The sequence below is a fragment of the Saccostrea echinata genome, unplaced genomic scaffold (assembly GCF_033153115.1).
Source record: "Saccostrea echinata isolate AGI-Se365-2 ecotype Australia unplaced genomic scaffold, CSIRO_AGI_Sech_v1 ptg000023l, whole genome shotgun sequence".
Classification (NCBI taxonomy): Eukaryota; Metazoa; Mollusca; class Bivalvia; order Ostreida; family Ostreidae; genus Saccostrea; species Saccostrea echinata.
In genome coordinates this window covers 13,841,126-13,967,500 of record NW_026889772.1, presented here as the reverse complement: position 1 = coordinate 13,967,500, position 126,375 = coordinate 13,841,126, and the positions used below count along the sequence as shown (strand labels likewise).

At 33.6% G+C, this 126,375-nt stretch overlaps 5 protein-coding genes across 6 annotated transcripts in view; 4 read left to right on the top strand and 1 right to left on the bottom strand.

Annotated features, from left to right (window-relative positions):
• The window catches only part of LOC133191230 (lysosomal aspartic protease-like), an 11,775-nt gene extending 11,428 nt beyond the window's left edge, over positions 1-347 (top strand). The window contains exon 9 of the mRNA XM_061326982.1: positions 56-347. Within this exon, the coding sequence (XP_061182966.1) occupies positions 56-232 (177 nt within the window). The 3' untranslated portion in view covers positions 233-347. The remainder of the gene's footprint in view (positions 1-55) is intronic.
• A 9,739-nt stretch (positions 348-10,086) lies between these two features.
• On the top strand, positions 10,087-21,731 carry LOC133191311 (uncharacterized). The gene is made up of 4 exons (XM_061327059.1): positions 10,087-10,242; positions 14,922-15,113; positions 21,250-21,426; positions 21,717-21,731. Exons 2-4 carry the CDS (start codon positions 14,925-14,927, stop codon positions 21,729-21,731), a joined length of 381 nt encoding a protein of 126 aa, XP_061183043.1. The 5' UTR covers positions 10,087-10,242; positions 14,922-14,924.
• Positions 21,732-24,975: 3,244 nt separating this feature from the next.
• LOC133191512 (uncharacterized) lies at positions 24,976-71,405 on the top strand. Its single transcript, XM_061327263.1, has 11 exons — positions 24,976-25,149; positions 26,544-26,714; positions 34,324-34,395; positions 37,962-38,129; positions 57,535-57,616; positions 58,227-58,444; positions 58,529-58,699; positions 59,090-59,223; positions 59,368-59,539; positions 66,180-66,341; positions 71,235-71,405. The coding sequence occupies exons 3-11, from the start codon at positions 34,347-34,349 to the stop codon at positions 71,321-71,323; spliced, it is 1,245 nt and encodes a 414-aa protein (XP_061183247.1). The 5' UTR covers positions 24,976-25,149; positions 26,544-26,714; positions 34,324-34,346; the 3' UTR covers positions 71,324-71,405.
• Positions 71,406-77,867: 6,462 nt separating this feature from the next.
• LOC133191229 (uncharacterized) lies at positions 77,868-80,969 on the top strand. The gene is made up of 4 exons (XM_061326981.1): positions 77,868-78,035; positions 79,487-79,573; positions 79,798-79,997; positions 80,143-80,969. Exons 1-4 carry the CDS (start codon positions 78,017-78,019, stop codon positions 80,266-80,268), a joined length of 432 nt encoding a protein of 143 aa, XP_061182965.1. The 5' UTR covers positions 77,868-78,016; the 3' UTR covers positions 80,269-80,969.
• An 84-nt stretch (positions 80,970-81,053) lies between these two features.
• Positions 81,054-108,120, bottom strand: LOC133191228 (PAX-interacting protein 1-like). 2 transcript variants are annotated; one of them, XM_061326979.1, is made up of 21 exons: positions 108,051-108,120; positions 107,254-107,391; positions 106,819-106,862; positions 106,268-106,328; positions 106,016-106,129; positions 105,372-105,848; positions 103,033-103,269; positions 102,596-102,749; positions 102,393-102,484; positions 101,519-101,614; positions 100,030-100,164; positions 99,228-99,349; positions 98,890-99,074; positions 98,721-98,764; positions 98,498-98,592; positions 96,451-96,547; positions 93,661-93,829; positions 93,090-93,190; positions 84,388-84,522; positions 84,192-84,267; positions 81,054-83,053 (listed from the first exon to the last, which is right to left on the bottom strand). In XM_061326979.1, exons 1-21 carry the CDS (start codon positions 108,111-108,113, stop codon positions 82,971-82,973), a joined length of 2,718 nt encoding a protein of 905 aa, XP_061182963.1. In that variant the 5' UTR covers positions 108,114-108,120; the 3' UTR covers positions 81,054-82,970. The 2 variants fall into 2 exon arrangements, with proteins under 2 accessions (XP_061182963.1, XP_061182964.1); XM_061326980.1 differs by having other exon boundaries at positions 105,516-105,848.
• Between the last annotated feature and the right edge of the window lie 18,255 nt (positions 108,121-126,375).

The following is a 126,375-nucleotide window of genomic DNA, read 5'->3' as shown; positions in this document are numbered from 1 at the left end:
TAACACTGCACTAGTATATCTCATTCTCTTTAAATTCATTAAATTCATTAATCAGGTTTCACAACAAGGGCAGACTATTTGTTTGAGCGGTTTCGCTGGTATAGACGTGCCTCCCCCAGCTGGCCCCTTATGGATTCTGGGGGACGTTTTCATTGGTCGATTTTACACCGAGTTCGATCTGGAAAACAACCGAGTTGGATTCACCAATGTTGTCAACCTGTCAGACGCATAATAGTCGTCTATTGCATATAACAAATACCTTATATAGAATTATGTTTAGAATTAAAAATATAAATTTCATGATCATCTGTCAGCTATCTTGTGTAATAAAATTATTTATTTTACGAGTTATTCGTCTTTTTTTTTTCTTCAAATCTGCAGTCGTGTACCTCACTTTAAAAAAAAATCCACGTATTCTACCAGCTACACCACTGGAGGGCTAAAAATACGCCGTATTAAGGTACTCCATCTCAAAATGTTAATATTAACAATTTATTTCTTACACTTCTACATGTTTTTAATGTATTTTTAAGCTGTCATACCGGGATGTGAACCTAGTACATTCCACACGACTGTTTTTAAGATTTTAAAAGTTTTTTCATGTATTTCTATGTAAAACTTTGATCGTCCATTGTGGCCACACCCTACCCAATGGGGTCATGATTTGAACAAATTTGAATATATATTATTTGTGGATGATGCTTCCATATAAAGCTTTGATGTTCTTGGAGAAGATTTTTACAGATTCTTTCTTATGTATTTCGATAAAAAATTTCGATTGCTCATTGTGGCCCCACCCTACCGCCAGGGATCATGCTATGAATAACCTGAGGATGCTTACATATAGATAAGATTAATCATGGCTTTTCTATTCTTGAGAAGACGATTTTAGAAGATTTCTCCTATTTATACACATGTAAAAGTTTGTTCGCCCATAATGGCCCCACCTTACCGCCAGGGATCATGATTTGAACAAACTTGAACCAGGAAGCTTTCAAATAATTTTTAAATGACCCCACCTAATTTTAACTTTTTAGCCCACCTGAGCTGAAAGATCAGGTGAGCTTTTCTGATCACATTTTGTATGTAGTCAGTCTAGCTGTCCGTCCGTCTGTAAACTTTTCATACTAAACTGCTGTTTGTGCTTTTTCCTAGCCAATGTTCTCAGGTGACTGATGTGGCCCATGGGCCTCTTGTTCTTAATTTTCTCCCCTTGAAAGAGTGCGTGGCCCTTCATTTGAACAAACTTGTATCCCTTTTACCCAAAGATACTTTGTGCCAAGTTTGGTTGAAATTGGCCCAGTTGTTTTTGAGAAGAAGATGAAATTGTAAAACGTTAACGACAATGCTGATGACAAAAACAGACAACAATATATATATATATATATATATATATATATATATATATATATATATATATATATATATATATATATATATATATATATATATATATATATATATATATATATATATATATATATATATATATATATATATATATATATTTATTTATTTATTTATTTATTTATTTAAGGAATGAATTTAATAGCTACCCAAGTTATACTGGTATAACCTGGATTGGGACAGTTTACGCTTAATATTTTAAGAAATAATGTATCATTTTTAAACATCTATCGGGATATAAATACTGGTTGGTCACGAGATCAAATTCCATAAAGCCCGAAGGGCTTTAAAAAAGCGTAAACTGTTTCAACCCAGGTTATACCAGTATAACTTGGGTAGCTATTAAATTCATTCCTTATAATTTAATTTTTCATCATTAAGTGTAGAAAATAAGACAATTTCTCCAAAAATGTTTTCAAATTGTACATAAATGTAACGTCAAGCGGATTGATACGTTTTTGACGTAAGTCATTGTGACGTAGGCAACCCAGGTTATACAATTCTAATTTTTTCATCCAATCAAATGATGCGTTACAATCAAAATTAAATTATTTATATATATATATATATATATATATATATATATATATATATATATATATATATATATATATATATATATATATATATATATATATATATATATATCAGGGATGGGGTAATTGATAAGAGTAATTGTAACTGAGTGTAATTAATTACATTTTTCAAAGTAATTGGAAGTAATTTGTATAAATCGCCATTTTTTCAATTACTTGTAATTGAATATAATTAATTACTGTGAAAAAAAAATACCCTGTAATTTCAATTACTTTTCAACTACTTTACATAATACGTATTATGTGTATTTAAAAGGAAAATATTTCCAACGCAGTCACATTTTACAGTTATTTTAGTTTATTCAAAGAAGCCCTTCTGTTTTTCAAAAATCTTGAACTCTTTTATAAATATCTCAATAAATGAATTTGATACTTCGGCTTGTTTGTAAAAATATTAGTCCGTTTTATAATTATAATGCACATAAAGAATTAATACTGGTTTAATGTTTATCAAAAATTTTGTTCTACCTCTCATTGGTATAGGCATGAAAACATTTCAATTTTTTGTTGCTTGATTATCCAAAAAGAAGAGAAAATAATTTAATGTGTCATTAAAACCTGCCTTGTTGCCCTTCAACTCCCAGCTGTAAATTGCTATCAAAACAACCCTCCAAAAATTTATATAATTCTACACAATGCTTTGTTTAAATTCAAAGACATGACCACAAGAGGTGATTTATTAAATACTATTAAGAATGCTCTCCTATTTATATAATTCAGAAAAAATAAATATTGAATCAATATTTTAACATTGATATATATATATATATATATATATATATATATATATATATATATATATATATATATATATATATATATATATATATATATATACTTTTTTGTTAAATACAGTATAATTGTCTACTGTGTCAAGTCGACAAGTTTTAAAGATTTTATCTTTAGTTTGTAAAGTTAAGCCATGTCAGTTTTCACGCCATTGTTCTTTTTCATAGCTTTCAATTAAAAGATTAGAAACCTTTCGTCTGCTTGATTGATTTTATTATCTGGTCGTGACGAAAATATATTGTTACATATGTTTAAAATAAATCCAAGTTACAATTGGAAGATTTCTCAATATTTTAAAGTCTATGACTGCTATGTAATTTCCAAACAAAATCTATGATGTTTAAGAACTTTTTAATTTTAATTATTCAATTATTTGGATATTACAAAACATGCTCGGGTAAGTATTTATGTCAATTTATTTGGACTGTAATGGTTAAGATCAACTCGAAATAAATTTTATGCAATGCAATAAACTGTCAAAAGTCAAACAATAATTTTATCCTTATTCAAAGACAAAATTAATTTGGAAAAGGCAGTTTCTTCTTTCCTTTTTCTAAGCTCAAATGAAAAAAAAATCTTTCAGAAAATATGAGGACACCCAGCATTGTAGTTTCTTAGCATGACCCTTAAAAATGAATTTCTTTGAAAAGACATTAGGAAAAGGCAGTTTTCGGTAATTGGGGTTCTTGAATAAAACGTTTCGACTGTGAATTAATGAAATTAATTTCTTCCTCATTTATTACGATAAACCGTATATTGCATTACTTACTAAACGGCCCTCGTACATCAAGACAGGGCTATATATTCATCTTCCCTACTTACCAAAACCGCAATAAATACAGTAGGCACATTAAAGCAATCGCTACGTTTACCCCAAAATATGAAAGAAACTGATTATGCAGGTTGGTATTCCTCTCAATCGCACAGTGTGTGTTGTATGGCTAACTTTGCAGCATGATTACCTCTAGTTCCATATAGACAGAGGTTTAAAGACTTTCTTGCAAACAATCCCATTAAAACATTCGTCTGGCCTCCGTACAGTTCATATTACATGTAATCCACTCGTCTGGCCTCCGTGCAGTTCATATTACATGTAATCCACACGTCTGGCCTCCGTGCAGTTCATGTTACATGTAATCCACTCGTCTGGCCTCCGTGCAGTTCATATTACATGTAATCCACTCGTCTGGCCTCCGTGCAGTTCATGTTACATGTAATCCACTCATCTGGCCTCCGTGCAGTTCATGTAACATGTAATCCACTCGCCAGGCCTCCGTACAGTTCACATTAATCCACTCGTCTGGCCTCCGTACAGTTCACATTTATCCACTCGTCAGGCCTCTGTACAGTTCACATTAATCCACTCGTCAGGCCTCTGTACAGTACACATTAATCCACTCGTCAGGCCTCTGTACAGTTCACATTAATCCACTCGTCAGGCCTTTGTACAGTTCACATTAATCCACTCGTCTGGCCTTCGTACAGTTCGCATTAATCCACTCGTCAGGCCTCTGTAAAGTTCACATTAATCCACTCGTCAGGCCTCTGTACAGTTCACATAAATCCACTCGTCAGGCCTCCGTACAGTTCACATTAATCCACTCGTCAGGCCTCTGTACATTACATATTAATCCATTCGTCAGGCCTCTGTACAGTTCACATTAATCCACTCGTCTGGCCTCCGTACAGTTCGCATTAATCCACTCGTCTGGCCTCTGTACAGTTCATATTAATCCAGTCGTCTGGCCTCCGTATACAGTTCATATTTGTCCCCAGTGGAAAGGTCGGGAATGCCCTTGCTTCCCTCGACAAACTCTAGAAAACTGCTTTGTTAATTGGAAGAATGGAATGACATATCCATGAGAAAGATACTCCATGCACAGGAGAATCAGGGCTGTATGAGGGAGGTATATCAAATATTGACGAATCAGTCGATGATGGAATGAGGTTCTTTTTGTCGGGATGAGATCTAAATAGCAAGTTGATACATATGTATTTGAAATGTTGAATAAAAATTGGTAAAAGAAAATCGGGAATTTCTTCAATAATGGCATTCAAATCCTTACTTTGCTGCCGGGCACTTGTCTTCTATTTGCACGTACAGTGTATCATGTTTTTTTTTCTTAAATTTCATTTATGATAGAAAAAATTAATTGAACTCATGCAGCTGATTATTTAGTACTTCCCTGTTCTTTCCGGGTACGCAAGGATCTAAAAGTTATCATCACTTAAGTACATGCCAATATCGCTCATGCCAATCGCTTCAAGTGACGACCATGTCATTGCTGTTCTATAAGATTTTTAAAATATGTTTCCTATGTATTCCTATCTAATACTTTGATCCTCCTTGTCCCCCACCCCACCTACTCCCGAGGGTCATAATTTGAACAATTGTGAACTTTACCTGAGGATGATTTCATATTTATTTATATATGACTATTCATGGCTTTGCTGTTCTTGAGAAGATTTTTCCCTATATGTATATATATTCCGAAGTAAAACTTTCATCCCCCACTGTGGCCTCATCCTACCTCCGGAGATAATGATTTCAACAAATTTGAATCTACACTTTGTAATGAAGATTTCATATAAGTTTCATTTTTTTTAGCCGAGTGTTTTTTTAAGAAGATTTTTAAAATGATGCCACCAAGTATGTACCAATTCTTAACTATATCTCCAATAGGGATTGATCCTTCATTTGAACAAACTTAAATCCCCAGTACCCAAAGGTGCTTCGTGGCATGTTTGGTTGAAATTGGCGCAGTGTTTCTGGAGAAGAAGTCGACAATGTGAAAAGTTTACAGACGGCTAAGATAGCTAGACGGACGTCCGAGAAAATGTTTTCAGAAAATTAAAGCTCACTTGAGCATTAAGTTCAGTTGGGTAAAACATCAACCAGTCAGTAATGATATTGCTCAACACCGAAAGGTATGCAGAGCGAAAGAAAAAAAACAATATATATATATATATATATATATTACATTTTCAAGAGTGAAATACTGTGATTTATTTATTGAATAAAAGTGATATTCTCTCACAGTGTGAAAGGATACCAAAGTGATATTCTCTCACAGTGTGAAAGGATATCAAAGTAAGTAAAAAATAATTTCTGGCCTGTTATAAGATAGAGATAGTAACTAACCATCTTTATAGAGCTAAAACTGCATATTTCTTCCCAAATATGTTGCTAAAGTCCATGCTATGTAATGTTTTCAGTCTCACAACTGCTAGGCTATGACGTCTCAACCGCTCAACTATGACGTCAAGCCTATGACACTGTGTTAAGAGAAGACAGATGCAAAAGGAAAATCAAAGAAAATGTAATAAACAGAAAATTCAATATTTTGTAGATAAATATGAAATTTATTTCACTCGTGAGACAGGATTTTTTGATATTTTCACTCGTGCTTCGCACTCGTGAAAATATCAAAAAATCCTGTCCCACTCGTGAAATAAATTCCATATTCATCTACAAAACATTGAATATCCTTTATATATATATATATATATATATATATATATATATATATATATATATATATATATATATATATATATATATATATATATATATATATATATATATATTAGGGATGACAATTGATTGCAGAATTGCTAATCGGGTAACCGCTAGACGTTCCGACCGTTTAATCGTATCAAAATGCAAGTTTTCTTGAAAATTGTTTTTCAAGTAGCTCTGCCCATATACACAAATAAACCCAAATAAGACGATAGAAGTTTAAAGATTCCATTAGTCTTGATTCTGGATCAGAAAACTACGGATTCAATCATATTTTTTATTTAAATTTCAGTAGACAAGAAAAAATTGAGAAAACCATGAAAAAAGCATAATAAATCTTTGATAATTTTCCAGAGCAGATGTCACACAAGTTCTTTCTGGATTTTCACTATGATAATCAAAACTGCATATGAACTCTATTGCCCTTAATTTACAAAGTTTGTTTAATAATTGCATGTAAATTGGATTGAAAACTGAAAACGACAAATACACCAATTCACAGTGCTCAATGATTCAATTATTATCATTAAAGAATTACAGGACAGTCGGGATAATGACATGGTGTTTTCACAGTAATTAACACTACATAAACTGGCCAGTTACGCTACGGTCTCAATCTGGAGATTCATAATTACATGTACGTCCAAATTAGATCCTTTAAATCCTAAATGATCATCCTTTGTGCAGAGTTCTTTTTAAAAATAAATTTTCTAAAAATGTGTTCAATTAAACAAAATTAATATTTTATTTTTTCCGATTAACCGATCATGTTACAGATTTTCTACTCGATTGACATCGTTCCGACCGAGTAATCGGTTAACCGGTTACAAATTGCCATCCCTAATATATATATATATATATATATATATATATATATATATATATATATATATATATATATATATATATATATATATATATATATATATATATATATATACTCTTCGCGTATCATTGTGTAACGTTACTATGTAACTACTGTTGTTTATTTTGTAAAGCCTCTGAAGATAGAATGAAAGGAATGAAAGAATATATATTTAAGAAAAAAGGTGTCATTTTTAAACATCTATCGGGATATAAATACGGGTTGGTCGCGAGATCAAATTCCATAAAGCCCGAAGGGCTTTATGGTAAATTTGATCTCGTACCAACCCGTATTTATATCCGATAGATGTTTAAAAATGATACATTATTACTTATATTTACATTTATGACTTATTCATATTTTATTATATTTTCCTGATTATAATCTTTAATCTGAAATGTTTTATTTTTCAAACTCAACGGCACGTATTTGATCCATTGTTTGCGCGTCGACCCTTTATGACGTCACTGAGAAATTACGTCGAACGTTTATGACGCGAGGAACCTGTGTTTGTACGGATATAGAAACGCGTTGCTTTCAATAGTGTTATATAAGGGAAAACATTTGCAAATGTATATATATAAAGCACTAAAATACCAACAACACTGTATATCCTAAGTGTCGGATCTACTAAGTAGATACAAGGTGACGGATGGAAATTTATATAAAGCACTAAAAATGACCTACGACACGAACAACAAAAGTTGTCAAATTTTCGATACGACCTGCCCCTTCCTCGGGACAAACAAAAAAGTTAAGAAGTCATAGAAAAAAAGGAAATAGAGAAACAAAAACAACTGGCACTACTACTAAACTGCCAAACACTAAATATTTACAGTGTTACATTCTTAATTTGAAGTTTAAAAACAGTTGCGAAGAAAGAACTCCGGAGCGCTAAGAATTGCGTCCGGTCTATCGGGTGTACTCTGGTGAAGTGCGACTTACATAATTGAACGAATTAATTATCGCTAATTAATTACGACCAAATGGTAAGTCGTACACTGTCTTATTCACTCAATATAGCGTAACTATACCTGATAAAAAGAAACAATGAATTTGGATATATTATAAATTTGGAAATCGGATAAAAGAAATAAAAAAAATGTAAGCTGTAAATATTTGTGTAGGTTGTTCCAGAATTGCTAATGCGAATTAACGGTAAAGTTTACACTACATAGAGAGAATGAACTTGTTACAATCCGGGATTGGGTCTAGTTCACGTTCATCCTGGTGAAGTCATTTAGTTTGTTAATACCATTAGGGCGGAATGACTTCAGCCTGTGCATCCAGAACTTTTCCTTGCCTTTTCTCTGATCGTCTTTCAATCTTTGATTATGGTCAATAACCACTACTGTCATGTCTTCCCATTTGTGACCTTCAAGGTTGAAATGTTCCCCAACGGGTTCATTTAGTTTTTTGGTCCTGATGGTAGAACGGTGATTATTGACTCTCCTGCGGAGATCTCCTGTTTCACCAACATACTGTTTGCCAACTAGCTGTCCCCATGTCACGGACGGACGGACGGACGGACAGACAGACCCAAATTAATATCCCCCACTTTCAGTGAAAGCGGGGGACAATATATATATATATATATATATATATATATATATATATATATATATATATATATATATATATATATATATATATATATATATATATATATATATATGTGTGTGTGTGTGTGTGTCTGTGGTGTCCTCAATGATTCTAGTTAATGTTCCATGGATATACATGTAAATTTATTGTCCCCCGCTTTCATTGAAAGTGGGGGATATTAATTTGGGTCTGTCTGTCCGTCTGTCCGTCCGTCTGTATTTCTGTCTGTCTGTAACACTTTTGTTTACGCGCGATATCTCGAGAACCCTTTGAGCTTTCGCAATGAAATTTTGCATAGCAACTCCCTATGGCCTAAAGAAGAACCCTATTGATTTGAGGTCAAAAGGTCAAAGTTCAAGGTCGTAAATTCATAAATTCCGTCTGTGTGTAACACTTTCGTTTCCGGGCGATATCTCAAGAAGCTTTTGAGCTTTTGCAATGAAATTTTATACCATAACTCCCTATGGCTTCCCTTGCCCCTCTCAAAGTGTCCCGCCCCGTTTTTTTGTTTTTTTTTAAATTTATTTTTTGTATTAAAATCGCTTGGCACTTTTTTAGCACAGGGGCATGTCGAGAGTTATTGCGTATAATACAGATTGTCGGCGGACTTTATATTCTAATTACATCCATTAGAACTGTTTAGTAAAGGCTAAATTAGACAACATTTATTGTGTAAAATTTTGACAATAGCAAACGTGAATATAAACATTACATGTGACTTAATGTTTGCATTTAATTTGCTCTATGTAACCAAGGGCCTCCGTGGTTTAGTGGTATGTTGCTCGCTTAGCAAACGAGAGGCCCGGGTTCTATCCCTGGACGATTCCCCTTTTTTTTTTTTTTTTTTTTTTTTTTTTTTTTTTTTTTTGATATAGTAAATGATACTATTCAACATCTGAAATGAAATAGTTATAATGTCTGGCGTGTACAAAGTCATAAAATCATTATAACAGTGTGATATATATTCTGTATATAGTATATTAAAAAGAATCTTCTGTACACATATTAAAGAATACGCAATCAAATCTTCATAATATCCATATTGTTTTTTTTAATTTGCTACAATATACATGTACACATTTAATAATTCTACAAATACAGGGGGGCAGTGTGCCTCCTCCCGGAAGTGTGCATGCTCTTCTTTCTTTCCCTAAGCGGGGGACACAAATTCTATGAATTAGCTTGTTATAATTGCTTCCAAATTTTCCTTATAGCACATTCGGCCACTGTTGCAGAGGTTTCAACTTTCAGTGCAATTTGTAGCGATTATACATATAACGTCATAAAAATCCAATCAGCAACGTACTCCAAGGTAAGCGGAGGGTGCTCAGATGACGTCACATCGATTCTTCAAAGCAATTGCGACAATCGGGCTTCCTGCTCAGTGAATGTTTATGCCAGCGTGTTGGGTGATCCATGCCCAGGACACACCAAACAACTCTCAGTAACATGGAAATGTGTGGGTAAGTCCATAGCAAGTATATTAACTGTGTAAATAAATGTAATACATAAAATATGCATGTATTTTTCATACTTTAAAAACGGTGTTGTATCATTTTTGTACGATTTTGTCTTATTGATTTCCTACATTATTAAGTGAAAATACACAATTGAAATGAAATCTGAATACACGATCTTTAGATTCCCTTTCCTTTGTATTTCTAACGTGGCATGTACTAGTAGGCTATATATCGACTGAAGCTGTGAAAAGGTGAAGAAAACGAACAGTGATCAATCTAAAAATATGTACAAACAACACAAATCTGTGAACAAGTAAAAAAAAAAACACGGTCCTCGAATTTCCAGAGGTGGGACAGGTGCCTAGAGGGAGAAAGCATCTCCTGTCGACCGGTCACACTCGCCTTGAGCCCAAAGTAATAATTGTTCAGGTAGAGAAAATATTCTGTAGTCAAATATAGTATAAAACAAAGGCCTAACAATTTGTGTGAAAAAATCAGCCAAAAATCGACCAAATGATAGGTTATACTTGCAAATATGGTCATTATAATGATCATAGAAAATTTACGAAATACTGACATTACACGAGGTTGTTGAAATCCCCATTTGTTAGCTGGCCCTTATCGTCTTAAGTCAGAAAAAGATCCATATAATGATTTTTTGTAGTCGTCATAGACGATACGCAATGTTCTTTCCTTTTTCTTGTTCACCACAGAAATGCCAAACTAATGGACAGTAGCTGAAGTTTGACATGATGAATGCATGATAAACTATAAGTTTTTCCAATTTGGTCAGCTGTACCCCTATTCTTTTAAGGACATTTAGTTGTTGTGAAGCTTTCTTACGAATATTTGAATATGAGAGGTAAACTAAGCTCAAAATCTAGAGTAACGCCAAGTAATTTTACTTCGTTTTCCTAATTAATCATATAACCATCAATTTAAAAACAAATTTTATCCTTTTGAGTTCCATTTTTTTTATTGAAGAAACAGTTGTCTATGATGTTAAAAAGCTTAGTTTTAATTTATTACGAGGAATGGTTGTATAAAATGTAGAAAAGTCATATGTTTTGATGTTTCTGTCAGAGATCTTGTAGAAGATCATCGTAAATATTGTCCAGTTAGAACAAGCCATTCGTCGTTTAGCCCTCAGATGGAAATATTCCTTCGCGGAAATTGCCGGACAGCAAAAGGATGGATATTCAGATTACATGGTTGAGCCACTAGCTAATTTGCTAAATTTTCAAAGCATCTGTAGGACACACACTAGTCGAAAGAAATAATATACAGCAACTTCGCTATGGTGCTTTGATTGCTCTCATGAAAATATCGCTTCTAAATACAAAAAAAAATCCGATTGTTTAGCTGTGCATGAATTGCTTAAAGAGATGAAAAGTAAGATTTCATTTTACTCGATAATCCTCCGGGATATTTAATATGTGCAATATATGCACTCATCAGATGCTCAATTTTGGAATAACACTAACAATTCTTATACCAAAATGTGAACGAATTTAAAGTTTCTATTTGAGATAAATATAATTGAAAAATCCTTTTCCGATCCCATGTCATCTTTTCTAAATTCTTGCCAGACTGTAAAACCTGTATAATGTTTTGATTAAGTACTAGCTTTTTTACTAGTAATCTAACTGGACAAAGCTTCTGTATCAAAACTTGGGGAAAATTTGAATTCTGAATCTTCTAATATTGTCTACAGAATAGAATGTGCAATTTGTGGGCTTATTTATGTTGGTGAAACCATGGGTTTACTTAATCATCGAATATCGAAAAATATAATTTGAATTAAAAACGATTTGCCATGCAGCATCTATGAACATTTTGATTTACCTGATTATATTATTTTGTCAATGAGAGTTAGAATTTTAGAAAATATTTATCATCATACTAATAGTTCATCACTGAGTACACATTTCTGTAGACAAGAAAAAATACTGGATTGGGAAATTATGCACTGTTTTTCCCATCGTCGCAAGTCAATGGTTTCAGAATCACTCAGGTCCACATAAACGTTTATGTGAAGCGGAGTGAATCAGAAACCTTTGATTTGGGAACATGTACTTTTCCGTTCAGTTTCAATGACAAATTGACATGCAATGCTGATAAAGTTGGAATTCTTACAAGTCCACAATGTAGCAATGTGAATGTGATGTGACTTAAACAATTGAGAGAGACATGAGCGCAGTCATGGACATTGGTCTTACAATGAACCTATTATATACCCGATGTCTCTTTTGATTCAATGCTATCTTATGTAAGTAAACAATTAAGACTTCATCAAATTTGGATCAAACTCTTTCCCTCTGTAAGTTTTGATCTGTCTTTTTGAAAAGGCCAAGGAAAGTCCATGATATTTGAATTCCATAACACCAGAATACAGGCCGGATCTTTGATTATGGCTATATATATATATATATATATATATATATATATATATATATATATATATATATATATATATATATATATATATATATATATATATATACGAGGGTCGTTCAATAAATATAATGCAACAAACAGTATATCATAGTAAATGTAGATCTATTTAATTTTATTTTTTCACAGTTGAAACATTCAATTAAAGAGCTATTAAAAATATGATTTTTATTTGTGGAAAGAATAGTCTTTAAAGCTATATCGTTTTCAGATGGACCCAGAAATTCAAAAGTAAGAAAGGAGAGTTAAAATATAAAAGTCAGACTGGTTGATTGAAATTTGAAGGGGCACAAAAAGTTATCGATGCAATGTTCAATATGGTATCTAAAAATTTCAGATTTGCATCCAAAGACATTGCTAGAACACTAAGCATTTCATCGTCATAACATTAGTTAGAATTCTGACAACGGAAATGAATATAATTATATTTTTATCAGATATATACCTTATTTTCTTAAAATTGCCTAAGAGTAAAATACGCATTAGATGTCCCAACGGTCTACTTAAAAACACATATTTTAACAAAACAGAAGATTTGTTAAATTTGCGTGATGGCTTTCAAAACATGGGTGCACTTTTTATAGCCAAAAATGAAGATCAATAATGAAATGTGGAATCAAAGAAAAAGCTATCGTTCGAAAGAGAAAGAAGTGTTCCAAGCATGTTTTATTAGTTTTCATTTTTTTCAAGAGGTCCAGTAAAACAGGTAGATACACCCAAAGGAAGGACTATCAATGGTAACTTTTATGGGGAAAGATAACAGATTTCCTGCAAAAGAAGTCCAAATACCGCCCCCAGGCTAATTTTCTTGCACCTGGCAACGCTGCTGCAAATAAGCACATAGAAATAAATGTAATTCTGAAGAAAAGAAAGTTTACAGAGCTTTGCCATCCCCAATATTCGCTAGATCTCAGCCATTGTGAGATCTTTTTATTCTAAAAATGCATGAAAACAATCAAACGAAGATTGTACAATATTAGATATGTCATGGAAAGTGATATTCATCAGTGTCTTTGCGGCATCCATAAAGATTTGTATGCTGAGGTTTTCTGGTCATGGGTACAAAGACTTAAGACATGTGTAAAGGATAACAGGGAATGCTCTGAGGGATTAAAAATGTTTAGAATATCTATTACGCACTTTTCTTACTTTTAGATGACCTATTGCATTAATTATTGAACGACCCTCGTGTATATATATATATATATATATATATATATATATATATATATATATATATATATATATATATATATATATATATATATATATATATATATATATATATATATATATATAAATTGACGCATGAAATATTAGTGAAATTCTTAATCACAAGAGGGCCCAGTCCTGTATTTTAGCCTAGAAACCGAGCAGTTGAAAGATAATCCTCATATATGTTCATGTTCTTCGCTCTTCATCATCCTATAGTCCTGCTGGATAAGTCGTTACTGGTATCGTAAATATAGTTAATAATGAGGACCTTAAATTACCTATTTTAAGGGCACAACTGAAATTTTCATTGCACATACTTGATTGCCCCAGAATAGGAAAATAAAGCTTATTTACACTTTTAAAGCAATTTTTCTGATTTCACCAATATTTATCAAATTAAGTTCAAGAAATCACAAGTTTAAAAAAAAATAATTAATGACACCTTTTATAAATTAATTTTTTAAACGAGTTTCAGTTGGGGGGCAGACGGACGTCCCTATTGTGTTTATGACGTTATGAAAAGCTGAAGTTCTTTAAGAAGGTTCATAAAAAAATGTTACAAAAATCTACAGTATACGCTCTTGAAATTTTAAACACAAGAATTTGAAAGCCAAATGTTTTTGGGGGTTTTTTTTGTTTTTTTTTTTAATGTCATTTTCTTCGTAAATTCGTAGTATCTGTAATGACGTCTAGTAGTTGTTTTTTCATATTAAAACCCCAGTCGACCCACTCGAAAAGGTCGCTATTTTCTCTCTTTTGTTGGCGAATAAACCAACTCATATGGCGTAAAAACTTACACTCTGCACAGAGACCTTGTAGATTATATTTCCAGTCGTAAAGTTCCTCTTTCAACGATTACTTTGAATACATGTACATGTAAACTTCATTTTTTTTTTTTTAAATTGACAGTAATTGTTCATACTACATACAAAGAAATTCGTTTTGTTTATATAAATTGTATTAATTGTATAAATTATTTAAATCATATTGTTTACATAAAAGATATTTTATAGTGCATGGTGGATGGAGTGCCTGGGAAAGCTGGACGGCCCGAAGTCCTTGTAGTCATAGTTACGGTTGTTCATGGCCCTCCAGTACTACTACTAGGAAACGGACCTGCACCAACCCGAGTCGTCAGAATGGAGGAGACGATTGTCCCGGCTCTGATTCAGAATCTGGAACTTGTAGTTCCAATGGATGTAGAAGTAATTTTAAAATATTAATCAGAAGAGTGCCATTTATTGGGTTAATAAATTTTATAACTTGCGCATACATTTTGAAAGCCCAATATTAAACCTTTTAAACGCTAACATCATATATATGGAATGCCATTTTTACATATAGGGGGCAAGGAAAATAATAATATCGAGCGTATTAACAATAATGCATAACAATATTGTATTTCGGATGTAAAGTAGGTTTTCTTTCACTATAACGAAACATCAAATGTTACATTTGTTCCAGTGTTTCTTTTTTAAATAGAAGGATGACTAAATACAGGTACATTTTTGCTATTTTCGTGAAGTCTTCCACATTCGTTGCTTTAATGAAGTATTTTTGTACATTTCTTGCTAAGTAACCCCTTTTATGTCAAAAAATCAACTTTCTGGATAGAATTGGATAATTTGCAAGAATTGATTTAACAAATTACAAACAGGATTGCACGAAATAGAAGACTGTGTGCTGTTTTAGTTCACCCACATATATCTTCACGGCTGATCCCCAATATAAGGGTAACTTTAGGTAGTACCTGTAAAACTATAAAAGTATAACTTGTACACATTCCTACATTTCTAACATTTTTGCAGATAGATGGTTGATATCAGACACTTTTGACATCAATTTATGTTTTAGTGTCGACTAAAGAGAGGATCGACACTTTCTGAATTCATGTCTTAGTGTCGACCAGTGACGGGTAGACGGTTGACAATTAAATATTCATTTTCATGATCCAGGTCGACAGTTGACATTTGATTTTTAAAAAAAAACAAACCTCCCTTTCCTAAGAAAAAAACCCCGCTGAAATATAGTTTTGCCATGGGTATTAGCCTAACATTAATTAAATCAAACTGTGTTCGAGGACTATCATCAGTCTATTGAGTGAATGCGAGTCTAACCCTAATCAGTCGGACAGTTTGCTGGGACTAACCCTTATCTCTTGGGTTGGTGCGAATCAAACCCTTATTAGTGGAATGGTATGCGAGGACTAACTCTCATCTCTTGGGTGTGATGTGAGAGTAACCCTTATCATTTGATTATTGCAAGTACTAACCCTAACTTTTCATATGGGTGCGAATCTAGACTTATCCGGACGAATTAAATATGAAGATAACGAACAGTATTCAAGCTCAAAAGTCCATTGAAACAATACAAATCCGGAGCAGAGCAAACACGGACCTCTAAAACATCAAAGGTGGGATAAGGTGCCATAGAGGAGTGAGCATCCCCTGTCTACCGGGCACGCTTATCGTGTGCTCCTAGTCATGATCGGGAAAAAAATATTCTTATGTAAATAATGACCTTACAGTTGGTATGAAAAACATCATTCAGAATTCGACTTAATGATAGATTGTACTTGCTGACATAACCTCATATGTAGATGATAAGAAAATAATTTTAAGGAACAAAACCTCTCGTCAGTTTCGGGTCGAGTATTAAGTATGTGTATTCTGAATGATTTGGTTAAATCATATTTGACATGAACAATCACGCAAGATAGGTGAAAGGGGTAAAATTGATGTTTGTCAACGTCAATTTTCTGCAGTTAATGGTAGATTAGAATGGCAACTGTAAATTGTCAACTTTGTGTTGTCGATAATTAAAAAGAAAGGAAACTTTCAACTGACAACATTGCCAGCTTAGATTAGAAGAGCAGATTAGAAGGGAAACTATCATATGGCACGCCGATTGCTTCAAAATTATTTTCTGCACGACCTTAAACAAAAATTACACGAGTAAGTAAAAACTTACACAAAGTGAGGAAAATATACACGAAGTTATTGAAATTTACACAAACTATTGAAAAACTGCACAATCAGCAAACTATTTACACGATATAGTGAGAAAATTACACAAACATAAAAACGAAAACTGCACGAGTGAGAAGACAACATTGACAAAATTCGCAACGCATCCTCATTGCGCACATTTCATTAATATTCATTAGAGAACAGGTCAATGTGGCTTGGATGCTTGAAACATATTATAAATACAAAAGGAGGAGTAAAGTGTTAGTAATCTTTTTAAAAAAAGATTCTTTTAAAATTCCGCTAGACTCTCAAGAATATGTACAACGTATATTATACATGTAGATAAATTGACAGGCAGACAATCTTAAACTTGTAGTATATGAATACTCCCGAATAAAAAACATTCTACAAAGAGTACATGTATAGATAACGTAAAAAAAGGGGAGTGTATATTACAGTTGTGTGTTTAATTGTTGGATTTTTTTAGTAGGTCATTCCTCTATATAGCAATTTCTTTTGAAAGTTTAAAACAATGACATATAGGCCTAAATTAAAATAAATAAAAACAGCATGTTATATAATACAGGAGAGTTAACAACAAATCAAACTCTTCTCCCCCACCACCCACTGAGTGTACTTTTGGTAATAATCAAGGATGTGCATGCGTGACCTTTTCATACAGAGATCCCTCCCTGCTGATTCTGGAACGAAAGACACCTGTACGCTAATCGATTTATAGCTATTTCACACACCAATAATACCTTTTGATTAAAGATTACTGGCAATTTTGAAGCAATGTTGCGATCATCTGGGTTGTGGAATTTGACCGAAAACTTTTTGGAAGTCAACAGTAAAGAAAATCGAGCAAATAGTTGCGCAACTGAAATTTTAATATTGAAACGCATATCACTTTTTGATATATGTATGTAACAAAGTAGTACATGTAGTCTTAACTTTTGAGCAACGTGTGGTGATTTCATAAAACTCCATGAAACTGTAGAAAAATTATACAGTCGTTTTACTTATGTGAATTAAAGCTTAATTTTATGTTGTTTTTAATGTACCGGCGGTAGTCTATTTTGAATAGTTAAAATGCATATAAAGGAAAATTTAAAATTAGAAAATACAGGCACGTAGTATCGTTTTTGAAAAGGGGGGGGGGCAGCCAGATTTTTTTTTGACAACCTATCTGAAAAAAAACCTTGACAAGCAACAAAAAAGGTAAAGTGTCCAAACTCGAAAATCTTATTTCGTGTTTCGTGGTGGTGGTGGTGGTGGTGGGGGGGGGGGGTTCCACCTTCCATTTTGTTTTCGAAACACATTATAATACCAAATTACCTTGATTTAAACTATCCTACAACAGGGGGGGGGGGGGGCAACCAGCTTTTTCAGTGGACATTTACAATAGAAGTAGCTAGGTTATGTTTGGAAAAAAAGGGGGGGGGGCAGGCCCCTACTGATGCTACGTGCCTGAAATATTTTCAAAGAATTTGAGGGTACATATAATAGTCTATCGAAATCAGGATTGCAATTTAACTGATTTGTAACGATATTGTAAGACCAAATTCAAGAAGATTTACAAGACGAACTTAATTAGCTGGGACTTGGCTACACATGCACATTTATTTTCAATACAGATTTTGACAATAATAAATTTGCACACGGTAATAAAACAAAAATTTCTTGAGGTTTATATTCATCATATGCTTTCTTATATTTATTCGTAGTCATGCTCAAAGTAAAACAAGACCTGGTTGATGGCATTGATACACATGTACAATATTGTTATAAAGCAAACTTTTTAATTACTTGTACACATATACGTACAAAATTCATATTGCATAGATTAGGCTTATTCACCCATAATCTGAATTTTCAGAAATGTTAGATATGCACATGAATAATCTTTTAAAAAGTGGAGCTTTATCAAATATGTTCCTTGAATGTTATTGAAGATTATTTTCATTTTATAATTATACAGTCATGTTCTTTATATAATGACTATAGATTTGGGTAAAAAAAAAACAAGTGTTCGGATAATAATTAAAATTTTATGCATACAAATTCGAAATGTAAAGAAAATTTGTTATCTTGGAAAATCTTTGTCAAACCTCGAGCTCCATAAAGAACATGATTTATTTGCATTTTTCAAGAGCGATAAAACACGTTCTATGTTCTTTCTATTTAATGTAATATCCATTCCAATTTTCTTATTTGTAACATTGTACGTAGATGTATTTAGTAATTCACTGTTTTAAAATTTCTGATGTGTCATTTTGGTCCAACGATTTGAAACTTTAATAAATACATAGATTCAGATGTTGCGACTCAATCAATCCACGAACCAGATCCGCCACTAATGTCATTAGTTTTACCGGTGCGAGGATCATTTGATAGAGTTTTGTTATTTCATTTGGACAAATTTTAAGTAACAAAACACAAAACCGCATGTATATAAAGCACATAGAGTATATATTTTTCCTTTATCTGGTCTTTTTATCAAGTAATCGCCATTATGAATGAGGGTAACGCTTACCCTTAGAAATGTCTTGTTTTTTAATGAGCAGTTTTTGACTGAAAATATGCGATATCATGGAAGGAATTCATAACAGTGTAGGCTAATATCTACCAAAATTGATGTCCTCATATTTTATAAGTAAAGATACATGTTTAATTAGAAATATTTTTTTTTATATTTGACTTTAAAAACATACTGTGTTTATCTAAGGTCAGGTAATCCCCACTGACTTTTTAATCTTTTTGAAAATAAAAAATATATCCAGCTAACTGAATAATTTTCTATTCCCAAATGAAAAAAATAATCTGCTCAAATGAAATCATAATTAGTACAAATGAGAAGTACCGAAATAAATTCTACAATTTAATGATTATAATCAGCAATAAGTCTGCCATCATTTTCATGAGGAATCCACTTTATTAATCGTTTTATTATGCATGTGTTAATTTTATTCTATACAAGTAATTTCCGTTAAAGTTGTATCTGTAAGTTAGATAATTTTAAAAGGCCATAGAGCGTATATTTTGAGAAAAAATAAATTAATAATTCTATGTTTTTTTTTAAAGCAAGACCTGTTTATCGTTATGAATTTAGAGTTTGCTGTGTATTACTTTTAGTTCAGAGTCGAGTGCATCATATGCAATGGTACTTTTTCCCCGCATTATAACACAAACATGCGATTCCTTTCTTGTCACAATTTATGTCCGGCATCATATAATACCTCCATATTTTGGATAGGATCTCGGTCAATATAAGAAAAATATAATATCTCCGAACAACTTTTAATTTTTTTTCACACAGTTCACAAGAAAACAATTCTTTCGTTTGATTTGCATTAGCTAGAAATCGGATCGAGTTTTATCAAAGAAATAAAGAAGCAAACAAACATGCATATCATCGTCAACGCCATTTTCTCTCGATTACATCCAGCATTCAAGAAGAGATAAAGAGTACAGAAAACCAAGAACACAATGAATATTCTATGTGCATAATAATGATATGCGCAGCTGTATGCGCAGTAAAATTGTTTGTGTAATTTTTAGTTTCCTCTGCTCGTGCAGTTTTTGATTTTACGTTTGTGCATTTTATACCCATTAATCGTGTAAAAAATTTCGGATTCGTGTATTTTTCGTTATGTCTGTGTTAAAATCTTTCAAACTATGTGCAATTTTTACCGATGCGTGCATTTTTATTTTACTCGTGTATATTTTACATCAAGCTCGTGTATAAAATCGTGATCGTTGTGCAGAAAATAATTTTGAAGCAATCGGCGTGCCATACTATCAGTTATCAACTATGTAAGGATAAGAAATGAAACTGTCAACTTTCAATCTTTTATTATGGTCGATAGTAATACGATAAACTATCATATTCTTAATATGATAATCAGGTGGAAACCAAATTAGTACTTTATATAAAATTTACATACACTACATACTCTCATATTGAAGTTGATATCTATATATACATATCTATCTACATATAAACAAAAAGATTTAGATCATTTGATAAAAATTTGCACTATATCAAGATATATATGTAACCTCATTGAAATCATTGGTCATTTTTTTCTGAAGTATATCAACCTTAACGCATGAAAAATTGTGATACAACTTTTAAAAAGTAACAATAACAATAGTAAAATTGCTTTGAAACACACAGAATACAAGAATATTCAGTATTTATTAAGATCACCTTGTGTTATCTAATTAATATGTCTTCTCATAGGCACTTTATCCCACCTCTTGAATTTCCGGGGGTTTGTGTTTATGCCCTCTTAACAGTTTTGCATTGTTTATGGAATTTTTGAGATCGATCACTGTTCGTTATCTTCACCCTTTTTATCCCTTTCAGTCAATGGTGGATGGGGGTCATGGGGAACCTGGAGCTGCGTTGGAAGTCAATGTTCATCTTCATCAACATCAACATCCCGATCCCGATCATGTAACAATCCTTCCCCCGTTCACGACCCAGACGACTGTGCAGGATCAAGCACGGACTCCTCTAATTGTGGGTCTGTCGGATGCTATGGTACTTAAAGCTTTAGAGTGTTTTCAATGTATAAGTACTTCGAAGAAAATGTAAATGATTCTCTACAGTGAAAATATATTATAAAGATACCATACTGCAATATAAAGATGTGCCTACTCCCACTTTACACATACATGAATAGTAAATGAGAATGATTTTTCATATGAATTGAATTCATGCGTACTAATTGGTATTCTTCTTTCACCATAACATCTGCAACAATACTTTTTAAATGACCCAAGATACTCAGGTGACATACATGTATATTGCTATCTGTTTTGACTATGTAGTTGTGCGTCATGTGATAATATTTCAATACTTTTAGCTTTTTCAATGAAACCGCTAAACCAATTCAACCAATTTTGGAATACAGTATCTATTGATAAGGGGAAACAAAAACTGTGAATTTCAAGGTCCTTACCCCTGGGCCTTAGGAACAGGGCTTAATTTGTTAAAATTAATGTAATCTTTACTCTCCACTCCTAAACATTAAGCAGGCAAACTGTTTGCATGATTGTAATAAGCATTAAACCCTTTACCAAAATTGAATAGTAAAAGTGTATTTGCTCTTTGAAAATCTTCTTTACTACTCCTGATTAAACAAACAAAGCATAAGGTTATGATGGGCATGAATATCTCTTTAAAAATTATAAATTTCGTGGCCCCTGGGGCAGGGTTATGATGTTATAATGTGGGTTTACTGAAAATGCACTCTTTTAAAATCATCTCTGCGCCTGGGTATTAAGAAGAAATATGAAGTGTAGTTTAAATTTAAAAAAGGCGCTTCTTCCAAAATTGTGGCCCAGATCCAGGGTGGTCAATTAATTGATAATGTGATGATAATGTTTGTATGTTTTATTGTTTAACGTCCTTCTCGAGAATTTTTCACTCATATGGAGACGCCACCACTTGCGGAGGAGGGCTGCAAATTTATACCTATACACGACACTCAGGGCCATTGAGCAGTGAGTGATCTTTTTCTAGCCAACATGTACTGCGACATGGGACCTCGTTTTATACGGTCTATTCCCGAAAGTCTGGTCACCACATCCCAAAGGATCAGCTCCTTACTCCTCGCCTCTAGAACAGACGCTCTAACCACTGCGCCACGCGGGCTAACCAAGTTAAAGTTATAATAAACAAGCCTTAGGGTATTTTAACTAGATTTTTGAAATTGATGACCACTTAAGTGTTCCTGGTCTTGGCCGGGGCTCTGTTAATTTTGCGGAGATTGTATATATAAGTATAATATAAGTACTAGTATACGGCATAAGTATAAGTATACGGAGATTGTATTTTACTAAGAGAACTTATTCCCCTCTGTTATTCACTATCGATAATTAATTACTCTAAATGATGTAATCAAAAGGTTAATAGAATAAGAGAATTATGCAAGAATATTTCTTGTATTGTACAAATGAACTATCTAATTTCAATGAGTAGACATTAATAAAAATGAAACAAAAATAATTTATTAAATGTTCTTCTGAAAGACCAACAGCGGCAAATATGTGAGGGAATGAGATGGACTTAGCAATAGAGTTGAAGCACTTTTGTTTTGTTAAGTCTGCATGGTGACAGTGACAATTGGGGGCATGTAGATCTACTTCATGAATTGTTACGAAGTACTAGACAAATTATTGTGTAAATTCTTGATTATCGTTTTTTGTTTTTGTTTTTTTTTTTGTTTTTGTTTTTTTTGTTTTGTTTTGTTTTGTTTGTTTGTTTTTTTTTTTTTTTGCTCTCATGGCAACCTAGCTTTTTCTATCAGTTTATTTTCTTTGATTTTATATTCTTTGGATATTTTACATTGTTCATTGTTGTTTTATACTCAGATAACCGTTAAGGTCATTGGACCTCTTGTTAAAATAAGGTTTCCATTGAAAGTTTTGAAAAGAAACCTTATTTATTTCAATGAATTATGCAGTGGCGGGATCCTGGCAGATATGGGGTAGTTGGGGCGGATGTTCCGTCACTTGCAACGAGAACGAGGGTCAAAGGTCAAGGACTCGTTCTTGCTCTGGATATTCAAATAGCGGTGACTGTTCCGGTGCAAACACACCAACAGGGAAACGCAGTGACACAGATTATACTTCCTGTATTACCACACTTCCTGTTTGTCAAGGTAAGATTCAGTTTATGTTTTAGAGAACACAAGACTGTATTTTTTTTTTCATGCTTTTACAATTATACAGAAAGTCAGTACTGTGTACAAATTGAACAATCCTAGCACCTCTATTTTTTATTATGAATTACTGGTTCAATCAATTGAGTTCAAAGTAAATTTTACGAATTAAAAATTTGCAAATGTAAAATGACTGTCAGCCATGTACATTCATATGCATCGAATCGGAAAACTGTTCTCAAATTCAGTTCCAACGTGTTTCTCTTTTTTAAAGGATCCCCCAGTTACTAAAATTGAGAGTTAGAAATATTAACCACCTAAAATAAAATAATTGCCTGTCAAACTTTACGGATACAGCGTACATACAAAAACATCACTTCCAAATATACTAATAAGTTTATACGATTTCCTCTTATCTTAAAAATGATTACCTATTAATTACTAATGAAAATCACTATTAATATATATAATCAAAGGAGACCAACAAACTAAATAAATACTTGTTGTTGCATAACAGTTGACTAAAACATCCGGCTATCTTTGACGTGATGAAATGAGTGCCCAGTTTAACAAATTAGTACTCTTTTGTTCACTACATATGTTTAAAAAGAAACAAATTACTTGTCCGCGGAGGTCAATTCGAGCTGTTAGGATACTTTATCCACGTTATCTTATGGGAAGCTGTCAACTTACCTATTAACTTCTCAGAAGATCAAATTGACACTGGAGGTGCTGATTTTTTTAAAGGAAGTCATCACGGGTCCACACATTGAAGCATCAGAGTAAGGATCAGGTGCTTAATCAGACGGACAGACATCCAAGTAAAACTATTATTTTCTTCCCGTAAGAAGAGGCATACCAGTAATTCTGCTGTATTAAATTTCTTTATATTTATCAAGTAAATGGTGGTTGGTCTAACTGGGGCTCCTGGTCAGCATGTCCATCCAATTGTTATGGCTCCACTGCCAACTATGTTCTCACGAGAACCAGGACTTGCACCAATCCAACACCCACAATAACGGGCTTGCCTTGCTCTGGTGCTAGCTCAGACACCGCAACATGTACACAGCGAAGCTGTCCTAGTGAGTATGTCAGTTAATATGTACACGCCACAGGCACTTGTTTCGTATACGGGACACCCCCCCCCCCTACTTATTTTTACACGTGGTAAAAATAAGTAGGGGGTGCCCCGTACACGAAACAAGTGCCTGTAAATGAAATCAGATACGTACTAAGTGTAAATACTTTTCGTAGTTTTGATTTCTTTTTCTTTCTTTTTTTTTTTTTTTTTTTTTTTTTTTTTTTTTTTTTTTTGATTTATTTATTCATTTCTTACATAAATACTAGTATGCAGCTTTGTATATAGGGGTATTTTAAATACTCATTTAAAGCACTTAACTAATTTCTTGCCTTCTCTTTAGTTGATGGTGCTTGGACCACCTGGTCTGCATGGGCATCGTGTCCATCCAACTGTTGGCCTCACAATACAAACGTGAGACGAACTAGAACATGTACGAATCCCTCAAGGCAGAATGGAGGAGATGACTGTCCAGGGAGCAGTTATGAAGATGCTACCTGTTATTCCTTAGGCTGTCCAGGTCACTATAAGAATATATAACATAGACGTATAATAAAGATGTGGTAAACTTTATTTTTAGAGTATCTTTTAATGAATGACGACAAATGAGAAGCCCAGACAATATAGCTGTTGTTAAGTTTCCTGGAAACAGGTAATGAGTTTTTATACTGTGGTATAATCTTTATACGATGTTCATCTTTACCAACCTTTCAAACATAATTATTTAGTTAACCTTAGCCAGAGGCTTGAGTGAACTTTTCTGATCAAAGTTTGTCCGGCGTCTGTCGTCTGTTATCCGTGTTAGAAAAGGTAAAACTTAAGGAAAGTTTCTTTATAGAGTTTTTTTTTCAAGTTTCACGAACACAAGGTTTAAGAAGGGAAGGGGAGCACAAAACGGTGTCAGAGATGACATGGGATTACGTAGGGGATGTATCAAAAAAGATTTTTTTTTGTCAAGAACACAAGGACTTCAATAAGTTATTAACATACAAAACACTCTCATGTAATGAGGATTCAAGTTTGTTTAATTCATGGACCAAGAGTCCGACTAAAACAAGAGTCAGACTAAAACACGAGTCAAAGTTTTACACCTGGGTATAAGAGACATTTTTTTGGTTTAAATATCCCCATCTTTGAAGCAGAAGTGCTACAATAAGTCAATAAGAAATGCATATATCCCGATGTAGTGAAGATTCAATTTCATTCATATTATGACCCCTGTAACTGGTGTCACAATGGGGTGACTTAATAGACATCTCCAGGAGGAGAAGGTGCCTCCGGGCCTAGAATTAAGCATCTGAAGGGGGTAAAGGTGCCTTCGGGTCTAGAATTGGGCAGCTGAAGGAGGTAAAGGTGCCTCCGGGCACTTTGGCATGTTCGGAGTATAGTGGGAAAAATCTTTTAAAATAACCTTTTTTCAAGAACACATGGGCAACAGTTAGGAATAATAAGCTTCAAACTTTCCCAGGTATAATTCGTGCTAGTTCAAATAATACATCTTGTATGCACAAAAAAGGGTCATATTATTAAACAGAAATACATATTTTTCTGGAAGAACACCGAGACAGCAATTTGTAAGTTAATTTGACGTCAATTTCCGATATCACGCAATTTAATTAATGATCGTTACTGCAAATGGTTTCATTTATCTCTGTATTTATATGTCAGATAGGATAGATGACTCTGGTGAGTGTTTTGGTCTTTTTCCTCTTAAAGTTATATCTTTTTTGGGAATTCAACGTTTTAATTGTTTGATTTTCAGTAACGTATATATATATATATATATATATTTATCAATGTCAGCCTTTGAGATGTTTGCTAACGTTTGACATTAAACTCTCTCGTGTAGACTGAAAGAGTTATCATGTCACTCAAAGGGTCGGATTAATTTTTATCCTTTGTGTACTTTTATAGTTCATGGAGGATGGGGTGTTTGGGGAGCTTGGAGTACGTGTACTGTCACTTGTGATTCCGGAAGTCAAAATAGGTCCCGTCTCTGTAACAACCCCACACCAGATAATGGAGGAAACGACTGTCCAAATTCGGCAGACCAGTGTAGGGAATGTAACACTCAAAACTGTCAATGTAAGCATAGGCTTTCTACAATATTTTGGTAAATACAACTCCTTTTTAGCTCACCTGAGCCGAAGGCTCAAGTGAGCTTTTCTGATCACATTTTGTCTGTAGTCCGTCTGTCCGTCTGTCCGCCTGTAAACTTTTCACATTTTCGACTTCTTCTCCAGAACCACTGGGCCAATTTCAACCAAACTTGCCACAAAGTATCCTTGGGTAAAGGGGATTCAAGTTTGTTCAAATGAAGGGCCACGCCTTCTTCCAAGGGGAGATAATTATGAATTCGTGAAAAATTAATGGCATCATTAAAAAATCTTCTTCTCAAGAACCACTGTACTTGAAAATATGAAACTTATGTGGAAGCATCCTCAGGTAGTGTAGATTCAAGTTTGTTCAAATCATGACCCCCGGGGGTAGGGTTGGGCCACAATGGGCGATCAAAGTTTTACATAGGAATATATAGGAAAAATCTTTAAGAATCTTCTCAAGAACAGCAAAGCTATAATTGGTCATATTTACATCGAAACATCCTCAGATAGTGTAGATTCAAGTTTGTTCAAATCATGATCCCCGGGGGTCGGGTGGGGCCACAATGGGCGGTCAAAGTTTTACATGGGAATATATAGGAAAAATCTTTAAAAATCTTCTTCTCAAGAACAGCAAAGCCATGATTGGTCATATTTACATGGAAGCATCCTCATGTAGTGTAGATTCAAGTTTGTTCAAATCATGACCCCCGGGGATAGGGTGGGGCCACAATGGGCGATCAAACTTTTACATAGGAATACATAGTGAAAATCTTCTTTAAAAAAACTATTTCTTAAGAACAGCAAAGCCATGATTGGTCATATTTATATGGAAGCATTCTTAGATAGTGTAGATTCAAGTTTGTTCAAACATGACCCCTGGGGTAAGGGTGGGGCCACAATGGGTGATCAAAGTTTTACATAGGAATATATAGGAAAAATCTTTAAAAATCTTCTACTCAAGAACAGCAAAGCCATGATTGGTCATATTTAAATGGAAGCATCCTCAGGTAATGTAGATTCAAATTTGTTCAATTCATGCCCCCCAACCACTTTTATATTTAAACTTTTCAACCTTTCAAGACCGAACTGATTTCTGCTTTTTCCTAGCCATAGTGCTCGGGTGAGCGATGTGGCCCCTGGGCCTCTTGTTAAAAATAAATATATCCTTTGGAACTATTGACAGACCTATAATGATTTTCAAATCTGCTTATTGATCACGGTACAATTCTGAAATGATTTTAATTATATGAAAAATAAAGTATTAGTAGGCCTAATCGACGATTATGAGAAAAGATTAAAAAATTGTTATTTGACCTGTGTATGGAGGACTTGCAGTTTATCAAACATTTACTGTGAAATTTCATGATTGCTTTTATTTCGTAGTGATATTTTCAGATATCAAAGATTTTTTTTAAAAAACAGATGAAGTTCAAATGAATCAAATAAACGTTATGCTTTTTGACAAAAATTGAATTATCAAAGTATTGCTAGAAACATATAGGGTGGCATGTAACCTTTGACAAAAGGAAATGTTTTAGATGCCAATGCCTGGAACAAATATAATTTAAGACTTTACAATATAAATGTATTCATAAGATTAAAAAAAAAAACATAATCTATAAGCGTAAAGAATACAATTTGGTTTGATATTACAAAGCTATAATGATTTGTGTACTTCAACAGTACCGAAAGAGACTGGACCGTACTAAGAGCTGCAACAGTGAAATGGGTGAATCAAAAAATAATGACCACCAAATTGGAATTTTTTTTTATAAAATTCAACTACCCATAACATATTTTTCTCTTATATCATCATTTTGTACATGCATTCTGGTTAAAATTCCTGAAGTTGCAATAGAATAGACAATTGGAAAAAAAAGTTTCAGAATGTTTATTAGTAAAACTTTATTTGAAAAAGGAAAATATCACTACATCCTTAAAGACTTTATAAAAAAAATAATCAAAAGAAATTATAGTTTTTTATGCTTCAAAATGGTATCTGGGATATAAATGATTAAATCTAAACCTTGATTAAATTTGTTCTCTTGTATATGTGGAAAAAAATTGGCTTTTTGATTGTTATTTTACATTATTTTTTCAATTCTGGTTTGAAAAGTTTTAATATGAAAGAAATATGAAGCAATAGAATTCCTCCAAAATCACTCTTTTGTCCATTTAAGTCAATCTTAGCCAAAAAAGAATTTTGATATACAAGTTTTCTTACAAAAAATACTAGATTTTGAAGTGACCCTATTTCACATTATTGTGTTGTACTCCTGACATCTGTTATGTATTTTATTAAGCATTGCTTTAAAAATTATAACGCATAATAACCCATTCTTAGTTTGTAAATCAGTTCGTCGTTTTGATATTTTTTATCATTTACGGCAAGTTTTTCATATTTACAAGACTTCAAAACATGATTATTTGCAATGTGTAATATATAAAATTGTATTTAAAAAATGTGTTAAGTGATGAAAACTATTCTCTGAATTGGCTGTAAAATGTCTGTAATTAGTTGATAGACATATGTTTTGAACATCAAATGGCATCAGACATTTTTTTTTTCGATTTATTTTTTAGTAAAGATAGATGAAGATCATTGATAATTATAAAACAGGTTTTTTTTTTTTTTTTTTTTTTTTTTTTTTTTTTTTAATTTTTTTTTAATTTTTTTTATTTTACACTCCTGACTGCAGTAAAATCAAAAATTAAAACAGTTACCATAGAACACAAAATTTCATGAAGTGTTGGCAACATCAAGTGGTAACGAAATAGTGCAATATTGATAGTCCAATACTTCATAATAAAAACACATGAAAGTAGTTAAACTTGGCTTTATATCTTGAATTATTCCCTATTTATGTAAAAAAAAAAAACCTAGCTGAAATGTATATTTAGAAGATAAAATATATTTTATAGTATATTTTCCTTTACAGGAAAAACACTGTAAGCAACTGAGGTCAACCAGAAACATTCTACTCATCAATTTTTCTTTATATTTATTCATATTTGATCAGCAATAATTCTAACATAGTTGTTGCATTCCTGACCAAGAGCATGGGAGTCTATAAAGTAGAATTGTAAAGCAAAAATTACATCAGAACTTGTTCTGTTGTTTCAGTGACGTTGAGTTGGTATTGCTTGAATTATATAACAATTTTTCAGTGTGTATATTTTTTACATTCATAAAAAATCAAAGAAAAGATTAAAAAAAAACACATCTGAATTGATAAAATTGAAAAAGAGAAGGATTTTAATAATAAAACTGTCAATAATTTAGTACTAAATTATTCAAATAGATCATTATTAATTAAAGAATATTTATTAGCATGAATAGAGGTCAGTTGATCATATAACTTGAACCTTTAAAAAATGTGTTGCACTCATGACCATAGAAATATAGATCTGAAACACAGACAGACCCTGTAATTAATAAATCTATTTAGTAAAAATGTTCTTTGTATCTTTATTTTCCAAAATAAAAACCAGAGAATCATATACTGATCAAAGTTTTTTTCATGCTGGGGAGCAAAACATCAAATGTTGCACTCCTGACATTATAGGGTATGCACAGATAATTGACTCTCATTAATGCTGCTTGTGATTTACATAACATTTTTAAGTTTTAAATTGTATATCAGTTATTGCTTTACACTTTGAAAATTCTTTTTTGACTTAATTGTCTTTCAGGCAATTTTTTTTCTGTTACACTCATGACATGGTATAACATTTATTTCAACATCAGCCATGACCACAGCTTGGTCAAACAAAAGTTGCTACAGTCTACATTTAAAGCTCAATACTTTGAATTTTATCAGGAAAGTCTTTATTTCCAACATAAAACATTACTATTTTTTTTCACAGTTCTTCAAAAAATATTGAATTTTCAAAATGTCACAAAAAGGTGTTGCACTCCTTACATTTTTAGCATCATTTTTGGACATAACTTTTTTGTGAATTGAGATATCAGTGAGATATTTGGCAGGTATTTAGACACTATGTAACGACATATGCTAATACATAGAAATTCATTCCCATTGCCTGTATTTTTGGTTGATAAATATGTGTTTGGTCATTTTTTTTAATTCACCCAAATACAAAAAGTAAAACATGAAGTTATGATATGCTTTTTATGATGCTTCAAAACCTATCATGGTTTGGCTTGGCTTGGAGCACTGATCGTTCCTTTGTCATTTTTAAATAGACTAGTATAAATTATTTCGATAGAATAGGTCAAAACATAGCATTGGTAGTTTCTATCATGGCTTTTTAAAAATATTTTATTGTCATATCAATAAATTATTTATAAATAATAAACATTTAATAAATATGAATCAAGTCAGAAAGACAACATGATAATTAGTGAGATACACTGACTTTAGGAAAGTACTGATACAAGATTAGTAACAAAAAAGTAAAGATAACGAACTGTAATCAATTTCATAAATCCTATGAATAAAATCAAGAGTAAGGCAAAAAAACTTGGACACCTGGAAACAATAGAGGTGGGATCAGGTGCATAGGAGTAAGCTTCCCTGTCGACCGCGGTCACACTGCCGTTAGTCCTCCGTATTGATCAAGTAAAGGGAATGATAAATCCGTACAATCAAAATTAGTATGAAAACAATGGCCTAACCGTGATATGAACATTGAACAAGTACGTGAAACCTGAGTCTGGACCCAATGATATGCTTCCATAATATGATCACTTTTTTAACGTAAATGTTTTTGAGCTGTTAAATGTATGTACATAATTGTAGTGTTATAATATGTATTCAAAATAACACCAAAAAATTTGGTTCAATGCACTAGATAAAATTGCTAACGCACCACATGTAATATTCTTATTTGTGAATTGCACATTTGGCTGATCGGTACAAGTATATATAAAATGCCATCTTTTCCAATGCAGTGGGATTGACAGATGTCTTTGTGTCATGACAAGGCCCTTGAATGACGTGCTTTCTTGTCCTAAAACCATTTTCCCGGGTGCACTGCGCCCCGTTTTTGCAGAGTTGGTGATTACCAAAGATGGTCCATGAGGTTGCGACCATTGTCCCAATCAAAAATCAAATAACATACGGTGATTGACTATCATATCGCCTAGCTGACATCCAGTGCCTTGGTGTCCATACCAAGTTTATCCAACTGCAGGTTGACCCAGTTTTGTGGTGCAATCTTAAAATTTTCTTGCGGGGCTTAATATGCAGTAGCTATCTATAGTAAACATTTTTATTTTTGTTAATCTACTTGCAACGATTTTCACCAGAGGAACGAATAATCTTTTAATTGTTTTAATTTTTCACAAATTTCTCCAAAAGATCCCCTACAGACACCATACGGACTGTTTTAGCACGCTCTTCTAGGGTTTAACGCTGCTAGTGCATACGGTGTAACTTTTTTCTGGGTTTTAAGTACAAACGAAAAGAACACAAACAAGTTTAAGTTCATTTATTCACCAAAAACCATCTAAACTATATGGTACATGAGGACAATGAAAAATATTTACAACATGCAATATCAGGTCAGAGATATAAGTATATGATATACTTATTCAGAATATGAAAATGAAAGAGAAAAAAAAGAAAAAGGTAAATACATATAATACATATACTAATAGTATAAATGAGGAAAAAATCATGAAGGACTGAGTAATTCATATATTTTTAATATAAAAGTACAGATTTTTTTTCAGAGTCTTAGCATCTTGTTTTGTCATCAAGTGAGAAAATTTAAGTATATTTGGTCTAGGAAAGTAGTATTCTTTAATATATTTTTTCCTAATGTTTGACAATGAAGTGCATTCAAGTATAAAATGGAATTCATTGGCAACATGTCTAGTTTTACAAAGTGTACATAATCTTTCATTTAATGGTATACCTGCGCATCTTCCCAGTTCAACTGGTAGACGGCGATTAGAGGTGCGAACTTTTACAAGTATTTTTCTAAATTTTAGTGGCAAAATGCATAAATACTTTTCACATTTAAAATTTGTTTTAAAAAGTTTATACACAACACCTTTGGATGAATTATTAATGTCAGCATTCCATTTTTGTATAAATTGATCCTGTATTCGTTGCTTTACAGCAGTAGTAACCCAATCTTGGTTAAGACTATAACAAAACTGTTCATTCCAAATATTAGATAGTCCGCATGAATCAAAAATACGATGCACACAGTCAATCCATGGATTCTTACCAATTTCAGATTGTGAGTTAGCGATTGACTATTTACATAATATACATGAAGATTTGTTTCCGGGGGTATTAATTAATTTACACTATTACACCAAACTATTCTAGAATAAACAAGGACAGATAATGGAAAGCGTCCTGTTTCACCATAAACCATAAAATTTGGTGTACTAATTTTAGTAAAGTATATGTTTAAAAAATCTTAAATGAACACGTTCAATAATGTCTAGGTTTTCAAACCCCCAGATTTCACAACCATAGAGTTACACTGGTACAACCATTTTATTGAACAATTCAAATTGACATGCTAAAGGGAGGTTGAATTGTCTAATGTTTCTGATTACACCATACATTGCTTTTTGGGCTTGGTCACATGGATGTTTCTTGGCTTTTAAAAAGGAGCCAAATCTTGAAAAAATGATACCAAGATATTTAAATTCTTTTACATTTTCTATACTCTTGTTATTGTAGTAAAGTGTTCTCTTGAATAACACATAGTATGGACAAGATTTTTAATTTTTCTATGAAATTGGTACGCTTCAGTTAACACTATGATTATTTATCATTAAAGACATTTAAATGCCCTATTTTTGGATTAAGTAACATAATTATATATCAAATACATCATGAATAAGTTTTGAAAATTAAATTATTAATTTTCTTCGGTGGAGCATTAGCAATTTTGTCTAGTGTATTAGACTTGTATTATTTTTTTCTTTGGTACAAAATGATCATGTTAATTAATGTAAGTAATGATTTATGTGTCTTTTTTTCTGATGTTTAAGCTTATATGGTCGGTAATCTTGCATATTTTTTTGCGTCGGAGTGAAGGAAAAAAAAAAAGGTTTATATTTACTAAGATATCATTTCCTCCACAAAATCATCACTACTTTCGAACTTGAAAATATATATTGATAAAGATTTCATCATTTTTTTTATCAAAAGACCTCAGATATCCACAAATTACAACCCTGTACGGAAAGGTAAAACATTTTATGTGAATTTTGTATTTTTCTCTGCATTAAGATGATTTAAAAAATTGCAATTTTCAAGATCGCCATAAATTTCGACGAAAAAAAAAAAACAAACAAACAAAAAAAAAAAAACAAACAAACAAAAAAAAAGAAACAAAAAAAAAAAAACAAAAAAAAAAAAAAAAAACAAACAAAAACAAAAACAAAAAAAAACGCGTGCATGCCAAATAATTTTCTCTATCCAAAGTTATTACTGTTAGTTGAGAAGTAATTTACTTAAAAATCAAATTTTATTTCCTGTTAATCAATAATAATCAATTTATTTCTCTAATTGTAATTAATCCTCAGACAACGCATGTATGTCCTGAGTTAATAGTACTACAATTAATGTGGTGATTCCTCTTCGTTTTGGTTTTTCTAGTTTGTCTGGTTCGTGACCACTTTATGAAAAGTACAGCTGATTCCCACGCCTCGTCTGATACGTCACTGACCGGTTAGTAACCTCTTACATATTTTCTGTTATATCTATTAATGTCTGATCTATAAGTAGCCTATACACTGGTGTCTTTATTCACAAAGCCTAGTAAGTAACCGATGAGGTGGTGTCCATATATCAGACGTATCATTAATATAAGTACCTACACACTAGTACACATATACTCTATCTGGTGTTCATACATCAGGTGGACCAATAAGTATACCCACTCTTACTTATAAACATTTTTCATAACATTAGACTGTTCTCAATTACAACACGTAACCTACATGCTTAGGTGTCTGCACATCAGACTGTTCTAACTCACAACAGATACTATAAACTGATATCTGCACATCCAGCTGCTTTAACTCACAACAGATAGTTACTATATCTGCACATCCAACTGCTCTAACTCACAACAGATTGTTACTATAAACTGATATCTGCACATCCAACTGCTCTAACTTACAACAAGTACCCTACATATTAATATTCTAAGCTTGTGATTTAGAGGAGTCTGATGTATGTAGTACAGTTTAGAGTACCTGTACCCAGAGGATACTTGTGATTTAGAGCAGTCTGATGTATGTAGTTTAGTTTGTACCTGTACCCAGAGGATACTTGTGATTTAGAGCAGTCTGATGTATGTTGTACAGCTTAGAGTACCTGTAACCAGGCCACTTGTGATGTATGTAGTACAGTTTAGAGTTCTAATCACAAGTATCCTCTGGGTACAGGTACTCTAAACTGTAATACATACATCAGACTCCTCTAAATCACAAGTATCCTCTGGGTACAGGTACTCTAAACTGTAATACATACATCAGTCTTCTCTAAATCACAAGTAGCCTGGGTACGGGTACTCTAAACTGTACTATACATACATCAGTCTTCTCTAAATCACAAGTAGCCTGAATACAGGTACTCTAAACTGTACTACATACATCAGACTCTTCTAAAATCACAAGTATCTTCTGGGTACAGGTACTCTAAACTGTACTACATACATCAGACTCCTCTAAATCACAAGTATCCTCTGGGTACAGGTACTCTAAACTGTAATACATACATCAGACTCCTCTACATCACAAGTATCCTCTGGGTACAGGTACTCTAAACTGTACTATACATACATCAGTCTTCTCTAAATCACAAGTAGCCTTGGTACGGGCACTCTAAACTGTACTACATACATCCGACTCCTCTAAATGACAAGTAGTCTGGGTACAGGTACTCTAAACTGTACTACATACATCAGACTCTTCTAAAATCACAAGTATCCTCTGGGTAGAGGTACTCATAACTGTAATACATACATCAGACTCCTCTAAATCACAAGTATCCTCTGGGTACAGGTACTCTAATCTGTAATACATACATCAGTCTTCTCTAAATCACAAGTAGCCTGGGTACGGGTACTCTAAGCTGTACTACATACATCCGACTCCTCTAAATGACAAGTAGCCTGGGTACAGGTACTCTAAACTGTACTACATACATCAGACTCTTCTAAAATAACAAGTATCTTCTGGGTACAGGTACTCTAAACTGTAATACATACATCAGTCTTCTCTAAATCACAAGTAGCCTGGGTACGGGTGACAAGTAGCCTGGGTACAGGTACTCTGAACTGTACTACATACATCAGACTCTTCTAAAATAACAAGTATCCTCTGGGAACAGGTACTCTAAACTGTACTACATACATCAGACTCCTCTGCATCACAAGTATCCTCTGGGTACAGGTAATCTAATCTTGTACTACATACATCAGACTCCTGTAAATCACAAGTAGCCCGGGTACAGGTACTCTAAACTGTACTACATTCATCAGACTCCTCTAAATCACAAGTATCCTCTGGGTACAGGTACTCTTAACTGTAATATATACATCAGACTCCTCTACATCACAAGTATCCTCTGGGTACAGGTACTCTAAACTGTACTATACATACATCAGTCTTCTCTAAATCACAAGTAGCCTTGGTACGGGTACTCTAAACTGTACTACATACATCCGACTCCTCTAAATGACAAGTAGCCTGGGTACAGGTACTCTAAACTGTACTACATACATCAGACTCTTCTAAAATAACAAGTATCTTCTGGGTACAGGTACTCTAAACTGTACTACATACATCAGACTCCTCTACATCACAAGTATCCTCTGGGTACAGGTAATCTAATCTTGTACTACATACATCAGACTCCTGTAAATCACAAGTAGCCTGGGTACAGTACTCTAAACTGTACTACATACATAAGACTCCTCTAAATCACAAGTATCCTCTGGGTACAGGTACTATAAACTGTAATATATACATCAGATTCCTCTAAATCACAAGTATCCTCTGGGTACAGGTACTCTAAACTGTACTATACATACATCAGTCTTCTCTAAATCACAAGTAGCCTTGGTACGGGTACTCTAAACTGTACTACATACATCAGACTTCTCTTAATCACAAGTAGCCTGGGTACAGGTAATCTAAACTGTACTACATACATCAGACTCTTCTAAAATCACAAGTATCCTCTGGGTACAGGTACTCTAAACTGTACTACATACATCAGACTCCTCTAAATCACAAGTAGCCTGGGTACGGGGTACTCTAAACTGTACTACATACATAAGACTCCTCTAAATCACAAGTAGCCTGTGTACAGGTACTTTATTAGTCTTCTCTAAATCACAAGTAGCCTGGGTACAGGTACTCTAAACTGTACTACATACATCAGACCCCTCTAAATCACAAGTAGCCTGGGTACAGGTACTCTAAACTGTACTACATACATCAGACTCCTCTAAATCACAAGTAGCCTGGGTGCAGGTACTCTAAACTGTACTACATACATCAGACTCCTCTAAATCACAAGTATTCTCTGGTACAGACACTCTAAACTGTACTACATACATCAGACTCCTGTAAATCACAAGTAGCCTGGGTACAGGTACTCTAAAGTGTACTAAATACATCAGACTCCTCTAAATCACAAGTAGCCTGTGTACAGGTACTCTAAACTGTACTACATACATCAGACTCCTCTAAATCACAAGTATCCTCTGGGTACAGGTACAAACTGTACTACATACATCAGACTCCTCTAAATCACAAGTAGCCTGGGTACAGGTACTCTAAACTGTACTACATACAACAAATTGCTCTTTATAATAAAGAGGAGCTTAGATACTTATATAATAGTGTATAACACAGCAAGTAGTCCATATTTCATATACTTAAGGTCGCAGCTCTAAATAAGAAGTAGCCTCCGTACAATTATAAATATACTAATACCTATACTATTACTGGGGTCAGAACACCACACTGAGCTCAGTCATAGCTGGAAGTTTACATGCTATATATTGGAGTCCATACATCAAACTGCTGTTATTTACAACAGGCAACCTACACACTATTACTGGCACAAGATACCTACATGTTATAAAATGATGAACACATCACATTCCTTAAGTTAAGAACGTCCATTCTAATTTTTCCAGACAAATGAGTTACAGATCCGCAATTGATCAGTACGAGTTGTCATGCTTATTTTAATTTGTGAATTTCACTGGATTTCAGACAAATATTTTCTGATGCCAGACACGGACAATACCATAAAGTGTTGTGGATTGATTTCACACTGGGAATTTTATCCAAAGGCAGAGGGCACTGTTTTCTTCCAGATTTGGAAATTAATAAGTGGGACTTCGTATGAACTCATAGGCTCAAACCAAGTTGATGTTCCAGGTACTGCATAAAGAATTTTTATAAACATGATAAAATAGAAATTTAAAACTGTACCGGTTCTTCATTTTGTTTTTGAAATTATATATATATATATATATATATATATATATATATATATATATATATATATATATATATATATATATATATATATATATATATATATATATATATGTATATTATACATATATTACATGGCTTCGAGGGCAACATACCAGAATATTTGCCCTCGAGGTGACAGGAAAGCCCTGGAGTGTTATGTCGCCCGATGCCGAAGGCAGAGGGCGACATAACACTCCAGGGCTTTCCTGTTACCGAGGGGCAAATATTCTGGTATTGTTGCCCGAGAGGTCATGTAATATATGGTATATAACATTTTTAAAAAATCGAAATCGGACATATTTATTGACGACTATATGTGGACCTGTGTAAATATCTAGAAAAAAAACATGCAAATTATTTTTTTAAATACATTTAGCTGATTGGTGGGTACAAATAGTTTCGATAATAATGCTAAGGATCATTAAGGTCTTCCGTTCCAACGGAAGACCTTCTACTGATTCTGATGGTTAAGATTATTATTCTTTTTAAGGTCTTCCGTTTCCAACGGAAGACCTTCTACTGTTTCTGATGGTTAAGATTATTATTCTTTTTTTTTTTTTTCTTCTCCTTTCTAGACGCCAACTTTGAGACCACATATCTCGCTCATTTCTCAACGGATTTTGCACAAATTTGCAGAGTTTATAGACGTTACCAAACTCTATCAGAGTGCTGTCAAACAGTTCAAAAAGTCACTTCCGCTTTTGAGTTATTGCCCTTTAAATGAAAATTCATTAGGCTACATTTCCAGACAAAGGCTCCGAGACTACAAAAGCTGGAGCAGAAAAACTACCGAATTTAGATAATAGAAGGATTGAAGTTGTGCACATCGGTTTTTGTTTTTCGATTTCTGTATTCAAAATGGCGCTAATTAGGGGTCAAAATTTAGAACGCCTAAAAGAGCGAAAATTTAAACATATTTTCCTTTGTATCTTTAAAACTAAAAATATTTTGATAAGACATGTAGAATAAAAGTTGTGCATAATTTCAAGGCCTTTCATTTGACACCACTAAAAAGGGGCTGGCCCCTCAAATTAGGGATCTGGAGCCCTTTAAAGTTTTTGCTTTATAACTCAAAAACGGTAAATATTTCGAAATGGCTGTCGTTAAAAAAGTTGTTCTCTAACATCTTATTGATTTCATGAAAATGTTATATTTTTCGAGTCTTGTGTTTTAAATGCGCCAGAAGCTTGACCCATATACAGGTAACTGTTTTCATTCAGCAAGTAAACGAGAGCTCTTCATGCGTGTAACTAAAATAAACTTACTATAAATAATAAATCTGGCTACATTAGATGCTAATATTCTTTAGAATAAGGTTGTTGAAGTGTTTTGTGCTTTATTTCCAAGTTATTTTTTTGACAACTTTTCGTTTTATTTCATTTTTTTCAAAGTCGAATAAACCAGTCTATTAAAAAAAGGGGGGAAATAGATAACCTTTTCTTCTTATCACATAAAAACAAACAATATACTGAGAAAATAAAACATAACTTTGAAGCATAGACTATTTACAGCCATTAAGTGTGCGCCTTTTACATTCACCTTGTGTGTTTACAATTATGTAACACCTCCCTCGATAGCGCGTGGCAAAGGAGGTCACCGCAGATCAATCGGCGTGTGTGATCCAGCGACCTAGTCATACACGAAACAAATCATATAGAATGGCCATTCCAAATTCATTTTGTAAACTAAGTCATAAGTGGATAAATATGTTGAATTTTTCAGATTATTTCATAATATCTTTGATTAAATCGCTAGTGTATTTTATTTAATATTTTATTCGCTGAATTACAGGAAAGTTGCATAGTTATTTTTATAAACAATTTATTTCTCGATATCGAGTTAATTGTCTGTTTTATTCATAATAAAATTCAAAATATGTAACCTTAATTAATTCCTACTAGTAATGAAACTTTTGAAACTTAAATGTACATGTATGTAATCTAATATACGTTCTTTTGTCGACGCCCTTAAAATGTACAACTGTATATATACAAAGCGCCCCAAATATATGCATATCGAGCGTATGGAAATACAAAATCCCACATTCACACGCGTCTCCAAAATATGTAGAATGAGACATACATGCGTAACTGTATTTGAATATTACAAATTTATTAGACACCTAACCTTGAACAAATTATTTTTTTCTACTAAACTTGTTATTGTATGCGAACAAAATGATAAACATGTATTTTTTATAGGTTAATTCCCATTATTTTTTCTGAAAATCAGAACACATTTATCAGCTCTCTTAAGGTTTTACGGATACATACAATGTACACGCATGCAAGTACAGAACATGCACGTTTTATAAGTGCATATGCAAGAGCGTCCCAAATATATGCATATTGAGCGTTTGAAATTCAGAAAAATTCTAAATCCCAAGTCTTTTTTTCCCATTATCTTTGCAATAAAATATCGGTTAAACTGAAAGGATTTTATTGATTTACAGCATATATTAAAGTCAATTATAGGTCCGCTGAGTTGATCATGAGTTGTTTTCATAACGGGTAGTCCTCCTGGCCAGTCATCGTCACGGTTTGTAACATCATAATTACACAGGTAAATACTAAGATGTCAATCCATATATTTTCCATAAGAAATGAATTACCGGGAGATGTCTCGTTTTCTCTGATCATATATTAATTGACAGCGTTTATGAACAGCTGTTAAAACACAGGCCTTTGTAAACCGGTAAATCACAAAGAAGAAAAATCCGAGACAAAAAACAGAAAATATAATTTATGTCTCTGGAAATAACATTGCTTTTAGATAACTAAAATAAATTAATGTCCGCCGATTTTTGAATTAATCTGAACATTCATTGATGTGTACCTGTACAAGCAGTGTGTATATTTTTATGAAGCCTTTGTCCAAACGAACAATATAATAAATCTTGAATGAATTAACTAACCCCTCATTACACACACATTCGCCTACACCTGAAATCTAATCAAAATCAGATCTTTTTTACGGCCCGAAATTCTGATAGTCGCTGTATTTCTAATCTGATTGACTATACATGTACAGTACAGGCAACGCGGATCCCGTATTTCCCGCGCCCCGTCGCGGTATAAACACAACGCGGGATTTGGCCAGGTGAGACAGGTAAACCGCGTTCCCTCCGCGGGAAATTCATCACCTACCTGTCCCCGCCGCGGTTAAATCATCGATCAACTAGTATCGTAAACAAACGGGAGTTATCTCCCCGAACAGGAATTTTGCGAAATTCCCTCTTTAAATAAAACAAAATAAAATCCCGCAGTGTATGTATATTTATGAAAGTATTTTCTTTTATTTCGCAAAAGGTGAAAATAATGAATGAACAAAAAAAAATTGTAAAGCAGAATATATTTAATCTTTTTTTTTTTTTATCATTTTATTTATTATTATTAATTTTGTTAAGTTATATATCAATGCTAAAGCGACATCTTTTTTTAAAAAGTATCAAGAAAACTATTTATAAGCTGAGTCATTTGAGAGTTTAACGTGACAAATTTTAATGTCGGAAATATAAGTTCTATAATAACTTCTCTTTTCAAATTATATGCGAACTGCAATGTTACATACACGTGCTAAACAATAGTCAGTGCGAGTTCCGATTAACAGTTTTCAGCATTCCTATGAGGAAAAAAATATATCTATATACTGTTCATGTTTTTTTTTTCTTTTTACCAAATTTAGAACAATATAATTCATTTAAATAATTTCACTTTACTGTATTAATGTGCAAATATTTCCATTTCTATTAGTTTTCTCTGTGATAACTCTTTGAAAATTAGGAGAGTTGATTTCTTGATCATTCTAATGGAATGCAAATTTCGAAAAGCGAAAGGTCAGGGGCTAAGAAGGCCTAATATGCATGTAATTCTCATGCGGCTGTCTTTGTGTCTGACGCTAAGGAGGCCTAATATGCATGTAAATCTCGTGCGGCTTTCTTTGTGTTTGACGTCAGTGGGCGGAGACTATTGAAATTGACATGTGAGGCCTCGTATAATTTAAATCTATTAGTCTACATTTTTAAAATCTAAATTTACAATTTTATTTCAAAATGAAATGGAAATAAAAGGAATCACTGTCTAGTTAGTAGAGTATGCCAGGGACATCAACGATAGTTGGAAACGTGGGATAATTTATGCATAACGGGCTTCGCCCGTTATGCAAATTATCCCACGTTTCCAACTATCGTTGATGCCCTGGCATACTCTACTAACTAGACAGTGATTCCTTAAGCATTTCCCTGAAATTGTCGAATGACCGGAAAGCTGTAATATTCGATGGTGAGCGTTTGCAGTGAGTGGGCGCGTGAACGTTATAAAAGATATCAATAAAATATAACATTTTTTTTCCCTCGATATTTACTTCTTTTGTAAACAGTGGTTTGTTTTTAATTTAAACATTTCTCCAATTACAGAAGATGGAATGTGCATGGTGATGAACTTCAGAAAACAATTAAAACGGGGGGTATATCACTAAAACTTATTATTCTCAATAATACTCAAGAAAAAAATCAATGCCAAGTTTACTTGAATATATTCTGTTTCTTTGTGTATTAAGTATTAGTCGCGATCATTTCCTTTGTATAGGGATTAGCAGAGCAAGAGCAGGAAACCGCATGCCCTAGGGGTTTCACACCTGTCCTAGAGTACCTGTGGTAAATTTCTCTGCATGTGCAAGGCGTTGTCTAGCCATACAACACACCAGTCCCTTCAACGTTTCTTTATTTCATTATTTCTTCATTTTCAAATGTAACTACAACCATGAAAGTTACGCGAGTCAATATATACTATTTTTTTTACCCTGAGTGTATATTAAAAGGAAAAAGATCAATCATACTTTTAAAACAAATTAATAGAGTTTAAATGAAATAAAATAGATCAAATCAAATTATGTTTTATTACTTTTTTTTAAATGCCGACGGGCTTGGTATTTATGTTTCTGTTTAATATATATGTACATGTACATGTGCATGTATTATGCAAGTAGAATGTAAAATAAAAAAAAAAAACGTACAGAATGTTACGGCACGTGCAACGTTTTTCCTTCGGTCAGTTTATTGATTTATCGAGTCCATCGATTAAAACAAAATATTCATGATAGAATTTCAATGAAATGAATTGCTTCTGGATTATTTTTTTTCCAGGTTCAATATGTCGTTTCTGTGAACAGATAATATACTGTAGCCGATTTATCAGTTTATTGTCCAGTTGTGGACTTTGACTAATTCTACGATCAAGTTTCTGAAAAACACAGAAATAGTGACAGCCACAGACACTATTTAAGGTCTTCCGTTTAAATAGCACGATTAAAGACAAAAATATCTACCGAAAGAAGATCATCGTCGCAAGCCACGGGTTTTGTGTCCATTCTATTTCCACAAACCCGTGGCTGCCTCCTACCGAATTCTCTCGTTCTCGCGACTGAATCATTGAATATTTATTAAGGACATTGGCAAGTCAGGGTTTTCCGGAGAAAAAAGGTTTAATACATGGGTTTTTTCACTTGTAAAATAGTGATTGAGAGTGATCTCCCATGTAGAATTCTCTAAGCGGTGAAAACCAATAAAGCGTATGTTATAGAGGTAAACAAAAGCACGTGTACTTCCTTCAACGGGTAGAATCATCTATACAGCAAGAAAGAAAAGTAGTAATGGCTTTGTTGTACATTGTATTCAGGGACAAAGAGCAAAAAGGTCGTCATTTACCATAGTTATGCTCAGTATGCTGGGAAGGGCAAAGATGTGACATATGCTGACAGGTAGGTCGACCATGCCGACTGAGAACAGTTCTTAGGTCGTGTGAAGGAATCAGCATTTAGTAATTACGAATAAAAGTTAAAGATAAATCCATGCCAATATTTTTATGACAATGTGTTTCAATCAATTCAGTCAATTACATGATAAAAACAATCAACCAGTCTCTTGACCAATTTTAGCTGTTAAGGGACGCAACTCAAAAATGATGATCGGTGCCGGGATATCCATGTCTTGTATCTACATATACATTTTCAACCAAAATATCTAGAAGTCATAGGAAATGAAGTTACAATAATGTCTATAATACAAAAACTGTATGAAATAAATGTGTTTTAAAGAAATATTATGGTGAAAAATTATGTAGGTCCCTTTTATCAACATTTTATATAGGAAATGCACTAAGAATTGTAAAAACACTAATTTGACAAAATCTAAAAAAGAATGCTGGATTGGTAGGTAAAACGATCCAGAATATAGCCTATTTAGTACATTTAAACCTACTCGAAAGTTCTTGAAAAATTCTATACAATAACCAGGAACCTTGCCAATGTCCTTAAGTGACGCCAGATTTACCCTGACCAATGAAATCACTCTGTAGCAATTTTGGTACGCTTAAAATGGGCGCCCATAATGAAATCATGTTTGCTATGCATGGCAGATTTATTAAAAAAAAAATACGATAGATCCTGAAGAACAGATGTGAGTAACGTATATTCTAAATTACTTACAAGGTTTTACATTAAAATACAGGGTTTCGAATGTAGACGTTGTGTGAGAACGCTGAATAGCGTTACTCGTTAAGAAAGGAAATTCGAACCGAAGTTGATGTACAGCTCGTGGTTATGGTTACATCCAAATACAAGATAGACTGATCATTTTCATTGGTTCTGACTTGAAGCGTCAGATGTTATTCCATTGGTTGAATTTATGTTATTAATATTCATGAGAACGAGAGAAATTTGAAGGAGGCAGCCACGGGTTTGTGGAAATAGAATGGACACAAAACCCGTGGCTTGCGACGATGAAACAAGATATAATAACATATTTTGGTGACATGTGGTAGGTACATGTATATGATATTTTAGGCCCGATATCCAAGAGGGGTCCAGTGTTAACAAATGGAAGTGACTTACCTTTTCTGTTTCATAATACCGCGGGTATGATTTTTTAATAAAACGTTAATTCTACGTTATTTTTATGGATTTTTCATATGGAATACATTGTAAATATGTACTAGAAGATTAAATATGGAAAAAGACGAATAAAAATATTCTTGGAGTGTGACATGACCTTGACTCAAGTTCAAGGTCACTAAGGATAAGAGGTTTTGACTGTATGTATGGACTAAAAGAACATGACGTGTCACTGTGAACTTTTCAAGTCGGTAACACACAGATTGGATTTTATGACGAAAGTGTGTCATCGTTTGACGCAAGGCATTTGGAATGTTCAAGGTCACGTACATTCCTTTACAGTTTTTCCTAGCGAAATATTGTAAGTTGCTTCCCCTTACAAGATTGCTTACATGTATAACTTTAGAATGTGGCATGACCTTGACTCAAGGTCACTTCTTCCTTCCGCAGCTCCAACGGAAGACCTATTCGTTGCTTTGCAACGAGCTCGCTCTAGTTTTTTTCTTTTTCCTAGACGCCAACTTTGAGACCTCATATCTCGCTCACTTCTCAACGGATTTTGCTCAAATTTGCAGAGTTTATAGACGTTACAAAACTCTATCAAAATGCTGTCAAACAGTTCAAAAAGTCACTTCCGCTTTTGAGTTATTGCCCTTTAAATGAAAATTTATTAGGCTTCATTTCCAGACAAAGGCTCCGAGACTACAAAAGCTGGAGCAGAAATTCTACCGAATTTAGATAATAGAAGGATTGAAGTTGTGCACATCGGTTTTTGTTTTTCGATTTCTGTATTCAAAATGGCGCTAATTAGGGGTCAAAATTTAGAACGCCTAAAAGAGCGAAAATTTAGACATATTTTCCTTTGTATCTTTAAAATTAAAAATATTTTGATAAGACATGTAGAATAAAAGTTGTGCACAATTTCAAGGCCTTTCATTTGACACCACTAAAAAGGGGCTGGCCCCTCAAATTAGGGATCTGGAGCCCTTTAAAGTTTTTGCTTTATAACTCAAAAACGGTAAATATTTCGAAATGGCTGTCGTTAAAAAAGTTGTTCTTTAACATCTTATTGATTTCATGAAAATGTTATTTTGTTCGAGTCTTGTGTTTTAAATGCGCCAGAAGCTTGACCCATATACAGGTAACTGTTTTCATTCAGCCAGTAAACGAGAGCTCTTCATGCGTGTAACTAAAATAAACTTACTATAAATAATAAATCTGGCTACATTAGATGCTAATATTCTTTAGAATAAGGTTGTTGAAGTGTTTTGTGCTTTATTTCCAAGTTATTTTTTGACAACTTTTCGTTTTATTTCATTTTTTTCAAAGTCGAATAAACCAGTCTACTAAAAAAGGGGGAAAAAGATAACCTTTTCTTCTTATCATATAAAAACAAACAATATACTGAGAAAATAAAACATAACTTTGAAGCATAGACTATTTACAGCCATTAAGTGTGCGCCTTTTACATTCACCTTGTGTGTTTACAATTATGTAACACCTCCCTTGATAGCGCGTGGCAAAGGAGGTCACCGGGGATCAATCGGCGTGTGTGATCCAGCGACCTAGTCATACACAAAACAAATCATAGAATGGCCATTCCAAATTCATTTTGTAAACTAAGTCATGAGTGGATATGTTGAATTTTTCAGATTATTTCATAATATCTTTGATTAAATCGCTAGTGTATTTTATTTAATATTTTATTCGCTGAATTACAGGAAAGTTGCATAGTTATTTTTATAAACAATTTATTTCTCGATATCGAGTTAATTGTCTGTTTTATTCATAATAAAATTCAAAATATGTAACCTTAATTAATTCCTACTAGTAATGGAACTTTTGAAACTTAAATGTACATGTATGTAATCTAATATACGTTCTTTTGTCGACGCCCTTAAAATGTACAACTGTATATATACAAAGCGCCCCAAATACATGCATATCGAGCGTATGGAAATACAAAATCCCACATTCACACGCGCCTCCAAAATATGTAGAATGAGACATACATGCCTAACTGTATTTGAATATTACAAATTTATTAGACACCTAACCTTGAACAAATTATTTTTTTCTACTAAACTTGTTATTGTATGCGAACAAAATGATAAACATGTAATTATTTATAGGTTCCCATTATTTTTTCTGAAAATCAGAACACATTTATCAGCTCTCTTAAGGTTTTACGGATACATACAATGTACACGCATGCAAGTACAGAACATGCACGTTTTATAAGTGCATATGCAAGAGCGCCCCAAATATATGCATATCGAGCGTTTGAAATTCAGAAAAATTCTAAATCCCAAGTCTTTTTTCCCATTATCTTTGCAATAAAATATCGGTTAAACTGAAATGATTTTATTGATTTACAGCATATATTAAAGTCAATTATAGGTCCGCTGAGTTGATCATGAGTTGTTTTCATAACGGGTAGTCCTCCTGGCCAGTCATCGTCACGGTTTGTAACATCGTAATTACACAGGTAAATACTAGGATGTCAATCCATATATTTTCCATAAGAAATGAATTACCGGGAGATGTCTCGTTTTCTCTGATCATATATTAATTGACAGCGTTTGGTTTGAACATATTTTATTGTTTAGATATTACAACAAAAGGATCGGACACAAGTTCTTAAAACTTAGAACGTCCTCTCCTTTATAACAATTCATTACACAAAATAATGTTAAAAATTAAACTACACTGGAACCAAAGGTCAATACGATTATCTTACATAGGTTGTGCATGTACAAAATTGACTTGATGTAGTATGTACAAATGAATTAAATATGTAAATTCAAAAACGACCAGATCTCTTAATAAACAATTGCACATTTAAAAATAAACTTTCATTTTCAGAAATGCTAATCGAATCATCTCCCCATAACAGTACGTGAGTGTCTACAATACGTAAATTAATCATTCTAAAAATAGCATTAAACAAATCGTTTCTTGGGACAGTGTATTTCGTACAAGAAAAAAAGTAATGATATGCGTCTTCTATTTTTCCACAAGTGCATAATGGACTATCAATGATGTTGCACCTAAATAAATCTTTATTCAGAACGCAATTGTGTCTTAATCTAGTATGAATTACATTCCAGTAACGATCACCAAAAGAAAAAAATGCAGGAGTAGGTGTTTTTTGAGAGTTTATACAATTTTTGAAGGAACCTATAGTAGTGGATTGTCTTGTTTCAAGAGGTAAAGAGTTCCATTCCCTTATTGCCATTGGGACAAAAGATGATTTATAAATATTTAATCTACACTTAGGGATGCAATAATTTTGTGATTGTCTTGTTACGTAATTTGATTCATGTGATCGAATGTTTGGAAATATTTCTTTCAGATACTCGGGTACCATATTATGAAAAATTTTATACATAGTTGTTCTTACTTTCGACATTCTTCTAATAGCAAGTAGTTCCCATCCAGTTTCAAAATAGAGAGAATCTCGCGATGCTAAAGAAGTTAATCCAGTGACTATTCTTGCTGCTGCTAACTGTAATTTTTCTAATTTTTCGGAATCTTGACTAGAACACCCACACCAAACTTCAGTTGCGTATTCTAACTGAGGTCTTATAAAAGTAGTATATAAAAGAGTTAAAGTTTTAGCACTTACCCTGAACTGCAATTTTTTAAGTAGACCTAATTTTTTATATGCATTGGCAACGATAGAATCAATGTACGCTGACCATGTAAGGTCGTGTGAAAAGAGAATACCTAAGTGGTTTTGTGATGATACAAAATCTAAATAACAGTCTTGAAATTTAAGCCTTGGTAGTTCGACATTTTTCTTAGTACTAAAAAAGATAGCTTTGGTTTTCGAAGGATTAAATTTCAATAGCCACTGTTTAGACCACTGTTCAAGTTGATTTAAATCATAATTCAATCCTACTTGAATATCATGTATGTTTTCAGAACAGTTCTGTAAAGAATTATCATCAGCATACAACCTGCTTAAACTCGACATATTTTCAGCAACATCATTGACATATATCAAAAATAAAAGTGGTCCCAATACAGACCCCTGAGGGACTCCAGCATGTAATGGTTTAAAATTAGACATAGTATTCCTATGCAATACCCTTTGTGTCCTTAAATCTAAATAACTTTGAAACCATAGCAATAATTTATCGCTAACGCCATAAGTTTGTAACTTAAATAGAAGACCTTTATGCCATACCCGATCAAATGCCTTAGACAAATCACAAAAAACCATACAACAGTGTTTTCCTTCATCTATAGCTTTAGCTATGTAATTGTATGTCTCAATAAGCTGATAAACAGTTGAATGACCTGGTAAAAAACCAGCCTGATATTTATAAAAAAGATTGTTTGAATGAAAATAATTATAAACATATTTAAAAATGACTCGCTCCATAATTTTACCTACGCAGCTTAATAATGACACAGGTCTATAATTTGATAATAATGATGGGTCACCTTTTTTAAATAAAGGAAGTACATTAGCTACTTTCCACTGTTTAGGAAATACACATTCTCTTAAAGATCTATTAAACAGAATACACAAGGGAAATGAGACGCTAAAAATAGTAGCTTTTAACATTTTATGACTAATATTGTCAGGTCCTATGGCCTTGTTCACAGGGAGAATAGAAATTATATCAATAATGTCTTGCTCAACTATTTCAATACTATGAAGAACACTATTACACAATAAAGAAAAATCTGGTAATGCAGGTTCGACATCATGCGACGACGAAATCGAAGCAAAATAGTTGTTTAACGCCTCAACGTTGTCAATATCGCTATATGAAATATGCACATCGCCATTTTCTGTAATATCCTGCAGCGGTGGTATTTCGGATCTGACCTTTGTTTTGAAAACATCTTTTAATAATTTCCAATAAATTTTTGAACTTTTGATACTTGCGTCGATAAGATTGGTCTCTATATTGTTATAATAGTTTGCCATCGCTACTTTTTTCATATTGTTAACTTTGTTGCGTAGTTTTTTAAACTTATCCAAATCTGAATCTTTTTTTTTGTTTTGTGGGCTTTATTTCTTGCGCGATTTCGCATACGAACTGTTTTCCGCAGTCAGGGCTTATCTTTAGGCCTTATAGTTACTGTTTTTTCGGGAATGCATTGTTTTACATGGTTTAAAAAACTCGTTGAAAAATTACTCTCCGCCTGGTCTATATCTTTGGCGTCATTAATAAGCGTATTCCAATCTGTGTTGCGTATAAGTGTGTTTAGTGTTGCAAAATCCGCATTTTTGTATATCCATATTTTCCTATCATATGATTGTTTTTGTATTGTATGTGATTTGAGATAGATGTATGTACCTTTGTGGTCGCTGAGAGAGTGTTCAACGTCTATTGTCCCAGAGTCCAATACATCGTCGTGTAGACTTTCACTAACAAGAATTGGGTCTATGAGAGATTTCGTGTTTTTCGTGACTCTAGTTGCGTCGCATACTGTGTTTTGAAAGGAGTATTTTAAGAGAATTTCATTGACTACATGTGTGATTTGGAGATTTAGAAAGTTTACATTTAAGTCACCTAAGATTAAAATTCTATCGGATATATCAACAGCCTTTTCAAGGGACCATTCAAACTTTTTCCAAAATGAATTATCGGAGTTAGGAGGACGATACACACAACAGAGGAGAATATTGCAGGTAGGATCGCTGATTTCTACCCATATACATTCAAGGTTCAAAGGTTCAAGATCAGGGCGTCTATTAACGCGCAACAAGTCAGATGCATATATAATTACACCGCCCCCATGTGAGTTTCTATCTTTCCGAAAAATTGAGTTGAATCCGTCAATGGAAATATCTTCGTTTAAAATGTTAACATCGAGATGGGTTTCAGTGAAACATAAAATATCAAAATCTGAAACAATGCTCAGAAACTTATCAAACTTGTTTCTTATACTCCTTACATTTAAATGAAAAATGTCCAGTGTGGATTGGGTAATTTGAGATGGCCCCGGATTTGTCTCTACGTCACCTGACAACAATATAAGTAAGTACATAATTTGTAACACATAATTCAAAAAATAAATAACTTCTATTGCGCCTTTTGACAGTAAACATTTGGTATTTTTTAAAATATAATTCAGACACTCAATCAAAAAATTATTAAATCGTAATACAGAAAATAGCAGTGATGTACATCTACATTTACAGTAGAAAAGTCCAATTGCAGCTCGATATTGTTCAATTGTATTACCCATTGTCAAGAGATAAAGAGAAGTGTTGAGCGTTGTTTGAATCAGCCGCAAGGAGACATATGATAAATAAACATGCACAATTTTTTGTTTGACCTTTGATTATAAGTAAAAACGAAAAAACATTGAGAAAAAGTTTCGGTAAAAAGAAAACAAAAAACAAAAAAGAATGGTACGAGTCGCAAGGCAAAATAAAAGGCCTGTTGACAGATACTCGGTCCATTGTTGAAAAAGTTATGTACATTAATACATATACTGCTACGTGTAAGAGCAGCATGATTAAGAAAGTTAGAAGGAAAAATATAAGGGGAACAATTTATAACATATCATGCATTAATAATTTACGGAACCTTTCTTGCATTAAAATGCAATTTTTTTTTATTTTATGCTTTAAGAATACATTTTATAAAGAAATACATTAACAGCAGATAAAAAAAACTGTATCTACCAAAAGAGAAAAAAAAAACCAAAAAAACAAAAACAGAAACCGCACAAGTATAATCATTTTAATATTCAGATCCTGAACCTAGGGCAATAAGGTCAAGGTCATTAAAGGTGCGGATCAGTTGTTTTGGACCCATCTCCTCGACCTTCACAAAAATGCGTCCGTCGTTCGTCCAGTACGAATCTATCACTTCCGCTTTTTTCGCCTTAGACAACTCATGAACTATTCCTTGACGGTACCTCGTGAGGTCTTCTGTAACAAATAGGGAGGTGCCTTTCAGTTTTCGTTTCGCTGAATATACATTGTTTTTCACTTTCCAGTTTTTAAATTTGCAAATAATTTGAATGTTCCCGTTGGCATTGGGTTTACCGATAGGGTGGGATCTGGAAATATCGTCCTCCTTTAAATCAATGTTCATTTTAGATTTGCACAGATCGATCACAATGGCATCAGTGTCCAAGTGATTACCAGTTTCATTTTGAACAGTTGGCACTGGACAGTTATGAAATCTAAGGGTGTTCCTCCTACCGTACTGCTCTAACTCGTCTACTGATGTCTCTAACTCCCAGATTTGATTTTGGAGATTAGCATTTGTTTTGTCTGCTTCCTTTAGCTGTTGTTTCAGATCCTTGATCTCCTCAGCTTGTTTATTTATTTTCAAGTTCAGCTGTTGGAAAGCTGATTGAACAGCCTTTTCTATTGTTGGAGCAATAGCACTGGCCAATACAGGGACCAGCTGATTCATGATATTTTGATCACACATAGCTGAATATATAAGACCTGGTAGACTGTATGTTTGCCCCTCAGATTGTATAAGGGGGGTTTGGGCAATGGGACTGGGACTGGGCTCTGTGGTTGTAGAATAAAATTCTGGTTGGCTAGCACTAACAGAAGCACTTTCAGATGCACATATAGGTGCATTAGTCAAAGAATTTGAACATACAGAGGATTCAGGATTGGCTTCCAAACTGTCCATATATTGCCCTGGGTGCCAGAAGAATTTGCTGAATTTAGATCTGGGAGGGATGCAGACAAAAACCTTCTGCGAGATGTTTTGTTTTGGTTTTCTGATGGGCTGGTAAGCTTTCTCTTGGATTTTTTGGATTTCTTGTTATAACTACTGTTGTTGGAACTTGACATGACATGAGTTCATCTCACACAACAGCACAGAATGTTTTGGTTTTAAACTTTATCAATGGAGTTTTTACTGAATATTTTTTATATCATTTCATCAAAAACAACTTAATGAAGTGTTGCATCTGTGAATTATCAAATTTCACACAAAGAATTAAGACATACCCCCGTTTTTTCCTCCTGATCGAAACTAAATGTCAATACTAGACGCCATCTTTGTTAACTCTTCATTAACAGCGTTTATGAACAGCTGTTAAAACACAGACCTTTGTAAACCCGTAAATCACAAAAAAGAAAATATCCGAGACAAAAAACAGAAAATATAAATGTCTCTGGAAATAACATTGCCTTTAGATAACTAAATTAAATTAATGTCCGCCGATTTTTGAATTAATCTGAACATTCATTGATGTGTACCTGTACAAGCAGTGTGTATATTTTTATGAAGCCTTCGTCCAAACGAACAATATAATAAATCTTGAATGAATTAATTAACCCCTCAGTACACACACATTCGCCTACACCTGAAATCTAATCAAAATCAGATCTTTTTTACGGCCCGAAATTCTGATAGTCGCTGTATTTCTAATCTGATTGACTATACATGCAGGCAACGCGGATCCCGTATTTCCCGCGCCCCGTCGCGGTATAAACACAACGCGGGATTTAGCCAGGTGAGACAGGTAAACCGCGTTCCCTCCGCGGGAAATTCATCACCTACCTGTCCCCGCCGCGGTTAAATCATCGATCAACTAGTATCGTAAACAAACGGGAGTTATCTCCCCGAACAGGAATTTTGCGAAATTCCCTCCAAAAAAAAAAAACAAATTAAAATCCCGTAGTGTATGTATATTTATGAAAGTATTTTCTTTTAATTCGCAAAAGGTGAAAATAATGAATGAAAAAAAAAAATTGTAAGGCAGAATACATTTAATCATTTTTTTTCCCTTTATTTTATTTATTATTATTAATTTTGTTAAGTTATATATCAATACTAAAGCGACATCTTTTTTTAAATAGTATCAAGAAAACTATTTATAAGCTGAGTCATTTGAGAGTTTAACGTGACAAATTTTAATGTCGGAAATATAAGTTCTAATAACTTCTCTTTTCAAATTATATGCGAACTGCAATGTTACATACACGTGCTAAACAATAGTCAGTGCGAGTTCCGATTAACAGTTTTCAGCATTCCTATGAGGAAAAAAATATATCTATATACTGTTCATGTTTTTTTTTTTTTTTTTACCAAATTTAGAACAATATAATTCATTTAAATAATTTCACTTTACTGTATTAATGTGCAAGCATTTCCCTGAAATTGTCGAATGACCGGAAAGCTGTAATATTCGATGGTGAGCGTTTGCAGTGAGTGGGCGCGTGAACGTTATAAAAGATATCAATAAAATATAACAATTTTTTCCCCTCGATATTTACTTCTTTTGTAAACAGTGGTTTGTTTTTAATTTAAACATTTCTCCAATTACAGAAGATGGAATGTGCATGGTGATGAACTTCACAAAACAATTAAAACGGGGGGGGGGGGGGGTATATCACTAAAACTTATTATTCTCAATAATACTCAAGAAAAAAATCAATGCCAAGTTTACTTGAATATATTCTGTTTCTTTGTGTATTAAGTATTAGTCGCGATCATTTCCTGTGTATAGGGATTAGCAGAGCAAGAGCAGGAAACGGCATGCCCTAGGAGTTTCACACCTGTCCTAGAGTACCTGTGGTAAATTTCTCTGCATGTGCAAGGCGTTGTCTAGCCATACAACACACCAGTCCCTTCAACGTTTCATTATTTCATTATTTCTTCATTTTCAAATGTAACTACAACCATGAAATTTACGCTAGTCAATATATACTTTTTTTTACCCTGAGTGTATGTTAAAAGGAAAAAGATCAATCATACTTTTAAAACAAATTAATAGAGTTTAAATGAAATAAAATAGATCAAATCAAATTATGTTTTATTACTTTTTTTTTAAATGCCGACGGGCTTGGTATTTATGTTTCTGTTTAATATATATGTACATGTACATGTGCATGTATTATGCAATTAGAATGTAAAATAAAAAAAAACGTACAGAATGTTACGGCACGTGCAACGTTTTTCCTTCGGTCAGTTTATTGATTTATCGAGTCCATCGATTAAAACAAAATATTCATGATAGAATATCAATGAAATGAATTGCTTCTGGATTATTTTTTTTTCCAGTTTCAATATGTCGTTTCTGTGAACAGATAATATACTGTAGCCGATTTATCAGTTTATTGTCCAGTTGTGGACTTTGACTAATTCTACGATCAAGTTTCTGAAAAACACAGAAATAGTGACAGCCACAGACACTATTTAAGGTCTTCCGTTTAAATAGCACGATTAAAGACAAAAATATATACCGAAACAAGATCATCGTCGCAAGCCACGGGTTTTGTGTCCATTCTATTTCCACAAACCCGTGGCTGCCTCATACCAAATTCTCTCGTTCTCGCGACTGAATCATTGAATATTTATTAAGTGACACCAGATTTACCCTGACCAATGAAATCACTCTGTAGCAATTTTTGGTACGCTTAAATGGCGGCGCCCATAATGAAATCATGTTTGATATGAGTGGCAGATTTATTGAAAAAAAATACGATAGATCCTGAAGAACAGATGTGAGTAACGTATATTCTAAAATACTTACAAGGTTTTACATTAAAATACAGGGTTTCGAATGTAGACGTTGTGTGAGAACGCTGAATAGCGTTACTCGTTAAGAAAGGAAATTCGAACCGAAGTTGATGTACAGCTCGTGGTTATGGTTACATCCAAATACAAGATAGACTGATCATTTTCATTGGTTCTGACTTGAAGCGTCAGATGTTATTCCATTGGTTGAATGTATGTTATTAATATTCATGAGAACGAGAGAAATTTGAAGGAGGCAGCCACGGGTTTGTGGAAATAGAATGGACACAAAACCCGTGGCTTGCGACGATGAAACAAGATATAATAACATATTTTGGTGACATGTGGTAGGTACATGTATATGATATTTTAGGCCCGATATCCAAGAGGGGTCCAGTGTTAACAAATGGAAGTGACTTACCTTCTCTATTTCATTATACCGCGGGTATGGTTTTTTAATAAAACGTTAATTCTACGTTATTTTTATGGATTTTTCATATGGAATACATTGTAAATGTGTACTAGAAGATTAATTTATGGAAAAAGACGAATAAAAATATTCTTGGACCCCGGGGTGTATATTGGGGGGGGGGGGGGGGGGTGGTCCTGTCCACAAGCACCGGTCTCATCCAAAGGATCGCTCTCCACGTTTTACTACTTATCCAAACTGGGCATAAAACATTCTCAATGAATTTTTTAATCATTATGTTGAACCTAACAAATTATTCCGACTCGCTGTATGATCTGAAAAAACATGGCTGAACTTATCCGTTCAGAAAATCACAGACTGGGATTGCTTTTAACCAGTGTGTGTTATGGTCTTGATGCAAGGTCATTTGGTCGAGTCAAGGTCACTGACAGAGAAACTGTAATTTCACTACCGTATTTGTACTAGTGAAACATTGCTGGTATCATGCAGAGTGTGACATGGCCTTGACTCAAGTTCAAGGTCACTAAGGATAAGAGGTTTTGACTGTATGTATGGACTAAAAGAACATGACGTGTCACTGTGAACTTTTCAAGTCGGTAGCACACAGATTGGGTTTTATGACTACAGTGTGTCATGGTTTGACGCAAGGCATTTGGAATGTTCAAGGTCACGTACATTCCTTTACAGTTTTTCCTAGCGAAATATTGTAAGTTGCTTCCCCTTACAAGATTGCTTACATGTATAACTTTAGAATGTGGCATGACCTTGACTCAAGGTCACTTCTTCCTTCCGCAGCTCCAACGGAAGACCTATTCGTTGCTTTGCAACGAGCTCGCTCTAGTTAACACTATTGTTGTTAAAATGATAACGGGGGACGGCTGAAAGTTATGAAGGCCGATTTCTCTTCCTTTAACAGGCTTTATAAATAATTCCGAAATATTCCGTCTTGTTTCATTGCAGAATGTTTTCAGCACGCTGACATTTGTGTTTATAAATTTTGTTGTATTTACGGAAATTTCTCCTCAATCAAACTATCTAGTTCCTCTGAATTTAAATGAACATTAAAAAAACGCAGACGTTGTCCAGACATTTTCATTTTCGCGGAACTGTTTACGTTTGCTTAGCAACTGCCTCTGTGAATTTCGAACCCGACTTAATTAATATGCAGAATGACTGCAGGCGAGGGAATATAACGGGAGGGCAATATAACTGTTTCCGGTGTAATATAACTATATCCGGCGTGATTCAGCAGTTTTTCAGGGCATATGGATAAAAATATCATATTTGTAATATAATGGGAAAACTTCTTCAAAAATGTTATATATATATATATATATATATATATATATATATATATATATATATATATATATATATATATATATATATATATATATATATATATATACATACATACATATATATGAGAAAATGAGAATATGATCATGCATAGAATTCTTTTGTTGAATAACATGTTTTATGCCTAATATGATATACCGAAGATTTTTGTGTGATTTAGCTTCTGTAGTGAACACTGTGTATAGACATTCGGTACCAACAGCTGACAGAATAGCAGTAATCGACGGTTATTTCATTGGATGGTAAAGATTTTCAAATATTCAAGCATAATCAATGAACTCTACTAAATTGATTTTTAATCTTATATTATTTGATGGCATTTGAAAATGACATTGAATTCAGAGATATTTATAAAATCGCATACAGCAAAACAAAATCATTGAAAAAACGTCTCATATTCAGGGATGTACCTGTGTATATACTGTTGCTTAAGTAGTATTGGATCCTGATTTTAATTTGTTTCTGCTTGCTTACTTGTCTGTTTTATAAGAGAAAATTGATAAAGTTATATATATATATATATATATATATATATATATATATATATATATATATATATATATATATATATATATATATATATATATAACATTTTAGTAGGAGAGCTGTAGGTAACCTTTTTTCGCGAAACCTTACTTTCATGAGATATGTATATTTGTTATTTATGAGCGAGAAAATTCACGAATATGGCTATTGTTGTATATAATCTTTACTTAAAAAATATATTAATGAACTTTTTGCAAGCAGACTGTCTTGTGTAATTAATTACATTAAAATAAAGTTGTCGTGAATAAAAATGCAATTTACAGAATTCAACTCATGGACATTAAATCATTTTGCAAACACATATAGGTATTGCAACACAAGCAATATGATTCCGTACACGTCATGCAGTTCCTCCCTCAGTAACGACAAATGTACCACGGGAGAACCTTCCTGGAAATCTTGTAACGTTGATTCTTACTGGTCAAAGTCATTTTCGGAAGTAGCTGTTGGGAGCACACAGACATGGAGTTCATATACCCAGGCTACATATAGATACACAGCCATTACGTACGCGACAGTTGACAGTAAGTCCTATTCATTTTATCAAATGTTGGGATGTTAGTGCCTACCTATTTTTCATTTACTTATTGTATATTAACCTTTCACAGATACGGATCCCATATTCAACATGAGCCTTGTCAAAGTGGCCATTGCTGATCACACTGCTATTGGTACCAGCGTCATGCCGTTTACCTTTACCGATGTTGACTTCGCTGACTTCTTTATTTACTCTGGCTATCCCAACACTCATACTTACTTCTCGTTCGATACATCCGATCGTAAGCAAACTCTAATTACAATTTTGAAAACTCGACAAACCTCAGTTACAAATTACAAAAAGGTACAGATGTGTGTTCTGAGGGTGATTACTTAATGAAAAGTAAACAGAAACTATGTAAAGCACCCATAAATTAAACGAGATTTTTTTGTTCTTGTTCTTCACGCTGAAAATAGGTTTAATCAGAAAATGAACAAAAGGGAAGTTTAGCGTTATTATTGGTCGTTGACTTATCTAATTAAGTTTTGAATTAACACAAGAACATTGAATGTGATGACGCCATATATTGTTATCTTTCCAAATGTTACACAATTACAGATTTTACATATCTTTAAAATTAGTAAACGCACATTGTTAATATATAAAATAAATAAATTTTGTTAATCTTCAGTAACAATCAAAGTAAAAAGTACTTTGCCCCATACTGTCGGTACGGCAGAGAATGTTCATACTTACGTCATTAAAGCCAAGGATTCGTGCGACAATGCCGTCACAGGAACTGTAACCATAACAACATTTAATGGCGTGAGTTATATTATTACTCTAATGGAATAAGCTGCATTCCTTTTGTAACAATGAAAAAAAAATTAATTTAATGATAGCACTGCAACTTTATTGAATACCATTCCTTATTTTGACTATAAAATAAAATGTCATTACATGTATCAGCCACCAGAGTTTTCCAACCTACCAAATCACGTGGAACTGATAGAAGGGATCCAAGAGGAACACACGCTGTTTACCCTGACAGTCACAGACCCCTCCCCCGACAGCGTGACATGTGTTATGGAATCCGTCCTTCCCTCCGACAAAATGTCGACATTTTCCTTTAATCCATCAAGTAAGTCCTCCTGAGATTAAATAATATCATTTTAATTTATTGTACAAACCCTTTGTTAAATTTAATAAAAATTCATACTTATTCGGTTACTCGGATATCTAGACATTTTGCAAAGTAATTAAATGAATCAAAAGTTTACTTATTTTGTTTTTAGGTCACCTGAGTCACTCAGGTGACCTATTGCTATCCGTTCTCGTCCATCGGCGTACGTCGTGCGTTAATATTTGAACATTTTTAGCTTCTTCTCTGTAACCGCTTAACCAATTTCAACCAAATTTGGCATAAAGCATCTATGGGTGAAGGGGAACAAATATTTTATGGTCCCTGCCCCCCTGGGGCCTGAGGGATTGGGCTAAAACCACCAAAAATAATGCAATCTTTAAAAATCTTCTCCTTTACTCCTGGACATCAAGCCGTCAAACTGTTGGCATGATTGTAATAAGCATTGAGCCCTCTACCAAAATTGTGAAATTCATGGTCCCAGGGTCAGGGGTTCTGGTGCTAGGGTGGGGCTATATAGATCATATAGTGAAAGTGCATTATTTCTTTGAAAATCTTCTTCTTTGCTCCTGGGTATTAAATAAAGTAACTAAGTACATAGTTATGATGAGGAAGAGTGCCTCTTCCAAATTGTGAAATTCATGGTCCCAGGATCAGGGATTCTGGTGTTAGGGCGGGGATCTATTGATTATATAGTGAAAATTCATTAATTCTTTGAAAATCTTCTTCTCTGCTCCTGGGTATTAAATAACGTAACTAAGTACATAGTTATGATGAACAAGAGTGCCTCTTCCAAAATTGTGAAATTCATGGCCCCAGGGTCAGGGGTTCTGGTGTAAGGATGGGGCTCTATTGATCATATAGTGAAAATGCATTAATTCTTTGAAAGTCTTCTTCTCTGCTCCTGGGTATTAAATAAAATAACCAAGTACATAGTTATGATGAGCAAAAGTGCCTTTTCAAAAATTGTGAATTTCATGGCCCCAGGGTTAGGGGTTCTGGTGTTAGGGCGGGGCTCTATTGATTATATGGTGAAATGCATTAATTCTTTTAAAGTCTTCTTCTCTGCTCCTGGGTATTAAATAAAGTAACTATGTACATAGTTATGATGAGCAAGAGAGCCTCTTCCAAAATTGTGAATTTCATGGCCCCTGGGCCAGGGGTTCTTGTGAAAAGGAGGGGGGGCTCTATTGATTATATAGTGAAAATGCATTATTTCTTCGAAAATCTTTTCATCTGCTCATGGGTATTAAAGAATTTAAGTAAGTTCATAGTTATGATGAGCAAGAGTGCCTCTTCCAAAATCATGAATTTCATGGCCCCAGGGTCAGGGATTCTGGTGTTAGGGCGGGGCTCTATCGACTATATAGTGAAAATGCATTAATTCTTTGAAAATCTTCTCCTCTGCTCCTGGACATTAAGGTGATAAACTGAGTACATAGTTATGATGAGGAGATGGGCCTCTTCCAGAATTGTGAAAGCCATGGCCCCAGGGTCAGGGGTTCTGGTGTTAGGGTGGGACTCTATTGATTATATAGTGAAAATGCATTAATTCTTTGAAAATCTTCTTCTCTGCTCCTGGGTATTATTTAAACAAACTAAGTGCCTGGTTATGATGCATATGGACGCCTTTTCAAAAATTGTGAATTTCATGGCCCCAGGATCAGGGGTTCTGGTGTTAGGGCTGGACTCTATTGATTATATAGTGAAAATGCATTGATTCTTTGAAAATCTTCCTCTCTGCTACTGGAGATTATCTAAACAAACTAAGTACATGATTATGATAGGCAAGGATGCCTCTTCCAAAGTTTTTAAATATATGGCCTCAGTTTTTGGGGTTCTTGAGGAGGGGGGGGGGGGGGCTCTATTGATTATATAGTGAAAAGCATTAATTCTATTAATTAATCATTAATTAATCCTGTCTGCTCCTTAGTGTTGAGCTGATAAATAAATTACTCAGCTGTGATAAAAATGGGAGCTTCGAACAGAATTTTAAAATCTTGTGGTCCTAGGGTCATGGGTTCTGGCATAACGAGGGGGGGGGGGGCTTTTGATAATACAGTGGAAAAGTGTTAATTCTTTGAAGTTCATAGTTATGATGATGAGGATAACTCTTCCAAATTTGTAAATTTCTTGACCCTTGGTCTTGGGTTCTGGTGTTAGGGTAAGGCTTTGTTGAATTTGTAGTGAAAATGCATTGTACCTGTGAAATTCTTCTCTGCTTCTGGGCATATCGAAAGTTAACTGAGTAAAAGTTTAAATGATATAAGTAAGTGTATTTCTACTAGATTTTTGAACATCTGGACCATTTATCTAAGCATTCTGGTCGTGGGCAGGGCTCTATTAATTTGTATTCTACTGAGAGAAGTTGTTCCCCTTTTCCATTCACCTTTGATAATTAATCACTGTAAATAATGTATTTGAAAGGTTAATAGAATAAGATAATTATGCAAGATTGTTTATCGTATAATTCAAAAAATACTTTCTTAGTTTTAATAATCAGGTAGACCTGTAAGTAATAGATAAATAAAAATGAGACAAAAATAACTCTAAATCTTATTAAAAGTTCTTCAAAGACCATAAGAGAGGTCAATGCTAGAGGTCTTAATATGGGTTTGAAAATAGTACAGAAGCACTTATAGTTTGTTAATAGTCTGCATGGTGATAGTGTTAAGTGGGGGACAGATTAGAACTTGATTCATGAGTTGATACTAAATACTAGACTAATTATTTTGTTGATCCTGATCTTCCTACTTCTCTTGCTTTAGGGCAACAAAGCTTGATCCTGATCTTCCTACTTCTCTTGCTTTAGGGCAACAAAGCTTCATCTATCAGTGTATTTAACTTCTAAATTGTTGTATTATACTCAGGTGACCGTTAAGGCCCCTGGGCCTCTTGTTAAATATGTCACAAATTTTATTTACTGTTGATCTTGACTTTGCTTTTTACAAATATGATCAGTTGGTTTTGATTGGTTTCTCACGGTATCTATTTATTTATTTATTTTTTTGATTTGAAAGGGCTATTTTTATGCAAGTTTTGAAGTCCCTAGTTGATAATTACCTCATTTTTAAAACTTTGTATTCTTCAGTACATGATAAGATTTCATCAAAAGCATGGAAATATTCTAAAAGAAAGGCCGATTTTAAACAATTAGAGTCTTAAATATGTGAAATAGAATTAACAAAAAGGCAAAACAGCCAATCTTTTACACTGTGTATTTTGTTGAGAAAAACTGTACTTTTTCGAGTGATATGCAAGGACAAATTGTTTAGAAGAGACTGCATGCAAACAAAGTACGCAAGCTGTGCATTTATTCATTTATTTATACCAGAATTTAAAAGATAAAGATAAATATAACTATCTAAAATGTAAAGAATTTACATAATTTATAGATACTAAGCAAAATATTTAATGAATCGGTTTTTGATTAAGGATGTTAGGGGTCGAAATGAGAAACCATTCGAGTAACTGGGTACATATACTCGATCGGAAAAATAATTAATCAAGTAACCGGTTAATAAAAATCGTTTGAATTGATTACACTTCAATTAAAATTGTGGGTTTTTTTCATATTAGAAAATGTATTATTAAATTTGTATTCGAAAAATTGTTATTCATGTTCGGTAACTTGTGAATAATATTTAGAAATTGTTTATTCATATTTATAAACTTGTGATTATATATGCAGAACGTTTTCATTTATATTCCAAAAACTGACACTCATAATCGGTTAACTTTTTAGGTCACCTGAGTCACTCAGGTGACCTATTGCTATCCGTTCTCGTCCATCGGCGTGCGGTGTGCGTCGTGTGTTAACATTTGAACATTTTTAGCTTTTTCTCTGAAACCGCTTAACCAATTTCAGCCAAATTTGGCGTATAGCATCTATGGGTAAAGGGAAACAAAAATTGTGAATTTCATGGTCCCTCCCCCCCCCCCTCGGGGCCTGAGGGGTGGGGCTAAAACCACCAAAATTAATGCAACCTTTAAAAATCTTCTTCTTCTTTACTCCTGGACATCAAGCAGTAAAACTGTTGGCATGATTGTAATAAGCATTGAGCCCTCTACCAAAATTGTGAAATGCCAGGGGTTCTGGTGCTAGGGCGGGGCTATATAGATCATATAGTGAAAGTGCATTATTTCTTTGAAAATCTACTAATTAAGTACATAGTAATGATGAGCAAGAGTGTCTCTTCCAAAATTGTGAAATTCATGGCCCCAGGGTCAAGGGTTCTGGTGTTAGGGCGGGGCTCTATTGATTATATAGTGAAAGTGCATTAATTCTTTTAAAGTCTTCTTCTCTGCTCCTGGGTATTAAATAAAGTAACTAAGTACATAGTTATGATGAGCAAGAGAGCCTCTTCCAAAATTGTAAATTTCATGGCCCCAGGATCAGGGGTTCTGGTGTTAGGGCAGGGCTCTGTTGATTATGTAGTGAAAATGCATTAATTCTTTGAAAATCTTCTTCTCTGCTCCTGGGTATTAAATAAACTAACTAAGTACGAAGTTATGATGAGGAAGAATGCCTCTTCCAAAATTGTGAATTTCATGGCCCCTGGGTCAGGGGTTCTGGTGGTAGGGCAGGGCTCTATTGATTATATAGTAGAATTGCATTAATTCTTTGAAAATCTTTTTCTCTGCTACTGGGTATTAAGTACATAGTTATGAAGAAGAAGAGTGCCTCTTTCAAAATTGTGAATTTCATGACCCCAGGGTCAGGGGTTCTGGTGTTAGGGCGGGGATCTATTGATTATATAGTGAAAATGCATTAATTCTTTGAAAATCTTTTTTTCTAGTCCTGGGTATTAAATAAAGTTACTTAGTACATAGTTATGATGAACAAGAGTGCCTCTTTCAAAATTGTGAATTTCATGGCCCCAGGGTCAGGGGTTCTGGTGTTAGGTTGGGGCTCTATTGATTATATAGTGAAAATGCATTAATTCTTTGAAAATCTTCTTCTCTGCTCCTGGGTATTTAATAAACTAACTTAGTACATAGTTATGATGAACAAGAGTGCCTCTTCCAAAGTTTTGAATTTCATGGCCCCAGGGTCAGGGGTTCTGGTGTTAGGGCAGGGCTCTATTGAATATATAGTGAAAATGCATTAGTTCTTTGAAAATCTTTTTCTCTGCTCCTGGGTATTAAATAAACTAACTAAGAACATAGTTATGGTGAGCATGGCTGCCTTTTCAGAAATTGTGAATTTCATGGCCCTTGGGTCAGGGGTTCTGGTATTAGGGCGGGGCTCTATTGATTATATAGTAAAATTGCATTAGTTCTTTGAAAATCTTCTTCTCTGCTCCTGGATATTAAATAAACTAAGTACATAGTTATGATGAACATGGCTGTCTCCTCAGAAATTATGAATTTCATGGCCCCAGGGTCAGGGGTTCTGGTGTTGGGGTGGGGCTCTATTGATTATATAGGGAAAAAGGCATGAATTCTTTGAAAATCTTCTTCTCTGCTCCTGGGTATTTTTCAAACAAAGGAAGTGCATGGTTATGATAAGGAAGAATGCCTTTTCCAAAATTTTGAAATTCATGACCCCTGGGTCAGGGGTTCTGGTGAGGGGGGGAGAGATCTATTGATTATATACTGAAAATGCATAATTTCTTTCAAAATATTTTTCTACTACTGGTTATAAAGTAAAGAAACAAATGTATAGTTATGATGAGAAAAGGTGCTTCTTCCAGAATTGTGAGTTCGTGGCCAATGGGTCAGATGTTCTGGTGTAAGGATGGGGCTTTATTTATTTGATAATATGGTGAAAATGCATTTCTTTGAAAAATCTTCTATGCTTCTGGGGATGTTCAAGGCAAACAGAGTAAAAGTTTTAATATGCAAGGCTATTTTTACCAGAATTTTGAACAATGGACCATTTAGTCAAGTGTTCTGGTCCTGGCCAGGGCTCTATAAACTTGTATTCTGCTGAGCAAAGTTATTCCCCTTTGCCAATCACCTTTGATAATTAATCAATGTAAATAATGTATTTGAAAGCTTAGTAGAATAAGAGAATTATGCAAGAAAATTTATTGAATAATAAAAAAAGTACTTTCATAGTTATAATGACTTGAAAATAATAGATGAATAAAAATGAGACAAAAATAACTTATCTTTTTAAATGTTCTTCAAAGACCAAGAGAGGACATTGTGAGAAGTAATAATATGGGGTTAAATAATAGACATTTTGTTAATAGTCTGCATCGGAATAGTGATAAATTGGGGGGGGGGGGGCAGATATATAGTAGACCAATTATTTTGTTGATGTTAATCATACTATTTTACTTGCTTTTGGGCAACAAAGCTTCATTTATCAGTTTATGGATCCTCTAAATTGTTTTATTGTACTCAGGTGACCGTTAAGGCCCTTGGGCCTCTTGTTATTCATATGCAAAAACGTATTTCATATTAGTTATTATAATATTTATTTGATTTATATATGCAATATATATATTTCTGTATATTTCTATATATATATATACTTATATGAAGATGAATAAAGAGAATATTATATATTATCTATGTATTGTATTATACATGAAAGACTCAAAATTGATTCGAAGGTAAATTGCTTCTATATGAATATGAAAATGATATTGGTAAGAGATAATGATCTGATTTTTCAATTCTTCTCTAGCAAAAGAGTTGAACGTCAGGGCCAATCAGAACATTTCCCTGTCGGACATCACGAACTATGAGATATGGTTTGAGTGTACTGACGGGACAGATAACTCCACTAGCTTTCTCACCGTACAAGTCGTCAAGTTTGATACTTCTGATGAGACTCAGGTACAACCAAGTAAGTATCTCCAAAGAAACAGTGGTGGATATACGGAGGACGGGGAGGGGGGGGGGGGGGTTAAAAGGTGCACGGATCGTATTTAGCCATTACATACGAAAATTGGTTGATTGTATGTTGTTTTACGTTCCATTTGAGAACTTTTTACTCATATAGACACGTACGTCACCATGTACCGGTGAAGAGCTTCAAATTTAAAGCTATCCTCGGCACTCAGGTTATTTGAGCAGTGAGGGTTCTTTATTGTGCCAACGCCTATCGTGACAAGGGACCTCGGTTTTTAAGGTCTCATTCGAAGGACCCGTGACTTTCACTTCTTGTGCCAGGCGCTTAACAACCTTGGGGTCGTAACATAAAGGGTACTTAAGTCTAAGACCATGCTTAAGTAGGACTTAAGTACAGTTTTAAACTTAAGACCGTAACTAGAAACGTGCTAAGATTTGACAATCTTAGCAAAACTTAGGCGGCCGGTAGAGGTGACTTAAGTATGTCTTAACTTTCTTAAACATATATTTAGAACTATTTAACGTTGACTTTCTATGTTAAAACATTCCTCTATTTATATTATGCATTAAAAAATAATTTTCTATATTTAATATACTGGTATAAGAATTTTAGTTTTTCGTCGGGGGGGGGGGGGGGGGTATTCATCACTGATTACAATATCACTCTCTAAATGACATATACATCTAAATGCAAAATTATTTTTGGGATACGTTTGAAATATTAGTGGGACCTAGGTTATAAACACTAATCTTTATAAGTATATTGTATAATTTTAATTATAAAAGTAATTTGTATACAGCAGTCATGGATTTGTTTGTTCACTGTGAAAAATGAGATGAAATGATTTTAAAAATTGTCGGTGAATTAAAGGATGATGACTAGAAAACAAATAAAGATTTTCTGTAAATTAGACTGAATGTAGAACGCAACAAGCGAGGATTCAGACAGGGTTCACTACCGTTCACTAACGTTCCAGAGAGAGAGAGAGAGAGAGAGAGAGAGATTGTTGATAAGTTGGAGATATACGAAAAATTATTTTCTGAAAACAATTCTTTAATTTCCATCCTTCATTAAATTGTAAATAAGTATATCATAAAACGTCTGCAGTTTCTGCTTACTGATATGGGAGGGAAAAAAATTCAAAATGTCCCTATTGTTTTGCACTTTTTTTTTTATTAGAGTTTCAATTTCAAGTACATAGACGTTCGGTTATCGTGCCATGTCTGCGAGAATGACAATTTGAAAGCAAGTGAACATTTGTCAAACGAAAGAATAACAACAAACGGTAAACTGAAAACATCGCAGTCTCGAGTGATAAACAATATTCACGCATTTACAAGGAACCACTAGCGCCACTTTGTGGCCGTGCAATATTTGTTTTCAAATACATTGTATTTCTAATAAGGCCACATAAATTTAAAATTTTGATTCTCATCCTAATTTGCATAAAAATTGGGGCGGGTGGGCGGATTTTATTTTTTATTTTTTTATAATTGAAAGCAACAACAAAACATTCGTACACATAATTTTTATATTATGTTAATGCCAATATGAATAGATTTTATTGATTTCATATTATTCTTTTAAATATCTACAGAAGATTCTTGTTATAGAAAATTAAAATATTTATAGTTTTATTAACAAATTATCAAGTACACAGATACGGCATACGCCAAACAAAATGAGGTGCTGATCCTAAAAAATTGCATATGCATGTTTTCTCATTGGCCTTTCCCCAAATACCTTATAGTTTTACCAACAACTCCTTCTGTTCTGTGTGATATATCACAGATTTCCACTGTCCTTATACATTCAATCGTTCTTGAGACGTGACATGTTCGACATTAAAATATGTCATATTTGCAAAACAGGATTGTGTAAATCTGTAACATATTCTACTGAAAAGCCTAGGCCTGAACAGTTTTAAGATTTAACATTTCCTTAGCACTATTATTCTCTAAAGTCTTTGGACGATGTTTTCATGGTTTTTTTTTTAATGCAAAATCACATACAACTGGAGATCGTTATTTAAAACTTAACCATGTGTCATTTTCTTCGTCTGTTTTTACTTAGTTAAAATCTCTTTAAAAACTTGCTCATGCCAGTGATGGTATCTAGATGTATTTATGTTATTTTTGCTTTACTGCCTTCTCTATACTGACAAATTAAAATTTCCTTACATATTTAAACTGCTTTTATTGTTGATTTTTCTCCATCCTTCACATAGTTTTTTTTGCTATAAATAGCGCCACGCGACTTTTAATACAGACGGGAGATAACTCTTAAATTTTGACCCAGATTCTTGCTGAATAAAAATACATGAAAATAATACATTTGACACCCAAAGAGCAAAATAAAAAACAACGGGGCGGGGCACTTTGAGAGGGGCGGGCGGGGATGAGAATCTAAAGATTAATTTTACCTGGCCTAATCTAAACAGAATTAACTTTAATTAAATACGAAATTAATCTAAGCTAACTAAATCCGATAGGTAAGGACGTCAGCATTAATATATATGTGATTAAAAACGTAACTAAATCATTTTTACAAATATATATATAAATGAATTGAAAAATTAGGATGATTCATAACAAATATTTTGAACATAAGTTTGACTTAGCTAAGACCTACCTAAGTCCGTTTTATGTTACAGTTTAAGACATACTTAAGTAGTACTTAGGCAGGTCTTACGATTGCACCTAAAACATACTTATGACCCTACTTAAGTCAAAAACTTAGCAAGCTTTATGTTACGACCCCCTTATGTTTATGTCTTACATTTGACGCGGCGCGGCGAATCGATCCCGGGCCTCCCGATCAAGAAACGAAACTAACACTAGGCTGTTGACCAGTAGAAGTACACTGTATGTTTCACCAAAAGTCAAAATTAAGATTAATTTGTGACTTTATGAACAGATTTGAGGATTAAACGTGGTCGTTGTACTACAGAATCAGCATGTTTTTGCTTTATTACAATGGACCAACTTGCATTTTCATTATATTTTCAACAGTGAAAAATTCTAATAACTTAACCCTTGAATAAAAGTGACATTTTTCTAAGTGGTATATATTAGGAATGTCAAAATATTTATTTTCTTTAGTCGAATATTGCATTATTCGAACGATAGTCGAATATATTCGAAACTTTTTTCGGAAACTAAAATTTTATTTCAAATTTCACTGGTGCATGACATATTTAACCCCCAGTCCCCTTTTCTTAAAATTACATGTATGAAAAAGTAACATCAAATGTTACATACAGATGTTCACATGGACCTAAAATGTCGATAGCGTGTTTATATTTACTAAATATAGACCGCTGATTTCTCCAAAATGTATGATTTTATCGTCAATCATGTTCATAAATTGGTCTGTAAAGTCGGTTTTTAGGAAGCATAAAAAATGACAATACGATATATTTTTTTAAAAGCTTATTAAAATGATTGGGGGAGGGAGTGGGCACACGATGTCTGTGATAATGTCAAATATTTGAATATACTTTTTGTATCAACTATCAGAATGTCTTTAAAATATGTAAAAGAAAATTAATTTTATTTAACTATCGTAGTGTCCAAACATGTCACGGCTCATGTCATGGGCACATGGTATGAGATCAAGTCCAATTAATAATTTTACAAAGAAAGCGCAGTATAGCGAGATAAATCTATTACAAAATCAACACATTAATTGACAAATAATTCTCGCGGAAGTGAAGCATTTCTAATTACTGTACTTTCCACATGTAAAATCAGCAGTTTTTATCGAGGAAAATTATCTTATCGACTGTGTCTTTGGAAAGACGGTTTCTCAATTTTAGGATGAGAATTTCATCTCTTTAACACTCTTTTATTGAATTTATTTATTCGAATGTCGTTTCGCTATTCGATCGTCGGTCCATATTCGACTGAAAGTCGACTATTCGTTGACATCCCTAGTATATATCTAAATTTTATATTATTATTTTCAATGAGAAAATATAAATTAGCGGCAAAGCACTTGATTTTCTTACCCTTCACGAAGAGCTAGTATTGTAAAGAAAATATTCCCTATAGATAGCGAAAGTAGATAAACCATCGTGACACTGACTAAAACTGTGAGAAGAGAAAAGAAAAACAAACAGAAAATTCAATGTTTTGTAAAAGGATATGGAATTCATTTCACTGACGTGACACAGGATCATTTCATCGTGAAAATATTGTCAAAAAAATCATGCCCCACTCGTGCAATAATTCCATTTCCAACAAAAAACATTGAATATCCTCTAAATATTTTGTTTATATTGATTGTCTGAGTATGATGTGTTTATTAAACTAATAGTTAAAACAATATGAGCTGCATTTTGGAGAATTTTATTTTATGTTAAAAATGTGCTGTTATGACAAACCTGTTTTCGACCTAAACCTTTTTGATCAATTAGACTAAAATAAAATGTTAGAATATAATATAAAATATTATAAATAAAACAAAATATAAAATAGAATATAGTATTATATAAAAAAATCAATATTGTACAGGACGACAAATAATGTAAATTTGCTTCAATCAAAGCTTATAAATAGTTCTTCCATCTCAAATACGAACAACAGAAGATTATAAACGTTCTTTTTTTCTGTCATTGAAATAGTTAAGTACAATATTGCAACAAAAATTTCCGCCATCAAAGTTGCAGCTCATATTGCTTTAAGAAGACAAAAAGGGCATGGCTATGAATCAAACAAGTTACTACGTGTATTTCAAGAATATATCGCACGTTAAGGCTATTGAATTTGATAATATATATATTTGTTGACAACTGAAAATTAAATGCCTCAAAAGTCTTCAATTATTTAAAAAAAAACGAAACATATATACAATATTGCAAATGAGAAGTTGACTGTTTATTTTCAGCCTTTTTCTCGGTGTCGGCCATGATGACAGCAGGAGGATTGGTTGTCAGCCTGACTCTCGTTATTGCTATTTATGTACTGGTCATTTAGCGGCACTTCGTGAAAATCATGGAGTTAAATTGTACTACATTCAGTCATTTAATTTTACCGGAAAAAAGGAAGCCTTTTTTTATCACCATAACTTTGTTTTTATTTTTTGTTATTGTTGTTGTTTGTTTTTGTTTTTTATTGGGGGGGGGGGGGGGCTTGTTGTTGTTTTTTGATTTGTTTTGTTTGTTTGTTTGTTTTGTTTTTAAGATCGCTTATTGTTTTGAATTTTTAGAAAGCTAATTTCTGGTTCTCAAAAAATCGTGATTTTTATTTAAATAAATGAATGTGTAATAATTTAACTTTTTTTTAAATATAGAGAAAGTCATTTAAATATATGTATTTTGTTACTTTACCATCAATTGGTCATATTTGAGTGCCATATATGAATAAATGCATAAACTTTTCATCAGACTGTTTATATCCATTGGATTTTCAAGGGTCTTTAGATGGTTTTACGTTAATTTGTTGTTATTGTTCTTTATAGACCTATTGCTACATGTATCTGTTTTCGTCCTTTGTCGTGTGTCGTGTGTTAACATTTTTAACATTTTCAGCTTCTTCTCTGGAAATGCTGAACCAGTTTTAATCAATTTGGGCAAATAGCTCTTATGGATAAAGGGAAAACCCGGACTTCAGGGGTGGAGCTGAAACCATCAAAATTAATGCAATCTTTAAAAATTTCTTATTGAATCAAGGAGACATCACGCAGTCAAACTGCTGGCGTGATTATAAAAAGCATTGAAGCCTCGATCGTCCTGATTTCCGCGATTTTATCCCCCCCCCCCCCCCGGTCTGCTTTTTCCGCAACTACTTCACTGCTTTTAAACTATAAGTTAAGTGTTAATTCCTCTATTTGAAGCTCCAGAACTCCCGTCACAACCATGCACTTGGCTACTCTGCGAAATACTCATGAGGAGGGGGGGGGGGGGAGAGAGATTTTCAAAGGATTTTCACTTTTTGATCAATAGAGTCATTGCGGGGTGTAATTGTCCTTCTAATACTGATTCTGGACTAACCCTGAGTTTTCCTCTTATTGTTGAACCTAGATTCATAAAACCTCAAAGGCGTCAACACGCTTTAAAATTTTTGTATCTTTACATATTGAACAAGCATTCTGAGAGTATTGCGTTAGCAATACTACCGGCACGTGTAATCTGGTTCCCGCTAAAAATTGAAAATGCCATAATTCCGTCAAAAATCAATGAAGCGGGACAAATGCAAACTTGATCTATAACTCATCAAGGTCAAGTCACTTGCCAAAAATCAGCTCAATATCTGCAAGCGTTTAGAAAAAAAATTGCGGAAAACCCTTAAAAATTGAAAAGGTCGTAATTCCGTCAAAAATCATTAAAGCGGAACGAAATGCAAACTTGCTCTGTAACTCATCAAGATAAACTCACCAAAAATTAGCTCAATATCTGCAAGAATTTAGAAAAAAAAGTGCGGAAAACAAAGTGGGACAGACGGACAGACGGACGGACAGACTCAGAGGAAACCTATAGTCCCCTCCGGCTTCACCGGTAGGGGACTAATTAGCATGGAATACTTGTATACTTTTTCGATTCCGAGATGTATCACTACCGAAGGGCTGATTCCAGTTATGATTTTTCACAACAAATTATACATACTAAACAATTATAGAACAAAATAAAAGGATTAACAAAAAGTATAAAGAAATCAATTATCAAACAGCTTTTGAGCGCCTATTGACATTTTAGCGGCATGTATATATTAGAATTAAAGAAGATGAAAGATTGTCAACACTAATAGGCGTTAGGGTGGGACTCAATTATATAATCATGTATGGGAATATATACCCTGCTTAAAAAGTACTTTCATAGTTTTTAATAGTCAGGTGGACTTTTATTTGTTGAATAAAAATGCGACTTTTTATACTTATTATTTTATGAATATTGTGTTTTAAAACAACCAATAATAAACTTCACTAACTTATTATCATTATCAGAGACGTAGCATCGTTTTTGAAAGGGGGAGGGGGGGGGGGCGCCAGAGAAAAAAAATCAACTTACCTAAAAAAAAAAACTTGAGGAAAAAAACTGGAAAATTGTCAAAACTCGAAAATCCTATTGAAGATACAATGTATCGGTATTTAGTTAATATATGTTTGTCTTCTTTTGACAAGTTAATAATTTGTGGATGCAGTTTTAATATTATAGATTGAAAATAGCAGTAATAGTAGTCTTTCAGTGATAATTTATACTCATTCTTTTTGCTTATGTTCTTTGAAGTAAAATGTACAGTTCAATTAATTATACATGCACAAAAGATTATTAGGATTTAACCTATACTGGGAAAGGATAACGCAAAGTAAAAAGGCGTAATAACGCGAAAAGAAGTCATCATAACACAAAGTGAAAAGGCTTTATTATATATTAATGTAATAATTAAATGAGAGGTAAAACCAAAACTATCAAAATTCTTTTAATATTTCAATATCTTTTCCTAACCTGTCTGTTCCTCAAACTTAAATATGCTAACAAAGTTATTGAGCATATATAGTATTAGCAATATTCTTGGTCACAAAGAGTCCATTCTTGTATTCCGACGTATTTCAAGCTGAAGTCCACACCTTGTATTTCTTAATAAAATTCTTACATATATATTAATCGACTATTGCTTCCAAAGTTTTTAATTACAAAGGGAGATAGAGAGAGAGAAGAAAAAATAAATCTACAGTGCCTAGATATCTAATATCTGAAACATAATCCTCTATCACTCTACAACTATTATAGTTCTGCTTGACACGTCATTACTGGGGACGTGAAATAGTTAATAATGAGGACAATAAATCACTTATTTTAATAAACTGAACTGAACTACATATATTTTAAAAGGGGCAAAATGTAGGGAACACGGTCTTTCAACTGACGTCAAAATTTTCTAATAAGATTAGGAATTCTGTCGAGGATTACACCAGGCGATGGGCCAGACATAAGAAAGAAGACTTTGACACTTTGTCAGAATGGATTAAAATATCAGATGGATGTTGAAATCTCGCAAAATCATCTATCCTTCTGTTTCCAATAATTCGGCAGTGAAAAAAGGAAAAAAAAAGATACATTACACGATCAATATGTACTAGTCCAGCTGACAAAACAGGTAATCATAAAACTTTATCAAAATAAATAGTATCAAAATATAACTTTTCAACACTTTATACAACCATTCCACCACTATAAATTAAAGTTCAGGCTTTTCGATATAGAGAGCTGCTTTTTCAATAAATATGGAACTCGTAAATTTACACACATGTACCTTGTAACACAAGTGAACTTGTGATGAAATTTATAATAAAAGATGATTAACGAAATATAAATGTATAAGTCAAGTAAATTCACATAAAACAAAAACAATTTGAAATGCTCACACAAACACAGACGTTTTGATAACTCGGAATAGTCTAGAGTAAAACTTTGTTTTCTTGATGATGGAATGTCCAGTACATCTAATATTCACGTCCGGGATTGTCCACGGCGGTTCTAAAACTGGCCCTTTCAAACAACTTACGGCATTCACGCAAAATTCAATTAACACATTTACGAAATTATCACACAAACAAATCGGACACTTTTGAGGCAGAGGATTGGTACTAATTCCTTACATAAATATTGACTAACAATTTCCTTTTTACTGTGATAAGTTATAGATAAGTTTAAAATTCAGTTTTAAACTTTTAATGTTACAATTGTCATTGGTCATCTGCAAAATTATTTTGTGAAAAAAAAAAACATTCTGATTGTACACACAAGTACTCCGATGTTGATATGACAAAGATGCTTGAGTTTCTGATTGACAATATCCATGTAGTTTTTGGAGATCAAATGTTGAAATTCCCATGAGTACGAGTTGAGCCCCGTTATTAGCAGACCCATTTTGTATTCATATGGAGCAAAATTCATTAAAAACTTCTACATGAAAAGAAGGTCTCATGCTGTCATTTAGATACTGTATATTGACGACGTTTTATCAATTGACAATACTCAATTTCATTCCTACGTTCATTCGACATACCCTTTGAACTCGAAATAAAAGATACCACACAGTCTAACACATCTGTTTCATATTTGGATATTTTACTAGAAAAAGACATCAGTGGCAAACTAACAACAAAACTATATGATAAACGTGATGACTTCAACTTTTCTATCGTCAATTTCCCTTATCTATGTAGCAATATATCATTATCACCTGCATATGGAGTTTATGTCTCCCAGTTAATTCTGTTCTACGTACGAACAATTTCTAGAACGAGGCAAGCTACTGACAGATAAGTTGATGATACAAGGTTATCAACAGTCTGCTTTAAAGTCAACATTTTGCAAATTCTATGATACAATGACCTTGTTAGCAAAATGAAAAACAATCTATAATCGTTAAGTCGAATGTTGACTAATGTTTTTCATGCAAATTGTTATGCCATTATTTTTCACACTGATTTTCTTCAGATTTTCAGGTTTGTTCGATCATGACAAGGAGCACACGACGGGTGGACCGGTCGACAGGGGATGCTTACTCCTCCATGGTACCTGATCCCACCTCTAATGTTTTTAGAGGTCGACCCGTGTTTGCGCTGTTCCCAATTTGTGTTGTTCCAGTGGACTTTTGAGTTTGATTACTCTTCGTTATCTTATATTTCATCCACACACCTGCACATTTAGCAGGCAACAATTTGCATTAAAAATGAAAAGTCAAACCTCCACCAAAATGACCCTTGGGTCCAGAATTACGACCGCCCATGGCGGGACTAAGCTGGACATACATTGAAATTGATTTTCACATTTGAATTATTTTTCTTTCTTATTGGTCACCAAGCAGGCAAACTATTTGCATTGAGGATAAAAACTTCCACCGAAATTGTGAAATCCATGCCCCCTTAGTCCAGGGTTCTGGTCATCGTAGTAGGGCTAAGTTGGTTAATTGAAAATATATCACACCTTTATAATCTTCCTCGTGGGCATCAAGCTACCAGCTGTTTAAATTTTTATAATGAGCAATTAGCCATCTACCAAATTTGTGAAATTCAAGTCCCAAGTGGATGAAGGGTTCAGGCCCTCGGGTGGAGCTAAATTGATCATTCGTACACGTTATTACACCTTTCGAGAGACATCGTAATACCCAAAACTATTTTCTTAAATTGTATTTTATTGGGGAATATCTTTTTCTGTTCTGGCAGTCTTAATTGAGAGTAGTTATTCCAAACTGCAATATGGATATAGACTTGACAGAAGGATGATAGACTCCTTCACAGATTACAGTGTATTGGATTATGTAGAAGAATGTCTGAGAAGAAAGAGATGTAAATCTGTAAGTTATTATCAAGGAGCACATTATTGTGAAATTAACTATGAGAATAGAAGGGGAGCATCATCAAAGTATGTACAAGATTCTGGTTGGATCTACAACGTCATAGCAGGGAAAATTGCGAGATTGAACTTTTAATTACAATTTAGGGAAACTTTGGCAGTTTTACTCCAATCCCTAGGGGCCTGTTAAATCTGCCAATTAAAGTAACTCCAAGATTTACAGAAAAAAAGTCGTTTTAGGATTTTGCAGACCATTTATAAGTTGTAATTATTCTTAGAAACGGTGTGTAATAAATAAAAAGAATATCATAGAAAATGACTTTTTTCAATTTTATTTTAATCTTTAAAATTTGATTTTATTTTAATTTCGAAATTTAGCTTTCGCAATGCCTTATATAGGTGTATGACTGGTGAACGAATCCAGATATTTTATTTATTTTTTTTTAAATATAGTACGTTATACTTTTCAGCTGAAGATACATGTACATACCATGGCCGTAGGAACCGAGGGGCACGCCCCCCCCCCCCCTTCAATAATTTTGCCGATATATAGAATACTATATAGAAAACATAGCTAGTAAATGCTTGTGCCCCCTCAACAATAACGTCTGATCCCCCCTTTTTGCTTTTCAAGGAATTTTGGTGGTTGATAGTACCCCCCTCAACTGAAAATGTATGGTTGTGTCCCCTCCAGTTGTAATTGCTTCCTACGTGCCTGCATGCAATTATTATAATAGTTGATTTGGATGAATTATCTGTAATTATATATAGGCCTAAAGCTTGCTTTTCACTCAATGAGGTATGCTTAATGTTTCGGAAATACTGAAAACATTTTATTTTCTATTTCTCTCTCTATCTCCATGAATTATTTTTCTTTTTATTTTGTGCTTGTTCAATTGAATAATTAATCCTTCCACATATTTATGTTCGTTTATTTTTTTCTTTTGTTCTCTTCATCGCCACCTGACTTGAACTCTAACACAAAGACACTGTAAAGCGATCAGCATTGTATTTCAATAACCGCGGCGTTTTTCTTTATCAGCAGTATTAATCAATCACGTAACTGACCATTGATAAACTTGAATTATAAAGGTCATCACCCTGATTAATCAATATTGCATAATGTAGGTACACAAAGCATTAAAAACATGTAACCTGTAGTCTCTTCAAGGGTCAGATGTCACGCTCTGATTAAGACGCCATTCACGGGTATTTAAAGTAAGGTGCGTATATATGTATACGTTTATGTAAAGTCTTCACATGGAATTTAGCAATGCAGGAATGTGCATTTAATCGTAGTGTCTGAAGTTAAATTATTGGAGAAATCTCAACTGAGGTGCATGCACATATTTTGCGAGGAAATTTAAGAATGGACGCAAAAGAGCCAGGTAAATTCAGTATTTTTTTAAAGCTTTTGTAAAAAGACTAGTCACTACCAAATTTGTACTGTAATAGTTTTGTGTTTAAGATTTCAAATAAAATGTCCTAATTAATGTTAGCATTTTGAACACGTACAAAACTATATGTTTGTGTACGACAAAAATAAATTTTCCTGTCCCTTGGAAAGGGAATTTTGTAAGAACGTGTACAAAGTTACAGGTATATATGCCCCTCATTAATTTCGGACTATGTCATGCTAGGGCGCTGTGATATATTCCTTCTTTCTTTTTCTTGTACGTTATTTCATCTGTTAATGTGCATAAATCTAATAATCAGATCGTCGCTTTCTGTTTGTGAATAAACATCCACAGGTACATGTATCAGTTAGTAGTTTGTTGTATAAGAATTTAAATCTCTTTCATTCTCTCTCTCTGAATACCAAGACTTTAAGAAAGTTGAGATGTTTATTAAATGTCTATATTGTGTAAATAAAGTCAAACTTGAATAGAGTTAATGGATGCAAAGACATGGAATTGAATATTCATTACAAGGCCAGAATAAATATAGAAGGATTTACCAGTATCAACTGTTAAACGTTAATCACGTTATCAAGAGAGACCCACGAACCTATATGTACACTAGTCTCTGATAGAATTAAAATCATAAACACTTCCCACGTCTCTGCATCCATAATTTAATTCTGAATCATCAATCTAATCTGTAATTCTAATCAAATTCAAAAGTTTGCTGAATGTGAGGTTTTAAGCACAAGAGTTAGACGTTTTATATATCAGTAGGGAAATAAATTTAAATAATGAAACCTGAGTCTTCTATGAAAAAGGTTTTTTTCTTCTCCTTTAGTAGAATACATTATCTCCCCCCCCTCCCCCCCCCCCCCGATTCATAAAACGTCAAACTCCTGTGGTAGAACGAACCTTCAAAAGCTGTTTAGTGTATTTTTGAAATATATACACACTCGTATTCTCGCTCAGACCCCGGTCATTATATATGACGTTTTAAGGACTTGAAGCCTTGAACCCACCTTGACACTTTCCGGTTTAACAGCCCAATGCTAAGGCTATTTGTAAACCTTCATACTTTACTGCATGTCTTCAATCAAACAAAGAAAAAAAAATGCGTTCTCTGAAAAACTTGTCAAAGGGAACTTCTTAAATGTCATAATATATACTAAATATTCTGATGTTAGTAATGATATAACTTCATTAAATCATACAAATGAATATACATGTAACTTGTAAATAGAAAAAAAGAACATTTTAGGCAAAAGTAAAAAGTTCAGTGTTACATTTGCTAGAAAATAACCTTTTCATCTTTTTCTTAGAAAATAGCAAATGTTATAAAGGTGATACGGGGGGGGGGGGGGGGGGTTTCTATAAAGGAAAAAATATATCTTTTCTCCGACACACTGACATGTCTATTTACCAATTTATTGTAACAGATAAAGATGCACCTCCCCCGCCTCCCCCATATGAAGAAGTGTGTACAATGCCGGGGCATCAGTCTCTTTCTCCAACGCAACCATATGGTAAGTATATCAACTTTTGCCTGTTCATACAAGCTGAATCTAAATACATTTGTTTATTTAATTTTCGTCAGTGTTAATTAGAATACATTCGGTATTTTTTCAAGAGAATTTTGATATTTTTAATGTAGTATATTCACTCCTTTGAAACTGAAAGGCTGGTAAACTTAAATATTTTGTGTGTGTCTTTGTGTATACATAATACATGCGTCTTTTTTTTTTTTAAGATATGAATTCCTTTGCCTCCCCTAGTGACGTCATTATTAGTCCCCATTGTTACGCTCCACCCTCTTCCTTGATGCACGGAGCTTACCAGCACCCGCAGCCTTTCATTCATGATTATAATTTTCGAGATCAAAGGTCACAAAACCTTGGAATCACCCCACATGATGTGACAGTTCTTGCCCGGATGAGAAATCGACCAGTGGTTCGTCGTTTTTTCTTTCAAATCTTTCTTGAAAAAAAAATATTACAGAAAATCCTAACACCCTCAGTGTAATATCCTTTTTCCCCTATAATTATTCTTAATGTACAATCATTTGATATCTTAATCAATGTTTTGTACCTTGTAGGCTTTATTTGCTGCCCGAGTTCCTATGGATGACCAGAGGAGAAGGATATACATCAAAATTTTTACTTTAGTGATATTGGTCATCGTAATTATCATCGTCGTTGGCATCACACAGTGGTTCCGATAAACATCTTCAATAATTCTTTTAAAAGAAATATATTTTTTATGTACACGACAATACCAAGCCCCCAAAAGCATGAAAAGCAGCCATTTGCGATCTGCTAGACATTTCAGATTTCCCGAATGGTTAAGAAAACAATAGTCATTCCATCAAATCCGATAACAACACACACTATGACATCATAAGAGCCTTTCAAACCGACAAGCCTTTGTTGATTATAAAAAAAACCGTCATACCTGAAAAAAACAATCGTGCTTTCCAAATTACCTTGTATCGGGGATTGTGAATTCCAGTTTATACCCGAGTTTGCGGAAAACGCAGTCCGCAGCACGACCGTATAGTTGTAAACAGTCACCATATAACGCTAAGCCTATACTGCTCACCTCTTACAAGTAGCTACTTACCCATCTCTTGATTGTCAAGATGTCAACTGACCTAATGCTCAACTCTCCATTTGATTTTGCATCGATTGTACAAAATCAGGAGACGAGAGGTTCACCCAAAGAGTACGATTTACCTTTGTATGACCTCCTTCAAATCAACGATCTTCTATCCATTTAATTTTAATTAACATAGCATCATAACTTTTTATATGATAGAGAAAAGATATGATTAATGCAATACTTTTGTACATACATATTACTTTTTATTATTTACATTATTTTTAATTTAAATATTCGTTTTGTTACAATAAAACTGGATTTTATGATCTGTGTTTTTTTTTTTTAGATTCAATGTATTAACCCGATGAGCTTCCATATCAGAAAAACTATAATGAACTCGATCAAATGTTTCACATGCTCAACATGAATTTATTCTCATACAAAAGCTTCATGCAAAATATTTGATGTTAACAAAGGAGAAGAACTCATAAAACAACCTTTAAATTATTTTCTTGCATAAAATTTCATTTTCACATAAAACCTCCCAAGAATCACAGTAAATGCCCATTACATACACTGCTGTTATGCAATTGCTGAATATCAAAACCTTTGAACATACATTTTTGATGACTATTCAACTACATGTACAATGTACAATGAAAGAACAAAACTGAAAAAAAAAACTATATAATTTTTTCAACGAAATAATCCTTAAAAATACGGTAATAGTAAAATAAAAGAAAATCATGGGCCACGAATGAATTCCCTTTGGCCACTATACTGGAAATTCCTTAATTTTTTAACCAGTTTGAAATTAAACTTGTCTTGTTGGAAATTGAGATGTAAAAAACACTGTTTTTTGAAAGAATATATTTTTTCTGAAAGCATTCTGTTTAGATTTTTTCTAATTTACTTGTATTTCTGCCAAAAGTCAAAATGGAAAAAAGAAAATTCACCAGATCGATCTAAAAAATGGAGACCAAGGGTAATATAACTGAAAGGAAAAATACATCATATGAAACCTATCCATTACAACTCCTGTCTGCCCAACCGTCAATAATAATGCTTCAAAATTGTGTGCTTTACATTAAAATAATACTGGAGGAAGAAATTTAGATTTCATGGTATAAAAGAAAGAAAATGAAATTATGATAACCATGAACATGATGCAATCATGTTATATACAGAGTAGCATAATGATCTAGAATCTCAAAAGTACTCCTCCATAATTTTTCCGGGATGTAAACCACAAGACTTGCACATTACTTTATTCCTTTAGTATAAATTGTGAAAATTTCCCTCTTTGTGTTCTGCAAAATACCGGTACTCTCTCTGGGCACCGAGTTCATAATCAGCATTTAACTATTCTTTGACATTAAGAATATGAAAGTAATATGTGACATTAATACAAAACTACTTGGAGAAGTTCTGAAGTCTGTAATTTTGTCTTCTTAAATGATTGTAGGTGTCAGAATATGAACACAAATTGTATGCGAAACAGGAAGGAATAGATTTGGGGAGACAAGAGGAGACTGGTAACCAGAACAGTTCTGAGTATTAAATACAGTACACACAAAAGGCGAGAGGGAAGAGCTCAAAAGTAATACAAGAGCATTTGGCACCAAAGGGATAGGTGTTGAAAATGGCCATTTGAACATCGCATGCACATCAAACTGCAGGCAGCATTTTATTCTATAGTAAAATATATGACTAAAAAACAAATTAATTTGCAATGATTCAGCACTGGAAACACACATCTTAGCACAGTCTATACATGGACTACAAAACAAAAAAAAAAAACAAAACAAAAAACAAAAAACAAAAAAAAAACCCACTGGTTTTATCAAGAATATCAAACACAATGACTGCATAGCATGTACAATACAAACAGTACTTTAAATTCATTCATACAACACAAGCACAGAAAATTCTCTGCCTTGGGAGTACATGTATTTCACACATCTGTGGATAAATCATAATGAAGTACAGTGTACATTGTCTTGCCTTACACAATTCATTCCATCAATACTAAATTAAACTACTTAATATGAACTAAAAGGATTCTAACTTACAAAAATTCTGCTGCCTTGTGCATATTTTTTTTTTTTGTGGAGGGGGTGTTTACATTTTTCATTGTATAACAACAGAGCATAACTAGTTCAAATGAGATTCCTGTTTCCTGACAAGGAAATCCAACACATTGATAAATTCTGCCTTTGCTCAAGCTGGACCTAATCACTGCAAACATCCTTTACTGTCCGAAGAACACATTTCACTTGACACACATGTTTATCAGTTTTCTCTGCTTTCACAATCGGTGAGGAATCAATGAACATCAATCTCAAATGATTTATAATCCAGAGTCTGTCTCATAACCCCAGTCAAGATGAACTCTGCATTGTAGATGGCTAAAAATACAGGTACAAAGATAAACTTAAAATGCATAAAATTCAAACTTTTCAGAAGTTTTTTGCAAAATAATTTAAGACAAAGACATTCTATTATTACTACACTACAATTATATAACATTGCAATGATAACATACCGCATAGCGGGTGTAAAATTTGGCATTTAGCTTGCTTAAAGGTATGCCAATAATTTTGGCGGTACCAGGTGTACTTTTTTTGGCAAACACAAAGTTCCATGATGTTGCATATAAGTGGCATTATTTTGTTTCACTTAACAGAAGAGTGCTTCAGGTTAGGTAAGTAAAGAAACACAAGAAACAATTTATTTAACGTCAATATATTTCAAATCTTGAATTAACATCTTGGTGGGTTACGATGGAATCAAATACAGTTAAGTGCAGAGAGGAGAAAATCTTCCAGAAGAGCTTTCAGTGGGATTAAAACCAATATAAAGAATAGTGTTTTTTAGATTATTAACAACAGATCAATTAAAAATATCTTTCTTGTATTCAGTACATATAAGCAAGAGTGCTTATGTGGGCTACTAACAAACCCCTAAAATAAGCTAAAAATTCCTGCTATATGGTACACATTTTTGATCAAATGTGAAATTAGAAGCCACTGCAGATTTTTAATTATTGAATAAAAATAACATAAATATTTCTTTTTTATATCAAGGATATGACAGGTAGAAATATAAATATAAGGAACAACTGTCTGTTTTTTTTTTTTATTTTTATGATGATGATCAGTCTGCTCCTGTGATAACTGCCTTTGACATTTTATGCAAATTATCATGTGAGCAAACTGATACATCACAACATTAAACCCAAAAAAAGTTATTTTTTAAATACATACCTGTGACTTATGCTGACCATCAAATATTGTAAAATCATTTATTTGTGGGGGGTCAAATTTTCATTGTTTACAGAAAAACTACTGGTTCTCGAGATATTTCGTTGTTAAAGGAGAAATTGTACTACAGTATGAAAATTTTCCATTTTGTTAGGGATATGAATTCAAGCCACAAAAAAAAATGAAAATTTAACCCCCCCCCCCCCCCCCCCCCCCGAAAATTAGTGATTACTGTTATAAACCTGAAGGTGAACAGTAATGTGATCTTAAACATTAGACTCACCAATATCTTTGTCCACTAGATCTTTGTACAACATGACGTCATTTTCACAAGTGATCATTACATTCTTCTTATTCCCCTGCAAGACAAAAAGGTACCCAGGCATATAATATTGTTTTATAAATACAAACTGGACTTAAACATGCAGCTTTTTTGATACAATCTGACAATTAAAACTGTAAAAATTTAAAAGAATTACATTTGTATCTTTTTGCTCTAGAAACGTCTGAATGTGTGGTCGCTGTCTGAGAACTTTTCCCCCTGCTGCCTCTACAACCTTCTCCAGATCAGAACATGGTGGACACACACTTGGAGATATATAGAAAGACATGCCCTGTAAAAGAATAACAACATAAAATTACATACAATTCTCAATATTAGATATTTTCCACGAATTTTTTACGTCTTTCATCCGAACACAAAGTTTTTACACTCTCTTTTCTCCCCAATTTATAATTTACTATGAAGCTTAATCCTTCCTATATTAAATCTAATTTTTCTCACTTTTAACTGTTGTTTATTAAAACTAGAGTGTTCCAAGGAATGCATGTGTCTCCTGCTTTGTAGCTTCATTAAAGATGTAAATAAACCTAAGTATAGTTACCGGTAGGTATTTAAGGTAAAGATCCATACCATGCTATAAAAATAACGAAGCTACAGATTTCTGTGAAACTTCTCAGAATTTTAACTAAGTATGTGTCCTTTCCAAATCTGTGTAAATTTTGAGGTCAACCGGACCTCCTTTTGCAAGGACTGTTACTAAAAATAGACATTGCCTCGTGAAATTACAGAAATGCAGTAATTAAGATATTTATGCTAGCTTTCTAAAATTAAATGTAAATGAAAAACTTAAACATGTGAATTATAGAGAAGATACGCTTGTTTAACGGTTTTGTTAATTTTTTAATCTGCTGATCCACTTTATTGTACTTTTTATGGCGAATTAAACATATTTGGCTCAAAATTATGAACTTCATGAACGGTTTAAAAAAAATGCTGTTTGATATTCTGAAGACAGATTTCTTTAAAAAATTAGCATGTTATTTTTCAATGATCCTTCCGTTATGTGGCATAAAAATTAAGTGGGGAAGCGGACATCCAACAAGAAAATTTTACATTTTTAAACCGAATTCCCTGAAAAGTGATTATTTGAAAAATCTTTCTAATATCCATACTTTTAGGATTTTGATGTAAAAATCGTTTTGAATATTAAAATTATCATTAATAAAACAGTAATGAGTATGGTGTAAATTAAAACTTTTCTGTTTAATGCACAGACTGCCAAGCATTAGTTTTCAAGGGTCACAAGCATAATAGTCATCGGGTTCAATGTTCGGAATATTCTTTAAACCGTTATTGCGCATGCGCGAACTTATGTTTCGTTTGGTGACAGAATCATTTACGATTAATTGATTAAAAAAAAATGGAGAAGTGGCACATTTTACTACTTCTTGTCTCTATGTAATACATTTTTCGATATTCATAGATACACATAAGTGGTTTGTCTGCCACATCTTTTTAACGTCTGGTTTCATCACAAGAACAGTTCGGGTTCGTCTTAGTAAGGTACACGTTGTTTATCATGTTTTTATCCATACAAATACAGATAAAGTCTATATAAGTGGAGATGAGTATATCCAGTGTTTCCACTTTGCATTGTATGTTTGTTTAAAACATCGTGTTTATAGGAGATCGCGAGCCTGGAAGGCTGAAATCCTACTTTTAAGCTAGGGACACTGAATGATCGAGATTTTACTTACATAACTCAATCTACTTGACACAATCTTAACACCAAGCTCCATGGTTGGTGACTAGAATGGCATTGTGAGCATAATTACTAAAACTATGTCATTTAATAAAATATGAACACATTCTAGGGTGACATGTTTGAGTAATCTTATATACTCATCTAAAACTCTCTCAACATGCTCAAACCCTTAGTTTCATATAGTGACAAATTGTGAGATGTGAGACACCAGCTAGTTTATATGAATATTATGGTGCTTTTATTGAAAATAGGAATCAAGAATAGAAAATCATTGAAAAAGAGAAAGAAAAGTAACACTCATCCTAAGATGATCTTTAAAATTCTGTTTTATATGTTTACAATCATAATTACATGCTCTATAGATGAGTATGTGTTTACTGTTTCTGTATCTTTTAAATCAATAAGGTTAAATTAATTAATAATATATGAAGGAGTTCATTATTATAAGGGTGAAGTAATGAGATACACAAAAGCTAGAGACAACTGTAAGTCATGTAAAAGTGCCCTTCTCTTGCACCCCTCCATTTTCAGATCCTAGCCGGAACATGTCGTTGTTGATTGTGTACATAATGAAAAAGTGAGGATTTTGTGTTTAATCCAGAAGATTCTTGGATTAAGATCTCAGTAGATATAATGTTCTTAGTTAAAATTATAATTTGCTATGGACTCAGTGAGGGTTTGTTCCATGACACAGATTATTGTACATGTAACTGGTCTGAGCTGATGAACATCATTATAAATACCCATGAGAAATGGTACATGCATTATGAACATAGTCTAGATTTTAAAAAAATTAAACTCTTTCTTTTGCTCTGTGCCTAAAATTAAAATATTTAATCAAGTTTCTCTCAGCATCAAATCTCATAATTGTTCTCGGAAAAAGTTAAGCCGACCAACAAAAACTATGTACTAAAACCTGTCAGAGAAATTAAAAAATCTTTTAAACTTTATAAATAAATATCTACATGCATTCTCAAGAAAGAGAAATGGAGAAATATCAAAGTATTTTTTTGTCCAATTATGTACATGTAGTACATGTATCTCATTGTAGTGATGATCATTAAATCAAGTTCATTAACTTTTAAACTTTATAGAGTAATTTTTAGAATAAAAATTAAAGTAGTTTAGAATTCAGCTTGTTTGTGCAAGTCTTCATGAGTATCAATTTCCTGCATAATATTGTTTTCTTAAACCCTATTGAACAATTACACCAACAAGAGGCCTCTGGGCCTTGACAGTCACCCGAGTGTCATGAATTTTGCAGGATATGACCACTTTAATCACACATGGCACAAAAAAAATCTGCCTTCACATGACAAAAATTTACAAGTTTGGAAAGGACTCTTTATACATTTGGGGAAAAAAGATTGGTTAGATATGGATTTTGTATGCTGGTCTAATACATTATCTGGCTTTTGGAACTGTGTTGCACAGTGCAGAATAGGTGTATATAATATTTAGCTTAATATGATATAAAAAAATTATTTGTATAGAAAAAGAAAGTTCTGAGTAATCACTGGGTAGGTTATGTTATTTTTCTACAAGTATCTAAAACCAAGTTTAACATGCACAAAATAAACTTGATATAATTGTCCCCTGCTTTCACTGAAAGTGGGGATATTAATTTGGGCTGTGCATCTGTCCGTCTGTCTTTCTGTCTGTCTGTAACACTTTCGAGAAGCCTTTGAGCTTTTGCATTGAAATTTTACTTAATAACTCTCTGTGGCCCAAGGAAGACCCTTATTGATTTTGAGGTCAAAAGGTCAAGGTATTTTGTTTCTGCGCAATATCTCAAGAAGCCTTTAAGATTTTGCATTGAAATTTTATCCCACAACTCCCTATGGCCTAAGAAAGAACTCTATTGATTTTGAGGTTCAAAGGTCAAGGTCATACATTCTGATTGTGTGTAAAAATTTCATTTCTGAGCAATATTCCAAGAAGCTTTAGGGCCTTTGCAATGAAATTTTATACCGTAACTCCCTATGCTCTGCCCATCCCTCTTAAGGTGTCCTGTTTATAATTGTTTGCAAAAGGGGGTCAAACGCTAAGGACAAGGTCAAGAGTTCAAATATATTTATACCAAAAGAAAAGTTTTGTTACAAGGAATACACATGAAATATTACAACCATTATGGCTCCAACCAATCAAAAGTTACAGGCAAGGTTAAAGTTTTTGCTGACAAACAGTTTAACAGACAGACAGGGCAAAAACTATATTCCCCCGAATCTTCAATTACAGGCCAATACGGGGGCATAAAAAAATTCAAAGACAGTGCAGTATTGATGAATACATATCACTGTTGCCTATTTAAATGAGAGAAAATACATGCAAATAAATGTTCAATTTATTAATCTTGGCCTAATAAATTGTTAAAAATGCTTAAGTTTATCACATATAGAGTAATATGATGCAGGTTTCAATTTAAGGTTTATAAACCCTCTGCTCACTCATATAGAAGAATATTTATATTCTTTCATATTACAATATACTTTAATATTATTTATATGTAATAATTCTGAAATAATTGTATATGCCCCCCGAGGGCCCTTAATTGGTGAATAAACATATTAAAGTGTGCATATAAAATGTTTCTTTAATGCTTATGATTTTCCAAAAGAAATGTATTTGTTAAGTAAAATACAAACAATTATCGCATAGCTTGTTAGGTAGGGGTGAAACGATACACCTCCTTCACGGTTCGATACGTATTGTATAATTTTGTCTCGGTTCGGTTATTTTCGATACGATACATTTTGATAGAAGGAAACAAATTCAACGTTGTTTTATGCTTTCTTTTTCTAAATCTAGTCACATATTTTACGAGTTTTATTTGCAAATTGACTAGAAGAAATTGATTAAAATTATTTGACTGTCAAAAATTATTTTACAAGCTATCAGTCATCAAAAATTTACGTTTTCTATACTTATTTATACTGAGTAACGTGTTACACCTTATCTCAAACCCGACTGAATAACGATCCCGACCGAAAAATGAACCGAACCGAAAATTAGAGATTTTGCACCGTGTATCAAACCGAGAAAAAATACCGCGGTGCATCGATACCGCGGTGAACCGTTTCACTCCTATTGTTAGGCAAAATTGGACAAAAAAGACACTTCAACTTCACAAATTTATAAAGGAATAATAGATATTTATGTCATTAAGAGATATCTCTCTTATCAGAGTACATATGTATCGATGAACCTTACTTTTAGATCTGATGGCAGATCACTCTTACTGTATGATGGTACCATGGGATTCAATATGAACTCTAGTGTAAAGTATATAGGGGTCATTAAAACACATGTACATATAGTGATGATAATGTATTTTTGTATGCTGCATGATATCTTATAATAATAAGTGCAAATAAATACTTGTATATTCAAAAATAATAATTATTAATAAAAAAAAATATCAAACTAATGGTTTTTACTTAATAAAATGAAAATCGATGAAAGTTGCTTTTGAGAAACAAAACACTGTCATAAATTCTGCCTTAAATAAAGCATTTTTATTCTTTTAAAATAACTTTTATGAAACATTATTAATAATTTTTCATTCAAATAAAAAGTCACACTCTTTACACAAATCCATGAAATCTAAATTGAAATTGAAGTCTTTTTTTTTTTTTTAATGAATAATGATTAAGAACCATGCTTGAACAACCTAATTATATAATATTATAAACCCTCAGAATGTCAAAAAGAGTTGAATTTATCCGATTGAAATTTTATCCCTTCATCGCACTTTTACTTATTCTTTATTAAATCACCCATTATGATCTCATAGGCATTCCTATTTATTATCTAATCCCTTCTTTGTTACTGTCATATACTGAGATTTGTGGGTTCAAGTCCCACCACACTTATACATAAAATGATGATCTAGAATATGAATAGTAAACTAGGGATCCCCATTGTCTTATTAGCTACTAGTATCTATATTATACCATTCTGTGAATTTGTGTGCATGCATCTCTTTCATTTACAGAGTTTAATTTACATAGACCTTTACTTTCTTTCATACAATGTTGCTAATGTTGACTGTCCTTAACAATAGTATACGAAACCAGGGGTTGAAATATACGGTAGCCTGATGCCCGGGGCTAGTCATTTTAAGACTCGGGCTAGCTAATTTAAATGTAATGATAGTCCGTTGGACTAGCAGAACAGAAAAAAAAAATCTCATCAGTTTACTTTTCTATGTAGACTGGTTTCTTTTGAATGAGAACTACATTGTAGTTTAATTTGTTTCTGTCACTACAGCATTTGAAACTTTAACTTTTGTTTTCATTTTGCATAAAAAAAAAATTGGGCTAGCTAGTTTGAGGTTTGGGCTAGTAATTTTTTACTGATCAGTAGCCCCTGGGCTAGTGGGTTTTCCAGGAAAATTTCAACCCCTGCGAAACATTAAAAAATCAAACATAGGATGGAGGAAACAATTATATTTTTTTCCAAAGATATTAGAGTCTGGAATGTGCCTTATGAAACATCAAGAAGACTTCAGATGAGACTTTAAATCAGTGAACATTCCTATGCATTTCTCTTTTTTTTAAATTTGCTTAGATCTACCCAGTGGAAGAAGAGATGAATTTATACTGAAATATGTATACAATTCATGAAATATTTAATACACTCAGACAGGTTTGCCCAGTCAGTTAATATCACTTATGAAATATTATTGTTTAATATATATAACAAATTAACAATGGAGAAATTGCATGGCTGGACCAGGAATCGAACCAAGGACACCTGTCTAAATACTAGTCAGGTGCACTAATACACTACCCACAGCACAACAAATGTTAAGGTTAATGTGCACTAGCTTTAAAAAGTAATTTTCAAAATCTTCTGTATGTTGTGTATATTAAGGAAACAATATAAAAAAGAATGCATCAATTTCCTTTCCTACTTTAGATGAAATATAACATTCTGATTTTATCAAGAAATATTCAATGGTTTGAAGTGCAAGAATACCAATTCTACTACGATTATTGCCGAGATCAAAGACATGCCGCGGACATTATTCTCCAATAAATCACGAACGTCATCAAAAAATTATCAGATCAGGAACACATGTCAAATCTGTACAGTTGAAATAAATATTTCACTGTATAATCTAATACTTATTTAGACCACATCGATGTGTCGTCTTACGCAGTCTAAACGTGTGTATTGCCTGAAACAGCTGATAAATATCCGTTTTTATAGCCAAGTGGGGCTGTTCTACGGACCTCCACACAACATTTACACTCCCGTGATTTTACTGATAAATCAATGAAATAGACAACTGGTTTTGTTATTTTTCATTCATAAAAATTAATCAGTATATGTTACAAGCAAATTTATAAATAATTAAAGGATATTTTTAATCCAACAAAAGCTGAAATCGTCTGCATTTTATGCAATCAATTGACCCTCTGGTGTTAAATGGAACAGCGAAATTGCGACATGATGACCTAATTCGTTTCTCTATAGAGAAAACGATCAACTGTATTTTAGAGCCGTTAGTAGAATAGAAATAAAGTCCTTGTTGTCGTGAATGATGCAGGATAACCTCCTCGGTCTCGAAATGTTGTCTGAAATATAAAAGCCTCGGCTAACGCCTCGGCTTTTATATTTCAGACAACATTTCTCGACCTCGGAGGTTATCCTGCAACATTCACGATAACGCGGACTTTATTTCTTAAATAACATTATTTGTGCAGTTTTATCTATTGCAAATTAAGTTTTCGATAACTCTAATTTTTCAAAACCTGAGTCTATCTCTAAGGATGATTTTCGAGGATGATATCATAATTCCATCATATAACGTGCAAGTACCCATTATTGCCAAGTACCCATTAGGTCCCTGCTTGTAGAGCATAAGCAAACGATAATGACATTCGACAAGAGAACCATTTATTTGTTACTCTGTATTTCTTCAACTTACAGAGACAAAAAAAGCGACCCGATTGTCGAAGTCTTTTTGTTATCTTAATTCTCCTCGAGTCAACCCATGTCATCTTTGACTTTGTTGTTAATCAACTTTCGGTTTGTCGTAATGGTAAACAAAGCATCCAAAATTCAACTCTCCTTCGGTCATGCATTCCGGGAATTACCGTACAGCGTAGTTTTCTGCCTTTTTTCGAAAACGAATTTACCCTTCTTATCACGTAAGTGATATTGACGTCTGTCAGTTTGATATAATAAGCGTCGGGCACGGGCTGACGTAATAACGTCACTGACATGAATAACGTCATACAGCATTATTTTATGTGGTATGGATCATTACCTTAATTACTACTATGATAGTTCATGCAGAAAAAAAGCATCCAAGCATAGTATAAGACTACGATAAAATCTGACAATCAAAGAGAATATGATTCCCAACCTTCAAATGAATAATTAAATTGAAATTATTATAAATAATTATTTATCATTTTACATGTATAATACATGTTTTAAAGTCTTTACTCCAATTGTCAGTCTACACGATCCATTGTGGGGTACCTATCCCGATGTATTTTCAAAGTATTTAAATATCAGTTTGTGTGGTAACTGAATATCATACAGTTTCAAAGTACAGTATCATCAGCTCATAAACATGTATAAATGCTAATTATCAACACCCCACCTCTCAAAATTCAAAAGACTTGAGTTAATAAATTAAACTGTCCGGAGTGATTTTTGCAAAGTAAGTCAAAGGTCAAGGTCAAATGAATTGTTATGCTAGTATTTTTTATAATGTTTTATGACAATCAGTGCACATGCTAAATAGCATAGATTTACCTCTTAAATGTCAAAAATATGCTGTATATATTGGCACTATTAACTTTTGTAAAGTAGGTCAAAGGTCAAGGGTCACAAGGTAGGTAACCGTGGCAATTCATAAAAGCCATAGTGCCAAATAGTGCATAATATCAAGTCCATATCTCTTACAGTTCTTGAGATACAAGGTGTGACAGATGGACAGACAGATGCCGGGTAAAGTGATCCCTGCTCTGCAGGCGACACAAAAAATTACCCGAAATTGTTTAATGACGTAAATGTCCCTACTCATTTTTTTTTTCATCACACAGCACCTATATTATTACATGATGTCACAACACCACTTTTTCACCAAGACATACTGTATCACTGAACTTCACCTCAAAGAGCTTTTTGGCTTGAGCACGCTTCAATGAGTCTTCTAATACACAGTCCATTGCTTTCTCTGTTGCAGAATCTTTCAATCTGTATGGTGTTTCATCTATTAAAAAATAGATTTTGTGCTGAAGCCTTTGAAATAACTGAATTCCAATGCATTTACACAGTGGTTAAGAAATTTAACATATCAGATATCATACCCTATAAATGGAATTTTAAGCGAGATGCAAATTTACCGATTTTTCCTAAAAATTCAGTATTTAATTTTAACAACAAGTAATTTTAGCAATAATATGATGCATTCAAGATAATGCCCTCATGTGGGAATAAATTTTTAGCGATATTTAATTTAAGCAATCTCAACACCCTCGCTAAAAATGCCAAAATTGAATCCTTGCTAAAATTTCTGCTTATACGGTATAGTGAATCTGGAACATCAGACAGCATGTATAGTACACACAGAACGATAATTCAGATTTTTTTCTTGTTCTTGGCCATAAAGTAATATTCAGATAATTTTGCTTCTACAAGCCAAAGAGCTGAGTGCTTATAGAAAGAACTTGGATAGCTTACCAACAAATGTTCCCTGAGCCATGCATGCATCTATCCACTCCTTAGTGATGACGTGCTTACAAACATTGATGGCAATGAAGAATTTCATGGTTCTGGACAGGGAGGGGGCCACGAGGTGTGTACAGTGTCGGGGGTTCTCTGTAGAAATCCCTCCTAGCTGACTGACAATCTATAGTGGCAATAAAAGGTAAAATGTTTACATGTACTGCTTTGTCTTTTGACGATTAATTAAACATACATTCTACTCATTACCCTTAAGGGATTAACACTTCACATTTCAAAAAGAACACCCAAAATATCTATTTTAAAGTTAATTAAGTACAATCTTTTCTTATCAATTTCAAAGATTAACTTGTGTACAAATGGGATGGATTCTCCAACACAGGTATAATCAGAAAAAAGTATTATATCAACTTTTCTTATTAATCCAAAGATTAATTATGTTCAAATGGGATGGATCAGGGCTGTCACTGTTTTCCAAAATACCGTATATACTCGCCTATAAGTCATTTTTTTGGGGGAGTTAAATTTTGGTCCAAAACTCTGTGTCAGACTTATAGGCGAGTAATAGAAAGATTGGTTTTTTTCTGGACGACGAAAGGTAGTATTTCATAAACATCCCCCCCCCCCCCGATTATTGTTGAACAGTCTTTATATATTGAATCATTTAAGTATTCTAAGATTATGCATATAGTACACTATTTATAATTTTTAATAGTTCTATTTTTATCTTAAGTGTGCGTTACTTATTTATTTAATGATTTAAAATTAAATATCAACGTCATTTTAAAAAAAAAAAAACAAATTGAAACCGGGTTAAAACATCAGTGCATTGATTTGAAATTGTCAACCAATTCAAGCAAAAAGTTGTACCGACTTATAAGCGGGTCAATGGCAAATACCCAAAAATAACTGCCAAAAATACAACTGACTTATAAGCGGACCGACTTATATGCGAGTATATACGGTTACCAAAAAGTGCAGTCCAAGTTGTTCAGTTATTCTAAACATGGGCAAGTATCCAAAATTAAAACTATTCATATCTGAAAATGTACATGTAAACTCCTCCTGCACATGTACATGTATAAACGCAACACATACAATTCACTGATGGTACCATCATGTCACATTATATGGAGTACCAGATTTAATGACAAATTCTGGATAACAATGATCTGATTCTGTTTTTTAGTAAATAAGTTACAGTCAAAACTGTCTTAGTGGCCACTCGAAATCAACGGCCACTCGCGGTCAGCGGCCACTTTCAGTTCCCCCCGACGATTTTTCCTATACATTTTAATTGGAATAAATGACCACCAGTGTAACACGGCCAGCAGCCACTCAAATCCTCACCCACAACCATATTTACACTGTAATAGGCGGCCATTTTGTCCACTTCCGCAATTCTATCACGTCTTTTAAACACATTGGCTTGGATAATTATATGCTCATTGGTCAACTTTAATCTATTAAAGCAATTAAACAAATTAGATACGCTGAACTCTGTGTTAATGAAAAAACTATATTCTCCTGTAAGACCATCTGGTCATTTTTTTTAAATAACAATAATTTTTCAAGACCGACAATTGAAAAATGAAAAGAAATAATTTTCCTATTGCCTAAGAAATTAATTCTTAAAGCTAGATTTTGTACTTTAGGATATTCATACATCATTACTTAGAATGTTCACTGTGATACATATATTACCTAATACAAAGCTACGATATTTTCACATCTTTTAAATTTTGATTCCATGTAGAAGCCCTAAATGCTACTCTTGTGAAAACAACGTACATTATTTGGCTTGATTTTCCCGTGCATTTCACAATCTGTATCAGGAGACGATTGTTTGGGTGTTGGAAGATTAGTTACGGTCTATTGCACATAATACCTGTGCTGTGAAATGATTTCAAACTGTGTAATACAATACACCTTTCTGGTCAACTGATCTACTTTATTTGTGTGTCTGTGAAAAACAAAGAAATTCTGACAGCTTTATACAAAAATTAAAATTTACCAGACTTTAATAACTTCAGCAAGTAAGTTAACTGCCTATCAAACAAGTGTAATGAGTGGGGTGGGGTGGGGTTGTTGAATTATCACTGTTGATCATTGCTTGAACATATGAAAGATAATTTTTAAGGGGAATTATTTATTGACAAATTCTTACTGAAAAAAATTTCTATGCTTTTTTTACCATCCTACCATTTTTTTTTTTTTGTGCTGGGGGGGGGGGGGGGGGGGGGTTAAAAAATAATATAAAATTTATAGTGAGGCACATGTATATTTCTTCAAATGACAATTAATTTCAATGTAACAAAAGCACACTGATGAATGTATGTAACTTTTAACTGACATCTATGAACATAAACAAAAACATTTTTGGAATTCTTTAAGATGTTTAAGATTCTTTAAGATTTTTTAAATGTACATAAATAATATATATACACATGAAAAGCATCATTTTGTGAAATTGATTCGATTTAATCTCTGATTATTTATTAATTTAACTGTAGTGTTAAATGTTGTTCATTTATTGACTGACTGGCTATTTCCAGGGGAAACTGGAATAAGAGGCCACCTGTCTTAAGTGACCAGTTTCCAAACTTCCCAAAGGTGGCCTCTTAAAACAGGTTTGACTGTACTTATTTGCTGTCTTTTGAAGTAAGTTATGAAGTGCTTTATTTTCAAAATAACATGCCAGTCCATTCTGCCCTGACTCTGTATAAGATAACACTTTGTCTCAGACACACATGTATTCACGTATAGAATGAAGTGTTTTATATTTACCATTTGCAGCTTCTTTACTTGTCCCTTAGGAAATCCTGTAAAGATTATCACTGGCTGTGATGTATTCTGTAAAACACTGGGATCATCTACACTGATTCTGAAACACCAAAAATACTCAACATTTTATACTGTTTGTTAAGATTTACAGGTACATGTATTTTCCACTAAGATTTTTAAGACAATTTCTTTCATTTTTGCAACACCTTATTTCACGACACTGTTATTTGGTATTTATAAGCGAGACAATATTTTCACAAATTTTGGTCATTGGTCTATATGATCTTAATAATACATGTATCAATATAAGCCAGAATGAAATTTTTGTGAACAGAGAGTTTCATGTAATTAAGAGAAAACCAAAAGTCTTGCCTGTAAAATTTGATTAACTGTTAACACACAGTTATACATTTTTGTTTCTATACAGCAGATTCACTAATGTAACACACTTTTACATTCTCTTGTTTTCTTTACAGCCAGCTCATTTATGTAATACATTGTTACATACTTTTGTTTCTTGTACTGTAAAACAAGAAAATTTGGCTCATATATATTTTAGTGCAAATGCAAGTGGGATGCATTGGCGCAAAAAAAATTTAGTGCTTGCACTTGTCATTAAAATATATAAATGTGATATTTTTTCCTTTGATCCAAGCCAGATTTGATTTTTTTTTTGGTCACAAACACGCAAACACAATAGCATTCAATGATTGATTTCTAATCACGTACACAGGTAAACATGTTCACTTTTCAACGCTTTGGAGTTGCAAGCACATGGACGTGGCTCGATGTGGATTTTAAACTTGTGAATGTACTTCAATAAATGATTGTGGTGTGTTCACACATTTTATTCATATTAAAACCATGCATGCATCGAAAGAAAGTTACTGGTAAACATATGTGGGTATTGTCTGCAAGGTAGGGGTGAAACGATACACCTCCTTCACGGTTCGGTACGTATTGTATAATTTTGTCTCAGTTCGGTTATTTTCGATACGATACATTTTGATAGAAGGAAACAAATTCAACGTTGTTTTATGCTTTCTTTTTCTAAATCTAGTAACATATTTTACGAGTTTTATTTGCAAATTGACTAGAAGAAATTGATTTAAATTATCTGACGGTCAAAAATTATTTTACAAGCTATCAGTCAAAAAAATTTACGTTTTCTATACTTATTTTACTGAGTAATGTGTTTTACCTTATGCCAAACCCGACTGAATAACGATCCCGACCGAAAAATGAACCGAACCGAAAATTAGAGATTTTGCACCGTGTATCAAACCGAGAAAAAATACTGCGGTGAATCGATACCGCGGTGAACCGTTTCACACCTACTGCAAGGTCGATTGCCCTGCTTGATCACATTTTTCACCTCGAGACAGTAGATGATGGACATGGCAAAAAGCCAAACTTTGAAGGTGCTAATGATAAATACTGCGTAACGACTAACAATACTTTAATTAATAGTTTGATTAAATAATTCATGATTTGGCAGAACTTTCTCGATTGATCCTACAGTTCACCAGTGCAAGTGTGTATACAAAAATACAGCGACCCTACGACATTACATAATGGCATGTTCCGGTTTACATGTACTTAAGCGATTGCTTTGTGTTTAATATTTAGAAATCCATTAGCGCATAATAAATTTTAGCGTTCAGGGGCACTTGCGCAAAAGGCGCTAAAATTAGTAGTGCGCCATTTTCTTGTTTTACACAGCTGGCCATGGCTCCCTAATGTTATGCATTGTTGATACTTTTGTTTCTTTACTTACTAGTACTGTATAATATATATACATAGTTACATACTTTTCTTTCTTTACAGCCTCTTATTAATGTAATGTAATACATAGTAACACATGTATAACATACTTTTGTTTCTTTACTTACTAGTACTGTATAGTATATGTACGTAGTTACATACTTTTATTTCTTTACAGCCTCTCATTAACATAATGTAATACATAATAATATAGTTTACAGCTGGTTCACTGATTTCTTCAATCAGTGAACATTCACGTAATGTAATACATAGTAATATAACATACTTTTGTTTCTTCACAGCTGGTTCATTAATTTCCTTGTTCACCTCATTCTCTTGACTCTGTAGAGCTTGCCGGGCTTTCTGATTTGGCAAGAATTTCTACAAAATATTAAAACAGGATTCAACTAGCTAGCAATATTTCTTCATCTATATTTCTCCTCTCTATTAAAACAAGTAATGCAACCTTCAGTCAAAATGAATTTCAAAATGCTGAACACTTAAAATACCTTCCATGTTTCTTTTTGTATCTTTAGAGGAACTTGCCAACCCACTGTAATTGTAAAAAGAAAGCTTAAATGTTTGAATGTGACAATTTTCCACTTCATCAAAAATATCTAATCTTTAGACTTAAAACATGAAACCAGGCCTGATAAAGGCACTACTGACACGGCTTACCCATTAAATGTAGGACTTTGGATAGATCTAGATTAAACTGGTTCTCTTGTCCTAGTATCCGATATTTAGGATTGACTGGCAATTTCAGAGCTTCCAGATGCCCTAAAACTAGGTCACTTAACCACTGTACATTCACCACAGGGATTTTCCACTCATTGGCTTTGTCAAATTTCTTCCCATCAGGCCTGTTATGACATTTAATAATAATTTTTTATGTAAACCAAAAGGCAATATGCAACTATCAGTGTAAAACTTTTTATTATCTTTTTTTTTGCTGGTTTATGGGTTGTTTTGTTTTCAAAATGTTTTAAGTACAAAGACTTCTCATTTCTATTTACCTGCCACAAATGACTGCTGAGTTCCCGTGAGTCATATAACCAGTGTATTTAGCTCCTATGGCGTTGATCATCTGTTTGACCCGAAGACGCTCCTCCCCGTCAAAGTTTGTTACACACAGAATCTATAAACAGTCATTATAATCCTAACTTTAAGAATTTCTAACGACTGATGAAAATTATTTAAAACATTTTCCTCTCTGTTAATAAATGTTCTTCAAAGTTAAAAGTACACGTTAATAAATACATATGTTACAAAAAAAATAATTTCTGACATGCATAATGCCAAGATGTTTTAGCCAATGCTGATGATAATTTCCAATCTACCATGCATTTCTGGTGATTTTACCTGATAACTCCGGGTTTATTCTCCCCATATACAAGACGATAATTTTCATTCTACCATGTGCATGTATGTATCTAGCAACTTGACCTAAATATACTACGGGGCTCATCCTCCCCACTGACAAAATGAAGACAATTATTTTCATTCTACCCTTTACTTCCTGTAATTTACCTGATTACTGCAGTGCTCATCCTCCCCTATAGATGATAACTTTCATTCTACCCTGTACTGCCTGTGATTTTACCTGATTACTGCAGGGCTTATTCTCCTTATAGATGATAACTTTCATTCTACCCTGTACTGTCTGTGATTTTACTTGATTACTAAGGGCTTATCCTCCCTATAGATGATAACTTTCATTCTACCCTGTAATGCCTGTGATTTTACCTGATTACTGCAGGGCTTATTCTCCCCTTAGATGATAACTTTCATTCTACCCTGTACTTTATGTAATTTTACCTGATTACTGCAGGGCTTATCCTCCCCATAGATGATAGGAAGATGGAGGGCCTGCCAGGGGGGCAGCATCTTCTTCTTAACCAGGACATCATTCAACCAGAAGGCTGTCACAACTCTTCTTTGGTCCTTTAGAGCCTGTAGATAATTCAGTAGTAAACATAAACAATAAGTAATGAGACTGCAATTCCATGTTCTTGCTAAGATACTGCATTTTAAATTATGATCTGTTCCTTTAAACTCATTTAATCGAGCCCACTTGGTAAAACAAACATGACTTGGATAAATCTGGACTTACACAACCTACTACCACTATACTGTAAAAAATAACTTCTTAATTTGAAAATATGAAGCTCACTTCGAGAAAGTTTTATTTAATCATACATGTATTTTATTCCAATATATTATAAAGAATCAACCCTGACTTGAATCTATGTTGCATAACAATGACTCATTTGTATCCCTGTATTCTGAACAAAAGAATTTTTAATAAGTTTTTCTTACTGTGAAATCATGAATTTTAATGGGGGTTAATTTTTGTTGTTTTTGAGGTATGAAGAGACTCAAGAATTCATGTCCACCACGAAATGTAAAATGTCATATACATAACTACTAAAGACCTCTCCAACTACTTTACAGACCTGTTTACCCATATTGTTGTCTTTCAGTATTTTTTATTAGATTTGTCAGTGAGATTTGGCATTTCCCCATAATATTTCACTTTTCATCGATTGTATATATATAACTGGAGAACAACTACATTTCTGATTTCCAAAAATAAACATGGTCTAATAATGTTCAAAGAAAAAGATAATACCTTGCTTTCTTTCGAGGGGTTTCTGTCATTTTTAAACCACTGCATTTGGCAACCCGAAATCACTTAAGTGTTAGAAAATTTTCTCTTTTTTAGCAATTAAAGAGCGTCAAACTGAGACACCATAACGAAAACTAGCTGCTAAAATCCAAACGAAAGGATTTTCCGATTTCCATATTTTCATTATAGCAAAACGTGAGACGTATTTTGGACACAAAATCCATACAAAATATGGCGAAATCGTAAGAATAAACAGGTCCGACTTTATCAAATCCCCACAAACCAATATTTTTCCTCAAACCTCGAAAATTTGACCCCATGAAAATATGCGGTTTTACAGAATATATTTTTTTGGTTAAAAAAAAAGGAGGCTCTTCTTAGTGGCCTCCCTTGGTGGCACTGGATCAATTCTGAAATTCTTATAAAGTGATACTTGAAAATTAAAATTAAGAATATGAAAGGGATTTTCTTTAAAATTGATATTTCAAATTTAAAGTGTTTTCTTCAAGACAATGAACAAATTCTGTCTCAAGTTTAAAACTGCTTCATGTTTAAACACAGATATGTAGATCCATTTGTCAGCCCATATTTACCACCTATGTTCTTTGGTATCAATGTCTACATACTAATACATTTACTGTTTTAAATTTGAGAGTACATATGTCAATATTTACGTACAATATGGAAAACATCAGTATGCTGAGTGGCACACAGAAGATGAGTGACACGATTGGAGTAGGCGGGGTCAACTTGGCCTCCATGCTGTTCAATCACCTGTCAAGATAAATGTTTTCCTCATAAGAGCTGAAATCATATATGTTCAATAAGATGTAACGTTCATGTATATTATCATTAGAAAAGCATCATGCATTATAAGGCACATTAAATACTACATGTACACTATATTGTCCTGTAGGAACGTTACAAATCCATTGTATGTGTTTCATGCCAATAAACAGATCTTGAAAACTTTCCTGTATTTTATGTCATTAAACAGATTTTGAAAATTTCCCCAAGTGGAAGTCAAGAATGAACAAGAGCAACACAACTTTGATTACATACCGTTAGAGCTGAGGCTAAGAATAAAAATTATATTTTTGCATCACTATGGAGACCCTATGAAATTATAGTCCTAGTTAAAATTATAATTGTCCTACGGACCCTGTTTAACAATAGAATTCATTCCATGTGTTGTCAGTGTTGCAAAATATTCAGGGGCAGATAATTCTAATCTACACATTTACTACGAATAATCAAGAGAGTTCTTAACATCAACATTGCACTTAAATTCGAAGCGAGAAAACACTGTTGCGGAAATGAGTAGAATTTTTTCTTTAAATGGATTTATTTTTTGGGTAAGAGACATATACAAGCTCAAAAAGGTTTGTTATGACTAATTTGGTAGTTATTTTTAATGTGACTCCTTTTGTATTCTTCAAAAATGTTTTGGAGTGGATCTGCTACGAATTGCTACATTTTAACTATATGGGACGTATTCCAACTGGTAAGGGCTTATCCCGAGACACAGTTAGATTATTCTAATTAATGTTACCTTCTTCCAGTTATCAATTTGTGGTTGTCCAACAATCTTCAAGTAGTCTGTGATATAGAACACACAGCCCAACAGACACATTTCTGGTGGTACTGAAAACCCACATAATAATCAATATACAGATATTCAAAAAAGTTTAAAAAAAACAAAACTGATAAAGATGTAGTAAATATATTGTTTAAATATGGTATTTGAATAATTACAATTATCTGAAGGGTCATGACCCCAGTAGGTAGCTGGCATTGACAATGGGGGGCGGGGCTGACTCTGCTGATTCATGGTTGGAGGAACATAACGTGGTGGGGGAGGCCTATGTCCAGGGGGCATGGCAGGGTTAAAGGTCATCCTCTGGTTCATCTAACAGAGAACATTCTCATTATTAATATATATATATACACACATGCTCAAAGATTTTTCTTATATAGATTCTGGCATTAAACCAGCATATGGAAATGAATTGTACTGGATTAGAATATTTCAAACATGTAACATGAATTTTGATTTTGTGCAGACAGTATCTATTTCAGACTATTTGTCAAATAATCATAAACTGAAATTTTATTTTCACATTTTCACTTCAATATTTTTTTTTTGTTGAACAACATGAACATGTACCATGTTAACAGGGAGACATTCTGACCTTGTTTGGACTTGGAATCATTCCTGGCATATGTGGGGGTAGTTCTGCTCTATTGGTAATGTTTCTGAGTGGTCGTGGCATGCCCATGCGCTGCATTTCAGATGGTAGAAAAGATGGAAGTCCCAGTGGTGGCATCTGCATGTAAGGGACCTGGGGAATGGGTGGCATGGCCCCTGGGGATCTGGCAGTATGAGGCTGGGTCGTCCTACCTGGGGATTTCTGCCTTGGTCTAGTTCCCTAAAAAGCACGTAGAAATACTATTAAATTTAGTCTTTTTCCTACAAGATAATAGTTCTCTTTTTTTCATGCCTCAATACCAGTACCAGTTAGTTTCTTTCAAACACTGCAAAAATAAAGTATTATATATATGATCACAATTGTTACAGATAACCAACCAAATTGAAACAAGTTGTAATTGAGAAAGTTACTGTCTGAAGAGGAAATCACATTCTGGATTAGTAAATCTATTGGTAAATTTCTATGTTACAGGTTTGCAACAATTAAAAAAAAACAAGATGTGTTTGTGAAACACTGATGCCCCCAAATGGTAGCTCATGGTCAAGGTTAAAAGTTTTCCAATGTTAATCAAACTGTAAAGTCAAGAGATCAAAATTGTCAGAAGGAATCGTGAGCAGTATGAAAGCCCTAGCACAAACCATTCAGAAGTTATGGCAAAGTAAAAGGTTTTTCCAAAAGTAGGCCTAACTCCATGGTCAAGGCCATGGAAGTAAAAATCTTGGTACCTACAGAAAAGTCTTGTCATAAGGAATACATGAGTGAAATGAAAAAAAAGCTGTAACACCAACCATTCAAAAGTTATGGCAAGGCACAAAGTTTTTGTGAACAGACAGCCAAAAAACTATATGCCCACAAATCTTCAATTCTGGGGCATAAAAATCTTTAATTTGGTCAGTGCCATTCATTTGAAGAATCACTGGTCAGTAACAAGGAAGTTATATTTGAGAACTTTCTCAAAAGGAAATTTTAACAAATCAAATACATGTATCATTTTGTTTTATACTCCCCTCTCTCCCCCTCCCCATGCATTCCCTACACATTATATCAAAACATCTACATGTACAACCTGATGGTCCTCTCCTCTAAAAACTGGCATCACATGAACTGTCAGCAAAGGAACTGAGTAGTACAAGGGAAGATATTCATAATTTATCTAGTCTTAAACAGTTTATAAATTTTATCTGACATGTACAGTATCTTATCTCCTACTTCTACAGGTTTCTATTCATGTTAATATAAATCTTTACCTTTTAAGTAGAGCAGTTTTAATATTCACAGTTTGTCTACAAGAGTATTCTGATTTTGTAATTTACCTAGTTTTACAATTTCCATTCTAGATTTCTACCTTTTTCCTTTTCTAAATTAGTAAAATATTACTGGTAAATATGCTGGGTGTTTGAGACAAAGGGTCACTCAATTAAATATATATATGGTCACCGATCTTTTTTGCCTCAAATCAATTTAAACCAATCAGACAATAGTCCCTATGGGCCACATTGCTCACCTGAATTAAATTTCTCATGTCTTGACTGGGTCTAACAAAGAAAACTTATGTGTGAATCTTCACTACATGAGCAAACTAACTGTATAATTTATTCCTCTGTAAAAGAAATTCATAAAAGACTTTTGCCATGTATTTCTTTGGTAACTTTGATGATTTTTAATGGATCTATGCTATTTTCAAATTTTTCTAATTTACTACACAAGTAATTCATTTTTTAACTTACTACACAAGTAATTCATAACCCCTTCCTGAGAGAGTATGGCCTTCTTTACATAGGACTGAATCCCTTTTAATCCAGGATGCTTTGGAAACAGTTTTGTTTGAAAATTGTATCAAAGGATTTTGAAAAGTCAAAAATGTCTATCCATCATACAATCATACAATTTTGAAAAAAATGTGTATACAGACACTTTGATCAGAAAATCTCACTTGTGCTGCTTGCACAGCTAAGCTTAAAATGAATCTATTTTAGAGTCCTTAAATTCCTATTGAAATTGCCAAATAAATCCCTGATAGATTGACCAGAAATTTGTTGGAATATACATGTAAATAATGATAGGAGCAATCAACCTTTGCTTATTAATTTAGCAGGGAATTACATGACAATTTCCTTTCTTGCATTTGATTATTTATGCTCAACTCCATCCATATTTTTCATTCAATACAGGAGAAATATATGAATGTACAATTCACAATCATTAAATATTTCTCTTTTGAATTTTGAGTAACACTTTTCAAAGTAGAAAATAGAGGCAGAAATAAACAATGGACCATGAAGAACAGGCATGCTGCATGCAAACATTGCTACCCAGCAAACCTGTATACGACTGCTGACCATTTGGGCCAGTGCTTGTTTAGCATTAGCAGTGATCGGGGACGAAGACATTCGGGCCTTGTGACTTCCGTCTTCAGCAGCTAGTCTCTTCTCTAAAACAGCTGCAGCAAGCTGCTGAGCAATCACCTGATTGGCTGGCGATCGGCCGACACCCACATCCTGTTTCTGATGTATTCTTCCATGCTGTTGTAATGCCTGGGCCTTCAGTTTTAGTTTGGCTTGTTGTTTTGCTTGTTCTTCCTGTTGTTCTATGTCCATAGGTGTTGGTTCTGGAGGGGTAGAACTGGTGGTGGGAGGGGGAGTGAAAGGAGGGGTGGCAATTTCTGAAGGTGACTTCAGTAGACTGGGATGGTAAAGCTCTTCATCTTGGCACTCCTTCTTTAATAATGTATCTGTTACCCAGTCTGGACATACAATCTTAATAGTTCCTTCATGCTTAAGTGCTTCTTCATACTTAGCCTTAAAAAAAAATTAAACCAATATGAAAAATTTTAAAGACTGCATTATGTTTTAAAACATGGAAAGGAATTCATTTAAGAATAAAACAATTGATTTACTGACAAAGAGTGAAAGACTAATGTTTAAAAAAAAAAATCTGGATGCAAAAGTAGAACAAACATCTTTACCCCTTGCTTGTCTCCAGTTATTAAATGAGTGCAGTGTTTATCCAGGGTTCCCTGACACTTTCCTCCATTGGTTGTTAGCATGGCCCAAAGTGCATTTGTATCCTCTTGACTCAACTTGACAAAGATAAAATTAAAACAAATTAATTACCTCCAGTATATACGATACTTTACCATGCATATGAATATGCAGATTACAAAACATTATAAGTAAAATTTTATTAGCAATGCACACCCCTTTTTTAAGATACACACCTGAGAACAGCAAGCAACCACTCCACTGAAGATCATATCCTCTGGACTAAACAGGTCTAACCTTCATTATGTCAAGGACTGACAATGAACATAAGGTTTCAATGAAATAGGGAAAGATCTTTATTTTGTTTCCAATATATACAATGTGTAAATACATGGCTATGTCTACAAACTTTCGCTACACACATGGCACAGTCTGTTAACGATATATTTATTTCAATGTGCTGGATAAAAATGTCTAATAAGGGGCATAATTAAGAAGCACATCAAGGGTATAATGTATAAGATACACACAGCTTAATATAAAATCAAAACATAATAGCATAATCCCAAAAAATACACATTCTAAATTTACCTCTGAGCATTGATCATGTTGATATGAAAATGACTCTAATATATATTTAGATGTAAATTGTTGACACTTGTCATAAGTATGAAGGTGTCATTGTGCTTATGAAAATTGATTCTTATTTTAAACTCATCAGTGGTTCAAAAATCTAGAATTGATTACAATGTAACATGTAAATGAATTTCATTAGAAATAAGGATACTCTAGCTGCTTCTTACACAGAACAGACATCCTGACCCAGCTACTCTGTAAACAAAGAGGAGGTTTAATTATACAGCCATGATTAGCAAACATATTACATCAGCTGAAAAAAGAAAATACACAATGCATTTTTTTTTTATTTGATGCTGTGCTTTTTGAAATACTTGTGTATTATAGACATTTTCTGGAGCTAAAAAAAAAATTAAAAATACTTTAGAGTTAGTTAGCTGAAATTTCATTAAAAAGATTGCTTGCAACTGCAAATTGTGTGATGTACTTCCTCTATTTGTTAGTCCTTTACATGATTTTCAGAAATAATTTCTCACGCCACTGGTAGAAATAAATATAAAGCTCCACATACTCCAAGTAGATTTAGGAATAAAATTCAGCCTTTCATTTATTTGCCCTCACTGCTAAGTTGCGAAAATTTACTTACCGTAACCACAGGAAGTTCAAATAATTCTTTGGCCTCAGAATACTCATTTTGTGTACAGTCATCTGCAATAACATGACTGACCATTTCACTAAGATAGCTGTCTTTTTTGGCACCTCCATCATTGAGCAAATCTATGACCTGCAACAATAAATACATAACAAAACTTAAAATGTATCTGTAGAACATAAATTTCCCACAAAATGGTACATTTGTTTTGATTAGAAACATGACAACAAACTTTGTACGGATTTATACATTTAATTCATATACCAGTACTTTGTAGCTTGACTCGTGTTGCTGTTTTATACATGAAATTACAATGGAAAGAAAAGCAACATTTTATATAAGGCTCCAAGGGTAAAATTTAAGCATTATGTCCTAGAAGAATCATTACTTGACAGATCTGAGGCGGTGAGTCAGTAAAATGTGGGAAAATATAACGAAAACAGAGGTTGAAGCGAGTAAGGGGTCCAAAATGGCGTCCTCCCTTGTGTTGGTTAGTATTACCGTATATGATTTTTTTAATAAATAATTATTACACGCCAGGAGCAAGCCCCTGTGCTGGACACAGAAGGAGTTATGGAATCTTGTGTATTCTCCAAAATCAATAAAAAACAGGTCCGAACTATTATGGAATATGCTACATTGCTGACTGCAGCTATACTGCAGACATTTTTCCTCTGATAAAAATATATCCCTAAGACACATGCAGATTCAACTACAAAGAGTGATGAGATTAATCCTTTTCTTTTTCATATCTAGATCCCCGATGATTATTTTCTCAAATTAATGCATACCTTCGAATCAATGTCACCTACAGTGTAGTAGGTGACATCTTTAAACAGTGGCTCAGTGTCCATCTGAAAAAAAAAAATGCTACATCTAAAATGCTCCTTTCCCCTTTCCCGCTAACAATGTAGTTTTACATCCATTATATGCTCTACTTTGTTGTACGAAGTCTGGATATGTCAAACACACAAAAGACCCTAAATAGCGGCCATTGCGAATCGGATAAAATTGGAAATATTAGTAAATAATAATAATTTAAAAATAAATTAAAAGATAAATAAATTAATTAATGATTGATTAATTTAAAAACAAAACTAAAAAAAAAAAAAAAAAAAAAAAAGAAAAATTAACGAGGAACTTTTCATCAGTCTCAAGAATTATTAGAATTATTGTTCTTTCATTCGCACTTACAGCTAATTCCAAAAAAAAAAGAAAGAAAAGAAAGAAAGAATCAGTACATGTATCATTTTCTTTTTATCTTAACTTTTGCAAGTACTTTAATTTTCCGGAAACTCGTGATCGTATCTAGTTGCTTTTATACAACACAGACTCCCAGGCTGGGAGCACTTTCTGCCCCCCCCCCCCCCCCCGAAAAAAAAGAAGAAGAAGAAAAAGAAAAGAACAGAGAATGTAAAATCATACATTAATATCTGACAAGTTGACAAAAAATAATGCATTACTACAATTTTTAAAATCATTTATTCATAACTTTGAAGCATGCTCTCAATAAGAAATAATTCTAATTGAAGAAGAAGAAAAAAAAATACGCTTCAATTCCCCATGTGCACTTTCTACATGCAAAACACAACCACAAATAGATGTTGCTGCGGCAGATAAAAAGAAGGTATTTTCATCGTTCTCATATGCATGACGTACTTCTAGCTCACAAAAAAGTTCCTAGAATTCCTATTTCTTTATATAAAACATGTAACATGCAGTAAGTGCATCTTAATTCAGTAAAGAGGCCCACGAAGAGTCAAAACGCTCACCTCACTCATCCCTGGTAATGTAATCTATACAGTCCCTGAAACGTTCTACTTTCCCATTTTTCCGTTCGCTCACCGTTCGTTCAGCGTGCGTTCACCGTGCGTTCACCGTTCGCTCTCCGTTCACAGTTTTGCGTTCACCGTTCACCGTGCGCTCGCGTTCACCGTTCACAAAGCGTTCAGCGTTCGCTCTTCGTTCCGTTCACTTTGCGTTCACCTTGCGTTCAGCGTTCACCTATCGTTCAGTTTTCATTGTCATTCGGAACTCCGAAGTGAAAGGACTTATCTTTTTGTAGGGAAGGAGTTACAGGTTTTTTAATTTAATAACTAACATATCGTGTTTGAAGAATCATTATTCCATGTTGAAAAATATCTACGATATATATTTTTATTATTCCATCTTAGTTGTTAGATTATTTATTAAATTACTCTAGGAAATAAATGTTGTTATAAGCACATTCTGTACCTATGTAGAATGATGCTGAAATGTTAAATTTAACTTAGGGCAATGTGCAAATACATCAAGCACTGCAACATTTTTTTGTTTTGTTAAAGACGACAAATCGTTAATGGTGATATAATTATCCAAGTCAAATAATCACGCAGCAAAATTACGAAAATATTTATTTCTAACACTTTTTTCCCCAGTTACTACAGAAAATATGATAGAACTAGTTCTGAGAGTTATACATAGTACTGCGCACATCCTGTTAATTTATTATCTTTGGAGCGAATTAAATTGATAGTTTGGTTAAAGGAAATATTTATTTGAAATGTACTGCACTGCAGAATTTTCTCTTCTATAATATGTAAAGTCTATAGTTATAGAGAAAAAATTCTTTCTTCACCGTGACTTTACAGGTTTGCCATTCGATATGATTAATACCCCCCCCCCCATTTTCCCCCTAGATTGGTTACTTAGTCAGTACTGTATTTCCAGAATATTTTAATTAACATTTTTAAAAAAAATGTAAGGTCTTTTTTAGAACAAAAATTTCAGTCTCAAAACAAACATGCATCTAAAAAAGTCACAAAACAAAAGTAGTTCAAAATGTACACGTGTCGGCGGTGGTATTTGAAATTGGCAGAGAGTATGTTTCAAATTCAAGTGTTAATGCCCAATGTATTTTATTCATTTATTATTCAAATGTTGGGATCAAATCTAGAAATGATAAAAATAAATGTTATAACTTGTTGGAAATACTCGCACTTCGTCTTCGATGTGACGAAACTTTCACACCTGCACAGTGTCGAATGATTTTGATTGACAGGACCAGCACGTGGACTTCGTGTGAACTTGAAGCAGGAAAATAAAAACGAGTGTGACTGTCAAACAAATGGATATGATTTGTTGATAAAAAAAAAAAAAGTTACTTTCACTGTCTGATATATTTAGAAAAAAAATTAAGAGTTTTTGTTTGATATAGGTACAAACATTTAGTGAAGCCTGAAAGGAGGGGGGGGGGGCTAAAACGGAATCTCTCTCTCTCTCTCTCTCTCTCTCTCTCTCTCATTTGTCTGTTTAATAAAAACTATAACAGCATATTACTTAAATATCAAGTTCTGAAAATTTAATTTATAACAAATAATATGAATATGTATCTTTGTATTATCTTGTCCGAGTATAACCACGGCCATCTACATATACATGTGGAAGTCTGCTCAATAAATCATCATGAAAAATAGAAATGACACATAATATATTATTGTATTAAAAATTCAAAATACGAGCGTATAAATGCAAAACGTCCACTGACCTTTGTAATTATTTTTTTTCATTACTTTACACGAAATCGCCCTGACACGGAGATATATGAATGGATGTTACAACCGCTTTAATTCATTCTATAATTTCTCTGATTTGTTTATACTTTAGCGTTCGGCAACAATTGTTGTGATTAAAAACTTAATGTGCATGCATCGTCTTTCTTAGGACAATTTTGGAGAATTTATTTTATTGACTTATTTATTCATTCATTTATTGGTTTACTTATTTACTTATTTATTTTTTTGCACTGACATTATAAAACAATAAAATAGTTTCAATGCAAGGAAAAGATCAGATGCATTCCGAATATATCCTTCATCTTGCGTTCACCGTTCGTTCACCGTTCACTTTGCGTTCGCGTTTGCGCTCCGTTCGCGTTCTGCGTTCGCTCACCGTTCAGCGTTCACACATCGTTCACCAAGTTGCGTTCAGCGTTCACACATCGTTCACTCACCGTTCGCTCTGCGTTCGTTCACCGTTCGTTCAGCGTTCGCTCACCGTTCAAGTGGGAAAGTAGAACGTTTCAGGGACTGTAATATATGCGGCCCCATGGGGTTATGAATTCGAATAAAAAAGTGAAGTGGTTTTGCAAAATATTCAAACTTAATTTCAACACTGCAAGAGAATCCGATCCTAAATAATATAACGTACGTAGGTGGTATTGTTGTTCTGAAGAAAAGAGATTTTTTCTCTAATTCACATTTAGTGATTAGGTCTATAGGGGATGAAAATTAATTTGAAATGGCACTTTGTGTCACCTTTATCATGTTATCATGTTGTAAATTTTGAACTTACAAGGTGGAAGTACACGCAAAATTCAGAGTCAGTAAATATTGCATTTAAGAGTCAGTAAATATTGCATTTACCTCCACCAAGTAATGTTATGAAAGTTCATATGGTCTTGTCAACATGCCAATACACTTATGGGCTCACCCCTTGATATGCATCAATATCAATTAAGAGATGCCTTCATACTTCATGGCAATGTTTAGCAAGCAATAGTTGGCAATGGTTAGGAAACTACTGGGCACACTGTATAGGTTCCTTATTTTATATGTATTTTACTGCAAGAAAACTGATATCATGATCAAAAAAAGAATGCCAAATAAAAATCCTCACCAACAACCAAATAATTAAAAAAAAAAAAAAAAAAAAAAAAAAACACGTGAAGTAGTATCTTTATACAACCATCCCTCACGGTAAATTAAGTCTAGACTTTTTGACATTGACAGCTGCTTTTTCAATAAAAATAGAACTCGTAAATTTACCTACCTTGTCATTGGTCATTTGTAAACTTATTTTGTTAAAACACATTCTGATTGTACACACAAGCACTCTGAAGTTGATATTAAAAAATGCTTGAGTTTCTGATTGACAATATTTATTTGGTTTTTGGAGACCAGGTCTTCCAACAATCTGTTGGAATTCCCATCGATACCAATTGCGCCCTGTTATTAGCAGACCCTATTTTTGTATTCATATGAAGCAGAATATATTCAAAATATTATACACGAGAAAAAGAAATTTCTTGCTGTGGCCTTCAACGCGACATTTAGATATATCGACGATGTATAATCAATTAACAATAGTTATATCCATTCATATGTCGACACGATATATCCCAGTTAGCTTGAAATAAAACATACCACAGAGTCTGACATATCTGTTTCATATTTGGATATTTTACTAGAAAAAGACGTTAATGGTAATTAAACAACAAATCTTTATGACAAACGTGATGACTTTAACTTTCAATCGTCAACTTCCCTTACTTATGCAGCAATATACCCTTATCACCTGCATACGGAGTTTATATCTCTCAGTTGATTCGATACGTCAGAGTATGCTATACGTATGAACAATTTCTAAAACGAGGTAAGTTATTGACAAACAAGTTGATGAAATAAGAATATCAGCAGTCTCGTTTAAAGTTATCATTTTGTAGTTCTATGGTCGATACAATGACCTAGTCAGCAAATACAATCTATCATTAAGTCAAACGCTGACTGACTTTTTTCATACTATTTTTTAGGCCATTATTTACATACTGAATTGTCGACGGATTTTCCCATTATTTCCCGATCATGACAAGAAGCACACGGCGGGTGTGACCGGTCGACAGGGGATGCTCACTCCTCCATGACACCTGATCCCACTTCTGATGTCCGAGAGGTCCGTGTTTGCTCTTATTTTGTAATGTTTAATGGATTTTTGAGCTCGAATACTGTTCGTTATCTCCACATATTTCAAGTAAAAAGAACTTACTGACATTTTTACATAAGGGGATAGATAAGATCTGTAACTGCTTAAATTTTTCTAAATTTTCTTTACGTTTTTTTTTCTGCATGTTTGCAGAAGTTTGTCATATACATGTACTAGGAAAAACCCACATAGACTGGTATTTTCATCAATATTTTTTTGACATATAAAAGCTGTTCATTGTTGGTCCTTCTTTTGGTTGTAGGTTCCTGCAATTTGGTCCTCTCCAGCGAAGGGAAATAAACTGTATACAATTTTCAGAACTCTGGCTTATTTTATTATCGATCTTAATTCCCAATGGGGCTGAAAATGGTTTACTCATGTTCACTCATTAAACCCATCTTGAAGAAAATTTACTTCAAATTTATTTCTTTTCTCAGAATTACATTCATGAACGAAATAACTGATGAAAAGTTTACAGTAGTGGCTTAGCAATGTCTTTTATTTTCAATTGCATTTTCAGAGTCACGTTGCTCTCAGCATCAATTTGTTACTGTGTCACTAATAATTTCCATCGAGAAGGTCAACTGCCATCTTTTAACTCTTTTTTTTCCACTTTATCCATCTGAACACCTTGCTACGTGGAAGATTAGTCTTTCCAGCTATATATCAAACGATATCTTCCTATAAAGGTGTCTTTCAGTGATCTTTGTAATGAAGCCCAGTTTTCTCATACACCCTCATTCCATTTTCTTGGCAGAGACCATATTTGTTTTGGTTTTCATCTCAGGAAAGTGGCCATGCGTACTGTCCTCTACAAAAATTTAGAATTTTTCAATTTAAATTTGTACAAATTTAAATTGAAAAATTCTAAATTTTTGTAGAGGACAGTACTGTATACATGCAGGGTTATTTTAGCCCTTTAAGACTTGCATACAATTTTGCCCTGTCAAATTCGCTCAGTGACAGATATGTTTGAGAATTATACCGTGTTCTTTGAATTCACCTCAATTTAAATTAGCCCACCTATGAGTAGGGCGTATATATATAATTAGAGAGAGAGAGAGAGAGAGAAAGAGAGAGAGAGCTCTGTCTTCATGTGATACAAACTGAATTTGGACTCATATGATTTTAAATCAAAATCTAAAACCGCGTCGGAGCATTGGGTGTTTAAAACTCCAAACCAAAGACTGTCGGTCGTAGTTTACAATTTAAGTGTATAGAGGTAAGAAATTTTTTTTTCTCTGAACGTATGTTTCTATGAAAAGATTATCTTTTCTGCTAGCAAATTTAAATTATTTTGAGCTAAAAAAAATATTCGATCTTCGAAGTAAATACAGTGATAAAATTTCTCCTAACCCTTCACTAAAAATATAGGGGTTTATGTTTATGCTAGCAGTTTTCTAACAGGATTCTAAATATATACTCATGAGTAAATGATTAAAGAAATGAATGAAATTCTTTGTGTAGAATAAGGACTTTAGAATTTACATAAATTGCAGAGAGAGAGAGAGAGAGAGAGAGAGAGAGAGAGAGATTTTGTAATTAAGAATTAACTATGGCAACAGCTTGTTTAACGTTTTGTTCTTCCTTTTAAAGACCGGGATTTAAAGCATACATATTTATCAAATGAACCAATAATAAAACAATACTGCTCCCGCCAATTAAAGTAAAGACAATACAACTAGATATGCTGACACGGATTACCGATGGCAAGGGTCGTTTATGCAAGATGTCATCTGTGCTTTGTCTGCAGTTTACGTTGTTTTTCTCTGTCCCTTAATTTTGTCTCGCTTTAGAAACACAGTATTATTGCTTCCCTTTTCTTAGGCCCCAACACAGGGTATTGAGTTATTGTCTTAATCATGAATTAGAGCTAAACACGTCCGTGTCGTATACTGTATTTATCAATGATTTATTTACGGTATTCATGAATTCGCGCATTATTGTCCGCCCAAACCCGCTAAATTATGGAGCCCGTTTTTTTTAAGGTACATATCTGATTTTCAAAATAGGGTTTTAGAGAGAGTGTTGACGTAAGAGATGCAATGTAGGAAGTAAATCCCAATTGCTTATCTTTTGTAGATCGAAATTGCGTCCCCACGGACCTGTAAAATTTAAGCAATGCACGAAAATTGGCCCCCACGAATTTTGTTGATTCCACAGTATGTCAAAATTTGTATCACTATGATGAATAGTTAGATTAAATATATTAATTGTTGACAAAATCCATTTATAAACAATTCAATTTATGGGCAATACCAGTACGGTCCTCTGAAAAGTGAGGTGAGATCACGTGTCATAAAAGAGTAAACTTTCTCTGTTGACCGGACCCACCAACCGTTTGCTCTTTGTAATGATCGGGAAAACGCAAAAGAATCTGTCAGTGTGAAAACAGTGATCTAACTATTTGCATGAAATGCGTCAGTCCAAATTCGACTTAACGACAGATTGCATTTGCGAAGAAAGTCATTGTTTCGATCATAGGTTTTACGAAACGTTGACTTTAAACAGGGTTTAAGTAACAACCTCCTCCAAAATTTGTAAGGAAATGAACATTTTCGCTGTTTTTTTTTTTTTTTTTTTGTACACCCCCCCCCCCCCCCGAAACAACAAAATCTTTGAAATAACAATGCATATTACCTGTAAAACCTTAAGAGATATTTTCCATTTCCCATTAATTTCTATGGTGAAAAACACAAGTTTTATCAATGTTATAGAGTTACTTCCCTCGGCTTCCCCAAATAAATTATGTTTTAAAATTTGTTAAAAAATCAGAAAAATATCTATATAAATATGAAAATCATCTAATGTTTAAACTTTTAAAAATTTACTTGGAGGCAGGGGGCAGGAGAATACTATCATTCGAAGTTCTTTAGTAAAAAATAAAGACCTAACATTTGGTATAAATTTGTCAGAAAAATTACGACCCAATGATAAATTGCATTTGCTGACAAAGTCATTATAACGACCGATGAATTTACGAAATGCCGCCTTGTAAGAATTAAGTTGTTGAAATCCCTATAACATCAACTTATTTGTTAATAACACGGCCTCTGTTTAAATTTTTATCGCACTCAGAGCATATTCTTGAGTGTCGAATAAACTGGGAGACTTACACACCATATGCAGGTGATTGTAGAATTTTACTACATAAATAAGGAAAGTCGTCTATAGAAAAGTCAAGGTCATCTCGTTTGTCATACAGTTTCATGGATAGTTGACCTTTATCGTCTACAGACAGTTAAACATTCAAATATGAGACAGATGTGGCAGACTCTGTGGAGTCTTTATATCTTGTTGACTGGGATATATCGAGTCGACAAATGATCGAATGGAGATTACTGTTGTTAATCGGTAAAACGTAGTCGATATATCTGATTGTGGAGTTGAAAGCCACAGCAAGTGTATTTTTCATCTCATGAAGAAGTTTTTGAATAAATTCTGCTTCATAGAAATATAAAAACAAGTCGGCTAATAAAGAAGCACAATTAGTGCCAATTGGAATTCCACCAGAGAGTTGGAAGACCTGGTCTCTAAAGTCTGCATAAATGTTGTCAAAGAGGATCTTAAGCACCCTTTTAATGATAACCTCATAGAATTTATGCATAAAAACAGAGTGAGTTTTACAAAGTAATTTTGTAGGTTACCAACCACATGAAAACTTTCAGGTTCCATTTTTTTTTTATTGAAGAAGCAGTTTTCTATATATCGAAAAGCCTAGTTTTTAATTTATCACGAAAAAGGTTGGATAAAGTGTAAAAATAATTCATATATGTTGATGTTACTGATTTTTGAAGAATTTTGTTATTTTTAATTTTTTTTTTTTTTTTTTTTTTTGCTCTTGGGAGTTTTCAAGAATTCACATTTGAAATACACCACTTCTAGAATTTACAGCAGCACAGTCCTTCTGAAGTTTCTTCTGTACAGCAGTTAATATTTGTGAGGAGTAAAGATAGGCCCTTGGCAGAGCATTTGCTGGACCCGACAATGTATTTTTGTTTTTAGGATTTTTATGAAGTTAAGGAATCCAGTACAGGTAGGGTGGATAGAACTCACTTTGGTTGACTTGAATGTAAAAAGTTTGGAAGACTGAAGTGCTTTCAATGAATTTCATCCTTAGAAAGTAAACTGTGGGTAAAAGGTGGATTTCTAGATGTACTAGATAGAATTTTTAGATGTAGAATTAAAACCAAGTTCTTCTGAAATACAGTTGTAATAATGAGCCTTACAAACAAAGAAGATATTGTTACAAGCCTTATCTGATTGAACCATGTAGTTTTTCTTATTCAATTATCACTTTCGATTTAGTGAAAACGGAAGGATACATGGTTCGCATATTACCTTATAATATATTTCTAAGACACTTAACCCATTCTGATAAAGTGTTCAGGTCTTCCCTTCATATTTTGTCCATCTTGGCATAATCCTTGACAGAATTCATAATAGATATAAAATTCTGTTGCCAATTGAAAGACGTCGGCTCCATGTATTTAGGACCTTTTAAAAGGTTTGTTTATTGAAAAGTTTAAAAGCAACAGACTGAACTTTTTTGATTGAGAATTTACTAATGTTCAGGATCTATTTCTTTGTTGGAAAATTTATGGAACCGACGGGATGCATTGGAATTATCTTATCCGACACACGCTTTGGCTTAAAGAACCTATGCTGGCAACATCCGTAATCACAAACACTAGCTTGTATTCCGCAGTGAAGAATCCAAGTGTGGACTTGGTTTAGCTTCTTCAAATAAGAATTCAAAAATTACAAGGGAACCGAGTAAAGCTTATTGCAAATGTGATGAAGATATAATTGTTTATTGACATAATGCAAAAGTGAATCAAATGAGACATCATGCATATTTGATGGGCTTGATTTATGTAGTCGTTGTAACCATTGGAAATGCAGTGCCTCTTTTCCTTATTTTTTTTTTTCGATGTCTACGGAATCTAGATGCTTAAAGTGGGACTAGTAGTCGTAAGGTATACTTTTTCCAAAGTTCTAACTCTTTTTGAAAATATAGAGTAGGCAGTCGAATTTAACTTACAGAACGCACCTCCTAGCAAAGTTGTTGTTCTTCATTTATATAGAGGGTAGTTTTAGGCTTTCTCTATTGCACTGTCGAATTCATTCATAGGAATAACATGGTTTAGTTTTAGAATTCTGAATTAGCCTTAGCATTTTAAAAAATCCTTTATACATTGGTTTCTCATTTTTGTTGAAAAAGGAACACACCATGAGAATAAATGTAATTTAACAAGACTGTGTACGTGATGCTACTAGAGGTGTATTTTTCTAAACAAAATATCTGTTTACTGCATTCTGCAGTATGAGTCCTTTAATATTTTTATAATGTTGGTAATAAATTCTGAGCTTAAAGTCATCAAGTAAAAGATCAATGTCGTCGGTCAATATCAGTTATATATGAATTCATAACAGTTACAAAAAAATGTAATCACTAAATCTATAGTCCCACGGTTGAGTTGTATGTGTTCTGACTTATTTTTTATTGTGTGACGAATATCAGAGAATACAGTTTGCCTTGTTTTGACTGATGTCTATCTTAGAAGACAATATGTTTGGGCATGTTTTAAATATTCGATAATTTCTATACGCATACGTTTAGATGGGGATATTTTCATTTTTGCAACGTGTTGATTTGATACTAAGCCTCATACATCGGGGGTTCTCCCGAGACCCCCCCACCCTTCCCCCCTCCAAAAAAAAAAAATCATTACTATAATTCATTAAACCATGACAAATTTGGGGTAGAAAAATTAAAAGAATTTTGTTCTTGAAAAATGGCACAGGTATATACGATGTTTTACTGCCTTTAAAATTGATATATCACAAAAATAATAATATTCTTCTCTGTAAATCTGATTTTCATATTTTGTGGTGTATCAATAGTGTGTGAAGATAACTACCAGTGTTCATTTAAACAATACAAATTATGAGCAGAGCCAACACGGACCTCTGAAAATAGAGTTGGGATCATGTGTCATGCATCAGTAGGCATCCCAGATCGGCCGGTCACACCCACCATGTGCTCTTTGTCATGATCGGGCAAACGAAAAATAGACAATTCTGTGGGTAAATAATGGCATAACAATACGTATGAAAGATATAAGTCAAAATTCGAATTAAAGACAGATTGCATTTGCAAACAAGGTCGTGTATCGACAATGGATTTTACGAAATGTTGACTTAAAAGGGTATTGTTGCTATCTGTGTATTATTGTTATCTTATTTAGTAATTCTTCCTGTATGTAAATAAGAATTAGCCCTGCTGATGCATTAGAAATAAAAACATGTTAGAGAGGCTTGGGTGAAAATAATGAATCCATGGGTTTATTTAGTTGAACACACATGTAGATTATGAAACATTACATAATAATGTGTGTAGGCAAATTGAAAAATGAGGAATAAAACCATGCTCCAAGATCTAACTAACAAACTAGCTAAATCTAAACTAAAAATTCAACTAAGCATATAATATTGGCGAAAGGGGGGCAGTCGGGACAAAAGTACAAAAAGGCCTTGCTCTTGCAAAAAATTTTTTTTTCAAAATTGACAGTGCATTGTTTTCCTCAACTGATATACCGGGTACTAGAAAAAGAAGACTTGTGATTGGTCACAATGAAGTGGGGTACCATCGGAAGTCCTTGTAATTAACCGCAGCTTAATTATCATACGAAAGTATCAGTACCCTAGATAGGTGCATACATCTGGGTATTGTCAACAGTGCCAATGCCAGTAAAAACAAAGAACTGCACTGCAGGTCCGAGTCTTACCCAGTAGGGTGTGAAAGCACAGATGTGACAGGTGTCAACAGGAGTAATTAATAAATAATTAAACAATATTTAATATACAAACTAATTCTTCCTGTATGTAAATAAGAATTAGCCCAGCTGATGCATTAGAAATAAAAACATGTAAGAGAGGCTTGGGTGAAATGAATCCATGTTTTTTTTTAGTTGAACACACATGTAGATTATGAAACATTACATAATAATGTGTGTAGGCAAATTGAAAAATGAGGAATAAAACCATGCTCCAAACACTCAAGCCTGTAGTGTAGAGGTAAACCTGAGTTGAGTGAGTTCACATTTGAGGTAGATAATAGAATGCATATATAAAATAGTTATCAGAAATAATCACAACATTATGAGTTCAAACAAACAGTATTAACAAATTCCAACAAATGAGTAAAAGTTGTAAATGGCACCTGTCAGCTACATTGTTCATACACTTGTGGGCACCACGGAGCGGTTTGAACACCACCCAAATGTTCACAATTACACTAACATCAGTCAGGCTGGTCAATTCCTTGCAGGCCTGAAGTTATGATAGTTTGACTCACATATTCACAAATGAGTTTGACTCACATATTCACAAATGTTCAACAGTTATTGTTTATATCATGTATTTAGTCACAAACGGAATTTGACAGATATTCTTGGCAAGTGAGACACCAAAGAATTGCAGTATATTATAACAGGCAGATTTACTACCTAAGATGATTGTCAGCAGCACAACTAACAATTAAAGACTTAAGGTACAATCATGTATCATGCAGTAAACAAATATATACAAAAATTAACTAATTTACAGGTAATGTAAACTAGAAAATATCAGACAAATAGGCAATTCAGCTTAATTTGCTAACAGCTGAACCTAAAGTAGCAGCAACTTCCTGTCTGTAAGCTAAAGAGGGGTCTAAATATGTTTTATAGGCCTCACTACGCCAATCCCCTTGAGACTGAATATGATTAGGTGGTAACCCACATTCAAGAGTAAAACTGTGTGCTGAGTAACTATTGGGAGCAAAACCTAGAGAGGCTAGGCACTGCCGAAGGCGGGAGATAAATTCTTCATAAGTTAGTACCTGTAGCCCTAGGTTTGACTTATACACAAAGGCTGGAATAGCCAACCCGGAGTAAGAGGTGAGCTTGAATAACAACATGAGGACTGTGCTAGGACAAAAGGGGGAATTTGGAATGCGTGGAAGTGGCACTTGTAGGAGTCTTTGCTGATACTGAATAGTTTTTGGACAGGCCACTGACAAAATAACCCTTGAAGCACTGAATGAAATATTTGAACGTCCTAAATGTTTGCTAGGGTCAAACTCCTTCCAAGAAGGAGCTAACAAGTTGGATTAGCGAAAAAAGGAGAAAAAAGCAACAAGACAGGCAGCCCAAAAACAAATATCCCTAGATGAGGACAGATCTATACAGGAAAAAATTTTTTTTAGCAAGTCAATGGAAATTGGCAATTTTGGCTTAGTACTGTCCCCCATCACTCTACGGGCTCCCTTTAAGATATTAGAGATATAATAACAATCTAAGGGGTTTGGCTTCCCTGCCTCTAGGTGTAAGAGTCTCACAGCTGTTAAGTTATTCCTAAGAGACGTGCAAGCCAGTTTAACTGACAGATGAACTATGTAACGACCTAGGTTTATTTGTGATATAGGTACTGGAAGGATACCCTGATCTGAACAGAATTTTAAGTCTGAATGTAAGTCAGGTAGGTACGACGTGTGGAACTAGCTAAGGCATTAGTTCTCAAGTGTGCCACCCTAGCATCTAGGTTGGTGGGTTGATGCATGTCTAAGGTGCCTAAATAAAAGAAATGAAAGTGTTTGAGGTGACATATTGTGCAGGAGGTCTGATATAAAAATAGGTTTTGGAAGCATGTGAATATATGTAAAAAATGATGAAAAATCATGTAAACGTGAGATGATATCTGCCCTGTTGTTGTGTTTGCCCTTAATGTGTTTGGCTGTAATATGAAAATTGTAAGTGGCTGAAAGCCAAAACGTGTAGCGTAAAAAATGCATAACAGTCCTATTGCGAGATGTGCCCATATTAAGACATGATACAGTGACAGAGTTGTCGGAGAAGATAAAAATGCGTTTGTTGGCCCAGTGCGGGGCCCAGTAGTGAGCTGCAAGGGTCACTGCTAGGACCTCTTGCTCATTGATATGCATGTTCAGGGCGCTTGGGCAATCCATCCCCCAGTCAAAATGAAACCAACTATCTCCCCAGTGACCACCTGCTCCTGTACATGTAGAGCAAGCATCTGTTTAAACTGCTGTTACTGGGACTTGATCAAGTAGGAGTGATTTCCCATTAAAGGTTCTCATAAATGATTGCCACCAGTAAATATCCTGAGATATTTCTTTGCCTAGCCTTAGTTTTTGGGTACTGTGTCTGAGCAAGTTCATAGCGTTTATCAGTCTGCGAAGGAAAACTCTCCCGCCATAGACGACTGAAGATGCCCAATTTAATTTCCCAATTAAGGACTGAAGTTGTTTTTTTCGTAGCACGTTTGCGTGATTTGAACTTTGCGAGTTCATCTTTAATTTGTTCAATTTTGTCTTCTGAAAGACGAAGTGACATATCAACACTAGATATTTCAATGCCTAAAAAGGTTATTGTTTGAGCTGGGTCAACAACCTTTTTCCAATTTATCATGAAACCCAAGCTACGCAACAATTTTATCAATGCATCCACAATACGAGAACATTCATATTTATTGGGTGCACAAATAAAAAAGTCATCTAAATATGCTACAATGTTTTGAAAACCCTTGCGTGACATCATATGAACAACAGCCTGGGATAAGCGATTGAAAATTCCAGGGGCTAAACTTGAGCCGAAAGGTAATTTGCAGTCATAAAAATACCTAGTTTTTTCCGGAAATTCCCACTTTATGCCAGTCACCTGTTGGCTTCTTAGACTAATAGGCACACTCCTGTATGCACTTTTCAAGTCAACTTTTGCCATATAAAAGCCTTTTTTAACTAGCTTGGCTGCAGTATAAACAGTAGAATACCTATGTTTATCAACAGTGGATGCATAGGCATTGAAAGAAAGTCCCTGCGGTCTGCTACAATCATGAATAATTGTAACCCCTCTTTCTGACTTAGGGATTACTCCTAAGGGACTTGCTATTAATGGAGGTTTATCAACCTCAATGTAATTGCCATTTTCTATTTCAGTGCGAATTTGTTCTGTGGCTTTAGCATAAAGTGGGGAATTTTGTTTTGCACTAGAATGATTATCTAAACAAACATTTACAGGATTGGAATCAGGATCAATTATATCAAACCCATTTCTGATGCCTTCTAAAATAAAATCTCTATCATAATCATGACCCAACTCTTTTTCCCAGGCTGCAATTTGTAGAGTCATTGTGGGTTTTCTACTTAATCGTTTTTTGCTGCTTGATGTTCTGTACAAGAGTGTTGACCGTAACACCCAGGTACACCACAAACATGCTCCTATTTACATCTCTTGTTGTAACACCCTATCTTAGAATTGTAACGTCTACAGATTTCTTTTCCAATAGCATTGTGGAATGCTAAATTGTTTGCATTTGGTTTGTTACCAACATTCTTAACTACACTTGTTTTGGGGTTTGTAACACCCGACTGAGACATAAATGAAACATGATTCCTCAGACGCAGATATTCAACAGCTAAATGATTGACAGAAGTGCCCCATCTAAATTTATGCATATGTTGGAGACGCCTATTCTCTCTATCATATAAAAACACAGATACTAAGTCATGAGATGAAACAATGCGGTAAATTCTAGATGTGTGGGACAAGTAATCAAATATCTGCTTCTGAGGAAGAATGCCATCTTCAACCAATTTATGCAAAATAGCAAGATTAGCAGTTGACCACTGACTAAAAGATATATTTTCAAGTTTTGGCTTGTTAGGGCCACTGCGGCAAACTAACTGAAAACCAGAACTGTCTGTAATAATCTTCTCAGTCGGATGAGACCCCCCAACATTAACAAAATCAACAATGTCTAAGTGAGAACTACGAGTGCTGCTGACATTTAGAGACTTTATATGAACCTGGGAATCTTGCCAAGAATACCCGCCTTGAATCTCTGGAGAAGTGTCTGTTACTTCAGTTGAAAGTGGAGTGGATGGAATGGTCGTCTGTTGACTTTTCATCTGGTCCAGAACAGCTCTAATAGTTTCCTCCGAATTTCCTGGGCCACCACTAGCGTTGGGGCTTGGAATGATTTCTGGGTCCTGATCTTGGGTTTCTTGAACGTTTTCATGGGGCTGCTCGGGTTCAACTTCGAGGGAGTTGAAAAGGTTGCTTTCACTGCTTTCGTCAGCAGGCGTAGTTGCCCTACTGGTAATTTCGCCTTAGAAATGTCCTCTTGGGAAAAATTGGCCAAGGCTTCCATAGATTCGAACCCATGGGCTAATAGTTCCTTTAGAGTGTTTGCGGACAGTTTCTTGGATATAGCCCACTGAATCACTTCTTCTCTATCGGATGTCAATTCCGCCATATTTCGAATTTCAACAGTCCTCTAGTATGTACATCGCTTGCATCTTGGAAAACGCATATGGGGACCTGTTCTCCATCTGAGAGGGTCGGATGCGAATCACACGTTGAAATTAACATCAAACATATTTGCTTCAAAAGCCCTTTAAAATCCAATAACTACAGCTAGCAATTAGATCTGTACAACTTGGCATGGAAAGCAAAGCTGTAGTGTATGAAAACAAAAGTACAAAAAGGCCTTGCTCTTGCAAATTTTTTTTCTTCAAAATTGACAAGTGCATTGTTTTCCTCAACTGATATACCGGGTACTAGAAATAGAAGACTTGTGATTGGTCAGAATGAAGTGGGGGACCATCGGAAGTCCTTGTAATTAACCGCAGCTTAATTATCATACGAAAGTATCAGTACCCTAGATAGGTGCATACATCTGGGTATTGTCAACAGTGCCAATGCCAGTAAAAACAAAGAACTGCACTGCAGGTCTGAGTCTTACCCAGTAGGTTGTGAAAGCACAGATGTAACAGGTGTCAACAGGAGTAATTAATAAATAATTAAACAATATTTAATATACAAGTAAATAACTTTCCTCTTTTTAGAATTCTCTCGCACGTATAACAAATCGAATGAAATGGAAAACAGAAACTCCATTTGCAATGTGATAATGGTACATGCTATATTATATAAGGGAAGTTTATCATAAAGCTTAATTCTAAATTTGCCATCAATGTCTTTCATTAGTAAAACGTACATTGAAGGTAAAGTTTTATGAAATCATTTTTTAAAAAGTTTCCTAGGGTTTTTAAGCATCCACATCTGATGAATACCACTTCTCTATTATGTTGTACAGTACTCCTGAATCGTCATGACAGCTCAGTAGGTAGAGCGTTCGCTCCGTGATCGGAAGGTTCGAATCACGGCCGCGACTGACCTAAGTCGATAAAAAGAAAAATAGATAGCAACTGTTCCTTCGCCAAGGCTCGGCACTTTAAACTTAAAATTGCGGGTCCTTCAGATGAGACCTTAAAAACCGAGGCTCTGTGTCACGGTAGGGCGTTGGCACGATAAAGAACCCTCACTGCTCAATGGCCCTGAGTGCCGAGTAAAGATCCAAATTTGAAGCCCTTCACCGGTATATGGTGACATCTCTATATTAGTGAAAAATTCTCGAACGGGATGTAAAGCCACAATCAGTCAATCAATCAGTACTCCTGAAGTTTCTCCTTCACTGCTGTCAATATTTTTTGAGAAATAAGGAAAGAGGCTTGGTAGAACACTTACTAGGATCCGCTTGGTATCTTTGGTTTTTAAGAATTTTTATGAAGCTTAAGGAGGGATTCTTGTCTTTGTTCTAAAGAGATGAAATAATCAAAGTATATATGCTTATATGTCTTATATTCAGATGTAAGGGATTTAAAAGGTCATATTTTTCTTTCCTCATCATAATTGTACCACTTTAAATAGAAATGGTAAACTGAGTTTGAAATCTAGCAAGGACTATATTTTTGGCGGAATGACGGCATATGAAAATATCTCCTTTTTGGCTTCTCAATATTACAACAGAACGCTGAATTTAATTAAATTTTTAAACAATCAAAGGTTTTAAAGAAATATTCAAATGTAAGTGAAATTAATAATAATGAACTGAAATTTTAAAATATATCAATTAAAATTATTTTTCTAACAAACTTAATTTTTGTAAGCTTTTAAAACTTTCCAATCTAAGTACAGACTTGAGCAAAAAATCCGTAAAAAGTGTTTTATCTCTCTCTTAGTAAACGGTCAAATTTTTTGTTTTTGTATCATTTTGTATCTTTATATGACTGCTTTGCCATATGTGAAAATCAGAAAAATTTAAATATACGACACATATTAAAATAACTAATATATCTTAAAAGTTTAAGAAAAGTAGAGGAAATTCGGATTAGCCGATATCTTTTTCAGTTAAATTATTTATGTCAATTTGGTAGTATCATCTGATAGACCCTATATGGTAACATCTTTTTATGCAAAAAAGAAAAACATTTTATCATCTGAAATAGAAGTAGGCATCGCATATTTAACA

What these genes read in the sequence shown, in the direction of transcription:
- LOC133191311 (XM_061327059.1), top strand. Translation starts at nt 14,925, where the DNA reads ATGGTGGATGGAGTGCCTGGGAAAGCTGGACGGCCCGAAGTCCTTGTA. An exon ending in TAGTTCCAATGGATGTAGAA is followed by an intron (nt 15,114 to 21,249) that starts GTAATTTTAAAA and finishes TATCCCTTTCAG; the next exon opens with TCAATGGTGGATGGGGGTCA.
- LOC133191512 (XM_061327263.1), top strand. Translation starts at nt 34,347, where the DNA reads ATGAAAAGTACAGCTGATTCCCACGCCTCGTCTGATACGTCACTGACC. An exon ending in CTCGTTCGATACATCCGATC is followed by an intron (nt 58,700 to 59,089) that starts GTAAGCAAACTC and finishes GTTAATCTTCAG; the next exon opens with TAACAATCAAAGTAAAAAGT. An exon ending in ATTTTCCTTTAATCCATCAA is followed by an intron (nt 59,540 to 66,179) that starts GTAAGTCCTCCT and finishes ATTCTTCTCTAG; the next exon opens with CAAAAGAGTTGAACGTCAGG.
- LOC133191229 (XM_061326981.1), top strand. An exon ending in TTCTCCAACGCAACCATATG is followed by an intron (nt 79,574 to 79,797) that starts GTAAGTATATCA and finishes TTTTTTTTTAAG; the next exon opens with ATATGAATTCCTTTGCCTCC. An exon ending in GGATGAGAAATCGACCAGTG is followed by an intron (nt 79,998 to 80,142) that starts GTTCGTCGTTTT and finishes TGTACCTTGTAG; the next exon opens with GCTTTATTTGCTGCCCGAGT.
- LOC133191228 (XM_061326979.1), bottom strand. Translation starts at nt 108,113, where the DNA reads ATGGACACTGAGCCACTGTTTAAAGATGTCACCTACTACACTGTAGGT. An exon ending in TCATGACCCTTCAGATAATT is followed by an intron (nt 102,485 to 102,595) that starts GTAATTATTCAA and finishes GTGGGTTTTCAG; the next exon opens with TACCACCAGAAATGTGTCTG. An exon ending in GGCTCAGGGAACATTTGTTG is followed by an intron (nt 93,191 to 93,660) that starts GTAAGCTATCCA and finishes ATTTTTTAATAG; the next exon opens with ATGAAACACCATACAGATTG.